We start from the raw sequence: 122,366 nt of genomic DNA, 5'->3' as shown, positions 1-122,366 counted from the left end.
TATGAAATAAGTTAAAAAAGACAAATGTATGGTAGTGATTTAATACAAGTGTATTAATAGAAATATATATATATATTTGTGATATTTTATTTAATTAGTAAAAGATATTTATTAGATAAAATAATTAAATTGTGAGATTTTTTGTGTAATGAACAAATTAGATAGTGACATTTGTAATAATGTGAATATATACATTTGTATTATATTTATTTATTTACTTAAAAATTAAGTAAAAGATAATTACTAATTAAATAATATTATATTAGGAGATTTTTATTAGTAAATAAATTGAAAGTATGACAATTGTATGATATTGATATTGTAAAAATGTCTGGCATTGATATTGTACAAATGTACAAAAATATATGTGTACAATTGTAGTATTTATACTTGTTATTAAAATAAATTATAATTTATATTAATTATATTATAAGATTTTTGTATGATAAATAAATAAAAGAAAGACAGATGAATGGTCATGATAACATACAAATGTAAAAATATTTATAAGTGTACATTTGTAATATATGTATTTGTGTATTAAATAGATATTTATTAAATTATTGTTATTATTATTATTATTATCAAATAAATTGAATTATGACAGATGTAGGGTGGAGATAAAATACATGTGTAATAATATGTATAATATAATTGTAATACATGTATTGTTTATTAAAATAGATATTTATTATAATTATTATTAATTAGTGTATATATATATAAATATATAAGAAATGAAACAAAACAAAACAAAAAAAGAAACAGAGAATAGAAAAGAAAAACAGGGGAGAAAGAAAGAAAGGAAAAAGGGAAAGAAAGAAAAGGGAGAAATAGGGATTTGAAAGCTTGGAATTTAAATAGGTAAGTCAATTAAGTCCTTTTTTTTTAATTTTGATGTTTTAGAAGCTTTAGAACAAAGTTTTGTTGAAATTAAGTTGAGGTTTTGGAAGTTCATAGGTTTATAAGTATGGTTCATGTTGAACAAAATAATGAATTTAGGGTTTAATTGAATGAATTTTAAGTTAGAATTGATTAAGGGATTAAATTGTAAAAGAAGCTATAAGTTTTATGTTAGAGGGATTAAATTGAAATAAACTTGAGATTATGGTTTTATGATGAAATTTAGATAGTAATGTCTAAGTTTGGTTGAAAATTTAGTAGAAACAATGTATGAATTGAGATAGAAAAATAAGTGAAATTAGTTAAGATCAAAATTGAAATTAAAGTAGAAATTGAATAAGAAATTGAAATATTAAATGTAAATTAGTATTGTATCAATGATTATGAAAATTGTTTTAATTTTCGTAGTTAAAGTTGTGTCGAAAAACCTTGGCTAAGAAAGGAAAAGACAGTCAACGAGGGTTAACTCGAAAATTACGGTTTGTATTTCTACAATCCGAACTTAATATTTAATTATTGAATTTATTACTTAATATGTATTGAAAGTGCTTTGAGATGAATATTTGAATTAGAACAGATATCGGTTAGAATTGAAAAGTGAAATTATTTATTTATTGTTGAATTTTGTTTGAACATTATGATAGTAATTGATGTGAGAATTATTGTGTTATATAATTGAAATGAATTGATTAGGTATGTGTTAATTTATTGAATTTATACGGATATAAGTAATTATTGTGAAAATTGAATATTTGTTATTGAAAAGTGAAATGAATTATATCAAATTATGAATATATATGATTGTCGAGATGTGAAATGATTGGAAACTGGAAAATGAATTAGAAACCCTATTAACTGTATTGGGATAAGTCGGATATAGTTGGCATGCCATAGGATTGGAAGTGTTCAGGGATATTCCGACTTTGTGTCGATGAGACACTATAAGTGTCGCCTTACTGTTATTGTTCCGGATTCGTTCCGAAGAGGTACTCTGTACCTTACTGTTACTGTTACTGTTCCGGATTTGTTTCGATGAGGTACTGTGTGTACCGTTATTGTTATTGTTACCGTTACGGTATATTCCGGCTCCGGCTCATGAAACACTATATGCTATCCCGGTGTGTGGGTTGTATTCGTGTATCTGTCCGAGTCCGAGTCATGTTAATAGGAGTAAATAAAGGTACTGAATAACTGACTGCTACTGAATAATTGACTATTACTGGATAATTTATCGTTACTGAATAACTGACATTAAAGAGTGACTGAATATTATTGAACGACTAGTTGTTATTGAATGATTGAATGTTACTGTATGAAACTGATAAATTGATCGATACTTAAAATTATTTACTGCTATTGAATAGTGAACAGAAGTATAAGTGAGACATATGAATGGAAGATATTATTATTTAAACGATTGTGAATTTATTTGAAAAGCTAATTGGGTTAATAGACGATAAAGATTGAATGAGTTGTAAAGAATTTATCCATGAAATGAATAAATGAATATTTATGATCATTAAATGATATTAAGTGTATGTTTTACTATTTAATGTTTGGATTATAGAAATACCACTGAGTTCATACTTAGCGTACAGTTTGTTTCCGTATGCAGGATAGGTTAAAGTCAGACCGTTGAATCAGTATCCTAGGCCGATGTCGAACTCAACGTGATGAGGTATATTAATTATTGGTAATGGCATGTACCTAAAATAACTATGTGTGTCATTTTGGATTGTCAATGTAAGAATGAAATAAGTAAATTTAGATTTAGTAATAGTATATGGTATGAACTGGCTTATTTGGTAAGAATTTGAACTATTTGATAATGTATGTGAAATACTTAAAAAGATTCATCATATAAGCACGTAAAATGTCTAATTTGACATGTTTTGAGTAGGTTTGAACGTGATTTAAAGTGATCGAACTGAATTGACTGGTAATGCCCCGTAATCCTGTTCCGAGGATGGATAAGGGTTAGGGGGTGTTACATAACTGAAGAATAGAAAAGAGATCATGTAATTCATCATTCAGAAATTGAATTAGTTTTTAAGTTTGCAAACTATTTGTTTTCAGTTGTTTCTTTTCTTCAAATCAATTTTTCAATATTCTTACCTAGTTTCTAACATGGTATCATTCATTGGATGATCTTTGGCTCTATGGCCACCACGAATTTCACTGATTCCGCCGCAGTTGAGCCAACTCTTGTGCCGTTCACTGATGATCGTGTGATCACTTTGTTTCCATGTCATAAAGTTGTTAAGCTCACTGAAGAAACCTACATGCAATGGCAACAAGAAGTCAAGTTAATACTTGACAGTTATGATCTTCTTGGCTTGCTAGATGGTATCTTACCTCCACCGGCTCGATTTGTTCAAACTACAGATGGTTCGTTAGCCCCGAATCCGTCGGCTCAAGTATTCAAACAACAGGATCGGTTCTTGACTTTGTGGCTCCTCTCCACGATCAATGTCTCTCTGCTTCTGTCTTTCACCGATGCTAAGTTGGCCTGTGATGTTTGGACCATAGCGACGGATCTTTTTGCGGCTGACACGGGGGCCAAATAGTCGCGTCTTCGCCATGAGCTCCATTCCCTCAAGAAAGGTAACATGTTTGTTCACACTTACGTTGCGCGAATTAAAAACCTTTGTGCTTTGTTGGAGGCCTCAGGTTCACGGATTTCAGAAGAAGAGAAGATTGAAATCATACTTGCCAGACTACCACTGGAGTTTGAGCCCGTCGTTTTCTCGGCCTCACTGTCGACTAGTCTCCTCTCTTTTCAACGCCTTGTCAACGCCCTTGTGGAGGGTGAAAGCTGACAGACTCGTGCGACCTAGGAGCTCTCTCTCCATGCGAATCTCGTTAAGCCCGTGTCATATTCAGTGCTGGAAAGTTCTATTCATGGCGGTCGTTCGTCCCCTCGTGGTCTGGGGTAACCATTTCGGCCTCGGATTAAATGCCAAATTTGTAGTCGATTTAGGCATCTCGCACAATGGTGCTACTACTGCTATCAATGGATCCCGATCCTCAATCGACACTTTCAGTACTACATCAAGATGGTCCTGCCACATCGCGTAAGCTTTGTTCTACCATTGCTCCAGTGTCTGGTGTTGAACGAGTTGTTCCGTTTTGAATGAGTACTGACAAATGGGTGTCTCCTCAAATGAAAACACCTAGGGTTAGTTACTATCCTAGTGCTGGTCAAAATCAATTTCATGTTAGTCAAAATCAAATTTATATTGGCCAAAATCAAGTCAATGAGGTGGTTGACTATAGATATGGCCAATCTGCACATAGCCACATGCTTTGTTAGATAATATGCCTAGGCCTGTTGTTAATGCACCACTTGGAGTTGGGCCTGAATTTGGGCAATTTAGGCAATTTATTGAGGTGCCTTATGGACATAGGTCGACTGCTCCCATGTTGCCACAAAGGCCAACTACTAATAATGTTCAAGTCGATCCTTCATAGGGCTTAGGGCCGAATGCTAGATTAATGTGTGGTGTCTCAGTTTCGTGGCACACAAAACCACGCGCTCATGTATACTCAGGCTCTGATCCGTGTATTGGGCTTCTTCGTGTTGGTGATCTTTATGCCTCTGATTATTCCGACACTTCCGGGTCTCATATTAACACGGCCTAAGTTGGCTTTAATGATGATGTCAATGATTCATATATTCCCATGCCTGTTAGTACCACATCCTGGTACCCTGATTCAGGTGCTAGTCATCATGTCTGCTGGGATGCGACAGCGTTACGTAACACTACACTATACTCAAGTATGTCTTTTCTCTTAATAGGTGATAGAACCCCTGCTTAGATTTCATCGATCGATAATGGTGTTTTACCCACTCCATCTAAATTGCTACATTTGTCTAGTGTATTGTGTATGCCAAGTATACAAAAAAATTTCTTGTCAGTATCTCAGTATGCTAATGGTAATGGTGTGTTCTTTGAATTTCATCCTACATATTGTGTTGTTAAGAACATCAAGACCCGGGAATTCCTGCTGAAGGGCCACATTCGTGACGGGTTATATCATTTTCCAGTACCTGCTGAAGCTCCGTTTGCTGCTTACACAAAGGTTACAAATAATGATGTGGATTGTTTTGTCTTTCATTTGTGGCATAATCGTCTTGGCCACCCATCTGCTTCTGTTGTTCAAATTGTTTTAGACAAATGTAATATCAAGTTTAATAAAGGTTGTAATGGTCGTATCTATACCGCGTGTCAAAAAAAGAGGACACATAAATTGCCCTTTTCTATGTCTACTACTACATATCAACCATTTGATTTGATTGTCTCTGATATTTGGGGACTCGAAGCCGTTGCTTGTGACAATAAATGGTATTACGTGTCATTTATTGATGTATGCACTTGATTTACGTAGATCTATCTTCTAACTCAAAAGACTCAAGTGTTAGTTTCGTTCAATTTTAGCAACTGGTCAATACGCAGTTTGACAAGCCTATCAAACAACTTCAGAGTGACTGGGGTGGAGTGTAGCGGGGCTTCACGTCTGTTCTAGTGTCTCAAGGGATTGTTCATCGGTTAACTTGCCCTTATACTTCCGAACAAAACGGAGTTGCTGAACGCAAACATCGACACATTGTGGAAATGGGCCTCACACTATTAGCCCAAGCAAACCTATCCATGAAATACTGGGGTTACGCATTTTGTTGTGCAGTGTATCTTATCAATCTCCTTCCTACTGTGGTTCTACATAGGCAATCTCCTTTTCAGGCCCTGTATGGTTGTGATCCCTCTTATGATCATTTATGGGTTTTTGGCTGTTGTTGTTATCCTTACTTACGTCTGTATGTGACACATAAGCTAGCGTTTCGGTCATAACCTTTTATCTTTTTGGGTTATAGTACTCAACACAAGGGATATCAATGCTGTCTTCCAAATGGTAAGATTGTTGTTTCAAGACATGTTATTTTTTTATGAAAGTAAATTTTTCTCTTTTGAAGCTGACTTCAACACTCCGAATCGGGAATCTGGTATGTCCGTATCTACCACTTTTCCTCTTATTTAAAAAGTCTCTACTCCTCTTGTAGACCACTCATCACAGTTCCTGAATCTATCTAACTCGTCATCCGCTGGGAATGGGCTGTCACCGACTGACTCGTCTCCGACTGGCCCGAGTCATATCCATTTGTCTAGCCCATTGTCTACTGATACTGAATGGTCAACCTGACATGTGAAATGTGTTCCTTCATCGTCTCGTGGTTCAACCAATGTATTGGCTGACATCAACACTCACCCGATGGTGACTCGAGCTAAAGCAGAAATTTTCAAGCCCAAAGCTATGATCGTTGAAGCTATGGAACCATCCACAATAGTGGAAGCATTCTCTACTGCTGAATGGCGAGCTGCTGCTTAGGTAGAGTATGATGCCCTTATTCATAACTCTACCTTGGAGCTTGTTCATTTACCACCAAACCGCAAGGTCATTGGGTGCAAGTGGTTGTTCAAGATTAAAAGAAATCCTAATGGTACTATTGCCCGACGAAAGGCCAGATTGGTAGCTAAGGGATGTTCTTAGGTTCCTAGGTATGATTTCAAATAAACCTTTAGTCTAGTTGTCAAGCCTACTACTATTCGCGTTATTCTGTCAATTGTTGTGTCTATAGGGTGGTCTCTTCGACAAGTAGATGTAAACAATGCCTTTTTAAATGGTGAGTTGGATATTGAAGTGTTTATGCAACAACCTCCGAGGTACGTTTAATATGATTCGACTGGCAAGCCACTCGTGTGTCGTCTGAAGAAAGCATTGTATGGCTTTCGTCATGCACCCCGCGCCTGGTTTGAAAAGCTGAAGCAGTTTCTTGTGTCAATTGGTTTTGTCGTTTCCAGATCTGATGCGTCCTTGTTTATTTGTATCTAGTCCGACTCCACTCTCTATGTCTTGATGTATGTCGGTGATATTATTCTTACTGGCAGCCTGTCTACCACTATTTATTGGTTTGTTCGTTTGCTGAATGATGAGTTCTCACTCAAGGACATTGGTGATCTTCACTATTTTCTTGGGATCGAAGTCCGTCGGTCTTCCTCCGGTGTCTCCATTTGTGTTAGGAAAAATACATATGTGATATCCTTTTGATGACTAGTGCGAAGAGCGTCCACACCCCGATGGTGAGCTCGTCTACTGTCACCAAAAACGATGGTGAATGTTTAGTAGATCCAACTGGATACAGGAGTCTTGCTGGTGCACTTCATTACGTGGTACTTACTCATCCTGATATTGCGTACGCCGTAAACCGGATATATCAATTTATGCATAATACTACTAATGTTCACATGGCCGTTCTAAAACGCGTTTTGCAATACCTATGTGGCATTACTAATTTCGGGTTATTTTTTGGCCGTCTGCTCGGTTATCGTTAAGCGCTTATGCCGACGCCAACTGGGGGCTAGATTTTGATGACCATCGGTCCACTTCGGGTACTGTGTTTATTTTGGCTCCACTCCCGTATCTTAGAGGTCTAACAAACAACAAGTAGTCGCTCGCTGTATAGCTAAGGCAGAATATTGTAGTCTTGCTGCAGCCATTACTGAAGTTGTTTAGTTGCTTTCATTACTTCAAGAGCTACAAGTCAAGTCGGCTGATACTCCTACTGTTTGGTGTGATAGCTCCGGTGCAGTAGCTGTTGCGGCTAACCCTGTCTTACATTCTAAGTTCAAGCACATTGAGTTAGACCTGTTCTTTGTCCCGAGAAAGTAGCAGATGGGTCTATTGTAGTAGGTGAGGTTTCGGCTTGTGACCAAGTAGCTGATATACTTACCAAACCACTTTCAGTGACGTATTTTGCTCGATTTCAAACCCTTCTTCAGATATTACCCGCAGGAAAGCTGGGTGAATGTTAAGGATCATATAGTTAGCAGGTTGTTAGTCAGTTAAGCAAGTCAGTAAGTAGTTTTAAATTAGTTATTCAAAGTTTATATAGCCTATATAAACACATTACTGAAGAATAGAAAAGAGATCATGTAATTTATCATTCAGAAATTGAATCAGTTTTTCAGTTTGCAACCTATCTGCTTTCAGTTGTTTCTTTTCTTTAAATCAATTTTTCAGTATTCTTACCTATTTCTAACAGCATCAGATGATTGTTACATTAATTAAAACATCATTGGTTTAATCGAAGTTAACATCTGTAAATGAATATAATTTTGAATTAATGAAGTTGGATTAATGAATTTTCTTCATCAATATTTACTATTTGAGGGTTGGAAACTTACTTGAACAAAAGTGTACATTGGCTTGGGCAACTCGTCTGCGATCAAAATGTAAAACAGCCCCATGACACCAGTATTATGCCTGATTCTACTGTAATTGGACTCCAAAATCAAAGTCTCCCCTTTAGATATCTCCACAGTTCCGGGTTGAGGATAGCAGGTGGTCATCTCTACAATGTAACCAGCTTCGTTTCCTGGTTCTTCTCCTTCCTCATAAGTTGGCCATCCTGAAATTCACCAAAATCAAACAGAGACAGCTCGTCATCATCAGATCGCATGCATGTATACATATACATATACATATACATATACATTGTAATGACCCAAATTTTACGGTTATCGGGAAAGTAAATTTTTGGGTCTCCATTTCTAAAAAAAATAGATTCGTAAAATATTTATTAAAAATATTTACGAAGTCAGTTGAGTGGTTAATTAGACTTTAATTAAATAAATTTAGCTTTATTAAGAGTAATTAGTGGAAAGGATTAAATTGAATTAAGTGTGAAAGTTTAATTATAGAATAAAGAAAAGTGAAGGGACTAAATAGGAAATAAGCCAAAAAAGGGTGACAAATGTATGGTTAAAATAAGTTAAATGTGTACAAATATAAATGGTACACATGTATTATACATGTGTATTTACTTATTATATAAGTAAAATAATAATAATTAAAGTATATTATATTAATATCATTTTATATTAATTAATTAAATAAATAAAAGTTATGACAAGTGTAAGGTGAAAAATTAATACATGTGTATTAATAAATTTACACATGTATAAATAATAAATATTATAATAGTTTAATAATAAAATAAAGAAAATGAAATAAAAGAAATGAAAAAGAAAAACAAAGCAAACGAAACAGAAACAAATAAAAACAGGGGAGAAAGAAAGGAAAGAAAGAAAGAAAGAAAGGGAGAAAAGGAAAAATCAAGGTTTTGAAGCATTAAACTTTAATAGGTATGTCAATTTAGCCATTTTTACTTAATTTTGATGTTTTAAAAGCTTTAAAACAAAGTTTTGATGAAATTAAGTTGATATTTTGAAAGTTATTAGATTTATAAATATTGTTCATGTTGAGTAAAATGATGAATTAAAGGCTAAATTGATAGAAATTCAAGTTAGAAATGAAATAAGGATTGAATTGTAAAGTGATTCATAAGTTTTATGCTTTAAGGACTAAATTGAAAGAATTTCGAAATTATGGTTTTATGATGAAAAATTGATAATTATGTCTAAGTTTGGTTAAAAATTGAGTAGAAATAAAGTATGAATTAAGATAGAAAAGTAAGTGAATTTAGTTAGGATTAAATTGAAATTAAAAGTAGAAAATCAACATTTTGCACTAAGACTATTTTGGACAGCAGCAGTAGTCTAAGTTTGAAAAATCACCAAAAATTATAGAAATTGAATTAGATGATGAATAAAATATGGAATTAAAGCTTATTGAGTCTAATTTCTTATAAAAGAAATGGTTTAAGCAATTGAATTGTAAATTATGAGATATAATAAATTTTGTGAGACAATGTCAGAATGAATTCGGGTTTCCCTATTCTGACTTTGGAAAATCACCAAAAATTGGAGAAAAATAATTAATCTGTTTAGAATCCCTAATGAGTCTATTTTTAGGAGAAATCAACGAGAATATTATCCAAGTTCTGTACTGTGAGATAATTAATTTTTAGTGAAGAAGGGTCGAAACTGTCAGACCGCAGAATAGGGGTGAATTTAAAGAATAAAGTGTACTTAATGGCTAAACCAAAAAAAAAATTCTGAAAATTTTATGGTAAGAAGATTTGTGAGTCTAGTTTCAGGAAAAATTAGCGAATCTTAATTTAGAATTCTGTAACTCAAGATATAAATTAGTAATGTATTAATGATTATGAATTGTATTAATTTCGTAGTCAATATGGTACCGGAAATCTCGGCTAAGAAAGGACAAGATAAAGTCAACAGGAGTTAGCTCAAAAACTACGGTTTGTATTTCTATAATCCGAACTCAGTCATTATTTGTTATATTTATATACATATGACAACTGTTAGTGTTAGAATTATGATGTTTTACAATTGAAATGGATTGATTTTGATATGTGATAAATTTATCAAATTTATATTGATTGAAATCATTTTGATAAAATTTATATTGATTGAAATATATATTATATATATGATCTATGTAAAAATTTGAATATTGAATGAATGTTATATTGAAAAATTATATTGATTGGAGTATGAGGGAATTGATATGAATATATGAGATTTGTGATAATTGAATATTTGATATTGAAAAGTGAATTGAGTTGTATTGAATTATGAATTAATGTGAATAATTGAAATATATTTGTTGAATTGAATGAAAATGTATGAAATTATGAAAATGTGTGAATATATGTGATTATTAGAATGGTAAATTGATGAAAGATTTATTAAATTGAGAAAGTGAATCAAATACCCTATTAACAGTATCGGACCAGATTGGATACAAATGGCATGCCATTGGATTTGTGATGTGATGAGGAGATTTGTAGTTCGGCCAAGAAGATGTTTCTGTTATTATATACTTCGGTTTATCCGAAGAGTCATTTAATGCCTTATTGGTGTGTTTGGGAGGATATGATATACTGGTGTGTTATGGAGTATTTATAATATTCCGAGTGTGTTTGGGTTGGATATTCTAGTGTGTTTGGGAGGAATCCACGTATCTATCAGAGTCCGAGTCTTGTTAATAGGGGTAAATAAGTGAAAAGATAAATCGAGTGAATTTGATTGATTGAGCTATTGGAATGAAATGAGAAATTGAATTGAGAATTGAAATTGAGATATGAGATTGAAAACATGAACCAAAAGGTTCATGAAATGAGTGAAGTTCAAATGGATGATGATTGATGTTAGAATGAATTAAAATGATATGTTGTTAAGAAGTAAAGTGTGAATACAAATGAATTGTGAATATATAGTAAAGAATTTATACGGTAAGCAAATATGTTGTTGTGTTTGTTATATGGCTTGTATAGAATTTTTATGGTAAGTAAATGAAACTTATCTATAAAATAAATAAATGAATAGTTATATTTGTTATTGTGATTTTTAAGTTTAATTGTTATATTATCAAGTGTTCGGATTATAGAAATACCATTGAGTGTATACTCAGCGTACGGTTTGTTTCCGTGCGCAGGTTAAGTTAAGGCTAGACTGTTGAATCAGCATTCCAGGCCGATCCCGAATTCAATGAGGTAAAGTATGTTGAGTATTGATAATGGCATGTACCTAGGATGTTTAATGAGAGTCATTTAGGTTGTAAAAGTATTGATGAAATAAGTAAATTATGGTTGGCAACGGTATATAGTATGAATTTTGAAATTTATAAAAAAAATTCGTAGTGATTCTAAATTAGTTCCAAATTGAATTTACTGTTCATATTGGATCACGAGGGCCCATTAATGGGACGACATCTTAAAACTAGGGTGAGAGTGAATATTTATTTTAATTAATAACTAGAATTTAGCTGTACTGACTGGTAATGTCTTGTAACCCTGTTCCAGCGACGGTATAGGGTTAGGGGACGTTACATACATATACATATACATATACATATACATATACATATACATATATATATACATATACATATACATAATGGTATAAAAGTGTTGGCAAAAATAAGAGATTTCAATACCTCTCTATAGAGAGCAAAACGAGAATGTATTGTATCAAACTGTGATTCCAAGTTATCCCTATCCCTTTTCAATAGGAGAATGACAAATCAGATTTTTCTTTTGATTTTCAACTTTTTCCTATTGAAAAAAAATTCAAATTCAATTAAAAATACTAAAAATTTAGAGGAAAAATATGATTTATCATTATCCTATTAGAAAATAAAAAAATGACGTGTAATCATAATTTCATACAATCCTTTCCTGAGCAGAACCAGTGCCACCTGAATGTTAGTGTGCAACACCGTATATGAGATAACCATCAAATAGCATGTCAAGGCTTATCCTTTTGGTGTCGATGCATCTATCATTGCCCAATCCAGTGGCATCACAAGATTCAATATCATATTCAGTCTGCATCAAATGTATTTAATACTGATATTTCACAAGAAATTTTATTTGACAAAACAGAAATTGTGTTGCAGCACATAAACGAGACAGTTCATCTACTTTGCATTTGTGCTCTGCATTAATCCCAGTTGAACTAGGGGTCCTTTTCCAACTATCAGTAATATCAAATATATAAATTTTAACAGGCAATATGGACCTATCCATATCAATCCACTTCTCAGTGTATCTAAGGTAAAAGGTTCTTCTAACAGCCTCAAACCCATGTTTCACACTGTATTGTATACGATCGTAGCAACATAACAATCCTCCTTTATAGCATGGCCTCAAAGGTCTTTCATATTCATCGACCGTAACATTATACAGATCACAACGACATTCTGTACATCCCAACTTGTCTTTTGCACCCCTTGTATCAATTGCATGAACATTAAGCATCCTTTGCTCCTTAAACCCTGAAGGAAGCTCAGCAGGATTACCGACTTCTATTCCATATGGATCGGGAATATGAGTTGAAGTTTTTCATGTCTTTGACCTGAGGCCAAATAACTGACTAAGAATTCCATTCTGACAAATCCCACGGTTTCCTCCAGAAATATAGTTTGACCTGTTAAGCTTTTTAAGGTCATCCAACTTTGATATTTCCAGGCCTTTACGTACATAGTATCTATCAACAACCCAATGATGCAGGTACATCTCGTGCAGTGGAACAGGATTCCCGGCCTCATCAATCACTTCTGCATCGAAACTTTTCAAGGCAATATGACCTTGGAAAGTCGACATTGAAATAGAACTTATTTTCCACGGATCCTGGTCTGAGCACGAACTTGGGTGACGGGAAAACAGCAGTATGTATCTTATTTTCATTTCCCCCAAAAAGGCGTGTGAATATGGTAAACCTAACGTCACCAAAATCCCAACCAAAACTAACCATCCCAGATTATAATTTGCCATTTCCCTATCATTTCAACAACTTGAGTCAAACCACATAATCTCTTCAAACCTAACTATATATTTCACGTATTTGAACTAAAAAATGTATGTAATAAGACAAGAGTTAGTTCTATGGGGGAGGGGATTAATTATCAGCAACTTAATAAGAAGTTTAATTTCTGCTATTAATTTCTGTACTTTGCAAAAGTTATGAATTTAGTCATTGTACTTTAATTTGGTTGTTTTAATCCTTGTACTTTTCAAATTTTAAAATTTTAGTCCTAACCAAATAATAATTATGCTCCACTATTTTCAAAATCTGATGCGTCAAACATATGGCCATATGTGTAATGCTATATCAAATTGTTATTTTCAAAAATTACTAAATAAAAATTCAGTAAATGGATTAACGATTATTATTTATGTCTAAATTGAAATTTCAAAATTTTAAAAAAAATTCAAGGATTTAGAATGATCCAATTTGAGAATATGGACCAAATATACAATTGCATGCATAGTACAAGATCAATAATTGAATTAACGAAACGAATTTAATCTTTGTTGTTTGGGTTAAGACTAAAATTTTAAAATTCAAAAATATTAAATTTAACTAAATCAAATAATAAAAATACTAAAATTAATCAAATTAAAATATATGATTAAATCCATAATTTTTTTATAAAGTATAAGAATTAATAAAAGAAATTTAGAACTCCATATGATTGCCGGATGAATAAGGGTGTTCATTGTCTAAGTATAACCTGAGTTCGAGTCGCACGAATCGCGTTTATAGTTAATGTTTTACCCTGTTATCTTCAACTGTGGAGTAAGTGAGATTTGGGGAAGAAATAACTACCAACTCCATCGATGAAAGCAATCCAAATAAAAATAAAAGAGACAAGAAAACAAAAACCAAAGCGTACCAAAACGTTCTGAGCTCACTCCTACTCGCCCTTCAACCACTATTCCTCCCGCGCTCCTTTCGCTTCCCATGTATTACAAGGTTGTATATAAAAAAGGAAAGGTTCACGTTAAGGTTTTTTCTATAGTGTCACTCTCCATTTCATCTATTTATTTCCAATTTTGGATAAATTACTTAATTTTTTAAAGTTATTTCATACATTTTGTTTAATTTTTATATGTTAAATATAAATTTGATTTTAAATAAATTATATCTTTATTTTAAAATTTTATGAATTTTAATGTTATAATGTTAAAAAAATATATTAGAAAATATTTATTAAATTAAATTTATATTTTTCAAATATAATAAAATTTAATTATATTCATTGATTAAAGTAGAGTAAAAATAAATATAAAATTAAATATTAACAAATTTAACATTAGAGCAACTAACATTAATATAACCAATCTTAAATTAGTTAAATATTTTAAATTGTATTACTTTTCCAATTTATTAATGATTTTTTTAAAATTTTTATTAAAAATTTTAAACAAAAACTATTATTATAAAAGATATTATAAAACATAGCCTTTCTCGCGCCATTTTAGAAGTTAAAAGGAAAACAAGTTAAAAAAAACCACATTTATCAACTTGGATAAATTCTATTTTTTTATTTATAATTAATTTTAATTTTTTATAATTTAAAAATAAATATTTAATATAGTAAAGGAAACTTAAAATTCTATATGATGAATTGTTTTTTTTAAAATAATATATAAGAGTTATTCATTATATTTTATTCACTTGAAAATTTATTTTTTAAAATATTTATAAAAAAAAGATTTTTAAATAAATTTACCAAATAATGTCTAAGGAATAAAGTAAAACAAATTTTATCAAAATAAGTTTAAAACATGTGAAAATCGAAAATCAAAGGAATAATTTAAGAAAACTAAAAACACTCAACCAAAAGCTCAATCACCACCCCTGGTCCCCTACCGCCTTCACATCATAGAAAACTTTTAATATGCATTCAAAATTTCAAATTGAAAATTTTAAGTTGTATGTAAATAAATCTTTGAAAATAAATCAATTCTTTCTTTCAAATAACCCTTTTATTTTTTGTACACATTTATTTAATGAGATTAAAAGTATCATTTTAAATAAATAATTTAGACTTTCTTTCAACCATCTTATTCATATAATATTCCAAGAGAAATCCATGGCTGATAATAAGGCAGCAAAGGGCCCATTCCACACCAAAGAAAGAGAAGAGCCACTGCCAGATCTTGTTTTGGACCACTGAAACACCTTAACCATGATCTATATCTTTCAAAAGTATATACAAAAATGGCGTCTTCCATATGAACGTAACGTTCAAAAGTTACTAATATATATATGTTATACATATCACTATTTTGACAACAAAGTTGCTGGAACTCTAAGATGCAATACAGAGTAGAGCTCATAAGAGCACATTCACATCCCAATTGCTTCATAGCCATCTTCTCCCTCGCGTTTAAGTCGATAATGAACCGCAACAGCGATGACAGCTACCACACCGATCAAAGCTACCGCAGCCCAGAGGATTGTTACCACCATAATACTGTCCTGTGTCTGCATCAGATGATATTAAAACATCATTGGTTTAATCGAAATTAACATTAGTAAAAGAATATATTTGTGAATAATGAGTTACCATCTGGTTGGGTTAATGAATTTTCTTCATCAATTTTACTATTTGAGAGTCGGAAACTTACTTGAACAACAGTGTGCAAGGCCTGCATTGGCTTGGGCAACTTGTCTGCAACCAAAATGTAGAACAGCCCCATGACACCAGTATGATGCCTGATTCTACTGTAATTGGACTCCAAAATCAAAGTCTCCCCTTTAGATATCTCCACAGTTCCGGGTTTAGGATAGCAGGTAGTCATTCCTACAATATAACCAGCTTCGTTTCCAGGTTCTTCTCCTTCCCCATAAGTCGGTAATGAAGAACACATAAGTTGGCCATCCTGAAGTACAACACAGCTCATAATCGTCAACAGATAGTGAATATGCGTGTGTATATATATACACACTAAATTATGATACTTATACACACTAAATTATGATACATCCAAGGGATGAAAAATTTTACATAACAAATTTATAAAAATTAATATAAAAAGTGACATAAAAAGTAAATATTTTTTATTGAAATGATAAAATTGAGATAATAAAGATTAAAATGTTTTGAGTTTAAATCTCAAAATATTTAGAAAACATAAATACCCTTAAAACTATCTATAAAAGTGTAAAGTAGAAGTAAGGCATTTCAATACCTCTCTATACAGAGCGGAACCAGTGCCACCTGAATGTTGGTGTGCAACACCATATATGAGATAACCACCAAATGGCATGTCAAGGCTTATCCTTCTGGTGTCGATGCATCCATCATCGCCCATTCCGGTGGCATCGCAAGATTCAATATCATATTCAACCTGCATCCAAGATATTAAATGATGGCATTTCACAAAATATTCTATTTGACAAAAAACGATATTTTGTGTTTCAGCACAGTGGCGAAGCCGGTAAAAAGAGAAGGCAGTTAAATGAAAAATTTTCCCTTTAGTCCCTTTCAAAACACAAATCATTCAACTTTTTAGCTTTTGAATAAATGAACTTTTTTCATTTTTAATCCTTCAAATTTTTATAATTTTATGTCATTCTTACAAAATAAAATTATTGACTTTGCCTCTTATATACAGCACATAAACGAAATAGTTCATATACCTTGCACTCGTGCTCTGCTATAATCCCAGTTGAACTGCGGCTCCTTTTCCAACTATCGGTAATATCAAATATATAAATTTTAACAGGCAAGACGGACCTATCCATATCAACCCACTTCACAGTGTATCTAAGGTAAAGGGTTCTTCTAACAGCCTCGAACCCATGTTTTACCTTGCATTGTGTATGATCGTAACAACATAACAAACCTCCTTTATAGTCAGGTCTCAAAGGTCTTCCATATTCATCGACTGTAATATTATACAGATCACAACGACATTCCGTACATCCTAACTTGTCTTCAGCACCCCTTGTATCAATTGCATGAACATTAAGCATCCATTGCTCCTCAAATCCTGAAGGAATCTCAGCAGGATTACCGACTTCTATTCCATATGGATTGGGAACATGAGTTGAAGTTTTCCGTGTCTCAGACCCAAGGCCAAAGAACTGACCAAGATTCTGACATATCCCACTGTTTCTCCCAGAAATATAGTCCGACTCGTTAAACTTTCTAGGGTTATCAAACTCTGATATTTCCACACCTTTACGTACATAGTATCTAATAACAACCCAATGATGCAAATACGTCTCGTGCAGTGGAATAGGATTCCCGGCCTCGTCAATTACTTCTGCATCAAAACTTTTCACCGCAATATGACCTTTCGGAAAGTCGACGTTGTAATAGAACCTATTTTCCACAGATCCTGGTCCGAGCACGAACTTAGGTGATACAAAAACAGCAGTTTGTATCTTATTTTCATTTCCCCAAAAGGCATGTGAATATGGTAAACTCAGTGTCACTAAAATCCCAACCAAGATTAAACATCCTTGACTGTAACTTGCCATTTCCCTGTCATTTCGACAACTCGAGTCAAACCATATAATCTCTTCAAAGCTAACAGTATATTTCATGGATGAGAACTTCAAAGAATATAGAATAATAAAACAGCTCGTTTTATGGGGGTGGGACTAAATTATCAACAAAATAATAAGATTATATATGGACAATTCAAAAATGATTGAATATATAGTAACCAGTATGAGTAGCTTCTATTATGGTGCAACTGGGAAGCACAACTTCGAAAACATCAAAACTTCGCTAGTGAAACGTGATTTCCTTGTTTAATGAGAGGAGAAGAAAATGTTGATATAACATGTGGTGTCATGATTAGTTTCTTAAAAGAGCATAATAACCTTCTAGATAAGCACCGATGGAAGCAATGAGATTGACATAGATTATTATTGACTAGTGAGACGTTGTCCATAGACGTAGGTATTAGTGGCAATGTTAATACCAAGCCGTCTGACGAGATATTGATAACAAACATATTTAAACATGCGATATATGCTCAATAGTTGAAAATTTTAATTAATGTTTCGATTCTGTGTTTTAGACTCTTTCAGCTAAAAACAATATGTTCTTAAAAACTAACTCCTTGGTGCATATATGAATAACTAATCAATCTTTGATTTGAGAAAACAAACCCAGACTGGAAATTTTCAACTGAGATATTTTAGCAAATAAAAGAGTAAGTGCGAAACGCACTGTCCAAATTAAAACAAAGTTTAAAGCTTTCTAATCTTCAGAAAAGAAAACAATAGAAAAAAAACGAAAACGTACCTAAAGGTTCTGAGATTATTTGTTGTCGGCCTTTAACTCCAATTGCTCGCGCTACTCGCCTGAAACGCTCAACTCTGGCCTCCTGATTGGGCATAAATCTCACTTGCACACCTATATAGAAATAAAGTGGAGTTGGAAATACATGATCTATCTTGGTGACAAGGACAGAGAACACATAGGATATTGCCACGTGTTTTGGATCGATGAGAACAATGCATATGAACACGAAATCGCATGGGATTGGAAAGGAATTTCCGTCGCTAATAAAGAAGATGAAAAATGCAAACATAAGCCATGACGTCAATGGTTTGATTCAATGTTCCCATGGAGAAAGACGTAATAAAGTAATCCATGGACGGACAAATCCATAAATGAATAAAAAGTTCTGGAGAAATGTGTCGGCTTCCCCCTACAATTGTAAGTGTACAAAAGTGTCATTATCTCTATTGGATTCAACTCGTTGGTTATCAAACTCATTGGAAATTTGCAGGTAATTCGTTTTCTATGCACTGAATAGTTTTGGAATGTCTATTCGATTTACCAACACCTGTATGAAGTAAAGTTTAATTGAAATTGAAAGCAATTTTTATTTGAAAACGATTTCCCTTTCCCATGATCCAAAACCTTTGACTTTTCATCTCCTCCATATTTATTCATTTAAGTTAATATTTGTAATTAATAGATCTCACTAAATTCAGTATAATTTGAGCACTTTAATTATTTTTTTTTAATTTTAAGCATGTATATTTATGATCTTTTTAGATGGTTATGATAAAAAATTTATTATATTATAAATTTTAAAAAATTATATTATCAAAATTATTTATGTATATTTTATAAAGTTATAATAAAATTTTATATTTTTTAATTCTTAAATTTTTAAATTGTGCCTAAAAGTTTCGCAAATTATTAAACTATTTTACTAGTCTAATTTATAATTAATATTAAACAATTTTGCAAGATAAAAGTAGAAATATATGAAAATAAATGGAAGTTTTCATAAACACTTCAAAGTATTTGTTTTTATTATTATTATTTATAATGTTTTTCACACATAGTTTGTGCTATTTTTTTGTTTTTTTTCTTTTTTAGCTACATAATATAAAAATAAAAAAAATTTTAAAATAGTACGCTAATATCATTATTTACCAAAATAGTATGTCTGTAATAGTATCAAGGGGTAGAGGGCATGAATGAGTTGGCACAAATTTTTTTACCACAATCATTGAAACATCATTACAACATGATTTTTTTTTTAATATCTTTTAAGTTTTTTTTTTTAATATCTTTTAACGGTGGAGTATGTAGTGTGTGAGAGAGGCAGGGAGGGAGAGAGAGTCGTTACCAATATTTATTTTTGTATTTATATTTATTTTACCATTTGAGTTTTTTTTTTTTGTTTTGTATTTTTAAGATAACAAAGCCAACAAACAAATACATAATAATTACAAATAAAATTTTAAAAAGATCACATTTTTGGGCATAATAATAGTCTTTATACTAGTTAAGTAAATAGAAAAAAAAAACTCAAAACTTTCAACACATGAAACCATGTATTAAGTACATAAACAACAAAAAATTAATGTTAAAAAAACATAAATATATTTGTTTCCTTTCTTCAAACACCCTCTCTACAAAATAAACTATCAGCAAAAAAATAAACTAATGCTCTTTCTATTATTTGCATTTAAATTAAAAAATAAAAAAAATATTAAATGAAAACATAAATAGATGTTATCTTTCTTTCAAACACACCATTTCTACAAAATCAAAAATCCAATTAAATCAACACAACCATTTGTAAAATAAATAAATACAAAAATAAATATTGGTGTTGCCTCTCTCTCACCCTCCACTAATTAAACTGTATTTCTGCGCTAGAAAATACTAGTGCCACCTCTCTCACACCCTCCATCCTTAATTTTTTTTTAAAAACACGTCATTTTGTAATTATTTTCAATGATTGTGTCAGAAAAAAAAAATTAGGTGTCGCCTCCTCTATGCCCTCCACCCCTTAGAACTGTTGCAAATATACTGTACGGGCCCAATTTTGCCCGGCCCATTTAAACAAAAAACCAAAATAATAATAACAGTCCATTGCACTACAAGGCCCAAGCAAAATACGGCCCAAAACACAAAATAACTCAGAAACCCTAGCAGCTTAGGGTGCTGCACCTCCCATGTGCGCCCTCGGCATGCACGACGCCCAAGGGCCGACTTTTCCTTCGACCTTACACCAAAATGGCATACTTTCACCGCCGTTGACCCCCTTAGGACTGCAAAACAGAAGCAAAAGAGAGCAAAGCAGCAGAAGCAAAAGGAAACAGCAACAAACAGTAGATGAAATCTTTGTATTCGGCTATAAGAAGCCTCAAACGAAAAATATGTTTACAGACATTTACAAAAACGAAAATTAATCAAAAGGAATAGACGATTTTTTAAGTTGATCTTATTGTTTGCGTTTCAATTTCCAATCTTTATTTTCTTTTACCCCGTTTTGCTTTGTTCCTTTTTTTTTCTTTTTTACATATGAAATAATAATAAAAGAATAAAATAGTAATAAAAAACGCACCTTCGATCCACCATTTGGGTGCGCTCCGGCGTCTTCTCACCGATCTGAAGGTCGTCGAACCCCTAGGGGTTTGACCATTGGCCACGGTGGAGAGCGAAGAACCGAAGGGTCCCCCCCCCTTTTCTTGCGTTGCTACTGGTTATGGAGGTTCCACCTTTGAACCTACAGAAAAGAGGGCCGAGAGAGCCCGCCTCGCTTAGCACCGGCCGCCGTTCGTGGTATGGTCGTGGAGGGCCCCCCGATGAACCCATGGTCGGCCATGGGGGAGGTTAAGAGAAGAGGGGAGTGGGAGAAACAAACAGTTTTCTTTTTCTTTCTTAAATGGGGGCTGAAAGATTAAAAAAAAAGGGTTTTGGTTGTAAAAAAATGGTGATGAAACGTCACCGTTTCAAGGACTCCCCCCTACGCCCCAAAACGTCATCGTTTAGGGGGGAGACCCGCGAGCCCGACCCGTTTTGAAGGGGAACCCGCGTGTTTTTAAAGCCCAAATGGGATATTTTCGATTATAGTCCCTCCTTCTTTCTTGCGTCATTCTATTTAGTCATTTTCGCATTTTTCCCTGTTTATAATTTTGCCCTTTTATTGTATTTCATTTCCGCTTTGATCCTTGGCCTGGACAGATGAAACGCAGCGCTTGGATTTGGGATATTACCCCTTTTTGTCCTCGTGAATATAAGAATGTTTTGATTTAATCCCCGATGGCCTTCCTTTTTTATTTGCAATTGATACCTCATATTCTGATCTATTTTCAATCATGTCCTGAACCCTTTATTTCATTTATTTATTTGTTTATTTTAAAATGTTTTATTAATATGTTATTTTAAACTCCCTTTTTATTTACTTTAAAAATGATTTTATTGTTATTTATTTTAGGTTTTATATATATTATTTATTTTACACTTTTATGTATATATACCATCTATTCTAAATTTACTCATATGAATCCCTCTTTTAATTTGCTTCGTATAATATAGATTTTAAAACTCTTCTATATTGTTTATTTTAAACTCGCTTTACATATTATTCATTTTAAATCGTCTTATTATTTACTTTAAAATTTTATATACTATCAATTTCAAATTGTTACGTCTATTTTTTATATACACTAATTATTTCTTTGATGTCTTATATATTACCAATTTTAAAATTTCTTTTACACATACTCTATTTTAAATTGTTTTATACATTATTGATGTTAAACCATCTTATATATTTTAAGTTTTTATATGTTATTTTACTTTATATGTAAACGATTTTAAATTCTTTTATTATTTTTTATCATTATTTACCTTAAGATTTCGTATATATATTACTTATATTAAACTTTTTTACATACTTCTTATATATATTATGTATTTTTAAAATTATTTTTACATATTAATTATTTTAAAAAAAATTTACATATGATTTATTTTAAATCTTTGTGTATATCATCTGTTTTAAAGTTTTATATGTATTACTTGGTTTAAATTGTTTTACATGTTATTCACTTTAAAATTTCTTTTACATTATTTATTTTAAATTTCTTTTACATATTATTATTTTGAGCCTCCTAATATTTATTTTAAATTTCTTTATATATATTATTTTAAAATTGTCTTATTCTTATTTAGATTTGTCTTATACAACATATTTTAAACTCTCTTATTTGTTTTAAATTGTTTTATTATTGTTCATTTCAGGTTTTTTATATAGTATTTATTATATATATTACCTATTTTAATATTATATATATATCCTCTATTTTAAATTGTCGTACATATTGTCAATTTTAAATCTCCTTTTTCACATTATTTTAACCTCATTATCATTTTAAAATTGTTTTACATCTTATTCATTTTTATTTGCTTTACACCTTTTAAATTATTATTAAATTCATTCGTCTTTAACTGTTAATGTTAATATCTAAATGATGTACCTTGCGTAATTATTGCTATTATGTGAATTTTGATTTGTTTATTTCGCAAGTTTGCATTACTGTTATTCATTTGTATAATGTAGTATCCATGTGTATTTGTCTTATATTCATTACTATATTTTCACATCATCGCCCATGAATCAAGTCTCGTTACATTCATCCAACAAATTGTTTTAATCCAAATGAATAACGCACTTTATTAAACATTATACTCGTTATATTTCAAAAAGAAAATTTTCTAAATGAGGCAATGTTTTGCGTTTTGGAACATCGAGAAATTGTGCCCTAACTTACGGGGTTTCAATTTTCTCGTTAGTTCTAAATAGCCAAATATCCTTTTGAGTTTTAAAATACACGGATTTCCAATTCAAATTAAAGACAAACTTGCGCTCGGGAATTCATGATATCGTGTCCTAACTTACGGGATGTGATACTCCGATATCTCGAGACGAGGAAATCTTTAACGATCGTTTAAAGCTAATTCAAGTGTTTTTTAATCGATGTCAATAAAAAGGGATTGTATTTTAAATCCATTCCTGATTTTCAATTTTCGATATTAAAACATTAACTAATCAATTCGGTACCAATTTTTGGGCGTATCGAGGGTGCTAATCATTTCTCGCACGTAACCGACTCCCGAACTTGTTCTCTTGAGTTTCGTAGACCAAAAACACTGTTTTAATAAACTAGAACGTTTTATTAAAGCAAAGGTGGTCCGATCACACCTAATAAAGATCGGTGGCAACTCCCGCTTTAATTTTCATTTTCAAAAAAAGTCGATTCCTGTTTTTTTTGTTTTCAAAAAAATGGTTTCGACAGCTTGGTGACTCTACTGGAGACAACGAGAGAGTTGAGCCATAAATTTATTAATTTTTTGTCTTTTGTCGAAATTGAAAATTCGTTTTAAACTTACGATCCCTTCATTGCATTTCATCCGTTTTTCTTACGGTTTTCATCATTTTATTTCTATTTTCTTTATTACTTCGAGTTATTTTATGTATATATCCTCGCATGTTGCATTGCATGACTGTTGTGGTCACACCTTTTAAGTGGAAGTGAGAAACTACTCATTCGTGAGGTCTTCACCTCCGTATAGGATAGTGGATCGCTTTCGGGATACATCCGTACCTGCGTCTTTGTGAGATTTCCATCTCCGTATAGCAGTAGGGAAATGTATTACCCTGAATCGAACTCAGTCCATATGAGCCTATAATGGGTGAGGATGGAGGAATATGCTGGTTCAGGTACCTTTACTTTAGAACCGAACCACATATAATGAGCCCTAAGAGCCTGCCCTAGGTAGAAACACACCAAACCCTAGTGGTTACCCGATTAGGTGCTTGATTATTTTCTGTTTGCTTTGAGTTCTATTCTTTGTTTTAATACTGACTTGTTATGTTTTGCTGTTATTGCATGGAATCACATTGTAAAAAGGTGTTGATTCACGTTCGGTTGCTAACTAGAAAAACTTAGCATGGAAAAAGAATTTCTTGATAGAGTGGAGGATAATGCGGCCGTCTGAGTGTGGTCCGAGAGAACGTAACAAGAGAAAGGAGATAGTTTGACCAGAGGATATGAATCAGAGTTGTGGGATTTCACCAGCATCAGTGTGACTCAGAACGACCTACAAGAATTAAAGGGTATATGGAACAATTGGAATAGCGAGGTCAAGCAACTTTTTTACTGTAACTACGGTGACCTACCCTATTTGCTCGATGTAAAAGTGGACAAGTACTTGTTCCGGGCCCTCGTGCAGTTTTGGAACCCCGTTTACAGTTGCTTCACCTTCGGAGGAGTCGATTTAGTTCCTACTGTGGAGGAATACATGGCGCTACTTAATTACCTAAAACCTCAAATCGACAGGGCTTATTCAAGACTTGTTAATGTCCCGACATTTTTAAAGAAATTGATGAGTACCATGAGAATGAGCGAACAATGGGTTTTAGCCCGTATCAAGCAAAAAGGGGATAGTAAGTGTATTCCTTGGAGGAATTTGAGGGATTTAGTCCTAGCACACCCGGATTTGAAGAAGAGGGTTGATGTTTTCACCTTGAGCCTCTACGGTCTGATCATCTTTCCTAAGGCACTAGGACATATAGATGAAGCCGTCTCAGATTTATTTGATCGTCTTGATAAAGGTACCACACCCGTCCCGGCAATCCTAGCAGAAACTTTCAGATCCTTGAATGCATGTCGGAGAACGGGCGAAGGAAGATTTATTGGTTGTGCACAGCTTCTATTAGCTTGGTTTCATAGCCATTTTTAGAAGGTGGAGAAGGTCTCCTATCGGGTTTTCTCAAAGGACTATTCCCCATTAAAGGAATTAGTGGCTACATCAAGGCGAGAAGACATCTCAGAAGAGAAATGGATAGCTATTCTCCAGAATTTATGAGCTGAATATGTTGAATAGAGGGCTCCGTGGTTGATCCCTGACGAAATCTTATATCGGTGCGGTGATTTTGATTGGGTCCCTCTGGCTGAAATATGGGGAGCCGTGGGATACGCTCCACTAATGATGTTAAGGCAGTATCGATCAAGGCAGTTTATACCGGTGACACAAGGGTTGGCACAATGTGAGTTCCCTTACAAAGATAACAATTATAAGAGGAAGGTTCGTAAGATTCAGATGCTTGGAACCGAACTCGAAGAATGAGAGTGTGACAGCCCTAAATTGACCCTAGTCGGAAAGTGGTTTCGGGACCAAGAAACCGAGCCATAAGAAAATAATTAACAGTCATATTTAATGCTTATTATATATGAACATGCACGTGTGAAAATTTCATGCTTAAATTTTGTATATAGTATGTGAAATTTATCAAATAGGACTTGTGTGAGAAAATTTAAGATTGTGCTAGGCAAATGTCAAAGTGGCCTATTAATGCATGTTAGAAAATACTTGTACTTGCATGTCAAATTACCCAAATTTTAGATAGTGGCCGACCATGCTATGGGTTAAAACATATTATAAATATTTTGTGTTAATATTTTGTGTTAAAAATAATAAAATAAAAGGGTTAGAAATAAAGTAATAAAAATTGGGGGGTGAAGGAAACAAAGTTCATCTTTGTTCTTCCTTGCCGAATTGAAAAGAAGAGAAGGGGGGGAGACTTTCGGTCATGGAAGGAGAAGAAAGGTTAGTGAAAGGTGTTAGATTTGTTTTGAAATTCAAGCTTGTTTTAGGTTAATCATCTTGTTTCTTACTTAGCCCATGCCAAAAATCTTGAATCTTGATGGATGTATGGCACATTCGGTTATGGTTAATGAGGAGATAATTTGATTTTAGCCTTTAAACTTTGAGGAAGAAATTGTTGTTGCAAGAAGTTGAGCTTATTGATAGTATAAATTTCTAATGCACCTATGGTAATAGCCGAACATGTAGTTGTTTAATGTTTTGAACAAGTGCCGTTTAGATGTTCTAAAATTGTCTAAATTAGATGTTTAATCAGCTAAGGGTTCGGCATTGTGCATTCTTGTTAAGAGTTTGATTTGAAATCATGAGATCTTGTTGACTTGTGTTTAAATGGCATTTGGTCATGGTCTATGGGTGTTTGCTAATCCGGTTTAAGTGCATAGGTGCTAAATACTTTGTATTGGAAATTTTGATGTATAAGTAGAAGTTAATTAAGATGATATTGGGTAAATTTTTAGCTTAGTTGTGTTAAGTATTCGGCAATATTCATAATAATGAATATGAGAGTGTATATAAATACGTGGTTGTGCATAACTTAAGTAATCGACTAAAATATGAACACCACATAAGTATATATGTACTTATATGTATGTTAGTGCCTTATGTATACACCTTGTGTCATTGAGACCTTTGAAAATAAATATGTATTAAAGTTATATTTGTAGTAGTTTAATGTGACTTACCAAGTACACAAATTTGAAAGCGAAATGGTGATAGACTTAAGTTGTAAATTGATTCAAATGAATTGGTTCTAAAATGTATATGAATGTCGTATGATTGTGTTTGATTGAGAGGTAAATTGTTTGATTTAGCTCAAGAGCTTAGAGGATCAAAGTTGGATAGGGGAAAGGAAAAAGTAATCGAATAGCCGTTGAAGTCGTTTGAAAACATCCGAGGTAAGTCTTTGAGTAATGGAACTTAGTTTATGATTTGATTAAATCACGACATATAAGCATAACAAATAAACAGTGATATAATGATTCTACTTGAATTATGTATCGAGGTAATTAGTTTATACTTATGACTGGTAGCCGAATGTGTATAGAGATCATGTTACAAAGCCAATCAAAATCATGCTCTTTGTATGTGGCTATTAAGCCGAAAATGGTAAAGGTTGATAAGTGTCTTGTGTTTGAGTTCTAGTAATGAAAATGAAATATAAATGTTTATGATTTATTGATATATGTGCATGATTATTCGAATGATATCCGGACTAAGATCCGAAGGCATTTGTGCTAGTTACTATATCCGGGCTGTCCCGAAGGCATTTGTGCTAGTGATTATATCCGGGCTAAGTCCCGAAGGCATTTGTGCAAGTTACTATATCCGGGCTAAGTCCCGAAGGCATTTGTTCTAGTAATTATATCCGGGCTAAGTCCCGAAGGCATTTGTGCGAGTTGCTATATCCGGCTAAATCCCGAAGGTACTTGGGTTTGGAAATGAGCGATCTTGCTGTAATAACTTCAATTAATACGCTCATAAATCCAAACGATAAGGTATGTTTCGTATATGCATTGGAAAGGTTGATTCCTTTTAAATAGTATTCGCTCAATTGATTAACAAGCTTTCGGCCTTTAGTCAGGTTTGATCCTGAGTGTATGAATATAATGGTTGAAGCGTGAAGTAAACATGATTTTGGGAATATGCGTATATGCAATTGTTCATTTAGTCATACGAACGCTATACCTTAGTTGTAAATAATTTCATTACTTAAAACTTACTAAGCATCAAAATGCTTATTCTGTTACTTTAATTCTCTGTTTTATAGATTTTGTTCGTCAGCTATCGGACTCGGGAGTGTCAAAGTCGAAGTCGTCCACACTATCTAAGCCCCTTTGGTACTCTTTTAGTTGAATTTTGATAATGACATGTATAGGGCTGACCCTTGTTGTTAATTAAGTATCTTTTGGTAATGTATATTCGTATAGCCATGCGAAAATGGCTCGTATATTTTGAGTATAACATTATGGTCATTTTGTATATATGGTCTTATGACATGGTTATTAAGTGGTGTGGAAATGCTTGGTAATGATTAGCCATTGGAATGGCCGATCATGGTCCTATTGGTGCTACGTACGTCATGGCTAATCGTGATTATACTTGAAAATAATGTATGTCAATTTACTAATTGATTCATGGAAAATTATGAAATAGGTAAAATTTACCTTAAATATATGCTGACAGCAGCAGTGATGTGAATTTGAAAAATCACTAAAAATAGTAGGAATGGAATTAAATAGTGAATAAATTATGAAATCGAATCTTGATGAGTCTATTTTCATATGAAAGAAACAAAATGACCATATGAGCCATATTTTATGAGATGTTTAAGTTTTCGTGAAATAGGGCTAGAGCATTTTCTGGATCCCCTATTCTGATTTTAGAAATTCACCATAAATTAACCAGAGATAATTAGAAGTCATGCTTTATATGTACAGATTCCTTTTTGAGTCTAGTTTCATTAGAAACAAACGGAATAAGTATTGAAGCTCTGTACAGGGAGATATCTAAGTCGTAATGCATGAAGGTCGGTGTCATTTATTCACACTTTCAACCACATAATTTCAATAATTCACAATTTAATCCAAAATTGACATTTTTACCAAAATTCACTTTACAAAACATGTATATCCAACAACAGTAATTTATTTTCCATCATCAACTATCAAAATACTCATGCACTCAACAATGGCAACATTCAAATACTTTAACAGTTTTGAAATCAGAGATACGGGCTAGCTAGAATACGAAGCAACGATCTCAAAAACATAAAAATTATTAAAAACCGAACACAAAACATACCTAAATCACTTCATGCAAATGCCGAAACTAAGGAAGCTTCAATGGCTTTCTTTTCTCCTCCATATTCGGCCAAGAGATAAAATTTGCATGGCCATTTTATGTTTTATTTTTATTTAATACATTTTAATATTCCATTTACCTTTTTGTCCTTTATAATAATACATAATTTCATATATGCCAAACCACCAATCTCCACTATCATAAAGTAATGGTTTAATTGATAAATAGGGACTTATACTTTAGTAAATCATGGAAAATAAACACTTAAACAATTAGAATGTAACTTTTTCATTTTACGCGATTTAGTTCTTTTTGCTTAATTAACTATCGAAACGATAAAATTTTTCAACGAAACTTTAAAACTATCTTTTTGCCACTCCGTAAATATTTATAAAAATATTTACGACTCAGTTTATATAAATGAGGTCCCGATACCTCATTTCCTAAACCCACTTGACCTTAGGGTCATACCACTTGAACTTAATAAATCACTTATAAAACAAATATCACGATATCAAAAACATTTTTAAAATCACAATTAACTCGTAAATATTAAATATAATATTTACAAACCTACTCGTCGGATTTGGTGGCCTCGAAACCACTGTTCCGATTAACCCTAAAAATGGGCTGTTACAATATGAAAATCGAATTGAAATTTCAAATTAAGTGGAGCGCAGGATTGAGTACGATCGTTCTGTGACACAAGATGAATTGACAGATAAGACCATGGTTGGACCATGACAATAATTAAATGTAAGACCATAGTTGGGCTATGGCATTTTAGTGAAAAGACCATAACTGGGTTATGGTACTGTGAACGTGAGACCATGGTTGGACCATGGCAGTATATATATGTGTGTAAGACCATAGCTGGGCTATGGCATCCTGAAGACAAGACCCTAACTGGGTTATGGCACTACGGTTGTAAGATCATGACAGGGCCATGGCAATATATGTGTAAGACCATAGTTGGACTATGGCATCAAGAAAACGATGTACTCAAATCTGTAAGACGTTCTCTAATTTGAAAAATATTGGTAAGTGTCATAAGGAATTAATGTGATAGAATTTAAGTAATTATTGATATTGAGTTCAATCAAGTGAATTCATCATTTGAAATTGTGAATGGCAGGAAATGTTAGTGACATGCTTGTTTAATGATTTATTATAGTATGTTCAGTAAGATTTATTTTTAAAGCCAATAAACTTACTAAGCTTCATTAAGCTTACTTGGGTCATTGAATGTTCTTTGTTGATTTTCAAGAAGTTCGAAGGATCAGATCAACACATCGAGCCACACTATCCAGATTGTTCTTGTAGACTTTGTTATACATATTATGGTTTATATGGCATGTATAGGGTTTAATTAGAAAAGACTTAAACATGAGATATGGTTGTGGATGATACATTTATATGTTTTTATGCATGCATTTAATAGTGGTATATAGTAAATCAATGAATGGAGTTATTTTGGTAAATCTATGTAAATGAGTTTTGTGATGTCTTATTATGTTTAAAATAAGATCTTTGGCTTGTATTGGTTGATTGGTTGGGATATATTAGTGTATTTCAATGTTGTGTGCAGGTTGATGATAAAAAGGGTGAGAAATGTGGCCTTAAAATGACCTATTTTCGTCCACACGGACAGAGACACGAGCTTGTGTCTCAGCCGTGTGTGATACACGGCCTGGCACATGGGCATATGATTTGGCCTTGTGTCTCCTACACTTTGAAATTTCAAAACAGAATGCCCAGGTTTTTGCACACGGCCTAGCACACGGGCGTGTGGTTGGCCATGTGACACAAGTTAGAGAGTTACATAGATAGGAACACAGGCTGGGATACGGCCGTGTGTCTCACATCGAATGCCCACCCGACCTAAGACACGGGCTTGTCTCCTGGCCATGTGAACCACACTGTTTGGTCATACGGACGTGTGTTCCTTGTTTTTAAGAAAATTTTTGATATTTTGCGAAAAATTCTCGAAGTCCCTGGTCGAGTCCTGATTCACTTCTAAAGTGTATAGTGGGCCTCGAAGGCCCATCTAAGGGACAATATGAGTTTTATATGATTGGTTCTTGATTTGTATAATAGAGGTAATGAAATATTCGCAATTAGTCCGTAAAGTTCGGTAATGCTTCGTAACCCTATTCCGGCTACTGATAAGGGTTAAGGGTGTTACAATATAGATATTTGATGCAAATCGAATTATAATGGAAGTATAAATAGTTAAGGTTATATGTATGATTTGAGCTCAAAGCCTTATGTATTTGATTTTGTTTCGCTATGTTTTGATAAAGACACTTATATTGTATAATGAATTGAATGTGTGATAAGTAATTGAGGTATGCAACTGTTTATACTATATGAGCTTACTAAGTATTTAAAATACTTACCCATGATATCACTTTTTTGTAGATTTGGACATTTGAAACGTGTCAATCGGGTCAACTAGAAGCACACACCTATCATCTCTCAACACGATATACTTTGATGTTTCAACTTGTTTATTTGTGGCATGTATATAGGATGGTTAATCTTTGCAAGATTGTGATCATGTTTTGGCATATTAGTTTTGTATTCAAGCTCATATGCAACTTGGTTGGTATCAATTTGACAATTAGAAAATTTATGATAATGGTAAAGAATTGAAAGGTATTAAGCATGTGAACTAAGATATGGCATTAAATAGTTTAAGGTTTTAATATCTATTGTGTTTGAATTGAGCTTATTGAACTGTTGGTGTCATTAAGGGCATATTTGTTGTATGTTTAAATGGTTAGAAGAATTGGTATTTTGACTTTGAAATATGTATGTTTTGGTGTTGGTAAGAGTAACATAAAATGACATTATAGGTTACTTAAAGGTATGGTATGAAAACTTGCTTAAATAGGTCATTTTTATTGCGCACGAGCTATCACATTGTCGTGTGTCACACATTGTTGGATGACACGATCGTATGAAACTCGACTACACGGCATGTGATTGTTGCATGGTTTAGGGACACGGCTGTGTGATGGCACCACACAGCCTCAACCCTGTCACACGGCTGTATAACCCCTGTTTTACTTTTTTACCTATCTTTTTGTAAATGTTTCAAAATGGTCCTGATTTGGTTCTGAGCCGGTTTAAGGGATTTCATAAGCCTGATTGAGACTCGATTTTGTTTGTAATGCATATTTAACATGAAATTAACTTGTATATATTAAGTTATTGAATGTTATTGATTAAATTGCATGTGAATGATCCAGTTTATTGTAATAGCATCCTGTAACTCAGGTCCGATTACTGAACCGGGCATGAAGTGTTACATGATTAAAACATTTTAAAATTTAAAAACTAATTTAGAAATATTTAGTCAAATTAACCCTAATATAAATTTATCTTTATCAAACTTCAACTTTGATCGACTCTCTTTTAATTAGTATTAATATAATTTTTAACCCTCGTCTCACATTGGATTAATTCTTTTTTGGCTGAAATATAGAACAAAAATTTAAAAGTTACAATATGATAAAAAATTATGTACTCTACGTATATATTCCCATGCATTATAAATTAATATTGGATAATAAAGTTTATATTCAAATATGTAATATATAAATCCGTACAAAATAAATTGAATAGTTAATTGTTTTTATTATACAAGATTGTCTTAGGTAATATTATGATATCCATCATCCTGCTATGCTTAAGTTTTTTATTTAATTTGTATATTTTTATTTGATCTCTCTATTATTATAATATTATTAATTATAGCTAATATCAATTATTTTAAAATATATTTTAAATTGAAATTGAAATTTTTATTATTTATTTATTCATCAATTATTTTAAAATATATTTTAAATTCAAATTTAAATTTTATTATTTATTTTGGATTTGTTGAATTATGAATTGTTATATGTATAGAATGCGGTAATCTTATTTATGGAATAATTTTGTTGCTTGTTTATTTTGAGGTTGTTTAATGATGAATTATATACGTGAAGCTTATTAAAGACTATTTTATGTAATTGATGAGGGGTAATTATATATATACATATATATATATCTTAAATTTTATATAGGGTGATATTTGAGCCCATGTCACTAACATTTTTTTTAAAATCTTTTCTTTACCGCTTTAATTAAAGTTTTATTTTTTATGAGTATTTTATATTTTAGGTTTAATAAATTTCATTATCTTATATTTGTAAATATTTTTTATATACATATATGAAATGTTTTACAAAATAGCGATAAATACCATTGATACTAATAGAAAAATGATACCTCCACGGATACGATACTGATTACCTTGAATCTAACCCTAAATATATTCTTTCAAAGGAATACATTTAAGCTTAATTTATAATATTAATGTATTGGTAAGATTTTTATTGAAATTACAAAAAATATATTTTTTTAATTCTTATGTATTTCTATACTGTAAGGGTCAAATTGATAAAACTGAAAAAAATTGAGGGTTGAAAAAGTTATTCCATCACTTTTTACAATTTCCACGTCAATTTTTGAGGTTTAGACAACCTCAAATTTCCAATCCACTTTTTTTTTCTCGATTATCTGTTTGTGTTCTTTTTTCCTTCATCAGCTTAGCTTTTGAATGGCTTCTACAGTTAAACCCATTTTCATCCTCCTTGTATTCATTTCATTCCATTTCTCACTGTTAGCATCGAAACCCAATGACCCAACACCATCAACATGGCCTCTTCAATTCCACTCCGTTCTCTTCATGAACAACAGTGGCACTCTCCAGAAAGTTGATCTCTGGTACGACTGGCCTAATGGCCGTAATTTCAACATTATTCAGAACCAGCTCGGTAAGCTCCTTTACGACCTTGAATGGGACAATGGCACTTCGTTTATCTACACTCTGGATTCCAATAAAGAATGCAGAGTCTTGCACTTTGATGTCGGTATTCTCCGTCCTAATTGGCTTGATGGAGCTAATTACTTGGGCCAACAACAAAAAGATGGGTTCCTTTGCAATGTTTGGGAGAAAGTCGACTTCATTTGGTACTATGAAGATGCCGTCACTAAGAGACCTGTTTTCTGGGCTTTCTACACTGGTATCAGTTCCCATTTTTCTTTAACTTGCTTTTGCCCCAGCATTGTTATTTTGAAGGCAAGGGTTCATTGATTTCTTGATGTTGATTTTTGGGAGTGTTTGTAGGGTACACTGCTCATGTAATTGTTAACATTAATGGGAGACAACATTAATGGCAAACAATACAAAGTGGTGCAAGTTTAGCACCCTAAAGTTGACTTTGAAAAAGTGGCATGGGATAATTTTTTTTTGGTCCTTGAGATAATGGGCTATTTATTGTTTGGTCCTTAAACCTCAACTATAAATAGGCCTTCTCATTTCTCATTTCAATTCATCCCAACCAATCTTTCTCTCTTAGTTTTCTCTCTTCTCCCATTTGAGAATTCTTAAGGAATTCTATTTGTTTGTAATACTTTGAAGATAGTAAAGTTATCATCTGGTGTTAGTGCCCGAGGACGTAGGTATAATTTACCGAACCTCGTTAAAACTCTTGTGTTCTTTCTTGTCCTATTTTTCTTTCAATATTTGAGGGTATAATAGTAGTATTTAATTGTGCTATTAAATTACTATAGAAGGGATATTCTGTCTAAGGAAAGACTTGGTATTTAAGAGATCCATGTGATCCACCTCTCTTTCCTAGGAATTGAACTTTGTGTGATTTTTTAGTACAATAATTTACACGCTTCCGACCCTATTGGAACAACAAGTGGTATCAGAGCCGAAGGTTAATCGTAGTATGCTCTGTGGTTGCAGTTTAAACTGATCTTCCACATCAGAAAAGATTTCCTTAGGTATATTGAAAGATTATGGAGAAAACGGTCGGTGTAGGAGCTTCAACATCGTCCATATGGACAAGACCGATAATTGCAAATGCAAGATTGGCCGTGGAGATCTTTGATGGCACGGGCCATTTTGGTATGTGGCAAAGTGAGGTTCTAGATGCCCTTTTTCAGCAGGGTCTAGACATTGCCATTGATGAAGAGAAACCAGATGATGTACAGGAGAAAGATTGGAAGGCGATCAATCGGTTGGCATGTGGCACAATTCGATCATGCCTTTCTCGAGAGCAGAGGTATGCTTTTTCAAAGGAGACTTCTGCAAATAAGTTGTGGGTGGCACTTGAAGAAAAATTTTTGAAGAAAAACAGTCAAAATAAGCTCCACTTGAAGAAAAGACTGTTTCGCTTCACATACGTCCCAAGTACCACAATGAATGATCACATCACCAAATTTAATCAGTTAGTCACTGATTTGCTGAATATGGATGAGACATTCAAAGATGAAGATTTGGCTTTGATGCTGTTGGGGTCACTTCCTGAGGAGTTTGAGTTCCTAGAAACTACTCTACTTCATGGCAGGAGTGATATATCTCTGAGCGAAGTCTGTGCGGCCTTATACAGTTATGAACAGAGAAAGAAGGACAAACAGAAAAACTCAATCAGAGATACAGAAGCTTTAGTAGTCCGAGGTCGTTCATACACTCGGAAGAAAACTCAAAAGGGGAGATCAAAGTCAAAGTCCAGACTCGGGAAAGATGAATGTGCTTTTTGTCATGAGAAAGGCCATTGGAAGAAAAATTGTCCAAAGCTGAAGAATAAGGGAAAAGCTGCTGTAGATGCTTGTGTTGCAAAACATGATACTAGTGACTCTGAACTATCACTGGTTGCATCATCATCGTCGTTCCATTCAGATGAGTGGATATTGGATTCGGGTTGTACCTATCATATGTCCCCTAACCGAGAGTGGTTCTCTGATTTAGTAGAACTAAATGGAGGAGTTGTTTATATGGGCAATGACAATGCCTGTAAAACTGTTGGGATAGGTTCAATCCAATTAAAGAATCAAGATGGATCAACCAGAGTTCTGACTGATGTTCGGTACGTGCCCAGTTTGAAGAAAAATCTCATCTCATTGGGAGCCTTGGAATCCAATGGTTCAATTGTTACTATGAGAGATGGGATTTTGAAAGTGACATCTGGCGCACTTGTGATATTGAAGGGCATCAGGAAAAATAACTTGTATTACTACCAAGGTAGTACAGTTATTGGAGCAGTCGCTGCAGCTTCCGGCAACAAAGAATTGGACTCAATACAGTTGTGGCATATGAAGTTGGGACATGCCAGCGAAAAATCCTTGCAAATTCTTGCAAAGCAAGGATTGTTGAAAGGTACAAAGGCTTGCAAATTAAAATTTTGCGAGCATTGTGTTCTGGGAAAGCAAAAGAGAGTGAAATTCGGTACTGCTATCCATAATACAAAAGGTATTTTGGAATATGTTCACTCAGATGTGTGGGGGCCTTCCAAGACACCTTCATTGGGAGGAAAACACTACTTTGTTACTTTTGTTGATGACTTTTCCAGAAGAGTTTGGGTGTATACCATGAGAACTAAGGATGAAGTGCTTAGAGTTTTTCTTAAATGGAAAACTATGATCGAAAACCAGACTGGCAAGAAAATCAAGCGGCTTAGGACGGACAATGGAGGGGAATATAAAAGTGATCCGTTCTTCGATGTGTGCCAAGAGTATGGTATTGTTCGACACTTCACAGTTAGGGATACACCACAGCAGAATGGATTGGCAGAGCGTATGAATCGAACATTGCTGGAGAAAGTTCGATGTATGTTGTCCAATGCTGGGTTGGGCAAGCAATTTTGGGCTGAGGCTGTGACATACGCTGGCCATCTTGTTAATCGTTTGCCATCATCTGCATTAGAAAGAAAAACTCCTATGGAGGTATGGTCTGGAAAACCGGCTACAGATTATGATTCCTTACATGTGTTTGGAACCACTGCATATTACCATGTGAAGGAGTCAAAGTTAGATCCAAGGGCAAAGAAAGCTCTCTTTATGGGAATCACTTCTGGAGTGAAAGGATTTCGTCTTTGGTGCTTAAGCACAAAGAAAATGATCTGTAGCAGAGATGTTACCTTTGATGAATCTACCACATTGAAAAAGGTAGCAGATAAAGATATTCAGACGAGCAATACTCCACAGCAGGTGGAGTGTACTCCAAAACAGGTGGAGTTTGAGCAGATGGGGATTTGCCCAGTTAATAAGTCTAATTCTCCAGCCACAATGGAGGAATTAGAGGTTGAAGAGGTTCTGACCCAAGAACCACTAAGTACACCAGAACCAGTTGCAGTTGCGAGGCCACGGAGAGAAATTCGTAAACCTGCTCGATTTACTGATATGGTGGCCTACGCCCTTCCCGTTGTTGATGATATTCCTATCACTTATCAAGAAGCAATGCAAAGCTTAGAAAGTGATAAATGGAAAAGCGCCATGGATGAAAAAATGCAGTCTCTCCTGAAGAACAATACTTGGGAATTGGCGCAATTACCGAAAGGTAAAAGGGCAATCGGATGCAAGTGGGTATTCGCAAAGAAAGATAGATCTCCTAGCAAGAAGGATATTCGCTACAAGGCAAGATTGGTAGCTAAAGGCTGCGCTCAGAAGGAGGGAATTGACTACAATGATGTATTTTCCCCTGTTGTGAAGCATTCTTCCATTAGAATTTTGTTGGCCTTGGTAGCACAGTTGAATTTGGAACTAGCTCAACTTGATGTTAAGACGGCTTTCTTGTATGGTGAGTTAGAAGAGGAGATCTATATGACTCAGCCAGAAGGATACACAGATGCTGGTGGTAGAAATTGGGTTTGTAAGCTTAACAAATCGCTATATAGATTGAAGCAATCCCCGAGGCAGTGGTACAAGCGATTTGATAGCTTTATGAGAAGGCAGAAGTACACAAGAAGCAAATATGACAATTGTGTATATTTGCAGAAGCTGCATGACGGATCTTTCATTTATCTACTCTTGTATGTTGATGATATGTTAATCGCTTCGAAGAGCCAAAATGAGATAGATAAGCTGAAGGCTCAGTTGAATCAAGAGTTCGAGATGAAAGATCTAGGTGAGGCCAAGAAGATTCTCGGCATGGAGATAAGTAGAGATAGACCGAGAGGCAAGCTCTGTTTAAATCAGAAGCAATATCTGAAAAAGGTATTACAATGTTTTGGTGTAAATGAAAACACAAAACATGTAAGTACCCCACTTGCTTCTCATTTGAAACTTAGTGCTCAATTATCTCCGAAAACTGAAGAAGAAAGAGAATATATGGCAAAAGTCCCATATGCTAATGCAGTTGGGAGTTTGATGTATGCGATGGTGTGTACGCGGCCTGACATTTCACAAGTTGTTAGAGTTGTGAGCAGGTATATGCATGATCCTAGAAAAGGACATTGGCAAGCTGTGAAATGGATTCTACGGTATCTTCGAAAAACCGTAGATGTTGGTTTAATTTTGAACAGGATGAAGCACTTGGTCAGTTTGTAGTTGGATATGTTGATTCCGACTTTGCTGGTGATTTAGATAAACGTCGTTCAACTACGGGGTATCTGTTTACTCTTGCGAAAGCCCTAGTGAGTTGGAAGTCTACCTTACAGTCTACAGTAGCTGTGTCTACTACAGAGGCAGAATATATGGCAGTTACAGAAGCTGTTAAGGAGGCTATTTGGCTTAATGGATTGTTGAAAGACTTAGGAGTTGTTCAAAGTCACATAAGTTTATATTGTGACAGTCAAAGCGCTATTCATTTAGCGAAAAATCAAGTCTATCATTCAAGAACCAAACATATCGACGTAAGATATCACTTTGTGCGGGAAGTCTTTGAAAAAAGAAAAAATTCTACTTCAGAAGATTCCAACAGCAGATAATCCCGCAGATATGATGACCAAGGTGGTAACAACAATCAAGTTTAATCATTGTTTGAACTTGATTAACATCCTGAGAATTTGAGCACTTTCAGGTGTATGGCGCTCGAGAGTGCATTTGTAGGCACTACAAAAGATAGCTTTATCGAATTTGGGGAGTTGAAGGAAGTGTGTGAAGATGTGATTATCCTAATCAAATCTTCAAGGTGGAGATTGTTAACATTAATGGGAGACAACATTAATGGCAAACAATACAAAGTTGTGCAAGTTTAGCACCCTAAAGTTGACTTTGAAAAAGTGGCATGGGATAATTTTTTTTTGGTCCTTGAGATAATGGGCTATTTATTGTTTGGTCCTTAAACCTTAACTATAAATAGGCCTTCTCATTTCTCATTTCAATTCATCCCAACCAATCTTTCTCTCTTAGTTTTCTCTCTTAGTTTTCTCTTTCTCCCATTTGAGAATTCTTAAGGAATTCTATTTGTTTGTAATACTTTGAAGATAGTAAAGTTATCATCTGGTGTTAGTGCCCGAGGACGTAGGTATAATTTACCGAACCTCGTTAAAACTCTTGTGTTCTTTCTTGTCCTATTTTTCTTTCAATATTTGAGGGTATAATAGTAGTATTTAATTGTGCTATTAAGTTACTATAGAAGGGATATTCTGTCTAAGGAAAGACTTGGTATTTAAGAGATCCATGTGATCCACCTCTCTTTCCTGGGAATTGAACTTTGTGTGATTTTTTAGTACAATAATTTACACGCTTCCGACCCTATTGGAACAACAGTAATGACATATGAAGTGGGAGCTGTTATTGAGGATTATAAATGGCAGGCGCCTGTTTATTGTTTCAAGGAAGCTGATGGGAAGAGGAATCAAGCTTTGATTGAATCTTTGGGATGGAGTGATCATCTCCATGGGAAGCTGATGAGACAGATTTCTTCCGGTGCCTCTATGACTATATGATTATTGTTAATAAAACAGTGTGTTTTTGCTTTGATGATTTGAATAAAGTTTGTGGGGTTTTTCTTTTTTACATTTTTATCTGGGTTTTGACACTTTTGCTCAAAAAAACTATTAATTATACAAAGAAGAAATGGATTGCAGGATCATAATATCTGGCATGGTCATATTTATTTTTCTTAGTTTTCCCAATGCATTTGGAGTTTTTTAAAACATGAGTACAGTCAAAGCAACATGTTCTAAATGCCCTAGCATTACGGGTAATTCTATTTTAAAAATTGCTGAATCATATAGGTTCATCAAGAGTTGAGAAGACTTCGCATATATCCATTGCAGTGCTTCTAGTACACGTATCGTGTTTTCATTCAAAAACAATGTCAATATTGCAATTTCATGTTTCATCACATGCGATTCAATAAGGTAAAATAAGTGAATCGAATTAAAATTCTACAGAAATACACAAAATCACAGCAATAATCCTTCAAATTCTGGAGCATGTACGGCATTTTCCTCCATTTCGTTCATCCGCTGATGGTACTGTTGAGGTAAAAGTATAAACCAGCAAGTACTGCAATTCCAACCACAATTGCAATAGGCAATGCTTTCCTGCATTAATTTCAAACATGAAATCAAAACCCAAACGTTAGCTGATCAACAAAGCAATTTAACAAGTAAAGGTGAAGGGTTAAGAAAGTGTTTTAAGGGAGTTTGGGGGGGTTACCCAACAGCTTCATCTCTTTTTATTTGTTCTTTTCGAGCCTTTCTAACATCTGTATCATTAGCATTTTTTGTCACAGCTGGCTGATATGGCTTGAATCTCCTCTTTGGAGCACCACAAACTGCAAATTCCCATTCAAATACGATGGTATAAATTATTTGTTCTGAACTCATTTTGCTTTAAGCAATTGAAGTTTCAAGAAATTCCAACAATGGTTTCAACTGAAGTGGAATCTTAACAGAACAAGAATCAAGAAATCACATTCATTTTACAAGAGTGAAAAAAATGGTTTACCAGGACAAAAGTAACTATCAGAAACTTTCTCAAAGGGAGTCCTCTCATTATATATATACCTGCAACAATCGTCCAAAGGATAAATTCAAGAACCCTTGAATTTCAACTTAGAAACAGTGTAAATCAACAACAAAGAAGATCGAAACAGTGAGTTGTGTACCCGCAATCACGGCAAATATAAGCTTGCTTGGAGGCCACACGCATGGAAAACTTTGGTGCAGGTGAGGCAGTATTAGTTGGAAGGCGCTGGTGGGGAGAGGGAAGCAAGAGATGGAGCGATGGAGAAAAGAAGGATGATTTCAAAGCAAAACGATCGGAGGGTGGCCGCAGGCCAGCATTGGGTGTAGGAGCAAGTGGAGAATTAGATGGTTTTATGGAGATAGTGGGCGCTTGGAGGGCCATTTGGGTTGTTTTGCTGCTGCTACTCTGCTTTGTGAGAAAATTGGAAGAGAAGAGTGGAGAAGATAAGAGGGTGATGAAGTGGTGTGTAGTTTGGTAAAATACGTGGAAGCGTGGCTGTCATGCTCCCCACACAAGCTCTTCCCTACCCACTTTTTCTTCCTACATTTGGACTTCACTTATTTAACCCTCTACAATTTACTTTTGAAATTACAGATATCATCGGCCTTTTTATAAAAATATCTATTTTATTATTAATATAATAATATCAAAAGAGTTTAATAATTAAAAAATTTTAATTATTTCAAAGATTTTCTTAAAAATGAAATTATAAAGTTAGTATATAAAAAATTGAATAAACATTTTATTCAACCACTTCATGAATGGTGGTAAATAAATGAATTAGGGAGGAGGGATTTGGTTGGGATCAAATCCAATAACCATTTAGAAAAGATGAATGCAGGGAATGAGGGTCCCGTCATAGGAAACACCTTTGAAAGTTTTAACACCACAAAGATCATTATCAACCTATTATGATGTAGTTTCTTTGAATGAATCAATTCTGAGATAACATACAAGGAACAATCGCATTGCTAAAGCTGCAAAACAAAGACCATTTTGGAAGAATTATGTTCTACATTTTTTGTATCTCTGGATCACTTATACGGATAAACCCCGATAACGTTCAGAGGTAGGTCAAATCAGCAGAGTGCTGGAAGGTTTTAGGAATTTGATGTTACAACAGCTACCAAGGTTTCAGATCACCAAAAGGGCCAGCTGTCCAATTCAATACCCTTTCACCTGGCTTCAAGTACACGCTCTTGTCATGCGGCAACTTACGCGCAAGCCCATTCAAAACTTGATGGAAAGCATCTCCGGGTTGAGCAGGTTGAGGGAATAACATTGCCTGCTTCATTGAAGGGTTAGCAAGCAATCTCTGCTTTCTTAGTATTACTTCTGGTGGGATTGATGTGAGTATCGTGTCCAAGTTCGGCACATCTTTCTCATCAACAAAAACTCCAATTTCTTCCCATGGAATTGCATCCGCAAAAGGTAGAACAATGTCATCTGCTATAATAACAGGAATGCATCCGAATATCACTGCTTCAACCAATCTAGGGCTCCAAGGTGCCCATCCAAGTGGACACAAACAAAATACAGCTCGTTGCATGTCCTCATAGTAGGTAGTTGGGTGCTCGGTTGAAATGTCAAAAAGTGGGTTGTCCTTGAAGTTCTCCCATACTGCTGCTCTAGCCCCCCTGCAGAATTGAACTCAAGTGGCTAGAATCACAATTATCTTAAGGACAAGCATCCATAAATAACTTACATTGCATTTAAAAAGAAAATCATTCAATCATTTTTGGTTTGGAATGTGGCAATTTAATCATGGTTCTCTAACCTTTTCTAGCAATTCAAAAGCCGGCCTCAATTCCATTATCATAATTTCCACAGCATAACATGTCATAAAAAAAAAGGGACCTTTTATTGTTCAAACACAAGTCTACTAACAAGTCAGCTTAGTGAGACATACCTTGCATAGTAACCCCCTTCAGGGTCATTTCCAACATCATAAAACAGTCCACGGAAGTAAACAAAAATGGACCTAGGAGTTTTGTCAGGAATCAGGTGTGTTTGCATTTTCTGGGGAGGAGCATATGGTGGAATTGTAATTGAGCCCTCTTTCAGGCAAACATGATTCCGTTGTCCAAAAGTTTGGACCAATGTGGCTCGTTGGAGTAAGGGAAGAATCCCCCTTTCAATAGCTTTCTCCTCCTGCAACAACATACACGCATAGGTAATGGTCTATTCCAAATAAAAGATAGGGGGGTAATCATTGTCCAGGAAACAAGAACCAAACAACATTCAGACAATTGCTAAAGACTAAAATCCAGTGGGGCACCGTAGGAAATCAATAATCAAGCCAATCAGTTGAAATATGTGCCAATTTTCATACAAGACAGTGCAAGAAATTGGGAATAATGGAGGGCAGGGTAATACTTGATAATGGAAGCATGCTCCAAAGTCATGTGGCACTAGAAAGAAGTGATCAGCTCCTTCTGTCCTGTTCCAATAAGGCCAATTCGAAGAAATAAGCTGAATTGCACTTCTCATCATTCGTGGCGACTTAAATGGCAAAGGAAGGCCATTTGGTGTAAGGTCACATGTAGTGTATACAGGAGTGTAAAACCAATCAGCCTCCTCAGGGTTGAGGGTTCGGACAGGACTTGATAAAAGAAACCTATGCATGTAGATCTCAGCAGCAAACATGTGGTTGAGGCATCTTGGGTCCTTCTGCAATATCTTCTTGTTGTATTTGCTAGGAAGTTCATAAACAAAGACTTTCAACCTTCCAACTGGATTATCTTCCAAGACATCACCAGCACTGCCTGCAAACATAAAAACCCCATCGAATTTGTAATTCCACACTTCAAGCTTGATTGCAATAGAGTTGATGGTTAATAGTAAAGAATGTCATTGTGGAAAAGGTGCTCAAAATCAATTCAATTGACCAATGAGGAAACTTTCCCTGCTCCTCAGTCTCTTTAAGTCCAAACTCTGTCTTCCCTGTCACTCTATATCCGATTAATGAAATAAGGAAAATAAGAAGTTTGGACATCCTTGTAGAGGGGGAAAAAACAATGTTCCTACATTAAGTAGATAATGCCACATGCCCACTTTTGTAAAGCGGGTAGTTGAATCTCCAAACTTCACACGATGTTGATATAGCCCATATCGCCTAGATCAGTTTTCTTAGAAAGAATCCCTTAATCCTAAAACAGCCCTAAGAAATCCTCGACATAGAATGTTGATCATCAAATTTCAGATTATTTTTTTAGCAGCAATCATCACATAAGCACATGAACTAAAATCTTGAACCTAAGGTCATAAAGCATCGAATATCAGACTATCCCGGTTTTCTTCTTCTACTTATTGTACTATTCTTATTCAACTTGAAACTAAATTGACTCGGACTAAGATCAATAAAATGGCAAAGGTATGCTATGAAATTCCAATACATCATACAATTAGCATTACAAATATTGATATCCTATCAAAAGTTCGTCAATACCCACTTTTTTTATCTAACGTACGAATAGGCAGTTCAGTTCTATTCTATCCTTTGTTTACCATTGGGATTAACTAATTTCTCAACCTTAGGAAATACATAAAGCTTGACCCCATTTATATTTTTACGCCAAAATCGGCACTTTTTGGTGAGTAATTATTGAATACAAAACATTGAAATTGAGAGAGAGAAAAAAGGGAAAAAACCAGACGAATCAATTTAAAGTCATAAACAACGAAGCAAATCTCTAGTAAGATTTAACTTAAGTAGATCGGAATTATAGTTCATAAAAAGTAAAGAAAACCCCAAAAATATTATAAAAATCAATTCCTGAAACTCGCTAAATACACTGACATAAATATGGTAAAAAAAAGGGTAAATCTTACCTGAAATTCTCTCAGTAGGTTGACTACGACCCAGCTTGAAAGGCTCAATTTGACAACAAAATCGGCAAGAAAAAGAATTCCAATAAAAACCCATCCCCAAATCTCCATTTCCTCTTCCGAGTCTTACTCTTCCAAAATTAAAAAAAATATATATATTTGTCAAATCTAAGCAAAGGATCACAGCTCAAAGGACCAAGCCCAAGATTCAGCTACAAACTACAGCCCCCCTCCCAAAGAGAAAATAAAGGGAAAAAAAAAGAGAACAAAGCAAAAGCAGTTGTGATGTCACAAGAAGAAGTAGTTAAGAGAGAAAGGAGATTTCTTACGAATTTCCAGATTTTTAAGGGTATGAAAGAAATGGGTTTTCTTTATTTTGACAAAGAAAGGCCAAAAGATTATGATAGAGAAGGACAAGAAAATTTTGCTTCAATACCCTTTTTTGAGTTTAATTTTATGTTTTTATATATTATATGGGTTGATGAGAGGTCCATCTCATATTTACCAGAACCCAACCATTGCCATCAACCTTCGAACTGCCATCCGATATTATAATATATATATATATATAAAATACCTTTTTCTTAATTATTTAATTAATTTTTCAATGTTTAAAACAATTACAATGATGTGGTGCCGACACCAAACGATTCTACTTTGACCATGCATATAATATATAATCATACCATATTTTTATTCTTTTAATCTTAATTTAGTTAGTATAATTGTTTTTGTAATAATTAGGAGAACCCATTTACATGTCAAAATATATTTATTCATTTGTTTCCTCGAGTTAAAAAAAAAATTATATGTACGAAAAAACATTCGATTATAAATTTTAAAAAATTCCAATTAAGAAAATTTTTAAATAAAAAATTATCATTTATTTATGTATTTTATATTTACTTTATTCTTTTTTCTCTTTTCTAATTAATCACATGTTGAATTATTATAAAATTAAATATATTTAATTTTTTATAAAAGTATTATATAAATTTAAGTATTTTAAATTTATATTTAATTTAGTTATACATTAACCTTCAAATGAATCCATTAAATTCTTTTTATGTAAAATTAATTACTTATCATTATTTAAAATCTTTTAATGAAAAAAATCAATTAAAATGCAACGAAAAAGTATAAAAAAATAAAGTCATCTCAAAGTTAATATGAATAATTAAATTTTAAATATAACATGTATTTAAATAAAAATTCTTTTTATTTAAAAAATAGAAGGTAAACACTAAATATAATCATCATTTATAACAGTTTTTTTTTTAAATAAAAAACTTTAAAACTAATGAGCGATTAGCTTAGTGGTAAAATTAAAGTTTTGACAATTTTAAAATCTTGGATTCTAATATGAATCCATGTAATTTGGTTATTATTTCATATTTATTTTAGTTTATATCTCACTATATATGTGTTATATATATTTTATTGTAAAATATATTATGTTTAGCATATGATTATATTAAAATATAATATAATTTATAATTTATAAAAATTAATATACTTTTTAAATAATTAGATTTTTATTATCTTTAACAGAAAATGATTGAATATAAAATTTGAAGAGAAAAAAATAACTAGAATAATAATTAATCAAAAAAGTTAAAAAAAATTATATTCATTTAATGCAGGGATAAATATTTTTGAAACAATATTACTAAATGTGAGGAAGATTTGAATACTTTCTCCTATATTAAGATGGTTATAATTAAACATTTAATTAAGTCGGGATTATAAGTTAATTAAATATTAATTTAATTAATAATTTATTAAAATTGTATATATTAGTAAAGCAACTTTTAACAGAAAATGTTATCCTTCTAAAATTTTATATATTAATCTGAAACAATTTAAATCACTACTGAAAATGTATATTTGCTTAAAATGTATATCATTATCTTTTAAGAAATTAGCATTAATTTTAAAAATAAATATTTTTATAAAATGTATTTTTCACTCGTATTGGAGGGTGAAATAAGCTAGTATCTATCTATACTCTTTTTCTTTTTTTTTCTTTTTTTTTGTTTATTAAAGGTTTATATCTTTAAAAAATCCTTAAAATTTTAATTAAGTTCATTTAATTAAGTTCTTGTATTAATTTTTCATCTAATTAAGCTCCTAATGTTAATTAAATTAATCAATTAAACTCCTCTGTTAACAATTATCATCATTGGCTACATTGATCGTTAAAATAAATTAGCAGATCAATTAGATGGTGACACGTGAAGCTTCTGTTTTAATCTATTTTTTATAAAAATTATTAAATATATATAACTTATTAAATATTTAAAAAATATGAAAATTGATGTAAACTTATAATGAGTATAAATATTACAAAAAATCTAATAAATTATAAAATTAACAAAATATATTTAATTTTTTTATAAAAACATAACAAAATTCTATAAAAACTCATAAAAATTATAAAAACTATTACAAGTATCAAAATTATAAAAAATTATAAAAACTATAAAAATCATAAAAAAAACTTAAAATGGACCAAATTAGTGAGTTCAACCAATTAGACCGAAATCAGTAAAGATATTTGTACGAAGAAAGCCATTAGATTGGTTGAATCAATTTTTTTTAATATATATTTTTTTATTTTTTGATTGTTTAATGTTTTATTTAATTGAATTTGACGAATTGATTAAACTAGTAAATCGATGATTTGATCTGTTAATATTTATTTAATGGAATTAGTGATATGTGAGCCAATAGATTGCATTTTGTCTATTCTACTAAAAAATGGACAAATTAGTCCATGTTAGAAAAAAAAGTAAATTAAATTTTTTGTTAAAAATTTTATCCATTTATTCTGTTAAAAATTGGTTTATGTACGTTAGCATGAGGTACATGTGGCATGCTATGTGTCACTGTCTAGTTATTTCATCAACTATGTTAGTTTTTAACAATACAAATGGATGAAATTTTTAATAAAAAGAATAAATATACTCTTTAATCTAATGTACAGAGATTAACTTACCCTTTTTTTTTAATAGAGAATATAAAATATAAATTTTTATTTTATTACTATTGAGCACGTGTTTTATCTTTGAATTTGTGATTTTCAATTCTTTTATTTAAAGATAATATAAAAGTATGAAAAGATAAAAGTCTCATCATAATAATATTAATTATAATTTCATAAGTAAGTTTGTGACATGATTAATACCAAATTTGTATATGAACTTTATTCTAAGGTGGAACTTGATACATGAATTTTAATTTGGTATAATTATACACATGAAATTTTTATCGTAGTTCATATATATACATAAAATTTTAAATGCGATTCAATTGTACACATTTAAATAAATAAAAATCTATTTGCTTGATAATGTTGTTAGTGATTAGTGAAAACTAAATCAAATCAAAATGTCGTGCATAAAATTACACGATCAAAGTAATAATAATAATAATAAAACTTTCAAAAAGCATAATAACAAAAAAAAAATTATAACACCAGTAAAATGGTAAACAATACAACAACTTAAAATTACAGCAACGAGGGTTATTAGAAAATTTAGCTGAAGATATCAACATACTCTCACAGTGTTGAAATAGCTAATATGCAGGGTTAATCAAATAATTGCTGGTGAAGTTTATTAGGCTCTCGGGTGTGAATGTCAGATAAGAGTACGTATCTAACACAAGTATGTTAGACTTTGTAAAGTTTTTCCATATCGATCCTCGTCCCTATATTCAGGTAAACATCAGACACAAGCACTGTAAGAAAAAATGAAGAGTCGAAGTCATTTAGCCCGAAATAGTTGATCTATACCATCAATGAATAATGATAAAAACCTTGTGAAAGTTGAGCTGATTACCCATAAAGCTCCGAATTGTTAAGTATGATGACAAGCATGATTCCAGATATCCGACTAAGGGTCTGTTTGATTGCCAGTAAAATATTTTCCGTAAAATGATTTCGGGAAAATATTTTACTTTTCTGTAAAATGATTTACTAGAAAATATTTTCTGGTGTTTGATTGAATCTGTGTAAAATGTTTTCGGCTGTTTGGCAGATTTCCTGAAAATATTTTTCGAAAAAGTTATTTTTACATATATTGATATATATTAATAAATTTTTATATTTTATATTATTTTTACATATATTGCAATGATTTATTTATAATAATACTCAATTATTAAGCCACATATTAATCGTTATAAATTGAAAAAAATTAATATCAAATAAATTATTTGTAATTGTGTTAAAAAAACAAGTATTGAATAATTAAAAAAAACAAGTTACTGGAAAATCGATAAATAGAAGCAATTTTCTACCGGAAACGAAGGAATGAATGAAGGAGGCGATAGAGAGGAGAGAACGGAAAATGTCTTACGGAAATTGAAAGGGTAAGACATTTTCCCTAAAATGTAACCCATTTTCTCTTGTTTTGGAGTTCATTTTCCAAATGGAAAATGTTTTCCGCCAATCAAACGCTGGAAAAGTTGGAAATGATTTTCCGGAAAATCAATTCCTTCAATCAAACAGACCCTAAGTTTTGATCCTCTTCCAAGCAATGTTACAATCCATTGGCAGCATATAGATACTTGTTTCTTTCTTCGGCATTGGTGGAAGGTGAAAGATCAGGTACGGTTTTAATAGCAATGAACAGAGAATAGTCCCCTGTTTACATGACTAATTCCATGAATTTTAAGCAAGACACCCAATCATCGGTCCTATTGAGGTAGACCGAGCGAATACGCCAGGAAAACCACATTCCAGCAGAACCCTCAATCCTGAACAACCTGCTCCACATTGTCTATAGGCACAAGAAGGAATAAATTCGCTACCAATAGTCTTCACATGAACATGAACCGCCTTCAAACCGATGAAAACGAATTCGATCTCTAACAATAATCACTCTGATTAACAATTTTGAAACCAATTTTATCCAATTGTGGCAATCATGACAGATACGGAGGTTTTTTGATATCATAATTTCTCTTCCAGGACTTGTTTTTAGGATTCCGTAGGCCAGTGCCAACTTCTCACTATGATGATTCAAGTTTCCTTCTTTTTCCTCTTCGGAGATATCCATTAAAACCAAATCCGTTTGAGGAAGAAACCCTTCCAACTTTGTCTGTTGTATCAACCCATCTAACACTTTGTATAGTCCCTCTGTTTCAGGGTGAGATCTATCACCGGCCTTGAAGCGGTGAATGACTCCTCCTAACTCAATCCAACTCCTTCCTCTAATTTTCCGAATACCCTTTTTCTTCATCAATTCTCTGACTCCTTCAGCGCTTTCCCATCTCTTCATCGAGCAGTACATATTTGACAGCAGGACATAATCACCACTCTTAAGACGTGACATATTCGCAATGGCAACTTCACCCAACTTTGGTTTTTGATAAATTCTACAAGCACTTAAAGTGCCCTCCAAATGACAACATCTGGCTCCACAGGCATTGCTTCAATAACAGCATAAGCCTCTTCTAGCAGGCCAGCTCGACCAAAGAGGTCAACCATCACCTCGTAATGCTCCATTTGGGGCTCAATTGAATAGTGGCTACTCATCAAATTAAAATATTTCCGACCCACATCAACTAAACCAGAGTGACTGCATGCAGTTAAGATTCCAATGAAAGTTATTGAATCAGGAAAAATATTTTCCACTTCCATCTTTGAGAACACTGCAATTGCATCGAACGGAAGCCCATGAGCTGCGATCCCATTAATCATTGCATTCCAAACAGACACATCACTGTGGTCTGCACCATTGAAAACTTCCTTTGCAGTTTGAATTCTACCGCACTTTGAGTACATGTCTATTAATGCCAAACTAAGTATGGGATTGAGTTCAATTTCTTTCTCGGTCATCAAACGATGCACCCATAAAGCATGATTAATAGCTCCAAGTCGTGCACACCCTGTCATAACCGAAGCAAAAGTAAACTTATCCGGCTCCACATTTGAGTCAAGCATCTCACGGAAGAAGCTTAAAGCCTCTTCAAAGCGTGAATTTCTAACATATCCTCCGATCATTAAGTTCCATGTGATCACATCCCGGACAGGCGTTTTATGGAAGCACTTCTTTGCAAAACCATATTCTCCAAGTCCCATTAGATGTTCAATAACTAAGTTTACAATGAGCACATTAAAATCCAAACGGAAAACTTGATCGAGAAGTTTCCGAGCTAGAAGAAGGCGATCACATTGCAAATAAGTCAATACCAAAGAAGCTACAAGAGATGGATAAGTCCCATACCCTAGTTTAAAGATTCTTGTGTGGATTGCACTTGCAGCCTTATAATCTGAGGAAAGCCTGCAGGCTTCAAGAACCTTATATACTGTACAATGATCTAAACAAAAAAAAGGGCAAAAATTCAACTTGTGGCAAAAAGAGGCTGCATAACAAATGGAATTACATACCAAAGGGGTTTCAGATACAATACTACAAAAATGGTAACATTTTACATTGAATTATAGGATGGAATTCAATTTTTATTGATTCAAATTCATCATTTCGTGTATTTAAACATACCGGGGTTCCTCGAACTGCTCTAACATTCAAATCAATAGACAGCAAAAGAGCGAAAATGGAAGATAAAAAAAGAAAGAAAGTTAAATAGGTACCTCTAGAATAATGGAGGAAATCAGGAGCTGAAAGAAGTGAAGTGAATCCGATTGCTGCGGATGAGGTTTGAAGAGTCAGCTTGTTCACTCCATTTCGCAGCATTTCTTTATTTTTCCCCTCCGTTTGGTCTAAGCTTTGCGGGAAAAGGATGGAATGGGAGCTTATTTTGGTAACTTTGAGTCCAGTTCTATGGATCGTCAAAGCCCGGTTTCATGGGATTTCTGCCTTTCTGCTGTTTAAAGCCCATAAATCAAAACTCTGCTTTTCATTTTTGCTTATTTCACAATTTAGCTCTTTTTGTTTTGGTGCTTTTTTTCTTTTTTTTTTTCCATCTAGGATTTATATGTATATTTAGATTATTTTTTTTTGGCCATCTTTTGTTTTATATTCTGAGCTTAGTGTTATTCAGACCGGGGTGACATTTAAGCAAATTTTCTCAATAATATTGATTTTAATATTTAAATTTAATTTAAATATTTGGGAAGAGAAAATCCACTTCTTCTGATTATAGGTGCTCATGAGCCGGACTGAATCAGATTCGAGTCGATCCTAAACATGATATTAATATATTTTATATTTTCCTAAGTCTGACTAGATCTAAAATATGAGTATAAAATTTTGTATAAAACAAACGCACAACTTTTCTTTTACGTAAAATTGAATTAAATATTTATTTAAAATATTAATCTACAAAAGGGATGGATATGGATTGTTTTAAATTTTAACTCAAAAACAATGGGAAAAGATAAATTTTGACATCAATCAAACTCTGAAATCTGAACTTATAAAAGGGGATTAAAAAAATTACGGGACAGACTTTTTACCAAACTCTCAAAGTATTTCAAGTAAATCACAATCAATTTTACACACTCAAGCTAACTAAAAATGCTTAAGGTAATTTTTTTTTCCTTTTGTTCGTATGTGCCGAAATTTATTTATTTTGGTGTTGGGTTTGGATTGTGTAATGTGATTTATAAGATCATTTCTAAAGTTCTGGTTACTAGGATTAGTAGTATGTTGGGTTTCTGTATTGATGAAGCTCAATGAGCTTTTATTCCCGGGAGACACATTTCGGATAATACATTAATTGCGTATGAGGTGTTACATTCACTTAAGATGAGGAAACGGTGTAAACGTGGTAACTTTGCTTTGACGCTTGATATGAGCAAAGCGTATGATCGTATTGAATGGGACTTTCTGGCGGGCATGATGTTAAAGTTGGGATTCCATTCAGATTGGGTTGTTCTTGTCATGAGGTGCGTATGTTCAGTTACATATACGGTGGGTATTAACGAGGGTGTTAGTGATTGTTTCTCTCCTTCACGAGGGCTAAGACAAAGTGACCCACTTAGTCCTTACCTCTTCTTAATATGTGTTGAAGGCCTCTCTTTGTTGTTGAATGAGGCTAAACATAAAAATCTGATGTGAGGCGCACCGATTGGAAGGCACAAACTGACGATTAATCACCTTCTGTTTACTGACGACTGCATCCTCTTTGGAGATGCCACAGTGGAAGGGGCCCGTCTAGTTCAAAACATTATCAAGGAATATGAAGTGAATTCGGGACAACAGGTTAATTTCGATAAGTCGTTTATTTATTTTGGTGCGAGTGTAGGTCAATCTGAGAGAGATGCGATTTCTAGCATTTTGGGAGTTCGGGTGGCTACAAACCCGAAGAAATATTTGGGCCTGCCAATGATGGTTGGGAGAAATAAGAGATGGGCCTTTGCTAATTTTGTGGATCGGTTTCGACAGAGGATTGAGAGTTGGAGCCTTCGGTATCTCTCGATGGGTGGTAGGGAGGTGTTCATTAAGGCGATTTTACAGGCTAACCCTGTTTATGTCATGCAATGTTTTGCACTTCCGAAAACATTGTGTCAGAAGTTGGAAGTTATTTTGAACAAGTTTTAGTGGTCTCATAGTAAATCGGCCAAAGGTATTCATTGGAGTTGTTGGCGTGATCTATGCATTCCTAAATCTGAGGGTGGTATGGTCTTTCGGGATCTCTTTTTGTTTAATAAAGTGTTGTTAGCTAAACAAATTTGGCGTTTGCTCATGCAGCCTGATTGTCTTCTTGCAAAGGTTTTTAAAGCCCGTTATTATCCGTTTTCTGATATTATGGCTGCTAAGATCGGTTCTTACCCCTCTTTTACCTGGAGAAGCTTATGTGGTGCTCGGGAATTGATCGCTGATGGTTTACTTTGGCGTATTGGTAGTGGCCATGCTGTGAATATCTGGAACGATCCTTGGTTACCTGGCTCTGGTAATAGCAGAATTTCAGTTCAAGGTATAGATATTAACTGGACTACTGTGAATCAATTAATTGATGTTCGATCAGGTACCTGGAATAAGGACATTATTCGTCGGATTGTTGATGATGAGCAGGCTACTCGTATCTTCAACATCCCCCTTGAGTCTTCTGGAGCCGAGGATGTGATGGTGTAGCGTTACGATGCTTCAGGGGAGTACTCGGTGAAAAGTGGGTATCGTGTATTACTTACAGTAAATAGACAACTCTATGGTTACAATTCAGAACCTGATGGCCTCTACAAGATATTCTACAGAGCGCTATGGGAACTATAGGTCCCGGCTAAACTAATGATTCACATGTGGCGGTTATTTAACAACTATGTTCCCTATTTCAGCAATTTAGTGACGCGGAGAGTGTAGGTTGCTAATGTTTGCTCTCTTTGTAAGGAGGTGTCGGATGATATTGATTACTTATTATGGTCCTGTGGTGTGTTGCAGCAGTTGTGGCGTTCGCTAAACTTGTCGGTTGATGTCAACTCAGGTACCTCGAATGGGAAAAATCAGTTAGTCAACACTTTCATCACAGCTGATAATGCTACAAGGAAATTGTTAGTTATCTCGTTCTGGGCCTTCTGGTCTACGCGTAATAAGGTGGTTTATGAAGGGTTAAAATTTTCCCAGCAAGATCTAGTAGGTTTTGTGCAGGGTCATGCTTTTGAGTTGAGTTTGCCTAAAGTTCCAGTGGCTAGCCCAATATCTAATGCGACTACGTTGTGCCAACCCCGACTGTAATGGCCTAAATTCAAGGTTATCGGAACAATGGTTTCGTAACCATAGATCCGATTTAAAGAGAAATTTATTTCAATATTTTTACTTGAAAATTGATATGATAGGAAAATCGTATGAAAATATTGATAGGAAAATTTTATCGATTTAGTGATTAGTTAGAAAAAGAAATTATTGAAGAAATTGGGTAAAATAAGGTATCGGGACCTCTATCTCGTAAAATCGAGTCGAAAATAATTTTATAAATATTTATGAAATGTTATTAATGTGGTATTAAAATTTCGTTAGGAAATTTTAATGTTTGGGTAGTCAATTAAATGAAAAGGACTAAATTGTAATAGGTGTAAAAGTTGCTAGAGTGATTAAATAGCTTAAGAGTCTAATGAGAAAGGATTTAAAAGGCAATTAGACCCAAAATTTATTTGGGCTGGACGGCAAGGGTATGAAATCAGCAGAAAAATTGATAAATTAAGGGTAAAATTGGAATATTACAAAATTAACTAAATAAAACTAGGACTAAATAGGAAATATCTAGATTTCTCTTCATTTCTCTTCAATTCCAGCAGCTAAAAACGCCATAGGATGGTTCTCTAAGCTGGTATTTCATAATTTTTTGCACCAAGTGAGTTAATCCTTGCCTTTTTCTTGTAGTTTTTGTGTTTCTAAGACGTTTACAACTAGGTCCTACTATTAAATTCATTAGTTTTTGATTTCATGGATGAAATTGAAAGTCACCATGGTTGAGTGCTGTACGTTTATGATGAAATAGAATGAAATTAAAGCTTTAATTTGTTTATGATATGATTTTATTAGGCAATTTCAATGGAAATTGATTTTTAGGACCTAATTGTGAAAATATTTGGAATTAAAGTCTATTGCTGAAATTATGATTCCTAAAGGTTGTAAACTAGTTTAAGGTGATAGAATAAAATGTTAATTGAGAAAAATCAGCTCAATTGAGAGGCTAATTGAGTAGGGACGAAATTATCATTTATTAAAAGCTTAGGGGAAAAATGGTAATAAACAGCTTGCACTAAAACAGTTTGGACAGCAGCAGTAGACTAACTTTGAAAAATCACCAAAAATTTTAGGAATCGAATTAGAAGATGAACAAAATATGGAATTAAATCTTATTGAGTCTAGTTTCTCATAGAAGAAATATTGTAAGCAATGGATTTGTAAATTTTGAGATATAATGAATTTTGTGAGACAAGGTCAGAATGAATTCGGGTTCCCCTGTTCTGAGTTTGAAAAATTATAAAAATTGAATAAAAATAATTAGGGACTTAAATTTATATGTATAGAATTCTGAATGAGTCTATTTTTAATAGAAATAAACGAGAACATCATTTGAATTCTGTATAAAGAGATAATTTATTTTTAGTGAAGAAGGGTCAGAACTATTAGACAACAGAATATGGGTGACTTTGATGAATAAACTGTACTAATTGGATAAACCAAAAATTCTGAAAATTTTATGGTAAAAATATATATAAGTCTAGTTTCAGGGAAAATTAACGAATCTTAATTTGGAGTTCCGTAGCTCAAGTTATAAATAATTTAGTGACTATGACTCAAGTAGACAGCTTTGAATGAATTATAAATAATAGTTGAATTATAGAGAATGTTGCATATGAACATGAAATGTATTAAATTGATAATTAAATTTATTTATTTAGATCCAGAACATTCAAATACGAAGCTAGATCGAGGAAAGGAAAAAGTTCAGGATTAGTAGATTTTTACTGTTTACAAACAAGTATCAAGGTAAGTTCGTATAACTTGAATTATATTCTTAAATGCTTGAGATTGTATATTATTGATGTGAATATGATTTGAGTGTTCATTGTATGAAAATTAATGAAACATTGATATATTTGATAAAATGGGAAGAAATCTCGTTTGAATGAAAGGAAAATTCGATGGATTTCTGAAAACGAATTGACGGTAAAAAGGATCTAGCCCGGACGGGTGATCCTATCTTGATATAGCCCTCCCGAAGAATATGTGTAAAATGGATTTAGCTCGGACGGGTAATCTGAATTAGGGTCTGAATTTAGCCTGGACTGGTAGTTCAGATCCAAGCTCATTAGAGTAATTGTCATTGCAGGGGATTTAGCCTGGACTGGTAATCCCGACAATACTCTATGAGTTTAAATTGCAGGGGATTTAGCTTGGACTGGTAATCCCACTGCAAGGTTGAGGTTCGCGGGAGTGTGCTCTCTGAAATGAAAATGTGCGCACATGAATATGAATTGACAGACCCGGAATTGTACACTAAAAGTGTACCTCTGAAAATCCATTGAAAATTCCAAGAAATTCAACGGAATAAATATGGAAAAATAACAAGGAAATGGAAATCATGGTATTGACGAGCTCATCAATCATAGTATATATTATTGGTACATGGAAATTATTGTACTAACTTGAATGTTGAGTTTGTGCATATTAGGGTAATACTGCATTGAATGGATATATGGATGTTTATTGTATTGTATTGAAAATATTAGGTAAGTATAATTCTTGTTACATGAGCTTACTAAGCACAAAGTGCTTATCCCATTTCCTTTTTCCCTGTTTTGTAGTGTTCAGAGCTCGAAGGTCGGATTTGGTCGGAGACACATCACACTGTCAACCTCAGGATTTCGGTATATAAAGAAACTTTATTTTGGAAATCAATGGCATGTATAAGCTAACAAAGTAAATGTTAACGTGAAATGAATGTAAAGTTAGCCATTAGTATGGTTAACAAACCTGGTTATAGATATGTGATGACATTATCTTATATAAATGCATGAATCTATCATAAAAATATGTTGAATTGATTTGGTTGATGTGGATTGGTCTCGATTTAATATTGTAGGGAAGGTTAGATATTTATAAAGGGACTATATTGAATAAAAAAATATTTAATTTGTAAACTCCGGTAATGCCTCGTACCCTATTCCGGCAATGAATATGGGTAGGGGTATTACACCGACCCTTGGGTTTACTAAACTTAATTTTGATGCCTCTTTTCAGGGAGACTCTAATACTTCTATAGTGGCTGTCCTAGCCCGGAACGATATGGGGTTAATTTTGGGTTCATGCACTTACCCCTAGACTGATTTAATCTACTACTCTTTTCTTAAATATGCAATTGTAGTAGGTGATTTTGGGAAACTGAACCAAAGGTCTATCTTAAGGCTCTCTAAACTTCATCAAATACTGTAAATCAATAGCACAAGGGAAAATTTCTTCTGCGGAACTCATTAATTGAAAATCTAATTTTTTTTTTCAAGAAGCAAATAGAAAAAAAAAATAGAAAAGGAGGAGTTTAAGGTCGAGGAAGGAAAAGACCAGTGAAAAAACTTGTTGACGTCATTGTCAAACAAAAAAGAAAAGAAAAGTAACCTACAAATTTTGAGGGGAGGAAAGTCAAAAGAAAAAAAATGTTTTTTTTATTTTTTTAAATTATGACATTATTTATATTACACGTCACAATATTATTTTGCTACGTGTCTTAAATTTAATAATGTTATCATAAATATTAATCTGAAAGAAGTGGAAAAATTCACATACTAATTTTATATTTAACTATTTTTAAAAATATATAATGGTACAATTAACATCACATTTACTACGATTTCAGTTTTTAGAAACGAATTTTGATAATAATAAATTTTTTGAAACGGTTTCTAAAATTATATTTTTTGTTGGCTACCTATTTCTAAAGTTCTTTAAAATTCTTTTGAAACTTAAAACTAATATACATAATAGTTTTTACAACAGAAAACAAATTTTAAAATTTTAATATTATATAATATATTTTTTTAATATTATATAATATATATATTTTTTTGTTATTTGCCTAAATAGGCTTTTTTTTTAAATTTAATGAAATAGGTCAATTTTGTGAATAGAGTGTAAAAGCGTGTTCAGTTAGACGAATTTTTTATTAATTATACAAAAAACGCGCCCAGCTGAATGCACTTTTTATATTTTCTCTTTAAAATTAATCTATTTCCTTAAATCTTCAAAAAAATTAGCTTATTTGATCAAATAAAAAAAAGCACATATAGTTAATTTAGCCACAGATTTAATAGAAAAAAAAACGATTAAAAGAAAATTGTTATGAATTGACAATTTTTTTTAAATTTAAAAAGGCTTATCAGAATCTGATTTTTTTTACCGGAATCTGGAAAATCATTAGCTTTCCTACGAAAGTTAGAAGATTTTGGTCACCGGATTGCTCTAATTGATAAAGAAATAAATGGAAACCTTTTTCTTAAGAAGGGAAAACAAATTAAATCGAGATACTTTTTTAAGTAATATTTTTAAACTAAAAGTAAAAACCATTCGGGCCAAGGTTTTCAGCCTGCGGAATCGCCTGTCTTTTTAAAAATTTTATAATTCAAAATTCCGTGCTTCATTGTTTACATGGAATGCTATTTAGTCCTTCAAGTTGTTGCTTAACCAAAGAGATGAAGATGAACTCTCAAACTAAAAAGGGATCTAAATAGAAAATAGCTTAATAACCCAAAAACCTAAAAGAAATACTAAAATTCATTACTAAATGTTAAATTTATTAATATTCTAAATTTCTTTCTTAAATTAATAAAACTATGGATTAGATTAGTTTTAGAATTAAAACTTCTTTCAAATTCTGATTTAGTAATTTAACCCCAGAAAACATATTTTATTTAGATTATTAGATTGCCAATTTGTAATTACTTTTTATACCTCAAATATATTTTTTATCTCTTAAATACAAATTTTGTATATTTATTTAATTTAATATACACCACTTAATTATTTAATTAATAGATGTAAATATTACACAATTTTTTACTCTTAAAAATTTCACAAAAAATATGATAACGAAACGAAAATATATATACGATTATAGATTTTTTTTTTACCGTTACAATTATATGCGAAAATTTTATAAATGATATTACAATTTTTTTCTAAAAATTAAATAACACACATGATAAACTCTTACACAAGTAAGAAAATTAATCATATATACATACACTACATGAGTACTTTCTCAATTTTTTATATTTAATTTTCTATTTTTTAATCATCCGTTAAATTTATTTTTTTAATAAAATCATATTTTAAATATATCATCTATTTTTTAAATAAAAATATTTCAAAGCAATTTTTTTATATAAAATATTAATCTAAATATAATATTTTTTATATTAATAAATATATAATTCACAAGTAAATATAATAATATTATTTGAATATTGAACAATTAAGGTATATAAGGTTTATCCATTTAACACCCCAGTATATGATAATATATAATTTTTTTATTTAGGAATAAATATTAAAATTATACCTAAACTTTGATAAAAACTGGAATGCTATATATTAACTTTAATTTGACGTATTTGTAGACATCAAACTTTAAATTTAGCTCAATTTTAACATTTCGCTAACCATTATCTATGTGGCACATTTTTCTGTTAAATCATGTGTAAATTATTAATATGATATTTTATTATATTAGAAAACAAACAAATTAAATTGAATTATTTCCACCTATATTAAAAAAATAGGTTTCTTGGTGGAAATAAGAAGCTCTTTTCCTAATAATTTTTTTAATCTAAGTGGAAAGAATTTAATTTTTTTAATATGATAAAATATAATGTCAGCAATTTTAATATGACTTAATGAAAAATTATAACGGAGTTAATAAAATGAGAAAATTTAATCAAGATTAAAGTTTAATGTATAACATTGTAAATTATATAAAAATTTATATATAATTTAAACATTTATCTCTTTTATTTAATATATTAAAAATAAATAAAATTATCGCATTAATAAAATATTAAATGTTGATACCCTTGTGTATATAAAAACAAAAGGTTACAAATGCGATTAATTGTTGTCAGAAACTGATTTCTAGAAGTAATCAAAATTACTTAACCAATTATTTTCAGTAACGTTAGCCACTCAAAAAGAATCTCTTAAAAGTAAAATGATTTTTTAAAAATAATTTTATTATTGATTTCGGTCCCTTTTTTTAACATAATATTTAAAATTATTCATAGCTCCTCTTCAACCAGTAAATGGAAAGATAATGCATTTTAGCCCACTCAAATCCACATCCTCCTACATTTATAATAATGTTCATACCAATTAAGTTAAGACTAAATCGAATATGATTTACACTTTAAAGATATATTTTCTTTAAATTGTTATTTATATCAATATTTTTATTTAACATATTAAAAAACAAATTAAGTTGCCCGACTATTGAATTAAATATAAATATAATTATAATCCAAGATAAAAATTATGATATAATTCAGAGAAATAAAATAGCAAACACTCGTCGTAGATGGTGAAGGACAAGCTCCATCAACACAATAAAGGCTTTAACCTCAGCATCAATAGAACATTATGACACGTTGACAATTGGCTTCATTACAACTCCAGCACAACATATCTGGAGTGATTGTAAGTATTTAATACGGTAAAAAAATCAGCCCCTAATGGTCCAAAACGGCGAGCAAAAATCAACAAAAGAATCGAGCATTCACCAAACAGAGATAACAACAACAAAATCATCCCTAAAATAACATGTAAAACTAAAATTACATGCATAAACAAGACTAAAACACGTGCTACAAGAGTAGACAAAAACTTCTAAAACTGAAGACTTATTAGATAATGGAAAAATAAACAAAAAACATATAAAACTTAAGATAACACGAGTCTAAATCAACACGTGAAATCATTTATTATTCTGAAATACTCTTAAAACATAAACAGATTAAAAAGTTGATGAATAGCCACCCACTTTCCAAGAAAAATTACTAGTGGCTGGTGGAGTTTTAGCGAACGATAGGCATTGTCATCTATTCATCACAACTTGTGAAGACAACAAAGATACCCATAAAATAGATCTACAAACTGAACAAAGAGAATACATGTGTAGTGCATAAGAAAAATAAAAGAAATAAAGGGTTGATGGGAGAGAAAAAAGGCAGGCGATAGCCAGCCTGGAGATTAACATTGTGGCCGAGCAAAACAAAAGATAAGAAGCAAATGGCTTGGAGATAAAAAGAGAAAAGTTTTTAGGGTTATTCTTACCTAAGCTAAATAACCAAATTTGATATAAATTTATATTTTTTGGGAATTCGTTGGAATGTATTCTTATCTATTAATAGGTTTTTGGCTCACACGACCCGCGGAAAACGTTTTTCAAAAAGCATTTGTAATTAATCAGATAGGCAATTTTAGTTTATTATTAATAATTTTAGGTTTTTATTAGATAGCAGGAAGTTTCGAATTTTAAGATTTGTTCAAAATATTAAATAACTTGATTTATAATATTGAAGTTTATTTTTTTTATTTACCACCGCAGTTGTTAAATCTACATAATTTCCTCTTCATGAATCGTTACTTGATGCCATGGAAGGGTCTACTCCTATTTCAGCTTTTATACATGCGAACTCTTGAACGGATTTGGAAAAGAGATGTAACTCCTCAAAATATTTAAAATTATGGTTTTTTAAAATGATCTCTCATACAACTTAATTTCTATTTTCTTGGGAGAAACTTCATTTCTTTTGATTGGTTAATATTTTACAAAAAAAATAGTATTATTTTTTTAATAATTTCATTATAGACACGGATTATTTCTTCTTCTTTTTTTTTTTTTAAAAACAATGCTAAGAATTACTTATAGTCCCTCCCCAACTCATAAATAAGAGAATAATACATTTCGACGCACTTGGACCCACATCTTCTTATATCGGCAACAATATCCATACCAATTTAACTAAGACTCAATCGACATTTAGTATTATTTTTTAAATTCATAGACTTAATTAATATCACTTGATTTGTGAGTTGTGGCCCTAACTTTTTGTTTTCTAAAAAATACAGATAAATTTAAAATTACAATTACAAATAATCAACATTTGAATATTGCTGATAATTAATGTTTATCAAGACAAATCCCACTTATGAGATTTAACCTAGAAGAAAAAGAGGTAAATCTAAAAAATGTATGAATTTTGGTTTAAAGTGTAATTATATATATGATTTTTAATTTGGTGAAATTATACATATGAAACTTTAATTATGATTCAAATGTATACATGAAACTTTAATTATGATTCAGTCATACATTAAAGAAATAAATATCAATTTACTTTGATATTGGATAAATATAATTATTTCTGTATACAATATATAAATATAAAATGATATTATATCAATAATTGTATTAATAATTTATGAGAATTGAATAAATTAAAATTTATTCATACAATTACACAAAATCAAAGTTGAAGATTTAAAAAAAAAAACCCACTTACAAAGAGACTTATAAATTTCAAAAAGTCAATTTTTACCATTAAAGTAACGTATAACTGACATCACAAATTAATTAACTAACCAATATATAGATAAAAATGTTGTTTTTGGTTAACAAAATCCAAAAATTAACATTGTTGGATACTTTTAGATATTACTTAATTTATAAAACATATATTAATATTTTATTTTACAACAAATACATGAATTTCCCCTTAAAATTTGAATTCCTCTTCTCAATATATAGAAAACCTTTTAAGGTAATTTACTTAATTTTTGAACTGTATGTCTACCTGGCATATAAAAGACACAAAAGGTAATGTGGGGTAGCAAAAGTGCTGAATGCTCCTGATTTTACAATATTGCCCATCCACTTGCAAAATATCATCAACGCCTCTTTTCCTTTTACTGATTTACCCTTTCTAGATTATAATCTCATTTTCAAACTTTCTATATTTTTTCCTTTTAATTTTTGCAAAATGTTTTAGTTATTTAATTTTTATAAAATACATATTTATAAATTATTTCATTTAAGCATATTTTCCCTCTAATTAAGAGTTAGAAAGGAGTTCTAGATAAAAATAAATATTTTATAAAAAATAAAATGTTTAATTAAAAATTAAAAATATATTTTCAATTTTTATAAAAAATCTAAAATAATAAAAAGACAATTAGGTTTATAGGATAAATAGTAACTAATAATAACCATTAATTTTTTTAATAACGTGAACTATCAGGAAAGGAAAATATTAACACGTGTGAGCGATCATCAAATATATTTTTTTCTTACAATAAGGAGAATATTAATTGATAAAATTCGTTAATTTTTTAGTGACATGTGAGCGATCATCAAATATTTTTTTATTACAATAAAGATAACAATAACCAATAAAATTCGTTAATTTCGTTAGTGATGTGTGAGTGATCATCAAAGAATTTTTTTTATTACAATAAAGAGAATATTAACTAATAAAACTCGTTAATTTCGTTAGTGACGTGTGAGCGATCATTAAAGATGTCTTTTATTACAATAAAAAAATATTAACTAATAAAATTTGTCAATTTCGTTAGTGACGTTGAGTGATCATTAAAGATGTCTTTTATTATAATAAAAAATATTTACTAATAAAATTTGTTAATTTCGTTAGTGATGTTTAGCGATCATTAAAGAAATTTTCTATTACAACAAAAGAAATATTAACTAATAAAATTCGTTAATTTCGTTAGTGACGTTGAGTGATTATTAAAGATGTTTTTTATTATAATAAAAAGTATTAACTAATAAAATTCGTTAATTTCGTTAGTGACGTTGAGCGATCATTAAAAACAATTTTCTATTACAACAAAAGAAATATTAACTAATAAAATTCGTTAATTTTGTTAGTGACGTTGAGTGATTATTAAAGATGTCTTTTATTATAATAAAAAGTATTAACTAATAAAATTCGTTAATTTCGTTACTGACGTTAAGCGATCATTAAAAAAAAATTCTATTACAACAAAAGAAATATTAACTAATAAAATTCGTTAATTCTTTAGTGACGTATGAACGATCATCACAAATTGTTGCTAATAAAATGAATTGTTACGGTTAACTTAGTTACAAGAATCTATCAACAAATCTATTGTAATTATCGAATCTATTATAATTTAGTTGAAATTAATATTGTTATAGATTTTTAACTGTTGCAAGTTCAAGTAGAATTAAATACATAATGTTAATATTCATTTTTACGAAGAAAGTTAAAAATTTACTAGACAATAATAATAATAATAATGAATTAAAGAAATAAAATTGCTAAATGTACCATTGCTAACCATGAGTGAATTTTTTAGTTTTAATCTCAATAATAGGTGAGCAAATAATATTGGAAGAGATACTTTTTCAAAGTAATTATATTTTTTAATTATATAAGAAGTTAAAGACAAATACTCCTATTATGAAAAAAATATTATTTTAAAATTTATTTAACAAATAATATCAAATTCAATTGAGGTATAGAAATATAGGAAAATTAAAATATATAAGAGGGACAATATTGTCATTTGGTAGGAAATCATTTTAAGCCGTTGTTGCATGAACCATCATATTTTTACCCGTAAAAGGAAAAAGCTTACGTAGCCAATGATTCCCCGAAACCGCTCTTCTCCGCTATAAAACGCAGACTCCATTGTTGTCCCCATCATCCCAAAATCCTTCAAAGCCCTCACTCTTTAACTCTCTTTTAGTCCTTTTTTTGTGTTTCGTTTTTGTTCTCAAAAGTGAACACCGATGGCGGCAGATGATGTTAACCAGCAGCCTGGTGATGCTGAGCTTTGCATGTTGTGCAAAGCCAGTTCAAATCCCGGAGAGGATATCATCCTTTGCACCGTCTGCCAAGCACCTTGGCACCAGTCTTGCCTCATTTCCAGTCGTGAATCCCATTTCATCTCCGATGATTACTTGGGTTGCCCCGAGTGTGAAAATCGCATCAATGGAGATGATCTCGACACCTTGACCCCTACGAATAACGCGGCTGCTGCTTCTTCCTTTTCCGCCGCTGACAATTCTATGGTCGCTAAGATTTTGGCCATTCAGGCTGACAAGTCACTGACGGAGGAGGAGAAGGCCAGGAAGAGGCAGGAGTTGCTTAGCGGGAGACCAGCTGTTGAATCCCCGGAACTGGAAGACAAGGACGATGGTGAAAAAAACAAGTGTAAGGTTGAGAAGTTCAAAGGGAAAGCAAAGACTACTGTGGAAGCGTCCAAGGTTTCTGATGAGAGCATTAACTGCACCATTTGTTTAAACATGCCCGAAAGACCTGTTACGGTGAGCTTTTTGCTTAGATCCTTCATTTTTTGCAGTGAACGATGTTTCGGATTATACGAAGTTTTATCATATTTAATGTTTGTTGTTGTTTCAAAAGTAATCAAACGAAGTGATGGTTTTTTTTTTCAGACGCCGTGCGGGCACAATTTCTGTTTGAAGTGTTTCAACCAATCGGTTCGACAAGGGAAGCGAAATTGTGCGTTGTGTCGTAAACCGATACCTGCGGCAATGGCAAATCAACCTCGTATCAACCTTACGCTTGTGTCTGCCATCCGAATGGCAAAGATGCTGAAATCGAGTGGTGCTTGTGAAGGGTCTTCACAGGTTTATGAATATATTCACAATCAAGATAGACCAGACAAGGCTTATACTACGGAAAGGGCAAAGAGGAACGGGATGGCCAATGCTGCAAGTGGTCGGATCTTTGTCACGATTCCAACAGATCATTTTGGTCCGATACTGGCCAAAAATGAACCGGTGAGGAACCGAGGAGTGCTTGTCGGAGACACTTGGGGGGGTAGGTTGGAATGCAGGCAATGGGGTGGTCACTTTCCTCCTATTACAGGTATTGCAGGCCAGAAAAATCATGGTGCACAGTCAGTCATACTCTCTGGGGGTTACATAGATGATGAGGATCATGGAGAATGGTTCCTTTACACTGGAAGGTAATTTTGTTTTCACCCTCCTGTTTTGTTCATCAAAGAGTTTGGATAACGTCGTAACATTGAATTTAACTCTGTGGCTCATGGGGAAAAAATTGCAGTGGAGGGAGAGATCTGAGTGGGAACAAAAGGACCAACAAGATCCAGTCTTTTGATCAAGAGTTTAAGAGTGCGAATGATGCGCTTCGTCTCAGTTGCAGAAAAGGTTACCCTCTTCGGGTTATCAGGTAAGTTGTTCCAATATCAAAAGTTTTTTTTTTTCCATTACATATTTGTTCCGAATCTAAAGAAATGTCATTGTTTAAACAATCAATGCTCAGCTATCTGAAAATTCTGACAGTTTGAATGAGTTCATATTATCTTGTGGTGATGGGCAGGTGTGCCAAGGACAAACATTCTTCATATGCTCCAGTAAAAGGGTTACGTTATGATGGGATTTACAGGGTTGAAAAATGCTGGCGAAATGTTGGAGTTCAAGTATTTTCTATATATCCAACACCGTTATATTTACAATTTGGTTCTTCTTTTGCAATTGTAATATACTGATGAATGCTTTCCTGTGCAGGGCTTCAAGGTCTGCAGATATTTAATGGTTAGGTGCGACAATGCTCCAGCCCCATGGACCAGGTTCGTGCTTAGTTTCTACAATATTTGCCGATAAACTGTCTGATCTTGTACATAATACTTCACTTGGTTTTCCTTTTATCTTCACTGTAGTGACGTGCACGGCGACCGCCCCAGACCTTTGCCAGCAATTCAAGAGCTTGAAAGGGCTACCGATATAACGGAGAGAAAAGAAAGCCCGTCGTGGGACTTTGATGTCAGTATATACATACAAATACAGCCTAATCTTGAAATACAAATTACTGCTGTTTATATTTCAGTTGCATGCGTGGTCTTGTTTGTCACCTTGGGTTATAATTTTTGTCTTCAGGAAGCTGATGGGTGCTGGAAGTGGATGAAACCACCACCAAAGAGCAGGCAAAAAGAAAAAAAAAATGGCGAACCTGCCGCTGCTTCCAGGAAGATTGTGAGGAGAACAGTAAATAAAAAACCACTGAGTGAAGCGGCTAGAAAGAGGATTCAAAAAGGTTACCTTACTGCCTTCCTTTTTACTACCTTCACCAATTATCTAAAAAATTGAAGGCAAATAAGTTGCTTTTGTATTGTAGAATTTGGTTGCAGAATCTGTTCGGACGTGCTGTATCAGCCAGTGACGACAGCTTGTGGTCATAATTTTTGCAAGCTTTGCTTAGTAGGTGTATTTGCTGGGAGGTCAACTCTAAGGGAGAGAAATGCAGGTGGTCGGAACCTCCGCTTTAAAAAAAATGTCATGAAATGCCCTGCTTGCCCTAATGATTTAGCTGATGATTGGTACGACTTAGAGGTATGGTTTCCAAATGCAGTCTGAATATGTATACTTCGCAGTCTGAATATGTGTACTTCGTCAGTTATATTCTCTGATGGATAATCAAACTTATGAAACATGATGAAGGTGAACATAGAGTTGAAGAACCTGATTGCGAAGCAGATGAGAGAGTGTGAGCATTTTAGCAGTGCCTTTGAGAAAAGAACCATGGACGAAGATTCGTCTGAAGATTTGTCTGGCAACAGCGATAATGAGGAAGGTTCAGAGGATGATGAAGTGGAGCTCAAACCAGAAAAGCCTTCAAAGCAAAGGAAAGTTGATGATCAACGTGAAACCAATTGAATGGTTACCACCATTCAATTTTATCAGCTAATATTCCCAGTGGAAGAACATTTATGTCTTACTTGTTATAGTCTTGTTTTCAGTTTCAGATATAATTTTCCATATAAGTCAAGTCAAGTTTTCAAATTTTATTCTACCTGTTTGTTATTTGAAGCTTGGGAAATATTAAAGATTATGGTTCTTGGATTTTAAATGAATTCCCCATTCTTACAATTATGTTTATATTTGAAATATTAATTTGTGTTTGATCATGGGCCGAAAGATATGGGATTCAAAGGAGCTGAGTCGAGGTAATATGTTGGAGAGGCTACAGTTCCAGTTATTCTCACTCACCTCACATGAATGATTTCATATTTTAAAATAAATTTTAAAAAATTTCTCTTCATTAAAATAGATTTGTTGATAGATTCTTGTAACTAAGTTAATGGCAATAATTCATTTTATTAGCAATAATTCATATAATATCATTAATGAATTAACAAATTTTATTAGTTAATATTTCTTTTGGTGTAATAAAAATTTTCTTTAATGACCGCTCAACGTCATTAACGAATTTTATTAGTTAATATTTTTTTATTGTAATAAAAGACATCTTTAATGATCGCTCACACATCACAAACAAAATTAATGAGTTTTATTAAATTTTAAATTTTTTATAAAAATTAAAAAAATATTTTTAAATTTTTAATGAAACATTTTATATTAAATAATTAAAATATTTTGCAAAAATTAAAAGGAAAAAATATAGAAAATTCGAAAATGAGATAATAATCTAAAAAGGGTAAATAATTAAAAGGAAAAGGGGGTTGATGATATTTTGCAAGTGGATAGGCAATATTGTAATATCAGGAACATTCAGCACTTTTGCAACCTCAATATTACCTTTTTTGTCTTTTATATGCTGGGCAGACATACAGTTCAAAAATTAAGTAAATTACCTTAAAATTAAGCGGAAAATTCACGTATTTGTTGTAAAATAAAATATTAATATATGTTTTATAAGTTTAAGTAATATCTAAAAGTATCCAACAATGTTAATTTTTGGATTTTGTTAATCAAAAACAACATTTTTATCTATATATTGGTTAATTAGTTTGTGATGCTAATTATAAGTTTTTTAATGTTAAAAATGCTGTTTGAAATTTGTAAAGTCGTGTTAAAGCATAATTAATTAAATATTTTTAAGAATATTATTTATATTAAAAATAAAATAAATAAACAAATGAAATAATAATTAGAGAGGAGCTAGTCGAGTAATCTATCCGTTTACTGGGGTTAAAAATGCTGTTTGAAATTTGTAAGTCACCTTTTTTTTATAATTTATATTTATGTTAAAGCATAATTAATTAAATATTTTTAAGAATATTATTTATATTAAAAATAAAATAAATAAACAAATGAAATAATAATTAGAGAGGAGCTAGACGAGTAATCTGTTCGTTTACTGGGGTTGCCGTCCATCCACTGGGGCTTTAAGCTCTACTCCAGCCAAAATTTATTGGTGAAACCATGGAGATTGAAATAAGTGGTAGCTCATAGTTTAAATATAATTTTTGGAAAACAGTTATCAAACATTTTTTTTATTTATTTTTAAAACAATAAACTATTTATGTTAGAAACAACAATAAGTTAGGTGTAACCATAATGTATATTACATTTTAAAAAAAATATTAGAATAAAATAATCTTAAATCTCAAATATAAGTCATAAAACCAACAATAAAAAAATATTTAATTTAAAATTTTTCTTAATTATCTCTCTTGTATTTTTTTATAAATTTTAAATTATTTATTGATATAACATATAAAAATATCGTATCTATTGCATTAAAGAAAGTTAAATTTTCTTAAAAAAACTATTTTATTCATTCATTTATCTGTATCATACTACAAAGATATACGGGAAGTAGTTAAAATATAATTTTTATTGAGAACCTTCTTTTGGGTTATAATTTAAAAGCCCAAAATCTCTTTGTGTTTTAATAACCGACTTGTTTAAACGCATTTGGGTTTCCAAAATGGCTCAATATCTAGTGTTTAATTCGATTTGTCAGTTTAACGAAACAAAGCCCAACTTATTATATACTTGTCGACAAGCTTCTAATTCTCATCCCTTCCGTTCAAAAACCCTAATAATCACCCAAAAACCCTCAGTCTTTGTCCCCTTCGAGTTTTTAATTCCACATCTCCTTCTGTAAGTGTCAGTATATTCCTCTTCTTCATCTACTCATTATTGATTGTTTTCTTTTAATTTAATTAACATTTTAGTGCCTTTAATATATTTGATATTTTTGCAGGTTTAGGCTTTGGGGATTCCGAATTATCTTCGACAGCAACCTTAAATCTTCAGCTATGGTAAATAAATCTGAGCCCTGTTTTTTATATTTCTTTTCCTTTCTTTGAAGTTGTTTTGCTTTATTGATTTTTGTATTAAAAATTCCACTGGAATATGTCATTTTCAGAATCATTGTAAAAAGGTAATAATGTGGTCTATTAATTTTAAACAATTAAGGGTTTTCTTTTTGATGCCATGTTGTTTGAAAAACTTTGTATAATATGTAAGAAAGATTAGGCTAGTCAAAAAGTTATGTGTCGTGTTGTGAAGCACTTGTTCATGTTCTTGGAACTTGGAAGTGTTTTCAAAGTCATCAATGGAATGTTGTTAGATGTCGGGAATTTGGCGGTCTCCTTCAACATGACACATCAAATATCTTGGGAAGTACTCATCTTATAATCTTATATGTGCATGTATTGCTATCATGCTTGCAATTTTCTGGGGCCAATGATATTAGTTTTCTTGGCAATCTCACAGCTGGAACATTTTTCTCGCTAGTGCAATCTGAGCATTGAGCTATGAGTTGTGATTTAGGGACCTGATTTGGATGGGATAATTGCTTGTCATGTTTCCATTAGGATGGACTTGCCATTTTGATAATTTGGGGCACTTTATCACATTGTTCAAGATAATGAAATAGCTGGCTGAGAAACCTTATGATGGTATATAGCAGTTTTATTTGCCCTAAAATTGGTTATCTCCAATGGCTCTAGTGTGTACTATAGTATGTGCTTTGCTTGTTCATACACACTTTTAAAAAAAAAAAAAAAGGGAAATCTTAGTAAGATAAGAGAAAAAGGCTATTAGAAAGTTTAGAAAGTTAACTTTTTTTTTTCCATGTATTTGTACAGGCTGCTAGAATTCTTGCAAACTTGATTGTTATGGGATCTGGAATATTGGGAAGGGCTGTTTTTCAGGCATACCGTCAGGCTCTTGCAAGTATGTCTCTCCACTGTGTCATGGCTTGCATTTTCTTTAAAATAAAAAAAAAATGATCATTATAATCTTGCATTTACGCAGTTTGTATACCATGTTTGAAATCCTTGAAGTGACAACCACTAATATATGCTTGGATTGCAGATGCCTCAAAATCTGGTGTCGCTCAAGAAACAATGCAGAATATCAGGAGAGGAAGCAAAATTATGGCGGAACCAGAGGCAAGGCAGATATTAGGGGTGACAGAGCATTCATCCTGGGAGGAAGTCTTGAAGGTTTGCTAGATAATTTTACTTATTATCCTCTGATATTATGCGTTCTTTTTTATGAAGTTTTATTGAAAATTTTTCAGTGAGCTACTTGCAGAAATACGACAACTTGTTTGAGCAAAATGCTAAGAACGGGAGCTTTTACCTCCAGTCAAAGGTTCATCGGGCTAAAGAATGTTTAGAAGCAATTTACCAAAAGAACGCTCAGGGAACCCCGGATATATAATCAGTTGAACACATTACACCTGCAACGATAACTCCATTCCGCTAATGGGGGGGGGGGAAATCCTTCTGACTATCCATGAGCTCACAGAAATTCCACTTGTGATAACACTATTTATTGCAACTATTTACTGTAATCCAATTAATGAAATGATAGCAATAGTTTTAAACTTGGCAGTGTGAGTTTATTGTGTGACAGCAGTATGTGAAGCCAAATATGGTGATGGGATATGATGAACGAGCTACATTATTCCCTACATTAGATTTACTTATATATGTAGGTGTAGGGGATAGCCCTTGTTTGGTAGGCAGGAACTTTTGGAAAACACGTAGTTGTGGTTGCCTGACGGTAAATCCGCACTGATTGAAGTTAAAACTAATTTTCATCGTCATGTATAAAAGTGAAGAAGAAAGAAAGGTATGTACCCGGAAGTCATGACACCTTTATTCCCACCTGTTCATACTTTTTCGGAGAGCGTTTTGGATGGGTGATGGGAGAAGAATTATTTGGGTAAAATAATAATTATTTTATTTTGATATCAGTTAGATAATATAAAGTGATTTAATAGCAATTTTTTATTAAAAGTATTTTTAATCAGAAATAACGATGAAAGGAAGCTATTAACTTATACAGAGAGACAGCCTAATTTAAAAAAAGTTTGCAACTAATAAATAATTAAATAATTAAAATGTCATTTATATTAGTTAATTAATGTAATATAAATTAATAGGCAAATATTAAGTTTCTTCCGCTTCCAATAAAACAAAATACCAACTTCACTTATATAAATAAATAAATATAATTGAAATAGTTACCCGAGTTTTTACGAAAATACATCAAAAGTCATTAAAAAATATAGTAAAATTACTCAAATATTAATATCACATTACCAATTCAAGAGATAATTTTTGAAAGTTCAGTAATATGTGACCATCAAATCCAAACTCATCTTAATTTTTATAATGATAATTTTAGGAGAAATGTTGTGGGCCTACAATAGTCAACACTAGTGTTGACACAATAAAGATGCTGTGGTAGTTTGTGATGGCTTTCCTAAAAGGTAGAGATCTCAAGGTACCGAAGTAAAATTTAGAAAAAAATGAAAAAAATTACTATGGACTTTTAATTTTTACAAGATTTTAATTTAGAAAAAGTAAAATTATACTTTGGCCTCTCCTTTAAAATGATAAAAAAATTTATTTAATCTTTTAAAATTTATAAAGATATAAGTTATTGAAATTGTGAAATTGTAGTTTAACTCTCATAAGAATATAAAACTTAATTTTGATTTTTTTTAAAAAAAAAATCGAACTTGGGCCATAGACGTGGGAGTGACAAATACTCTATTAATGTCTTCAAGTAAGGAAATAATTGTTGTTAATTAGGCATTGAGGTGTGAAATCACAAGGAGGAAAAACAAAAAAAGTGATAAAGTATAAGAATAAGCAGCAGAAATTTGAGGCGTCAAAAAAGTGTTTGGAAGTTGAGAGTAAGGATCCGAAAGAGAAAAAGAATAATAAGGTGAAGGTGAAGAGTGTTTGATGTTTTCAACTTGCGGGGATCCTCTCTGTTGTCACTTTTTTTAAACGGGAGATCTAAAATTGATCCAGAATTTTATAAGATTTAAACCACTGAAATTGGGGTTAGTTTTTCAAAATCCCTAAACATTTTCTTCCACTTACACAACTACAAAATATATGTATTTTCTTAGTTTTAATTTCATTATTTTTTTAAAGAATCTCATCAAAATATTATGATTTTAAAATTTTTCATTAAGTAATAATAATTATCAAATGCTTTTAAAATTTTACAATCCTTTTATTCTCAATTTCGGAAAACTTAAATTTAAATTTCATTATTATGTAAATGTTAAACAGGAAATGTATAAGCCACAAATTAATTAAAACCCAATGTAATATATATATATATAAAATAAGAATTTGTTATATCTAAACATATTTTTAAAATTTTAAATTCATTACGAAATAAATATTTAAGTTTAAATTCAAAATTGAAAATTAAAAATCCTACTCTATCCAAATGTATGTTAAAAGAAGACAATTATTGATTTATAAATAGGAGCAGGAGCGAAGCCAAAATAAATTTTTAGGAGGGCCGAATAAAACTTTAATTTTTTATAGTCTATATCTTTATAATTTTTAAAAAATTAAATTAAATTTTTATAATTTTAACATGACAAAGTATTATTTTACTTTTATTAATTTAAAATTTTAAAAATTTTTAAAAAATTAAATAAATAATTTTTTATTTTAGGGGACTAGGCCCTACCAACCTCTAACTACGCATTTGAATATGAATATGAAGTAAACAATATCTTCTAGAATATACATAATTATATTCAGGTGGTGCGAATTCATTTACAAAATCGTCAACGTCCACACTGAACATTGGAACTTGATTATACATCATGTAGTGTAGAAAGTGAGATTTGGTTAGAAGTAATTTTGAAGCACAGGAAGATTAGAGAAACGCGTCAGCTGACAAGGACAACAAAAAAGCTATGATGGTTGCTGTGCTCGGAACATGGACTGTAATAATTTGTTTGTTGACATTCATCTGCCTTTTCAGTATTAGCTGCACAACATGTTTCAAATAGTAGACCACAGTGATCTGTACTTCAATCCTTCTGGAGTCAATTCCCAAACCTACTTCTTCACTTGTTTATATTCTTCCATAAATTTTAATAATAAAAACTTAAAGACAAAAAGAGAGGGAAATTTATAGTTGAATCAATGCGATCTACATGAATGTGAAATAAAAAGAGGAAAATGAAGCAATTGCCGCAAAGTTTGACCACAACACCCTCCCTCACTCCACCGCCAATACTCGAGATTTCGGCCGCCCTGCCCATCACTTCTTTTGCTTTGCTTTTCAGTTTTCATGTCTCCCAATTGCGCCGTGGAGATTGGGCTCACATCAAATTACGATAAGTGACCCTCCTTATAAATCATCTTGCCATCCAATTAAATCAATAAATTTCTTTGTTTTTAGAAATGACAAAACAATAATATGAGTAAAGATGTCATAGTAATTCATATCTTTCTTGCAATGATGATTTTCTTTTTTTTTCGATATTTTTGTCTTAATAATTAATTATGCATGCTCACTCATTTTTCTCTTTTTCGATGTTAGGCTCCTTTTCTTTCTTTGAAAATAGTTTTAGAAAATAATTTATTTTTATAAAATAATTAATATTTTTTAGTGTTTAAATTAATCTGTAAAAAATATTTTTTTTGTTGTTTAGCAGATTTTTTAAAAATATTTTATTAAAGTTATTTTTAGTAAAACACACATAAATTTGAGATTTATGATAAGTAGTGAATTGATTACAAAGTGATGTTAATGTGATATTATAGTAAAAAAAAGAATCTTTATGATGTTAAGGATTAAATTGTAAATTTTGTGAAATTTATAATTGAAGCAAGAGAAGTGATATTTATAAAAATTTGTTATGTGAAATAAGATATTATAATGAATTATTTGATTAAAGTACTTATATGGTGAAAAATAAATTACATGGCAATAAAGACTAAATTGAAAATTGTACAAAAGTTTATGTGTGAAACAATTTAATATGTGAATAAGAAGATTATGATAAAAGTTTAATGAATATGTTATAAGATGATCAAATATGTATAAAGTATTGTAAAAGTGAAATTTTGAAAAAATATGAAATTTTTATGATGGCAAGGACTAACTTGTTAAACTTGAGAAAACATGTGGATGAAATAATAGAAGTGAAATACATAGAAATTTGATATGTAAAACAAGGTATTGAGATAAATATGTGATTAAAGTGTAACAAGAAAGAATATTGATTTAATATGATTAATTAGTGAATATTAAACTTTTATGACAAAAAAAAAGCTAAATTGAAAAGTTATTAAAAGTTTATAAGAAATATTTGATAAGTGAAGAATGTAGTAGAAAAAGGAACATCCCGATTTTTTAACCTGATATTCTAGTCAAGTATAGGGTGTTATAGTAAACAAAGTCTTATCAATTTAGAAAATATCTTACTGAAAAAAATTGGTAAGATATTTTACTAGAATAAGGGAGTAAGTTTACATTGACTATATTATTTTATATGAAACAAGTATTAGAAAATGCTGAAAATATTTTTTATAAAAACTTTTATGTTGAAATAAAATCAACTTTAGTTTCAACTGAATATATATATATCTTTTAACTTTCAATTGGAAAAGAAAAAGAAAAAGATATTAATATATTTGTGAAATTAATTTATGTACTAAAAAAGATCTATTTTTCCATAAAAATAAATTTCACAAATAAAATTAATAGAATGATAAATACAAGTATAGCCTTTAAATAAATTATGAAGAAATATAAAAATAAAGGATCATTGTGGATATCACAAAAAGGAACTTGATTTCAAGGGAGAATATTGTTAGGTTTCCCTCCATTTTTGAAGGCCAAAAAGCTTGCCAAGTGTTTATTTATTGATTTTATTGTGGAATATTTACTTAGTTTTGCTTTTGTTTTTTCATTGTTTCGGCCCACGCTTTCAAAAGGACGGTGCCGAAGAGCGAAAAAGAACAAAAAGAATACCATAATAATTAAGATGAAGAATTAAATTAATAAGATGATTGAGATGCCACTAATTGGTTATTTTGATTAATATTTAGTCTATTAATTGGAGAATTAGATCGAATTAGGATCTTTAATTTAGTTTATTTGTTAGTTTAATTGCTATTTAATAAGGATTATAACATATCTTCATTTCACTAACTAAACTCCATAAACTTATATTTTAGTGTTTGGGAAAGTATCAACTTCCATACAAATTTCTCATTGTCAAGTCAACAAAGATCTTCATCTATATTTGAATAGTTGAAATTCTAGAAAATTAAAAGAAGAGGTAGATTTAATTGGTTTCTATATGAACCGACAAAACGTGATTGTCCAAACTTTAGCTTTACTTTGACTACAAACTATATGTTAGTTTGTTCCATTAAAGTTTATTTTATTATTTAAACATGTCATAAATTGAACACGCACGGTATTTTTTTTTCACATGATAAAATTTATATGTTTTTTTAAAGTTTTGTTTGGATGATAAACGAATTATTAAGGTAGTAATTACATTTCTTTTATATTTATAAATAATTGTAGTTTTCTAGACTTGTTTGACTACTAGAGTGTATTTATATCGTACTTTTATGTGTCATATTTGGTAGTACAAATTATAATTACACAGTTACATAATTTATATTTTTAAAAACTATTAAATATTATAAAAATATTAGTATGATAAAAATAATTTCTAAGAAACAAATTTTAAAATTAAATCATCATATGTATTATCTTAGTCTAAAAATATAGTTGATAACATGATTACTAATAAAAATAGTAAGAAAAATAAACATCATATGTAATTTTATCTAATTATTCTAATACATTTTTGTTGGGTTATTCCCTCTTTAATATATAACATATACTATTTATCATTATTTGTTGGTCTTTGACCGAGTTCATCGTCATTTAAATTTGATTCTGTATCATTTAGATTAACATCTCCTTCCATGTACTCTACAAAATATAGATCATCTCAATTTCACCTATGACTAAAGTTATGAAATATGTAATATACTAGTACGATCCAATTTTAATTTTTTATCTATACAAAAGTGATGTTGTTAATATGAGAAATATTTTTTAGAACAACAAATGTCTTATCAACCACATTTTGAAGTTTTAAATGTCTCAAATTAAAGAGCTCACGAGCTGTTAATGTCATGACCCAATTATCGAAACCATTTTTTTGAATAACGGGAATCGACTTTTTAAAACGAAAGTTTGAAGTCGCCACTGATCCTTTTTGATGAGGTGTGATCGGGTCACCTCAAAACGTAGTCGTTTTTCAATAAACAGATTGATTTATTAAAACCAAGATTTTGGTCTGCGAAAATTGAAAAAACAGGTTCGGGAGTCGATTACGTGCGAGGAAGGGTTATCACCTTCGTCACGCCCAAATTTGGTACCTAATTGATTATTCAGTGTCTTAATGTCGAATATTGAAAATTTGACAAGAGTTTAAAATACGATCCCTCCTAGTATTAATGTTTTTTTAAAAGTATTTGGATGAATTAAACGTATGTCAAGGACCATTTCATCTCAAGGTAAAATGTTATATCCAGTACGTTAGGACACAACACCTCGACCCTCGAGTATAAGCTTGCCTTCTATTTCATTTAAAACTCATGTATTTAAATTTTAAAAAGGATATTCAGATATTTAGATCAAACAGAAAATCAAAACCCAGTACGTCAGGGCACGACTACTCGAATTTCTAAATACGGAATATTGTCTTTATTTTATTTAAAACTCATGTATTTTAATTTAAAAGGATAATTGGTTACTTAGATCAAACGAAAAATCGAAACCCAGTACGTTAGGATACGATTTCTCAAATTTCCAAGTACCGAATATTGCCTTTACTTGAAAAATCCAGACAAAGATAATAATAAATAAAATAATACAGAGATAAAAAAATGGAATAACAAAGAAAATTCGAATGAAAATTTAATTTAAATCGGGAGTGGGCAAATAAACACATGTACAACAAAATATTGAATAAAATAATTTAAAAATAGGACAGGTAATAAAAATAATAGTAATAATAATAAAATATAATGGTAATAATATTAAGAAAAGTAAATATAATGATGATAACAGTGTTAAAAATAATAATAATAATAAACAAACGACATATTAATGATAATAGAAAATAATGATAATAATAATGGAAGTAATGAAAATAATAATACAAACAATAGTAATAAAAGTAATAATAAAATAGAAAATAACAATGATACATTAATAATAATAATATATGTGCTAATAATAATAACAATATAAAAAAAAGAAAATAATACTATATTAATAAAACTAATAATAGTAAGTTAATAATAATAGTAATAAAAAGGTAAAAATAATAATAAAATAATAAAAGTACTATTACGTTACTACTAATAATAATAAAAAAGGAAACAGTAATAGTATATAGAATAATAATAATAACACTCTACCCCTCCAATGACAGCCCTAATTTGGCCCTAGTGGGAAAGTGGTTTCGGAATCACAAAACCAAGCCACAGAAATAATTAAATGTTATACTTTGTGTTTATTATATGTGAAAGTGCATGTGTGAAAATTTCATGCTTTGATTTTTTCATTTGAGAGTAAAATTATGAAATAGGACCTATGTGAAAATTTCTGAAAATGCTATAGGCCAAATTGTAGTGGGCAAATAATTTGTAGTGTAAAATGGGAGGATTTGCATGACAAACTCCCCATTTTATGTGTAGTGGCCGGCCATGATGTTGGTGGGAAGCAACATGTGCATTAGATAATAATAATTTAAGACATGAAGTTATGGTACTAATTGATATGTGTCATTTTATGTCATAAAATAAAGACTAAAAATAACAAAATGATGGAAGGGAAAAGTTTGTCCATCCTTGTTCATGGTAGCCAAAAATAGAAGAGAAAGGAGAGGAAAAGAGCTCTTGAATGTTCAGTCACTTGGGGAAGAAAATCCAAGGTGAGTTCATGGTGCTTTGCTTCTATTTTGATGTTCATGGGTTTTTCTTGTTTCTACCTTAACCCATGAAGCATATTTTTGATTTTTGGTTGTGTTGTGAGCATTCGATCATGAATGGAAATGAGAGAAATGGTTGTTGTTTCATAAAAAAATGGAGAATAGATGAAGTTGAGCCAAGCAAATGAGCATGCATGTGCCTTAGATGCTGGGGGGGAAATCGGCTAACATGTTGTGTGTATTATGGCCGAATGTGAACTTGGATAATATTGAGTAATGTTGTGCTTTAAATTGATGAAAGGAAGATTATGCTTAAGTGAAGTTATAGGTATATGATGATTGATTTGTGATATGCATGTTTAAATAACATGTATGCAAGGTATGTGTGAAAGAGTGAATTGGTAATAAATCTGCTTGGGACAGCAGCAGTAACGTGATTTTGAAAAATCACCATAAATTATGGGAGATGAGTTAGAAGCTGAATAAATTATGTAATTAAAGCTTAATGAGTCTAGTTTCTTATAAAAGAAACCGTGTAAGCAAAAGAATTGCCGATGATGAGATATTTGAAGTGATGTGGGACAGGGTCAGAATGACTTCTAGATCCTCTGTTCTGTTTTATAAAATCATTATAAATTGTACAAAAATGGTTATGAGATGAAGTTTATATGCTTAGACTCTTTAATGAGTCTAGTTTCAAATGAAATAAACGAGAACATATTTTGAATTCTGTACAATGAGAAATTTGATTCGTAGTGAAGAGTGACAAAAATTTGTTAATGAGTTGCTTATTGATTTCTTATAAGCTTACTATGATCAGTAGGTGTGAAAGTTGAATATATATATTATATTTTGAAAGTGATGCTTGAATAGTCGAATAATGACTAATTTAAAATCTTTAAATTTTAAGCTCAAGAGCATAGAGGGGCAAATACGGATAAGAGAAAAGAGAAAGTAATCGAATAGCCGTTGTAATCGTTCGGAAACATTCGAGGTAAGTTCTTAAGTGTTTAAGCTTGATTCCTTTTTATATGCCCAAGAGTTAAATTAATATGGTAAAGGGAATGTAAATTTTATTTAGTTAATGTGCTGAATATGTAATGATTTAAGGCTATAAGCCGATTATGACTATTATGCTTAAGTTGAATTGGATTTGGAAATTTGATGCACTAAATGAGTGTTACAATGAATAAACTATGCCGTATATGTGCTGGTGGAGATATCATGATTTGTGATTATTAAATACTTAAAGGAAACCATGATGTGTATAAAATTATTATTATTAGTCCTTTGTGGTAGCCGAATATGGCTTGGCACTAAAGTGATTAAATGTGAACTTCGATGAGGTAAACCATTAAAAGTGTGGTGCTATAAGACTATGAGCTAATACGATATGTGGATTCGTTCCGTAAAGTAAATTATTCAGGTATGCGATATGTACTTAGGCATGTTAAATCGATTGGAATTGAATCATGAATGTGAATTGAGAAGCATAGGTAAAAATGCCTATGACATATATGTGAGTACGGGTAAAACCATCGTAAATTATCGATAAGGATGGGCTATGTGCGGAACCATCTTATAATTGCTAATTTGAAAGGTTGTGTGCGAATCAGTGTGCAATATGTATATATTAGATGAATCGTGACCTTTTGGTTCTACTTGAACTAAGTTGCGCGATAAATAATTTATGCATATGACTTATAGTCGAATGGTCACTACGGGTTAAGATTGAATGGTGAAATGGAAATGTGATATGTTGAATGAGATGTGTTAATATATGATTAAATATGCATGATATTTGATGTGTATCCGGCCTTAAAGACCCGCAGGCTTCATGCTGGTAAAATATCCGGGTTAAATCCCGCAGGCTTCGTGCTGGTATTATATCAGGGATAAATCCCGCAGGCCTAGTGCTGGTATTATATTCGGGCCTTCGTGCCTAGCAGGCTTCGTGCCGGTGATGTGTATTCGGGCCTTCGTGCCTAGCAGGCGTAATGCCGGTGAAATGATATGTTATGTGAATTCGGTGTTCCTTGTAAGATAAGGGTTTAGCCGAATGTTAAAGATGAAATGATAGTGTATTGTATCATGCTTATATGGCCTAATGGCAAGTATAACATGTTGGTAAATATGCAATATGCTTTTATAATCGAATGATAAGTTTGAAATGAATGTAAGTGAAATGTTATGCATAAGCTATCAAATGTTAAGTGTGAAAATGAGATGAAAGAAAAGTGTTTGAGATGTATAATTATATACATTCGAATGATGTTAGTACTCAATTGATATGAATATGTTAGATGGAACTTGTTGATTTGATTATTCGAGCCTTTAAGCTTAGCAGACTATAAGGCTTTCGAGCCTAGCAGGCTATAAAGCCGGTGAAATGATATCGGACCTCGAGCCTAGTAGGCGAAATGCCGGTAATTTGAGAAAAGCCTATGACTAAGGTACCTCGTGCTAGATTGTCAAATGAATACATTTAATACGTAAAGTGGGCCAGGTACGCAGTATGTACTCAGATGTGAGTTTGATTTGAAGTGAATCATAAGTGAGTAATGTGATACGTACGTGAATAAATGTTAAAACTATACCTATGATCATGATACACCTGGTCAGGGTGTGAAAGTATGTGAGGGTATTTGATTTAAATATGTTATATGAATTCAGATTAAGTGTGATAAGAATGCTGAACGTGCATTATGTGCTTGTGTATATTCAGCCAGATGGCAATATCCCTAGAATTTGGCCTCTTAAGAAATTAAATAATCGAAGTATAATTGCATTTATTTGTTTGCATTGCTTAAGACTTACTAAGTTTATGAAAGCTTACTCCGTTGTTACATTTCTCGGTTTTATAGATTGTTGACTTCAGTTACCTGCTTGGGTTGGAGTTCGCCGGAGATATTATCACACTGTCGAGCTCACGTTATTGGTGTAAGTAAATCCTAGTATTTCGAGTCTATGGCATGTATAGGGTTTTAATATTTTGGACCTCGTAAGCTCATATATGGGATAGATTGCATGTGAAAAGAAAAGTTTTAAATTGATTGAAATTTTTCAGCACGGTTTTTGTGTGATTGACTGAGTTTAAGTCGGGTAACACCTCGAACCCTGTTCCGGTGAGGGATAGGGCGAGGGGTGTTACACCTCCCTTCTAAATCCGGCCATCGGTCCGGCCTTGTTCCGGTCACTGGACCCTCACGCTCCGCCGTTGGCATCACCGTACACGGCAGCCAGACCTAAAAAAAAAACCCTTTTTTCGGCAATTTCAAAATGGGTAAGTTTATTCCCCTTTATTTTTACTTTTGTATAAAAAAATAAAATAAAATCGAAAGAAAAAAATAAGATAAACAAAGAACTTAAAACGAGAATAGACAAAAAAATACCTCTTTTGCTTTGATTTTTGATTAATCTCGTGTATTTCTTGTATTGAAAGTCTTTATTCGAATCTTTCTCCTTTTTCCTCAAAAAAAAAAAGAACCCCTTTTTACAATAGTTTTGAATGGCTTTTATAGCCAAATTTTACAACTGATTGCCTATTTTTTTTTTTGCATGCAAGTGGGGTGATGGAGTTAGTGGGGTGGTTGGTTTAGTGGGGGTGTTAATTGGACTATTAATTTATTTGGTGTTTTGGGCTCTGCTTGTTGAGCTTGGGCAAAATTTGGGCTCTACACCGATTTCTGGATTAAAATTTTTAGGCTATATTTTGTTACTGTTAAAATTATTTTTATTTTTTTATTTTCTAATGGAGTGCCCAATGGGCTTCTATTTGGGCCTGAACTATTAGAATGCCAAAAAAGCTCTAAAACCTAAAAACAAATTAAATACCCTTATTCGTTACTCAATTTCATAAATAATAATAGTTTCTCTTTAAACAATGAAATAATTTCTATTCCATACAGGTACTAGGTTGGCGTCGACTTTTCAACTTAAGAGACTCAAATAGTTACTACAACTTAATAAGATTTGTGATTTTGCTTCGGTTATATTCGATTATTCCCTGAGGCGTGGCATCCAAGGGGCACCCCTCTACATGCATGAAACAATTACAACCCTTTATATGGGCCTGGTTATATCTGGTTTGGTCCCTCATCACGATCCTCGAGTCAACCCTTAACCACTTCAAATGTAAGCTCGGACGAACTTAGTGAGATTCTATTCAGTAATGTCATACTAATTCATTAGTTCAGGAGACAAGAAACGAAATGCAATTTTTAAAACCCCCTGTGTATCATTGGGAGCACCACGGATTTCCTGGCGTAGCCGTATCTTGCAGTATACGTACTATGGTGGCATTCTAATTCTCACCCTCTTCCTAAGAATTGAAAAGTGTAATTTGGTGCTCCAATTACAGGAATTTTGTCGGAACCCACCAATTACAATAGTTACACAAACAAGCCACTTTGTGTAATTACAAACAATTACACCCAAATTCAATTCCAAGCAATTACACCCAAATCCACACCCTTTGAGTGTGTTATATATGCAGTTTCGTTGTTAAAAGAGGAGACGTACCAATGATGGCTAAGAATGACTCATCATATTCCGGTTGAACGGGCCACTTGAACCTTTTTTTGAGCTAAGCTCAAAAAGAAATATGTTCGAGAAATTGTATCTGGAAGATAGAATGTAGGAATTTATAATGTTGACACAGTGAAATTTTTTTGGTGGTAGATTACGAACGGAAATTTCTACAACTCAGTAGATATGTTCTAGAGATGGTCCTGACTAAGAAGGAAAGTTGTAAACAATTCTTCCATGGGTTGAGAGGTGAAATCAAGGTGCGGTTGGTTGCACATCGTATTCAAGAATTTGCGGATTTGGGCATGGGCAAAAATAGTAGAGCAAGCTATGAGATTGGATAGGAAACCTGACGAAGCCCGAGCTCAAAGTAAAAGGGCAGGACGAGTTCACAAACTTTTTCGAAACAAGCTAGAAAGTTTTGAGAATCATGGAGATCAGCCCCCCAATCTTTTTGATCAAAGAGAGGTCGGCCTAGACATCCATCAACATCAATGGCCAACATAGATAATTCTACTTGAGGCACAAATATCTCGGAATATGATTATTTTTGCAGATGGCAAGTTCATTAACCAATGTGTAGAAAGATTACTAGTGTAATAACACGAGAAAAAAACTTATTTATTACATATATATTACAATAGTTAAACTTAAAGTAAAAAATAACCGATACAAATTGAAAATTAAAACTAGAAAGATAAACAAAAATTCATGTTTCTTGAAAATAAACAAAAAATATTCCTTCTCTTTTTCCAAAACAAGTTATGAGATTGAATTAATATACAAAAACATGATAAATAAATAATATTCTTACCAAACGTATCTAATTTGTTGATCTATGTTCTAATTTTGAAGCTTAGACTATCAGCTATTTGTTTTCTAAAAAAAAAAAAAAAGCAGCTGAGGGTGGCAAAATGTAGTTGTAACGAAGTTGGTGCGGTTTATGGACATCCAATATCTCTCACCAACTGTCTATAATATCATTCTGTAATGGAAGTTCATATTAAAAATAATAATAAGCTACGTAACTGAGAAAATTGGAAAAAGGTTGGGTTCGTATGAATGGGGGTTTAGATAAGTTCTTTTCCAAATTTGAGTATTGTATTTTATTAAATAGAATTTTCATTGACTCAATCACCAATATCTGTGGAGGTCAACTTTCTTGGGCAAGTTAAGGCCGATTTCTGTGACCCTTACACAATTCTAATATCTCTTCATCTCTTCATCATCCTACTTTTACTATATACTATTATTTATCCTTCTCATAAAATTCTTTATATACTTCTTTATATACCTCCATAGTCTTTCATATCTTATCTAATAATATATATTTTAAGGCTAAAATCATATACTTTAAAACTGAATAATCCAAACCTAAAATAAAAAATAAAAAAATTTATGTTTAAATCATTCAAATACATTTCTTTACCCATTTTATATTGATGATATAATTAATTAAGTTTTTCAGTATTATCTCCATATATAATTTCAGTTAGAGATAAACCTAGGAGTTGGTATGTAGTTACCCTATTTTTAATCTCCACATAAACCCTTCTTCAGATAAGGAAACAGAAAAGCTTAATGCCAAAAATTTTGAATGCTAGGGATCAAAATTCAACTAATTTTGATGGTAGAATTACTCCATTTAGGGTAGACTTAAATTGCCATCGCAAATGACCGTATTATAATTACGGACGTAACTATGCTATTGAAATGATTTTTATTTTCATTTTGCATTCTTTATTGTTATAATAATCATAGTTGCAAAAAGTGGTTTACTATAAAAAATGATTCACACATATATATATACACACATGTAACTCAAGTAACGAGTTTAGAAAGGTTAACCATTCATATATATATATAACCAGCTTATATTTAATAGGTAAAAATATTATCCTTTGTCACAATGCAACTACACCTTATTACATCATTCAATCTCTTTAAAAATAGATCCAAATAATTAAAATTTAGTCATTAAATTTTTTTTGACAAATATAGAATCATATATACCTTCAATATATATATAACCATTAAAAATTAAATGAAATGTCAAAATTTTTTGAAACTCATTAGCATCCAAATAACACGAGTCGAAATTAAACTTTAAACCTATTGTAGCTTCTACTACTTCAATTGTAGGAGTATTATTTAAGCTAATTAAAGCAAAGTTTGGCCAGAAATTATTCCCTACATATTTCCAGCATGTGAAGAAACTGCAGTTAATGCAATTCTCTCCCTCATTTTCTTGCATTTTTTTCCAAGTTAACCCACTGTGTTTTGTCTTCATAAAGAGAGCTTAGAATATATTAAAGAAGCCCATAAAATATAATGATCAAACCAACGATTCTGCAATTGTCAAAAAACTTGAAGGAAAAAAAAAAAGTTGCCACAAGAGTTTTAAACAAGTTTATAAGGGAATGAAATGCAGAAGCAAAACCCAAACGATGATTAAAACAGTAATCTATCGATCTCTTGAATAGTAATAATCATAATCTCCCATGTTGTTGGTATGATCTGAGGTTGGAGATGAACCACCAAAGTGCAATGAAAATCCACCCATATACCCTTGTTGTTGAGAAGTTAACGTTGTGGAAGATGAAGATGAAGATGAAGATGCAGAGTGAGAATTAGTAGTAAAAGCTGGCCAGGATCCATAGGCAGCGCCACTTGGCATGGCGTAGTTGAAAGCAGTATTGGGTAAGCCACCGCTGAGGAGCTGCGCGTACTGAGAAATATTAGGATAGGTTGGTGGCGGATGAGGTGGCGCCTCCGTCCGTTCCAGTTCTTGACGAGTTGTTGTTAGATAACTGGATTCTAATCTTCCTTGAACTCTTTCAGGGAAGTTAAGCTTTGCTTTGCTTCCTTTAAACCTAAGTGCTGCATCATCATAAGCTAAGGCCGCTGCTTCAGCTGTTTCAAACGTTCCAAGCCAAACCCGAGCTGCCTTTTTCGGGTCACGAATTTCGGCCGCCCATTTCCCCCATGGTCTTTGTCTTACTCCTCTATAGTGTCTTCTCCTGGCGTTCCCTTCAATTAAATAAAAGAGGGTTAAAAAGAACAAACATCGTATTCAGACGATAACTATGGGTTGTACATGTGTTTTTTTTCTTTTTCTTTTGTGTTTTGTAATGAAAAAATAAAACACAAAAAGGATCAAAGAATAACTTGACATAAAGGTTTTAGTGGGAAAAAACCAAAGATGCGTGCTAAGTAAGAACATGAATAACGGCCGTAATCTGAACCAGGCCGCAAAGGAAGAAAAGGAAGAACTCAAAAGACCAATGATATATTTCATTCAAAGTTAGGAAGTTGGTTAGAAATTATAGCAAGGGGGAGAGCATTTATGCACTCATAATGTAAGCTTTACTCACAACATAAAAAATCCTGCAAATACTGGTAGAGAAAAAAAAGTGAATCCATGTACTGTTCAGACTTTATATTTATTTTCCTGTGTGCCCACCCATGAATTAACCTTCATATTTTCAGCATCCTGGTTTGGAATTGGGATTTTTGGTCCTTTTTAGGAAGAATAAAATATGATTAAGTAGGGCTTATGAATATCGCCAAATAAAAACTTTAATAACTATTTAACAGAGATCCAAAAATAGTAAAAAAATCCCAAAAAATTATACACACACATATATATATGATTATGCATACCCTGATCTTGAGGTTGAGGCTGTTGATGAGATTGGTTTTGTTGAGCAGTGGGGTTTGGATGTTGATCATCATGAAGTTGAAGAAGAGGGTTACTGTTATTGTTTCCAATAACTTGAGCTAGGGCATGAACCATAGCGTTCATGTCTTGTTGAGACCTAGCAGAATAGACCGGAAATATAGGATCAACATCCACCTCCTCAGCGCCGGCCGTTTCTTCTTTCGCTTCCGATTCATGATCGGAATATTGAAATGGCCGCTTCCCCTGTCGTCGATCCACTTTGAGGTTTGATAAACCTTCCCCTTTTACTAATTTCTAGTGATAGTCTTTCACTATGTATCATGCAAAACCAGCAAACCCAAAGAAGATATTTATAGTTTTCTCGGATTAACCAAAGCAATAAACATGGAAATTTTAAAAAAAAATTATAATTAATACTGGAACTAAAACCAATGAGAAAACGAAGGGAAAAGAGAGTGGAGAAAAGGGATTTGGTGGTGTAACTATGGATTTTTATGTGTTAATTATAAGATTCTTTATAGTGTGAACAAGGGTTGAAGATAGCTGACAATGCTGAAAGCCATCTATGGAGTTCAATTTGTAGACTTTTTATTTATTTATTTATTTATAAAATATATAATTTAAAACTATCAATATCTAATAGTATTTGAAGATAGTTGAATGTGTGCACAAAACAGACTATAACTTCAAATGAAATTAAGAAATCAATTTACAAAAATTCTCACTAAAACTCTAAAACTTATGAATCAACTAAACTAATTTTCCACGTGCCAAATATATATTATTTAACAAATTAATTTGCTATCTTTTATACATTTTAAGCATTTCATTTTTTTTTTATGTAGCTAGCATGTATCATGCTTTTTTTCCCAAAAGATAAATAAAGAGTGCATGAATCTTACTTCAACTTTAAATATACGAGGGGTAAATTTCCTTTTTCTCTCACATAGAGACAAGAAATAAATCATTACTTCTTCTTTTTTTATAATTAAGCATGTTGGAATTATTGTAATATTCAATAAATCACTTTGAAATTTGTATGAAAATCTCCAATATATGAAGTTTATGTATAACATATTCAAAAATGAAAATGTATGTATATGTATGTTTATAACTTTTAGCGGAGTCTAAATTTGTTTTTTTTTCTTTGGTATAGGAATAGATGTTTGCTTAGTAGGAGTATTATTTTTTACATATGTTTTAGTATATTGATTAGTGATAAATTAATTCAATTGGTAATGTTTAGTCATTCTCATAACTTATTTTTAACAAAGAGAAGGACAAATTTTCACTTATTTTAAAGAAGTCTTATTTTTACAATACTTATTACTCATCATTCTAATTTCAAGTTTAAATTTATACTAGCTATTTTTTATTTTATGTCTAACTATTATAATATATGTGTAATAAATAAAGTATTTTTCTCATATTATTACACTAGTAACCAAACAATGCGTAAACATAATTCTAATCTCGTTATCAAGATGTACAATATAATGATTAGTGATGATTCACTCATGCGGAGCCTAGTAGAGGCCTAGGGGGCCATGGCTCTCCCAAGGTTTAAATTTTTTTTATAATTTTTCAAAAATATGCTTCTTTTGGATCGATTGTTTTTATGTTTAAATTGATTGTCATGTTAAAATATTACTTCTTTTGAATCGATTATTCATATATTTAAATTAATTGTTATGTAACATGTCTAATCTTAGCTTGACTCCACCACCGCAAAAAATCATGAGTAATAAATGGAGAGAAAATAATTTGAAGTGAATTAGAGTATACACAAGTGTTCCTTTTTTCCCCTAAAGATGTTTGAATCATATTTGTGTAAGTGTTTCTCAAGTTCCCTCCTGTTGTTCTTGGTAGTAAGATAGATGAGTCACGAATGGAAGTCTCATCTTTGTAGGTCGACTTAAATAGATCCTAATGAGACTTGGCAACGCCAACGTGTAATGTAAATAAGGGAACTGTATCATAGATCATGCAGGTGAAGTACGGTTTTATTTGAGTAAGGGTATTTTAAGATTCATTGAAGCATTTTTTATCAAAATATTTAACCCACTATATCAATAAATAAAATCAAATTAAATACTATTTTTCCACTTAATTATTGAATTACCAGCCATTACTTCCCTTGGGAATATAACAAATACACATCTGAAACAGAACATATGCATAATTGAAGTACATAGAATAGAAGGCAGGGTCAGCCCAACCTATATATAGCAACATTAATGAAAGTAGGTAGACAGGGTTACTAAAGGTTTAGGTTAGCAGGTGAAGCAATAATTCATTACACACGTGATAATTTCACAGAAAAATTAAATTAATTTCGTCAGAAGTAGAAACAGATGTGTATGGAAATTCAATACTTGTAGGTAGCAGTCAAATGCACCAAATTTCAACACTCGTTTGTGCTGGGAATTAAAGTAAAACTATAAACCAAAATTTCACATCCAATCTACAATGCTTTTCAGAAAACAAACCTACCCTTTTAGTTTTCATGTTTGATACAACTGCAGAGAAGTCACTTTCTAAACTGGTAACCGACAAAACCAACTAATTCTAACAAAAAATCATAACTCAACCCACATGATCCAACCATTTTACTCGGATAGCTTGGTTAAGTCACTTTTGCTCAACCCTAGACATAACAGAGTTGAGACCTGCATTTGGATGGAAATGGCTCCGTCCGCTAAGCCTGTTAAATCTCTAAGAACATGAATGAACCCTTTGGTTTTCAACAGCTAGAAATTGAAGTAGCAATGGCTACATGACAATGTCACAGGGTGAAACAATGACAACAGACTACCCATCAAAAGAATTGCTGGTCAACCAAAAGGTTGCTTTCTTGAATGAATTTGAAGACATTCTGCTACTTATATTCAATCTCAATCTCATGCAAAGAAAAAGGTAAAAACAACGGCTTTTGATCTTGAACCTCACCTGAAAAACCAATGTGAATTACAAGTATAGCTCTGCTGATCATCCAGGGTACAGATGTCCTATGTTATCCAAACTCGGATGAAAGTTAGATATTGGTTTGTGATAATAATGATCTTATATTGTTCCCACTCTTCATTTTTCTTAAAATATTTGTGTCTGGAACATATTGGAACATTGGTGTGACTCTCCAAAGACCTAAATACATGAAAACTTTTTAAAAGATTAACTCTATTCGTGTTAGACACATAGCGATATCCATTGGCCATACAGATTTAAGCCTTTGCCATAAGGAAGAGGAACTTCATATCTAGCAAAATGAAGAAAACATTTCTGCAGAAACAAATGAACTGAATATAATGGAGATTAGTAGATAGTCATAGGACTTAGATCTTACACCTCAAATAATAGGAATTATATCTTATGAAAAATAAACCAAAGAAATACAGCAGAAGAGTACAAAAATTATTATACTTGAATAGAGAAGCTACCTTATGCTCATCTTAAGAATATCTTCCCTCGTTTAACCTGATGTTTCCATATTATCCTCCACATTTAGCTCCTACCGTTCCAGAGACTCAACCAACTTCAACACTTCCATGAAATCCTTATTTCAAATGGGCAGCTATGGAAGGAGGTGTCATAAGGACATTAGGAATTGAAACTTCAGCATGCAAAATGAAAATGACACCTCACATCTAAAAACTTTAAGACTAAGTTGTTGAGGCTTGGTTAGTTGTAATAATTTAGCGGTAAAAACCGAGGACTGAAGGGTTTTGTCAGGGGGTTCTTTGTTAATACATCGAATACCACTGCACAAAACAGAGCAATTCAAGCCACAAGATCAACTTCATCACGTTCAGGGGGAACCACATCTAATCTCATCATACTTCTATATTGATCTGGAACAGGTGCACCAGCTTGTACACACAGCTCCACCACAGCAGGGGCTTTACCATAATATCTCTTCAAATCGTTACGCAGAGGAGGACTGTTCAAATCGCGAACATGCCAGACATAATTAGGACCAACGAGATCATTGATGGTTGCTTCTTGCCATGCGTGCAAACCATTTCGGGACTGGTGCTTTGATGCTCTACACATCCTGACTTTATGTCCCTTAGGACCAACCTGAACCTCCGGACAGTAGCCGCACGTCCAGACATTGTACTTCTCCATGATCTTTCTCACACCTCCTATCATTTCAAACCATGAATCCAATGTCCTTGTACTCAACTCTATCAAGTTGGTATCTTCAGCATTTAACTCCGAATTTGGATCCCTTCTCAATACATCAACTTCAGTATCATCAGCGTTCCCAAAAGACAAGTTGGTTTCCATTTCATCCACCCCGGCCACCGACTCGAAATCCACTATTCTACCTTCAATAGAGTATACAGGTTTGGTTCTTCTCTTTGAAGGGTAGTTTTCAACATCTACACCAGCTTGTATACAGAGCTCTAAAATTGCAGGGATTCGAGGGGCACTGTGTCTTTCATCATGAACAACCCTAGATTTCCCAACACGATCATAGAGATGGAAACATTTGGGGAAAAATATCACATCACCCACCCCTCCTTTCCTCCATACATGAGTGGCACTCCTAGAACCGCTTTTTGGACCAGTACAAGTACGGATTTCATGACCCACATTTCCAATATGAACCTCATAACAAAATCTAACCCCCAAAAGAACAAAAAAAACATCAATGTCTTATCTAACTCATCTGTTCTAAAATTTACATATTTTCAGAAGTAATCGAAAAAGATGAGGCGGTTTTTGAAGTTACCTGCATCGTTGAACTGGGATGAACTGGAGGAGTTTGGACAAACCGGAGAGGATGAGTTCACGAGCTCGGTAGACTCGGTGAGCGACGTCGACGAGTTCAGGGACCAACAACCCGTTGGCGGGAGGATGTTCAAGCAATCTACAAGGTTGGGATTTTCTTAATTCTTTCTCTTGTTTAGCCCTTTTAATCAGCTCTTTCATGGGTGTCGGGTACGGTTTCCTTTGGGACTTGTCTGTCCGTGGCTTGGGCACGTCTGAGTATGTAGGATCGCCACTATTGTCTGGGAATGAATGGAAATTTTGGGTTTTTCCAGATGAGAAAAAGTAGGCTTGATTGAACCGACAATGGAGTTTGGGGAGCTGAGAGATTTGTAATAACAGAGAACTTCTCTGCATTTTCCAGTGAGTTTCCTTTCCCTCCCGGCTTTGCCCATCGGCAAAAGAAAAATTATTTTTTCTTTTTTTGGTTAATATATATTTTGCCACATCAATTTATGCACTTTTATTTGGTACCTAACTTTTGGATAAACTACATACATAGTCACTCAATTATAATTTTTTCACTCTAGGCACTCAAAATAAAAAAGAGATTTACAATCTAAACACTCACTTTCTTAATCATTTTCGTCGTATAAAAATTGATATAATAATAAATTTAACTCTAAATTTTTACTTGTTATATCAATTTAATCACAATTTTAAAAAATTAATTTAAAATTTATAAATGTTATCAATGATACTAATTCTAAAAAATTTAAAAAATATATAAATACATAAATATTTTCAAAAAAAATATAATAAAAATTTAAATTTTTATATTAATATATTAATATTAAATAATAATAAAAATCTTCCCCATCCTCGTCCCTCTCCCTCCCCCGCCCCATCCCCAGCCATAGGTCCAAGTTCCTCGTCATTAAAATGAGTTGTATGGCCAATGGAAGCTTTAGTTTGCAATTTCTCTTCATTGTAAACAACAAAATTGAAAAGGGTATATTTATTGAGTTTGCAAAACCATAAGAAAATAGAATGTGAATATTGCAAAGATGAGAGAGCAATACATCTTTATATGCCCACAAGATTTCCACGGTATAATGAAAATAGTTCGGTCATTTAAGTATCCACATTATATAGTTCGGTTATTTTGTTTATCACGTGACATGTTGAAAGGTTACCACATGTCACCATCTAGTTAGCTATCAATGACACAAAAGCACAAATCAACATTGTTAGTGCAGAGGTACTAAATTATGTAACGTGTGAAAAATAAAATTAAATAAAATAAAGAACACACAAATTTTACGTGGAAACCCTTTCGGTAAAAAAACCACGGGCATAGGAGAAGAAAATTCATTATGTTGAAAAATTTGAATCATATACAAGAGGAATAGACTATGTCTATTTATAGGCTTGCAAAGCCATATTGTAGTAGGATTGAAACACCTTATCCTAATCAATATAAAATAGATAGAGTTTAATAAGGTTTAAAAACCTTATTCTAAAATAAAATAAAAGAACTCTAGTTCTATATGGATTTTACTTTCATTTTATTTTCCATCGTATTTTATTTAAATAAGAATTTGGGTCACTTAATTCTAACAATCTCCACATTGACACAAATTCTCAATGAACAAGTTCTTCATCGCGAACTTTTAATAAACAAGTTCTCCACCTCTTCCATAAAACCCCTTAAGGGTTTAACTTCAACAATGAACACCAACCAAGTCTAAGCAATGCTCAAACTTGGTTATAGGAAGTGACTTAGTCATCATATCTGCAGGATTTTCATGAGTACTAATTTTGCTCACAACAATATCACCACGAGCAATAATATCACGAACTAAATGATACCGAATATCAATGTGTTTTGTTCTCTCATGAAACATTTGATCTTTTGTAAGAAAGATGGCACTCTGACTGTTACAAAATACTATGCTGATTTGAAGGTCTTCATTGAGTTCACTAAATAGTCCCTTCAACCAAATAGCTTCTTTACAAGCCTCAGTAATCGCCATGTACTCAGCTTCAGTGGTAGACAAAGCGACTGTAGTTTGCAAAGTAGCTTTCCAACTAATTGCACAACCTCCAATTGTAAAGACGTAACCTGTGAGAGATCTTCTTCTGTCAAGGTCTCCAGCAAAATCAACATCAACATACCCTATAACTCCATATTTAGTTCTTCCAAACTGTAAGCAAACATCAGTAGTGCCTCGTAAGTATCTTAAAATCCACTGAACTGCTTTCTAATGTTCTTTACCGGGATTTGCCATATATCTGCTAATTGAACTGACTGCATATGATAAATCTGGACGTGAACAAACCATAGCATACATGAGAGATCCCACTGCACTAGAGTATGGAACATGTGACATGTACTCAATCTCATCATCTGATTGAGGAGACAAGGCCGATGAAAGTCTGAAATGGGCTGCTAAAGGAGTACTAACAGGCTTAGCACTCTGCATATTGAACCTGCAAAGAATTTTCTCAATGTACCCCTTCTGACTTAGGTACAATTTACTTGCTTTTCTATCTCTGAGAATCTCCATACCAAGTATCTTCTTTGCTGGTCCTAAATCTTTCATCTCAAATTCTTCACTTAGTTGGGCTTTAACATTTCTTATCACTCATTTATCTTTTGCTGCTATCAACATGTCATTAACATAAAGAAGTAGATACACAAAAGAACCATCACTATTTTTCTTAAAGTAAACACAACTGTCAAAACTACTTCTTTTGAAATCATGAGAAGTCATAACAGAATCAAACCTCTTGTACCACTGTCTTGGTGACTGTTTCAAACCGTAAAGGGACTTTTTCAGCCAGCAAACATAGTCCTCTTTTTCTGAGACTATAAAACCCTCTGGTTGTTGCATGTAAATATCTTCCTCAAGTTCTCCATGCAGAAATGTAGTTTTTACATCTAACTGCTCAAGCTCCAAATCATGCATGGCCACAATACCAAGCAAAGCTCGAATCGAACTATGCTTAACAATTGGAGAGAACACATCTGTGAAGTCCACTCCTGGAATTTGACTATAACCCTTTGCAACAAGCCTTGCTTTATATCTGGGTTCTTCAACTCCTAGAGTCCCTTCTTTCTTTTTAAACAACCATTTACAACGAACCTTTTTACCTTTAGGAAGTTTCACAAGGTCCCATGTTCTGTTTTTGTGGAGTGATTCTATCTCTTCTTGCATAGCAAACATCCACTTTTCTGAGTCTTCACAGCTAACCGCCTCAGAATAATTAGATGGCTCTTGATTCGCATCTATATCTTCAGCCACATTTAAAGCATAAACAACTAGATCAACCTCGGCATACTTCTTTGGAGGTTTAATTTCTCTTCTAGTTCTGTTTTTGGCGATAGAGTATTGTGGTGAAGAAGCAACTCTATTCTCAATTTTTGTTCTACCTTAAGGAGTTGAATCTGTATTAATCTGATGCTCTACCTGCTTTTGATTTTCTTTATTGGAAGAGTCTTTAAGAGATAAGTTAGGTAGCATAGCAGTTTCATCAAAAACAATATCTCTGCTAATCACAACTTTTCTATTTTCAGGACATCATAACTTATACCCTTTTACACCAGCTTTATAACCAAGAAAAATGCATTTAATAGATCTCAGTTCCAATTTTCCATTATCAACATGAGCATACGCAGGACACCCAAAAATCTTTAAATCAGAATAATTAGCAGGATTACTAGACCATACCTCTTGTGGAGTATTTTTCTCAATGGCAACGGATGAAGACCGGTTGATCAAAAAACATGCAATAGAGGCCGCTTCTGCCCAAAATGCCTTCAGTAAGTTGGCATTTGACAACATACATCGAACCTTCTCCATGATCGTTCTGTTCATTCGTTCTGCAATGCCGTTTTGCTGTGGAGTATGACGAACTGTCAAGTGTCTCATGATCCCTTCTGACTTGCGCAATCTATTAAACTCATCAGAACAAAACTCTAAGCCATTGTCTGTGCGGAGGTATTTTATCTATTTCCCTTCTGTTTTTCAATCATAATTTTTCAAGACTTAAATGCGGAAAACACATTGCTTTTCCGCTTCAGGAAAAACGCCCAAACTTTTCTGGAAAAATCATTAATAAAGGTTAGCATATAATTAGCTCCACCTCTCGAAGGCACTCTGGATGGCCCTCACAGATCAGAATGAATATACTGCAATGTTCCCTTCGTGTTATGGATTCCTCTAGTGAATCGAACTCTCTTTTGCTTCCCAAAAACACAGTGCTCACAGAAATTCAGTTTACAAATTCCTTGCCCATTAAGAAGTCCTCTTTTGCTTAATGCTGCCATGCCATTCTCACTCATATGCCCTAGGCGCATATGCTAAAGTTTAGTAATATCATCATCTGACAAGGAAGAGGAAGCGACAGCTGCATCACTAGTAACAGTAAAACCTTGTAAAACATATAACTTGGCAATCTTGCTCTGCCCTTTCATCACAACAAGGGACCCTTTGGAAATCTTTAAAACCTCATTTTCTACTGTGTATTTGTACCCTTTTGAATCAAGAGTACTCAACGAAATTAAATTTCTTTTCAATTCTGGAACATGCCGCACGTCACTAAGTGTTCTGACAACTCCATCAAACATCTTAACTTTAATTGTTCCAACACCTGCGATTTTACACGAAGCATTATTTCCCATCAAAACAACACATTCAGATACTGTTTCGTAAGTTGTAAACCAGTCCCGATTGGGACTCATGTGGAAGGTGCAGCCTGAATCAAGTATCCACTCCTTGCTTACTTTAGAATTATTTACAGAAGCGACTAGAAGTTCACCATCGCTGTAGTCTTCTACAACATCAGCTTCACCAGAATTTTCTGGTTGTTTTCCCTTTTGATTCGCAGCCTCCCTTTTAATCTTATTTTGTAGCTTATAGCACTCAGATTTAATGTGCCCTTTCTTCTTGCAGAAGTTACAAGTTTTACCTCTGTTTGAAGACTTCGATCTACCCTTAGATTTACCACGAGGATTCCGTTCCTGTGTCCTACCACGATCATCATCAGCATTCCGATCTTGTCTCCCACGAACAATGAGACCCTCTCCCTGAGAGTCGGGTTTAACCACAAGATGTTTCATCTTATCATACGAGGTTAAATAATCATAAACCTCATCAACTATGAGAGACTCGCGGCTATATAAAATCGTGCCTCTAAAGGTTGAATAAGACGGGGGCAACGAACAAAGTAGAATCAACCCTAGATCTTCCTTATCATACTGAACCTCCATGGCCTCCAAGTTTGAGAGAATTTCTTTAAACATTGTTAAGTGTTCGTGTACAGACGCACCTTCCTCCAAACGATGAGCATAAAGACGTTGCTTTATATGCAACTTGCTTGTTAGAGTTTTCGACATACATAATTGTTCTAGCCTCTTCCATAATGCAGCGGCAGTTTTCTCTTTCATCACATCCTGCAAAATTTCGTTGGACAAATACAGATGTAATTGTGTTAATGCCTTTCGATCCTTACGCTTCTTCTCTTCATCTTTTAATGTCGAAGGCATCTTATCTATCCCTAGCAGGGCATCCTCCAGATCTATCTGTGCAAGAACTGCTTGCATCTTAATTTGCCACAACACAAATCTGGTGTTACGATCCAACAGCGAAATTTCATACTTCAAAGACGCCATTACCGTGATCGAGATGAATAACCCGGAAGCTCGGATACCAATTTGTGAAAAATAAAATAAAATAAAGTAAATAAAATAAAGAACACACAAATTTTACGTGGAAACCCTTTCGGGAAAAAAACCACGGGCAGAGGAGAAGAAAATTCACTATGTCAAAAAATTTGAATCAAATACAAGAGGAATAGACTATGTCTATTTATAGGCTTGCAAAGCCATATTGTAGTAGGATTGAAACACCTTATCCTAATCAATATAAAATAGATGGAGTTTAATAAGGTTTAAAAACCTTATTCTAAAATAAAATAAAAGAAGTCTAGTTCTATATGGACTTTACTTTTGTTTTATTTTCCATCGTATTTTATTTAAATAAGAATTTGGGTCACTTAATTCTAACATAACGAAATACAAATTTAGATACTATACTAATTAGTTCCAAAAAAAATTTAAGTAGGAACTAAACATAAATCAACAAGCTCACATATAAAATATATATCAATCCTTTCTTTTCATTTGAGGTGATGATATGCAGGAGGGACCAAAGTTGCATATGTACAACATTAGAGTAAACTTAACTGAACTATTTTAGAAGTCGAAAAAAAGTGTCTCCAAAATAGAGATATGGAAATCCTACATGAGCTTTTCGAATAATAAATATTATTTAAGAACTTGTAGCAAATATTGTAATTTCCATTTCGGCATTTCTTTTAAAACCAAGAATAATGAAACGAAGTAGCTTTGGCAGATAATAATTTCAGCATTTCTTCGTTTGAGGTTGGGTGAAGAGTCGTCCGGGTGGACTCATTCAGCCATTGTGCTGCTAATAACGTGGCTCTCTACAAGAAGAAAATTTGAAAAAGTGGCAGTTAAAGGATTATACTAAAACTACGTCGATGCTACAACAACAACATCAATGGCCGCGACATTGAGGAGGAGAACGAGGATGGTTGTCAACAAACAGCACAACAGCTGTGACAGGTGTTATACAACCGTAAAATTCTTTTGTAAAATTTAATAAATTAGGGTTTGTTATCTAAAATTATCAGAATAAATATAAATACGAAAGTGTACCTGAATTTATTGATTTCTAAATGCGGAAGTGTACATGAAATTTATTGATTTCTTGAAATCTTTCGATCTTGTGATTTTGATCTTTCAAATTAGCACATAAGTAATTTAAAGAATGTGACTCAATCTTTTCTAAAGATGAATATTAGAAAAGTTAGGTATGTATGATTTGGGAACCATAACTTTATTATATAACTTTTGCACATTAACTTAATTTCTAATCAGTTCATAATTAATTAAAAATTAGTTACTAGAGTATCTACACATATTTAGCCCATATTTTATTTAATAACTAAAGCCCAATAAACCTTAACAAAAATAGACCACTTTTAATTTGAGCTAATATTTTATGATAGTAAACAATAACATGTAATTACTCTTATTATATATATGATGTTCATATTTTCTAGCAATCTCTCACTTGGACCACATATATATTATACTAATTACTCTATGATTACATGTCATTATATAATTTTATGAGCTCAAAATTTTACTATCATATCCAAAAGATATTCTGAACAATCTCGTCCATTAATTATGTTAATATAGAACCAATGCAACTTTTGTTATACATATCATAACTAAATTCATCCCTGATCACGTATATTAACACAACCAAATGACATAGATCAAGTATGGATGTGTAGCATGGAAATTACATGCAGTATGATTCAAATACATGCAGTATGATTCAAATATGTCTATTTTCAACTGGTCCTCTTTAAACCTTAGTGAGATCAAACCTTACCAAAATCAGAGTGCAAATAAATGAAATAAACTTTATTTCTGTAGAAAATAAACTTAATATCCGTAAAATGAAAAAACTGAAAATGTGTCTTTAACATAAAAACATTTAAAAGTACAAATTCCCACTAAAACCAAATATCCTCAAATGACATTACACCCATATGAACAGTGTTCTCATAAAAAACTTTGAGTGTAGTCCCATAGTAAGCGGGTCCGCAATCATGGAGTTTGTCCCAATATGCTTTATAGGCACCAAACCACTCTAAACTTTTACTTTAACAGAAGGAATATAAAGTCTATGTGCTTTAACTTTGATGTGCTCATGTTGTTATTGGAATAAATGACTACCAATTATTGTCACAATTTACACCCTAGTGATAAAAATTTGCATCAATATTCCATCAAAATCGAAGTTTGTATATCTGATGATCTCTAACTTATCAGGCCTTCGAGTTGTGAGCTATAACACCCCCTACCCGTATTCATCATCGGAACAGGGTACGAGGCATTACCGAAGCTTACCGAATCATTATTAATTAGGGGAAAAAGTAAAACGAAGTAAACATATAATATTTAATAAATTCGAATAACATGATAATTAACTTATCGCTTCTCTATATTCAACATAATTATGCAAAGTATAATTATTCGAATATAATTATCACATTGTTAGTCATATAATTCATATAAATATCAAGAAATGTAACACCCCAAACCCGGCCCAGACGTTATGACCGGATCCGACATGCCACATCGAAGTGTTCAAAACATTTTATATTGTTGATCCAGAAAAACTTACTTAGTGTTTTAAAAGATAATTTCATTATAGGTTAAAGTGAATGGAAGTTGTGCACCAGGTTGGAAACCGGAAAAGAGGTGGTGAGTCCATCGGACTGCTTAAGTACCAATGTAACACCCCTATCCCGTAACCGTCGCCGGAATAGGACAAGGCGTTACCGGAAATCAGAAAACAGATCTTAACAGTAAAATTTTGAACATTCTCTTGAAATAAAGATTTTTTTTTAAATAATTGCTAGACACAACCAGTGATCGAATTTCTAACTTATAAAATTAAACATCCAAAAGATGCCATATTCGCATGGCTTAAATACGTTAACCAAAATATCCTTCCACTATTAGTCTATTCTATACATGCCTTAAACCTTAATGATATACAAACTTTATCTACTCACATGATAACTCGATAGTGTGATGAAATCTCCTCGACTTCCAACCCAAGCAATTTCTCTAAAGCCCTATAGACATAGGAAAAACACACAGAATAAGCTTTGAAAGCTTAGTAAGCCTTAAGCAAATAAATCATTTCAATGATAATGGAAATTCCATATCACTAATCCGAATTGAAAACTAATCTGAATTGCATATACATTCATAGTACTGTTAAGTTCATATAACCTTATTAAATAACTTCACTTCTTTATATTTACAAATAACTTATGACTATGATTTTAAATTCATGTGATAACTGCCAATTCATTCGTATGAACAAAACTTGCACATATCCAATACATACCAACCAAAACATGTCATATTTTTCCATGTTTGATTCATGGAACCACAAGGTCACATGTCAAGCACATATAGCATATATTTATCTGTTATTTATCACGTCTCATTTTCACATGGACTACATACATCTGACCAAGTTTATTCAATGTTCACAACATAATCACATAATCACTGCAAGCTGTCTTGCTAAGCAGCAGTCACTAAATTATTTATAACTGGAGCTACAAAACTCCAAATCGTGTGCTGTTAATTTTCCATGAAAATAGACTCATATATCTTATATCCCTAAAATTTTCAGAATTTTTGGTTTGACCAATCAATACCAGATTTTTCTTAAATTTTCCCCTGTTTCACTATCTGACTATTCTGACCATTCTTTACTATAAATTAGATTTCTCATTGTACAAAATTCAAAATATGTTATCGTTTATTTCATTTGAAACTAGACTCATTAAGGAGTCTAATAATATAAATTTTATCTTATAATCATCATTGTACAATTTACAATGATTTTCTAAAAACAGAACAGGGGATTTCGAAGTCATTTTGACTCTATCTCACGCCACTTCAAATATCTCATTATCTATAATTCTTTTGCTTACATGGTTTCTTTTATAAGAAACTAGATTCATTAAGCTTTAATTACATAATTTATTCAGCTTCTAATTCTATTTCTACAATTTATGGTGATTTTCCAAAATCACGCTACTGTTGCTGTCCCAAGCAGATTTATTGCAAATTTGCTCTTTCACACATTCCTTGCATTCAAATTATTTAAACATGTATATCATGTCATTCAAGATCGAACTCATATAACATAGGCATTAAAATGCTTCACTATTAACTTTAGTTCAATTGAAATGAATAAAATACAATATCATATTCACATTTAATTTTCCATGATCGTAATCACCTAAAAAAAATAAAATCATATACTTCCACAAACCTTTCCACAAGGACCAAGTGTTTATATTTGAATATAAACATAGAATCACTTCACATAACTTCACACATTTACCGAATGTATCACGATCACATTTATAGTCATAACACTTATTCACAGATGCATCACTTTATACATTTATAATTTAATTCAAATCAAAATCGCATACGAGTACATGATACATACCTGGCCAACTTAATATGTAATACACTTTCAATTTGTCATCTTAGTGTAGGATCTTGTAATTGTATACTTTTATCAAATTCATCGGCACTTAGCCTGCTAGGTATAAAACCCGAAATTATATTACCAGCACAAAGCCTGCGGGACTTTAGCCCGGATACATTTCCAGCACGAAGCCTACGAGACTTTAGCCCGGATACATTTCTAGCACGAAGCCTGCGGGACTTTAGCCCGGATACATTTCCAGTGTCTTGCATATTTATTCACATGTTAACACATTTCACATAACATATCACATTAGTAATTCAATTGCTTCATTCGAATATAAGCACAAAATGTACACCTACCCTTTAACTTTCGGTTCAATAATCATACACAAAGAACATATAATCTTTTCACTATCCCAGTTTCACTTTTAATAACCATTCGGCTATATGCCATATTCACAAATTATTTCACACAACCTCGATCAAGTAGGAACAATAGTCACAATTCATCTATTATACAAATATCCCATTCTTTGACTTTGTTTCATAATAGCTATTCGGTCACCACATATATACCATTCAATTCACATTCGACTTTATACAAACAAGTACAATAAAATTGTATACACATATTACAAACTTTCACATCATTACTTAATAGTCATTCGGCCACATTATATATATAAATCATCCATTTCATATTCGGCTTTATAGCCTAAATTCAATATACTTATTGCAAATCGAACTTGTAAAGGTCAAATAATTTCTTATCATATTATATAATCTTAAGCGCGCAGCAAATCAAATTTAATTACTTAAGGACTTACCTTGAATGTCATTGCACAATTACGGATTGATTAATCAACTACTTTTGCTTTCCCCCTTTCAGAATTTAGCTCCTTTTTCTCTTGAGCTTAATTCAAACAAACAAATAAACATTTATTCACCTTAATCCATCTTTGATGCGTAAAGATAAACTCGCACTCTTAGTGCTCATTAACTGATCTCGTACACTTAGTACTCGGTATAAATTCAGTTTGCACACTTAGTGCCAAATGATTAATTTTTTTTTTACACTTAGTACTCATTACCAATTTCACTTCGCACACTTAGTGCTCATCTCAAGCTTACTACCATTTTGAATATATATACACATACTTATACCACGATCGGCTAGATCAAATAAATGTATATATATATTCACTGTAATGGCCAATTTTTGGCCCAAACAAACCCAATTTTACAAAACCCACACCAGCCCAAAAATTAAACCAAACCCAATTTAGCCCAACAGACTAAAACCCTAAGCCCAACCCAAACCTAAACAATTTTCAGAAAAAAAGGGAGGAGAAGAACCCTAGCCGCCGCCCCACCTTGGCCTGCCACTACCAGTTGTCTGCCACCAGCACACCCACTTGCCTCCACCACTCTATACCTGCAAAAGAAGACAAAAAAGGACAGCAAAGAAAAACACCAAAAAATGAAATTCTTTGTATTTTTTTTCTTTGGATTTTGGGCTATATAAAAGCCTTATGTTCATTGTAAGAAAGGGGGGGATTTTGCTTTTTTTTTTTGTGATTCAAGAGGGGATTTTTCTTTTTTTGAGATTTAAGAACAAAAAATCAGTATATCAATAGCAATCAAAAAGGTTCAAAGGTTTTCATTATATTCACTCAAATCGTAGTAAGAAATAAGGGATAGAATCAAAGGTTTATATTCTTTCCTTTTCTTTTTTTTTTATTTTTTTATTTTCTGAATTTATTTATATATTCCAACTCTTTCTTGCTGAAAACAATATATATATATTAGATCTAAAAAAATATATAAAAAAAGAATAAAATAAAGTTACCTCTAGGCGATTTTCGGTCACCGTGTACGGTGGCCGGCACGACGGAGCCATGGTGGGGGTGGCCAGATCCCTAGGCCGGCTCTGAGTTCTCTATAGAGAGAAAACTCCTCTTTTTTTTTCTTTTTTTCTTTCCAAACTCAGAAAAATGAAATTTCAAAAAAAAAATTGACTTTTATAAGCCCTCGGTACGACGTCGTTTTGGGGCCAACACTCAACACCACCAACACTCAACACCCAAAACAGCATCGTTTCGCTTGACCCGCGCGAGACCCGACCCGTCGGCCTCAGGATTCGCGTGTTTTCACACGGAAGGGCTAATTGCGCTTTTAGCCCTTCCGCTTTTTTTGCTTTTGAACTTTGTTTGCCTCTGCTTTTAATTTATGCCCAGGAATTTGATTTCTTTTCTAATTTGGTCCCCTTGAAGCTGCGCGTTTTGGGTCAAAGGGCTATTGTCCGTTTTAGTCCTTCCCGGTTATTTGCGTGCTCTTCTTTTATTTATTACGAATTTGCCCCAAAATATTGTTCTCAGATTCGATTATGTCCTTCCTATTATTTTTATTGTTTCTGTTTACCTTATTTATATTATTATGTTTGCATTTATCTCTTATTTTATTCTAATACTAGTATTATTAGCACTTCTATTGTTTTTACTATTAATTAATGTATGTTTATTATATATGTACGTATGTACATCTCTATATATAAGTATTATTTTTATTACTTCATTTTAATATTACTACTATATCATATTTACTTTCTGCATTTTATTATTATTATTATTATTATTAGTGTATATTTTTATGTACATATATGTATATATTTACTTTTATATATAGTATTGTTTTTTTAAATTTAATATTTTTATTTGCTCTTTGTATTTCTATATTATTATTATTATTATTATTATTATTATTATATAGTAGTGTGTATTTGCATTATATGTATATATATATTGATATATAGTATTATTTTTGTTTACTTTACTTTAATATTATTATTACCATTATCATCCTTATTGTAATTACTATTACCATTGTATTATGTTTTTTTAATACTATTTTAAATACCATGCATGTTGTGTACATTCTTAATACTATATTATGTACATATTTTTCAATACCACGTATATTTTTATTATTATTTCTATTATTACGTATATATTTCAATACATGCATGTATGTATTTATGTACTGTTATTATTAGTTACTATTGTATATATATCACTGTTTTCAATAAATATTATTTTTTTAATCTAGTACTACGCATTTTACATATATATGTTCCCCATTACTTCATATTTACATTATACTATTATTATTCCTGTTATTATTATTATCGTTAGTTATCATTGTCAGCTCCATTTTACCATGTTCTATTTATTTCTATTTATTAACTTATGCATTCGACCATTGCATTTTCTTCATGTATTTGTTTATATTACTAAACCTTGCTTTTATCTTCTTATAATTTCCCATATCATTGTTATTAACACTGTCGCACTTATTATTGCGTATTAGCACCATAATTTGCTTTCGTGTTTTACTATAAATCACGTTATATTTTTAATCAATACATTAAAAAATTTCTTTCATAAAAGTAATATTCCGTATTTGGTAATTCGAAACAATCGTGCCCTAACTTACTGGGTTTCGACTTCTTCTCATTTTACCTAAATAACGGAGTATTCTTTTTAATCAATATGAGTTTAAAAAAATGCTTATTCTCGGAGATACGAAGTGTTGTGCCCTAACTTACTGGGTATGATATTTTGTCACCTCGAAATAAGAATTTGTTTTAAAATAAAGGCAATATTCGATGTTTGAGAATTCGAGAAAACATGCCCTAACTTACTGGGTTTCGATTTCTCTGGTTTATTCTAAATAATCGAATACCCTTTTTATAAATTAAAATACACAAATTTCATAAAAGGCAAGCTCGTTCTCGGAAATTCAAGATGTCGTGTCCTAACTTACTGGATGTGACATTTCATATTTTGAGACGAGAAGGTCTTTAACACTCGAGCATTTTCATAAAGAGGGATCGTATTTCAAAATTTATTTTCAATCTTTTCAATTTTCGATATTAAGACATTAATTAATCAATTAGGTACCAATTTTGGGCGTTACGAGGGTCCTAATTCTTCCTCGTACGTAACCGACTCCCGAACCTATTTTCTTGATTTACGTAGACCAAAATCGTTGTTTAAATAAATCAAACCATTTATTAAAAACAACCACTTTTACAAGGTGATCCAATCACACCTAAAAAGATTGGTGGCGACTCCCAATTTTCGTTTCCATTTTCAAAACCAAAGTCGATCCCTGTTTTTTTCAAAAAAATGGTTACGACATTCACCTTCGGTGATATTAAACCATACATATGTATTCACTTTTGATTATACCAAACTATACATATATAATTATGTACTTCCATTGAATTCATGAATTACATTATAATTAAATTTAATCAACTCAATTGCTTAAAACTTACCTCGATTATCGACAGATTAAGTTTCTCGGCTATTCAATTAATTTCGCTTTTCTCTTATCCGCTTCCGATCTCCTCGTTTCTTGATCTAATTAAAATTTCAATTTCAACTCATTCAATTTAATTTATAAACAAATCAATTCTTAATGCATAATTAATAAGTTTACTTATTCGCTCCTCATGGTATTCAACATTTGCTAAATAGTCCAAAGTATTTAATAATTAAAATACATCAATTCTTTACTTCAATGTACCATAACCGAATGCTCCATATGCCTATATGAATCCTTACATATCTTCATTTCGCAATTAACTTCCCATTTAACAATTTATTTCATTTTCATGCCATAAACACAAAATCACCTAACATCTAAATTTAAACCTCAATAATCAAACACCAACTTTTATTTTCTAACACATTCAACAAAGAACTAAAGCATTTCTTCATATCAACCTCATGACCGAACATTCAATGTTCAACAATTAGGAAAATAAATTCATGGGTTATGATCAAAAGACAACTAACATCTCAAAAATGCAACCAATACACAAATCATACATACCTTATAATATGCATATCAAAATAACTCCAACCATGATCAGATATAACCGAATTTAAACATGAAAATTAAGCCATTTTTGAACTCTTATACTAAATCAATACATACCAAAAGCTAATTTTTGCATATCCGTCAACTCGAACCTAAAACCATAACCGAATACTCAAGTACATATTATCTATTCTATTATTACAATTTATGTACATGTGGCTAAAACAAATTGAACCATTTTGAACACAAATATCAACTAAAAATACAACCATTTCGCATGTTTATTATTATGCTTATAATCACATATTTTCAATATAAGCTAAATCATGACCGAATTATCACTATAAGTGACAACATTAACAAACCATTTCCAAAACATATAACACCTTCAAAGACATCCATACAACCCATAGCCAAATGCATCATTTCAAATCAATAACAAAAATTAAGTCATGGGCTATGAAAGGAGCTTAGCAATTAACTCAATTTCACATAAATTATCAAGAAATAAAATCAAACATACCTCCAATTAGGAACATCAAGGCCGAATATCCAAGAACCCTTTTGTCTTGCTTGTTCTTTAAATTTCAGCAAAATGAAAGAAGAATGGATGAAAACTTTATTTTTCTCACCTATTTTCTTTTATTAAATTATATAATTCCTCTTATAATATCATTAAATATTATATTACTAACATAGAATCATATAATATTCATTAGGTTATTATTTTACAATACAAAATACATATTTTTCTATCAACTTTCATCATTGTTGTCCACTAATCTAATAGTGGTACATTTGACATGCAAGTCCTCCTTGTTATATACCATGCATTATTCGGCCCTCTAAATTCTTCCTATCATATTTTTAAGTTTTAACACACAAGTCCTTTTTAGCTATTTCCACATTCAAATGACAAAGTTAAGACACGATACTTTCACACATACACTTTCACATGTAATAAGCATAGAATATAACATTTAATTATTTTTATGACTCGGTTTTGTGGTCCCGAAACCACTTTCCGACTGGGGTCAAATTAGGGCTGTCACAACTCTTCCCCCTTAAGGATTTTCGTCCCCGAAAATCTTACCGGTGAATAGGTTAGGGTGACGTTCTCTCATTGAGTTCTCTAGATCCCACTTTTTTTTTAATTCTAAGCTTATGCCACAATACTTTAACTAACAAAATTTTCTTAGTTTGATCATGATAAATCACAGAAATCCGCAGAATTGACATTTACTCACTTACTTTTCATTTTGGTAATAACGCACATAGGTAAAACACAACTTAACTCACAGGTATGAACCTACTAGGTATAGACTCGAACCCCCACGCTGGTTCAAAGCCTACTTGACCCAAAGTCCGAGTAATCTTAACAGCCACCAACTTATTAGGCTATTAGCCTAGTATACAATTCACCAGTCCTAAATCTGCTAGGTTTATAACCTGAATTACATATATAAGGTAAGTATTTACTTATTCAACAGATGTTTTAAATCGAGTCGTTCAGGAATGCGTTAAAATTCAGATAGAACTTATACAATGCCGACGTCCCAGACGCGGTCTTACATGTTATTCAATATCAATGCCACTGTCCCGGACAGGGTCTTACACGAATCATAAGTGATGCTAGTGTCCCAGACACATTCTTATACACTACTTAAAATCAATGCCTTCGTCTCGGACGAGGTCTTACATGATCTCATTTCACACACTTAGTGCCCCAACAACCGATCTTGCACACACAGTGCTCGGTTACAGAACTCGCACACACAGTGTCTCAACAATCGATCTCGCACACACAGTGCTTCAACAACCGATCTCGCACACAAAATGCTCGGTTACGGAACTCGCACACACAGTGCCTATGTTCACTTGTTGTTGCACATTGAAGTGACTTAACCAAGTCTATAAAACATCACATATATGCACTTTGAATATATCATTTCATTTAACTTTGGATTCATATATTCATGAACACTTAAACATTTCAGAGCCAACTTTAATTTAATAAAATCAGTATAGAACACAATTTCATTCAAACATCTGAGTACATATTCTATACTATTAAAATTAGCTTGATTGAAAGACTTATCTGTCCTATTCAAAAAAAATTTCGTCAGAGTCAGGAGATATCACACTATTGCAGGTCAAATATGGCATGTACAGCTAGACTCACATACGCCATGGTAGTCCTAGAACCGACTAAACCATGGCTCTGATACCAATAAAATGTAACACCCCTATCCCGTAACCATCGCCGGAATAGGACAAGGCGTTACCGGAAATCAGAAAATAGATCTTAACAGTAAAATTTTGAACATTCTCTTGAAATAAAGTTTTTTTTAAATAATTGCTAGACACAACCAGTGATTGAATTTCTAACTTATAAAATTAAATATCCAAAAGATGTCATATTCGCATGGCTTAAATACGTTAACCAAAATATCCTTCCACTATTAGTCTATTCTATACATGCCTTAAACCTTAATGATATACAAACTTTATCTACTCACATGATAACTCGATAGTGTGATGAAATCTCCTCGACTTCCAACCCAAGCAATTTCTCTAAAGCCCTATAGACATAGGAAAAACACACAGAATAAGCCTTGAAAGCTTAGTAAGCCTTAAGCAAATAAATCATTTCAATGATTATGGAAATTCCATATCACTAATCCGAATTAAAAAATAATCTGAATTGCATATACATTCATAGTACTGTTAAGTTCATATAACCTTATTAAATAGCTTCACTTATTTATATTTACAAATAACTTATGACTATGATTTTAAATTCATGTGATAACTGCCAATTTATTCGTATGAACAAAACTTGCACATATCCAATACATACCAACCAAAACATGTCATATTTTTCCATGTTTGATTCATGGAACCACAAGGTGACATGTCAAACATATAGCATATATTTATCTGTTATTTATCACGTCTCATTTTCACATGGACTACATACATCTGACCAAGTTTATTCAATGTTCACAACATAATCACATAATCACTACAAGCTGTCTTGCTAAGCAGCATTCACTAAATTATTTATAAATGGAGCTACAAAACTCCAAATCATGTGCTGTTAATTTTCCATGAAAATAGACTCATATATCTTATATCCCTAAAATTTTCAGAATTTTTGGTTTGACCAATCAATACCAGATTTTTCTTAAATTTTCCCCTGTTTCACTGTCTGACTATTCTGACCATTCTTTACTATAAATCAGATTTCTCATTGTACAGAATTCAAAATATGTTATTGTTTATTTCATTTGAAACTAGACTCATTAAGGAGTCTAATAATATAAATTTTATCTTATAATCATCATTGTACAATTTACAATGATTTTCTAAAAACAGAACAGGGGATTTCAAAGTCATTTTGACTCTATCTCACGCCATTTCAAATATCTCATATGTATAATTCTTTTGCTTACATGGTTTCTTTTATAAGAAACTAGATTCATTAAGCTTTAATTACATAATTTATTCAGCTTCTAATTCCATTTCCACAATTTATGGTGATTTTCCAAAATCACGCTACTGTTGCTGTCCCAAGCAGATTTATTACAAATTTGCTCTTTCACACATTCCTTGCATTCAAATTATTTAAACATGTATATCATGTCATTCAAGATCGAACTCATATAACATAGACATTAAAATGCTTCACTATTAACTTTAGTTCAATTGAAACGAATAAAATACAATATCATATTCACATTTAATTTTCCATGATCGTAATCACCTAAAAAAAATAAAATCATATACTTCCACAAACCTTTCCACAAGGACCAAGTGTTTATATTTGAATATAAACATAGAATCACTTCACATATTTACCGAATGTATCACGATCACATTTATAGTCATAACACTTATTCACAGATGCATCACTTTATACATTTATAATTTAATTCAAATCAAAATGGCATATGAGTACATGATACATACCTGGCCAACTTAATATGTAATACACTTTCAATTTGTCATCTTAGTGTAGGATCTTGTAATTGTATACTTTTATCAAATTCATCGGCACTTAGCCCGCTAGGTATAAATGTAACGCCCCTTACCCGAGACCGTTGCCGGAGTCGAGCACAAGGCATTACTAAACTTATTTGAGCACTTAACCAAATTCAGATAATTTATATCATACTTTTCAGACAAGCTGTCCAATTGCGTCATAGTTGCTAAATAATTCATATCTCGAGTTATAAAACTTGAAATCCAAATCCGTAAATTTTCCCCAAATTTATACTCATATATCTACTTACCAATTTTTTTCTAGAATTTTTGGTCAAGCCAATTAGTACAGTTTATTAGTTAAAATCTCCCCTGTTTCAGGGTTTGACTACTCTGACCTCTGTGTATTACGAATCAGATATCTCTCTGTACAGAGCTTCAATGACTATTCCGTTTGTCTCTAATAAAACTAGACTCAATAAGGAATCTGTAAATATAAAGTATTACTTCTAATTATCTTTGTAAAATTTATGGTGAATTTCCAAAGTCAAAACAGGGGATCCAGAAATTGCTCTGGCCCTGTTTCACAAAAATTTAAACATCTCTTAAAATATAGCTCATATACCTGTTTCGCTTCTTCCATATTAAAATAGACTCATCAAGATTCGATTCCATAACTTATTCATTATTTAATTCCATTTCTACTATTTTTAGTGATTTTTCAAAATCAAACTACTACTACTTACCAAAAACTATTTTAGTACAAATATTGTTAACTAGTTTATAACATCTTTACTTCAATTCATTCAAACTCTATACATGCCATATAAATCTTTAAACATAAAACAAAAACTACCGGAATTGATCTGAATAGTGTGCCCTGTTGTGTTGATCCGATCTACCAACTTCTCTTTAATTCAATCTACAAAAGAAATTATCAAACACACACAAGTAAGCTTATTGAAGCTTAGTAGGCTCATAGACATAAAAACACAAATTATATCAAATATTGTACACAATCATATATCTATTAGTTTAACTATTTCATCCTCCAAATCACAATTTCATTAATAACTCATTGGAATAATTTCCATATGGCTACTCACAATTTAACTCCCTTAGGCCCATTTCTCATTTACTTCATTGTCAAATTAGGGAACAATAAGGGAATTGAGTGCTTCATTATCACATTGCCATAGTAAACTATGGACTTTCACATTGTTACGCATCACACACCGAAGCCATAGCCTTGCCATGGTCTTACACGGTTCACATATCATACCGAAGCCATATCCCAGACATGGTCTTATACGGAATCACATTATCACATTATACCGATGCCATAGCCCAGCTATGGTCTTATACGGAGTCACATTATCACATTGCACCAATGCCATAGCCCAGCTATGGTCTTAAACGGGCGCACTTATCACATATTTTTCGTCAATTCATCAGGGTCATAGAATAGAAGCACTCAAATCCATTGTTCCTACTAATTTGTACTTTTAGTTACACATTATTTATTAGTTAATGCAAATTGATAGTATTCATCAACAATAAAATACTTTAACAATCATAAGATTTTCATATCAAAACATTGAACTTTGCCACATGAACTTACCTGGACTAATTTGTAGAAGATATTGAAATTTAGGGACTATTCCGCAACTTTTTCTTTTCCTCGTTCTTCTTTGGATTCTTGATCTATAATATAAAATATTTCTACTCATTAGCATTTATTTGATTTCTATTTCACTTCACAATTTATGCTGTTCAAATTTCAAAATTGCACTTTTACCCCAAAATTTATAGTTTTCACAATTTAGTCCCTGCTCAATTCACCCATCAATTGAACTAATTTTTCTCAATTAACACTTTATTTTATCATTATAAACTATTTAAAAATATTTTCTATTCTGAATTTCAATAGCAACCTTCAATTCACAACTTTTTCACAATTAGGTCCTAAATATCATTTTCTATCAAAATCACTTAATAAAACCACCTTAATATGAAAATTATAACTTAAATTTCATAATAATTCATCATAAAATTCCCTTATCCATCCAGGTTAACTTCCAATTTCACCCATAAAATCAAAAACTAATGAATTCTATAAGTGGACCTAATTGTAAAAGTCATAAAAACATAAAAATTATCAAGAAAAAGCAAGAATTAAACTCACATGATGTAAAATATGAAAAACCAGCTTTCTCCAGACCTTCTATGGCGTTTTGGCTGATAAAATATGAAGAGATCTCTAGATTCTTCAATTTTATTCTTATTTTATATGTTAAAGTTGTAAAATTTTCAATTTTGCCCTTATTTCCCTTATTTTTCTGCTGATTTTCTTGCCTTTGCCGTCCAGCCTATTCACTTTTAGGCTTAATTTCCCTTTAAAACTTCCTTCTTTTAACACTTGAGCTATTTAATCCTTTTAGCAAAATTTATTTTTATTACAATTTAGTCCTTTTTATTTAATTGACTACCTAATCGTTAAAATTTCTCAACCAAACTTTAATACTAGCTAAATGAAACTTCATAAATATTTATAAAAATATTTATAGCTTGATTTTCAAATTCGAGGTCTCGATACCTCGTTTTTGACCCGTTTGACCAAAAAAATTCTTTTAATTCACTAATTTCACAATTTCACAAATTCTTCTAAATTCTTACTTGACTCATAAATATTAAACTACTATCTTGTTCAATCTTTTTTGTCGGATTTAGTGATCTCAAATCACCATTTCCGACACCACTGAAAATTAAGCCGTTACAATAAAACTCGAAATTATATTACAAGCACAAAGCCTGCGGGACTTTAGCCCGGATACATTTCCAGCACGAAGCCTACGGGACTTTAGCCCGGATACATTTCCAGCACGAAGCCTGCAGGACTTTAGCCCGGATACATTTCTAGCACGAAGCCTGCGGGACTTTAGCCTGATACATTTCCAGTGTCTTGCATATTTATTCACATGTTAACACATTTCACATAACATATCACATTAGTAATTCAATTGCTTCATTCGAATATAAGCACAAAATGTACACCTACCCTTTAACTTTCGGTTCAATAATCATACACAAAGAACATATAATCTTTTCACTATCCCAGTTTCACTTTTAATAATCATTCGGCTATATGCCATATTCACAAATTATTTCACACACAACCTCGATCAAGTAGGAACAATTGTCACAATTCATCTATTATACAAATATCTCATTCTTTGACTTTATTTCATAATAGCTATTCAATCTCCACATATATACCATTCAATTCACATTCGACTTTATACAAACAAGTACAATAAAATTGTATACACATATTACAAACTTTCACATCATTACTTAATAGTCATTCGGTCACATTATATACATAAATCATCCATTTCATATTCGGCTTTATAGCCTAAATTCAATATACTTATTGCAAATCGAACTTGTAAAGGTCAAATAATTTCTTATCATATTATATAATCTTAAGCGCGCAGCACATCAAATTTAATTACTTAAGGACTTACCTTGAATGTCATTATACAATTACGGATTGATTAATCAACTACTTTTGCTTTCCCCCTTTCCGAATTTAGCTCCTTTTTCTCTTGAGCTTAATTCAAACAAACAAATAAACATTTATTCACCTTAATCCATCCTTGATGCGTAAAGATAAACTCGCACACTTAGTGCTCATTAATTGATCTCGTACACTTAGTACTCGGTATAAATTCAGTTTGCACACTTAGTGCCAAATGATCAATTTTTTTTTACACTTAGTACTCATTACCAATTTCACTTCGCACACTTAGTGCTCATCTCAAGCTTACTACCATTTTGAATATATATACACATACTTATACCACAATCGGCTAGATCAAATAAATGTATATATATATTCACCTTCGGTGATATCAAACCATACATATGTATTCACTTTTGATTATACCAAACTATACATATATAATTATGTACTTCCATTGAATTCATGAATTACATTATAATTAAATTCAATCAACTCAATTGCTTAAAACTTACCTCGATTATCGACGGATTAAGTTTCTCGGCTATTCAATTAATTTCGCTTTTCTCTTATCCGCTTCCGATCTCCTCGTTTCTTGATCTAATTAAAATTTCAATTTCAACTCATTCAATTTAATTTATAAACAAATCAATTCTTAATGCATAATTAATAAGTTTACTTATTCGCTCCTCATGGTATTCAACATTTGCTAAATAGTCCAAAGTATTTAATAATTAAAATACATCATTCTTTATTTCAATGTACCATAACCGAATGCTCCATATGCCTATATGAATCCTTACATATCTTCATTTCGCAATTAACTTCCCATTTAACAATTTATTTCATTTTCATACCATAAACACAAAATCACCTAACATCTAAATTTAAACCTCAATAATCAAACACCAACTTTTATTTTCTAACACATTCAACAAAGAACTAAAGCATTTCTTCATATCAACCTCATGACCGAACATGCAATGTTCAACAATTAGGAAAATAAATTCATGGGTTATGATCAAAAGACAACTAACATCTCAAAAATGCAACCAATACACAAATCATACATACCTTATAATATGCATATCAAAATAACTCCAACCATGATCGGATATAACCGAATTTAAACATGAAAATTAAGCCATTTTCGAACTCTTATACTAAATCAATACATACCAAAAGCTAATTTTTGCATATTCGTCAACTCGAACCTAAAACCATAACCGAATACTCAAGTACATATTATCTATTCTATTATTACAATTTATGCACATTTGGCTAAAACAAATTGAACCATTTTGAACACAAATATCAACTAAAAATACAACCATTTCGCATGTTTATTATTATGCTTATAATTGCATATTTTCAATATAAGCTAAATCATGATCGAATTATCAATATAAGTGACAACATTAACAAACCATTTCCAAAACATATAACACCTTCAAAGACATCCATACAACCCATAGCCAAATGCATCATTTCAAATCAATAACAAAAATTAAGTCATGGGCTATGAAAGGAGCTTAGCAATTAACTCAATTTCACATAAATTATCAAGAAATAAAATCAAACATACCTCCAATTAGGAACATCAAGGCCGAATATCCAAGAACCCTTTTGTTTTGCTTGTTCTTTAAATTTCGGCAAAATGAAAGAAGAATGGATGAAAACTTTATTTTTCTCACCTATTTTCTTTTATTAAATTATATAATTCCTCTTATAATATCATTAAATATTATATTACTAACATGGAATCATATAATATTCATTAGGTTATTATTTTACAATACAAAATACATATTTTTCTGTCAACTTTCATCATTGTCGTCCACTAATCTAATAGTGGTCCATTTGACATGCAAGTCCTCCTTGTTATATACCATGCATTATTCGGCCCTCTAAATTCTTCCTATCATATTTTTAAGTTTTAACACACAAGTCCTTTTTAGCTATTTCCACATTCAAATGACAAAGTTAAGACACGATACTTTCACACATACACTTTCACATATAATAAGCATAGAATATAACATTTAATTATTTTTATGACTCGGTTTTGTGGTCTCGAAACCACTTTTCGACTGGGGTCAAATTAGGGCTGTCACAACCAAGCTCCCTTCGGATCCAATCCTAGACATGCATACCGCCATTGCCACACCTTAACGTCATGGATATTTTTAGGAAACCGACTTGATTAAGTCATTTTTAGGAAAAGTGATTAATTTTGGAAAATACTTTCATTGCGGAAGCTTTGCTTGTTGTCGTGTTATTTTGAAATCATTTGTTGTTTTTGAAAACGTGCCCTAAAGCTATCCAATTTCAACAGTTAAAATAAGTAATACCTATCTTAGTAATACATATTACATTTAAAAACCCAAAACTTCAAACGTAAATAAAAGGATGTCCAGTTCACCAAAAGAAAATCAAACTTTCAGAACGGGTGACCACTCCGAATTTCCTCACAGCTCCAAGCCCACTATGGTTGGGGATTACCTGCGTGGATGAAAATAAAAGGGGTGAGTTTGGGGAAAACTCAGTGTGTAAATTAACCCAACCATAGCCTATATCAGCTCAAACCACAGAAACAGAATAAGTTGGCCTTAGCCCAGAACAGGAATTCAGAATAAAGCCCATAGGCCCATAACAGAACAGAACAGAACAGATATTACATGTTTATGCAGACACCCAACCCAGATTCATCCATAACACCTCCGTACCAGCCTTACACCATGTGGGGAGACTACTCGACCCACCCAACTGCTACACACCACAGAAATCGCAGCGAGGCTGCCAGATATTGTGACGGAGTCACCAGATACAGATATATGTGGCAGAGCCACCAGATCAGATAATTGTGGCAGAGCCACCAGGATGCTTCCTTCATAGTATAACCCAAGTCCCCATGCAACAGATATATAATCATGGCATACATCATACAGAATCAGATCGTCATGCTTTTCAGTCAAAAGTAACCCTAGGGGTGTAATGGTAATTTTGCATACATAGGGGTATTCAAGTAATTTAACTCTTCTTAAGGTTTTCATACATAACATAGCCATTTACGTACGATCAGAAACACTTATCGAGTTTTCTTACCAATTTGGGCCCGTTGGCCCATTATCCTATTTTTGGCCCATTAGGCCCAAAAATATCGAAATGCAATGAATCGCGCACTTTGCAGTCTTATCACTTTAATTTACCATATACATCAAACTATTAATCTCATGAGCATTCACACACTCGCAAGATCTCAAACTACTGGCTTTTCGGCATTTCGGCTTTTCGGCTTGTGCCGATCTAGTCTATAAAAGGGTGTTAGTTACACACCTGTTTGCGACGATATGCTGACGAGATCCACACACGAACTGCCTACAATTGGATTACTAACATGTTAATCTAACTATTCAAATACGAACTACGTATTAACCCCTTACAATATTCGGCCAACCATACCTACAGATCATAGTAAGCTTATAAGAAATCAATAAGCAACTCATTAACAAATTTTTGTCAATGTTTACCACATAATCATAATTTCACTGCAAGCTGTCTTCCTGAGCAATAGTCACTAAATCATTTATAACTGGAGCTACGAAACTCCAAATCAAGTTCCGTTAATTTTCCCTGAAAATAGACTCATATATCTTCTATCCATAAAATTTTCAGAATTTTTGGTTTAGCCAATCGATACCAGATTTTTCTCAAAGTTTCCCATGTTTCACTGTTTGAATAATCTGACCACTCTTCATTACGAATCAAATTTCTCATTGTACAGAGTTCAAAATATGTTCTTGTTTATTTCATTTGAAACTAGACTCAATAAGATTTAATTACATAATTTATTCAGCTTCTAATTCATCTCCCACAATTTATAGTGATTTTCCAAATTCACGTTACTGCTGCTGTCTCAAGCAGATTTATTACCAAATCACTCTTTCACACATACCTTGCATGCATATTATTTAAGCATGTATATCACCAATCAATCATCACATATCTATGATTTTACTTAAGTATAATCTCCATTTCATCATTTTAAAGCACAACATGTTAGCCGATTTTCCCCTTTAGCATCTAAGGCACATGCATGCTCATTTGTTTGGCTCAACTTCACCCATCTTCCATTTTTCATCAAAAGAACATGAAACAACAACCATTTCCTTCATTTTAATTCATGACTAAATGCTCACAACACAACTAAAAACCAAAATATGCTTCAAGAGTTAAGGTAGAATCAAGAAGAACTCATGAACATCAAGATAGAAGCAAACTACCATGAACTTACCTTCAATTTTCTTCCCCAAGTGATTGAACATTCAAGAGCTTTCTCCTCTCCTTTCTCTTCTCTAACTTTCGGCTATGATGAACAAAGATGGACAAAACTTTGTTCTTTTCACCCCTTTTTCTTTTAATAAAATTTCATATTTCATCCATTTAATTCTTTAATACAAAAGATATGAAATTCCCATCATGGAACATTTACCTAACCCATTATCATGGAACATTTACCTAACCCATTATCATGAAATATTTACCTAACCCATTATAATGAAACATTTACCTAACTCATTATCATGGAACATTTACCTAACCCATTATCAATTTGTATCAATTTGTACCATAAATTATGGATATCAAGTGCACATTTTGTCTACAACAACATGATGGCTGGCCACTTCATGTAAAATGGGAGGTTTGACATGCAAATCCTCCTATTTTGCACTACTATTTATTTGGCCACTACAAATTAGCCTATAACATTTTCAAACATTTTCACATAGGTTCTATTTCATAATTTTACCCCCTTTTTCTTATGGAACAAAAAAAATTAACTAAAATTACCGGGTTCTATCTTAGGCTTGGGCCTTCTAGAGGCCCACTAACATAATTAAACCTATGCCAACATTCACAGAATTCCCGAAAATTGAGGCGTTACAAGAAACATGTATGGACTCAACTTTCGTTAAATTTCTCATATGCATATACTTTTACACATCATTTATTCACATAACTTATAACAATCATATCTATGTATTTTAAATATGCTTTCATAACAATTTGTCTTGATTTCAGACTATCTCACATTGGAACTTTACTCATAAAATCATTTGAAATATTATCTTTATACAAATAGTACACTTGAGATGCACAATTCTATAATTATAAACGAACACATTTATAAAATATATTTCATATTCATATATCATAGTCTCATGTCTCCATATATCAAATATATAACCATCATTTTCTTGTGTTTCAGATAAATATGTATAACCATACATAAGCATGCCATTCACTATTTCTTCCTGTCTATCACAATTTCAAATTATTCTTTAACATATATAATATTTTATTCAAACATGAATTTATAACATTTTTCATTTTAACAAAGTTTAACATTTACCAAATATAATCGAGCATGTGATCAATTTATGCATAAGCCACTCACATATTTTCCTCCTCCTCCCCTCCATTCCACATCCTTAATGTATATAACACACTTGTAAGTAACATTATCTATAACTTTTACTATTTACTTATATGAATATTCAAGCTGTTCATCTGCGTCATATTCACTAAATTATTTTTATCTTGAGCTACAGAACTCCAAATTAAGATCCGCTAATTTTTCCTGAAACTAGACTCACATACCTTCTTACCATAAAATTTTCAGAATTTTTAGTTTAACCAATAATTACAGTTTATTCTTTAAAGTCACCCATGTTCTGCTGTCTAATAGTTCCGCCCTTCTTCACTAAAAATTAATTATCTCCTCGTACGGGATTCGAATAATGTTCTCGTTTATTTATCTTGAAAATAGACTCATTTAGGATTCTAAACATATAAATTTAATCCCCTAATTATTTTATTCATTTTTTTATGATTTTCCAAAGTCAGAACAGGGGAACCCAAAATCATTCTGACCCTGTGTCATAAAATTTATTATATCTCATGATTTACAATTTCATTACTTACATCGTTTTTTCTATAAGAAACTAGACTCAATAAGCTTTAATTTTATATTTTATTCATCCTATAATTCGATTTCTAAAATTTTTGGTGATTTTTCAAAGTTAGACTACTGCTGCTGTCCAAAACAGTTTTAATGCAAAATGTTGATTTCCATTTTACCCCAAATTTCACAATTCATACAATTCAGTCCTTGCTCAATTAACCCTTCAATTGAGCTAATTTTTCTCAATTAATACTTTAGTCTATCATTTTAAACTACTTCATAACCCCTGAAAATCAGAACTTTAGCACTAGACCTTAATTCCAAACTCTTTCATAATTAAGTCATAAAATCAATTTCCATCAATTTTACTTGATAAAATCATCATACATCAAAATTAAAGCTTCAATTCTATATTTATTCATCATATGCTTCCAGCACTCATCCATAGAAACTTTAAAAATTAGTCATGGAATCAAAAACTAATGACATAGTAAGTTGGACCCAATTGTAAAAGTCCAAAATATTAGAAATTTCAAGGAGAAAGCAAGAATTAAACTTACATGAAGCTAGAGTATGAAAACCAGCTTGAACCCTCTTCCATGACTATTTTTCAGCTGATGAAAATGAAGAGAAATAAAGAGAATTCTAAATATTCCATTCTAGTCCCCTTTTTATTTAGTAAATTTTGTTATTTTCCCATTTTTCCCTTATTTCCTCAATTTTCCTGATTTTTCTTTGCATGTGCCGCCTAAAGTATCTCCTTTAGGCTTATTTGCAGTTTAGGTCCTTCCTCATTTGACAATTGAGCTATTTAATCGTTCTAGCAACTTTTATACATTTTTCAATTTAGTTCTTTTTATTTAATTAATCACCCAAACGTAAAAATTTTCTAATGAAATTTTAGTACTACCTTATTGACATTCCTTAAATATTTATAAAAATATTTATGGCTCGATTTATAATACCGAGATCTCGATACTTTTTTTTCTTAATTTTTTGACCAAATAAATCTTTATAAAACACAATTTATTATTTGAAAAATCTTTTAAAAGCTATATTTGGCTCATAAATATTAAATAATATAATCTACGAGTTCATTTTTCGAATTTGGTGGTCTCGAACCACTATTTTCGACATCGCTAAAATTTGAGCTATTACATGAGCATGTAATCTTTTCTCTGAAGATACCTCATAACCCTTTTAGCGGCTATTCAATGGTTCATACTAGGGTTGTTTAAATGTCTGCCTTACATCCTAACAGTGTACGCAATATTCGGACCCTTACATACTTGAGCATACATTAAACTCCCAATAGTTGATGCATAAGGAATCTTTTGTATTTCCTGAATTTCAATGTTACTTTTAGGGCATTGAGTATGATTAAATTTGTCTACTTTAGTAACAGGGTGTCACCTGGTTTACAACTTTCCATGCGAAATCTTTTGAGTACTTTATCGATATAGATCTTTTGTGACAATCCAAGAATACCTCAATATTGATCTTGATATATATGAATTCCTAAAACAAGAAAGGCACCCACAAGATCTTTCATCTCAAAATGCTTAGAGAAAAACCTCTTGGTATCGTACAATAAACCTATATCATTAGTGGTAAGTAAAATGTCATCAACATATAGAACCAGGAATATATACTTACTCCCACTAAATTTTTGATACATACAATCATCAACAATATTCATCTCAAAATCAAACGAGACAATTACTTGATGAAACTTATAGTACCATTGATGTAAAACTTGTTTGAGTCCATAGATAGATTTTGTTAATTTGCAAATCATATTCTTCAATTTCACCATTGAAAAATACAATTTTAACATCCATCTAATGCAACTTAAGATCAATATGGGCAACAAGCGTCATGATTGTTGATACAAGTCTTAAGGCTCACTTTCAGGCCCATAGATGTGATGAGCTTACACTATCTTAAGGCTCA

The 122,366-nt window shown here is 32.1% G+C and overlaps 8 protein-coding genes, 1 long non-coding RNA gene and 2 pseudogenes across 10 annotated transcripts; 3 read left to right on the top strand and 8 right to left on the bottom strand.

The window, feature by feature from the left end:
* Window positions 1-12,116: 12,116 nt before the first annotated feature.
* Window positions 12,117-13,184, bottom strand: LOC107944403 (uncharacterized; annotated as a pseudogene).
* A 2,036-nt stretch (window positions 13,185-15,220) lies between these two features.
* LOC107946895 (uncharacterized) lies at window positions 15,221-18,669 on the bottom strand. The gene is made up of 5 exons (XM_016881386.2): window positions 18,439-18,669; window positions 16,818-17,667; window positions 16,367-16,525; window positions 15,803-16,057; window positions 15,221-15,659 (listed from the first exon to the last, which is right to left on the bottom strand). Exons 2-5 carry the CDS (start codon window positions 17,661-17,663, stop codon window positions 15,522-15,524), a joined length of 1,398 nt encoding a protein of 465 aa, XP_016736875.2. The 5' UTR covers window positions 17,664-17,667; window positions 18,439-18,669; the 3' UTR covers window positions 15,221-15,521.
* A 1,526-nt stretch (window positions 18,670-20,195) lies between these two features.
* On the bottom strand, window positions 20,196-21,769 carry LOC107946894 (uncharacterized). Its single transcript, XR_001697024.2, has 2 exons — window positions 21,011-21,769; window positions 20,196-20,714 (listed from the first exon to the last, which is right to left on the bottom strand). It is a non-coding gene; the product is annotated as an uncharacterized lncRNA (long non-coding RNA).
* Window positions 21,770-33,482: 11,713 nt separating this feature from the next.
* On the top strand, window positions 33,483-34,066 carry LOC107944396 (uncharacterized protein At4g14100). Its single transcript, XM_016878232.2, has one exon. The coding sequence runs from the start codon at window positions 33,530-33,532 to the stop codon at window positions 34,064-34,066; it is 537 nt and encodes a 178-aa protein (XP_016733721.1). The 5' UTR covers window positions 33,483-33,529.
* Window positions 34,067-39,971: 5,905 nt separating this feature from the next.
* Window positions 39,972-41,259, bottom strand: LOC107946893 (uncharacterized). The gene is made up of 4 exons (XM_016881385.2): window positions 40,820-41,259; window positions 40,660-40,718; window positions 40,369-40,486; window positions 39,972-40,253 (listed from the first exon to the last, which is right to left on the bottom strand). The coding sequence occupies exons 1-4, from the start codon at window positions 41,059-41,061 to the stop codon at window positions 40,169-40,171; spliced, it is 504 nt and encodes a 167-aa protein (XP_016736874.1). The 5' UTR covers window positions 41,062-41,259; the 3' UTR covers window positions 39,972-40,168.
* A 316-nt stretch (window positions 41,260-41,575) lies between these two features.
* On the bottom strand, window positions 41,576-45,028 carry LOC107946892 (probable beta-1,4-xylosyltransferase IRX10L). The gene is given in 5 exon segments (XM_016881384.2): window positions 41,576-42,317; window positions 42,590-42,831; window positions 43,057-43,445; window positions 44,512-44,563; window positions 44,566-45,028. Coding segments are annotated over 5 exon segments (1,251 nt in total). The 5' UTR covers window positions 44,620-45,028; the 3' UTR covers window positions 41,576-41,803.
* Window positions 45,029-48,752: 3,724 nt separating this feature from the next.
* On the bottom strand, window positions 48,753-51,268 carry LOC107946891 (pentatricopeptide repeat-containing protein At5g50990-like; annotated as a pseudogene).
* Window positions 51,269-64,646: 13,378 nt separating this feature from the next.
* LOC107946889 (E3 ubiquitin-protein ligase ORTHRUS 2) lies at window positions 64,647-67,864 on the top strand. Its single transcript, XM_016881383.2, has 9 exons — window positions 64,647-65,280; window positions 65,410-65,945; window positions 66,044-66,169; window positions 66,320-66,419; window positions 66,508-66,569; window positions 66,660-66,762; window positions 66,877-67,033; window positions 67,115-67,329; window positions 67,438-67,864. The coding sequence occupies exons 1-9, from the start codon at window positions 64,744-64,746 to the stop codon at window positions 67,651-67,653; spliced, it is 2,052 nt and encodes a 683-aa protein (XP_016736872.1). The 5' UTR covers window positions 64,647-64,743; the 3' UTR covers window positions 67,654-67,864.
* A 1,780-nt stretch (window positions 67,865-69,644) lies between these two features.
* LOC107946888 (mitochondrial import inner membrane translocase subunit PAM16 like 2) lies at window positions 69,645-71,584 on the top strand. 2 transcript variants are annotated; one of them, XM_016881381.2, is made up of 5 exons: window positions 69,645-69,846; window positions 69,950-70,007; window positions 70,839-70,926; window positions 71,068-71,198; window positions 71,290-71,584. In XM_016881381.2, exons 1-5 carry the CDS (start codon window positions 69,671-69,673, stop codon window positions 71,416-71,418), a joined length of 582 nt encoding a protein of 193 aa, XP_016736870.2. In that variant the 5' UTR covers window positions 69,645-69,670; the 3' UTR covers window positions 71,419-71,584. The 2 variants fall into 2 exon arrangements, with proteins under 2 accessions (XP_016736870.2, XP_016736871.1); XM_016881382.2 differs by having other exon boundaries at window positions 69,716-69,852.
* A 14,197-nt stretch (window positions 71,585-85,781) lies between these two features.
* On the bottom strand, window positions 85,782-87,722 carry LOC107946887 (ethylene-responsive transcription factor ERF114). The gene is made up of 2 exons (XM_016881380.2): window positions 87,188-87,722; window positions 85,782-86,554 (listed from the first exon to the last, which is right to left on the bottom strand). Exons 1-2 carry the CDS (start codon window positions 87,327-87,329, stop codon window positions 85,989-85,991), a joined length of 708 nt encoding a protein of 235 aa, XP_016736869.1. The 5' UTR covers window positions 87,330-87,722; the 3' UTR covers window positions 85,782-85,988.
* A 2,719-nt stretch (window positions 87,723-90,441) lies between these two features.
* Window positions 90,442-92,413, bottom strand: LOC107946886 (APO protein 3, mitochondrial). Its single transcript, XM_016881379.2, has 2 exons — window positions 91,942-92,413; window positions 90,442-91,830 (listed from the first exon to the last, which is right to left on the bottom strand). Exons 1-2 carry the CDS (start codon window positions 92,334-92,336, stop codon window positions 90,984-90,986), a joined length of 1,242 nt encoding a protein of 413 aa, XP_016736868.1. The 5' UTR covers window positions 92,337-92,413; the 3' UTR covers window positions 90,442-90,983.
* Window positions 92,414-122,366: the final 29,953 nt, after the last annotated feature.

The sequence above is a fragment of the Gossypium hirsutum genome, chromosome A12, assembly GCF_007990345.1.
Source record: "Gossypium hirsutum isolate 1008001.06 chromosome A12, Gossypium_hirsutum_v2.1, whole genome shotgun sequence".
Lineage (NCBI taxonomy): Eukaryota > Viridiplantae > Streptophyta > Magnoliopsida > Malvales > Malvaceae > Gossypium > Gossypium hirsutum.
This window is presented reverse-complemented; position numbering and strand designations above follow the sequence as displayed.

Bases quoted from the DNA above. Each gene is read 5' to 3' on its own strand.
- LOC107944396 (XM_016878232.2), top strand. From the start codon at position 33,530: ATGGCTTCTACAGTTAAACCCATTTTCATCCTCCTTGTATTCATTTCA.
- LOC107946889 (XM_016881383.2), top strand. From the start codon at position 64,744: ATGGCGGCAGATGATGTTAACCAGCAGCCTGGTGATGCTGAGCTTTGC. The intron at 65,946-66,043 runs GTAATTTTGTTT...AAAAAATTGCAG, and splicing joins TGGTTCCTTTACACTGGAAG to TGGAGGGAGAGATCTGAGTG. The intron at 66,570-66,659 runs GTTCGTGCTTAG...TCTTCACTGTAG, and splicing joins GCTCCAGCCCCATGGACCAG to TGACGTGCACGGCGACCGCC.
- LOC107946895 (XM_016881386.2), bottom strand. From the start codon at position 17,663: ATGGCAAGTTACAGTCAAGGATGTTTAATCTTGGTTGGGATTTTAGTG. The intron at 16,526-16,817 runs GTATATGAACTA...TCTTGGATGCAG, and splicing joins TAGCAGAGCACGAGTGCAAG to GTTGAATATGATATTGAATC. The intron at 15,660-15,802 runs GTAAGTTTCCGA...CATCTGATGCAG, and splicing joins CCTTGCACACTGTTGTTCAA to ACACAGGACAGTATTATGGT.
- LOC107946893 (XM_016881385.2), bottom strand. From the start codon at position 41,061: ATGGCCCTCCAAGCGCCCACTATCTCCATAAAACCATCTAATTCTCCA. The intron at 40,719-40,819 runs GTACACAACTCA...CGATTGTTGCAG, and splicing joins TATATTTGCCGTGATTGCGG to GTATATATATAATGAGAGGA. The intron at 40,487-40,659 runs GTAAACCATTTT...GGGAATTTGCAG, and splicing joins TGATAGTTACTTTTGTCCTG to TTTGTGGTGCTCCAAAGAGG.
- LOC107946888 (XM_016881381.2), top strand. From the start codon at position 69,671: ATGGCTCAATATCTAGTGTTTAATTCGATTTGTCAGTTTAACGAAACA. The intron at 69,847-69,949 runs GTAAGTGTCAGT...ATATTTTTGCAG, and splicing joins TTAATTCCACATCTCCTTCT to GTTTAGGCTTTGGGGATTCC. The intron at 70,008-70,838 runs GTAAATAAATCT...GTATTTGTACAG, and splicing joins ACCTTAAATCTTCAGCTATG to GCTGCTAGAATTCTTGCAAA.
- LOC107946886 (XM_016881379.2), bottom strand. From the start codon at position 92,336: ATGCAGAGAAGTTCTCTGTTATTACAAATCTCTCAGCTCCCCAAACTC. The intron at 91,831-91,941 runs GTAACTTCAAAA...TTTGGGGGTTAG, and splicing joins ATCCCAGTTCAACGATGCAG to ATTTTGTTATGAGGTTCATA.
- LOC107946887 (XM_016881380.2), bottom strand. From the start codon at position 87,329: ATGAACGCTATGGTTCATGCCCTAGCTCAAGTTATTGGAAACAATAAC. The intron at 86,555-87,187 runs GTATGCATAATC...ATTTAATTGAAG, and splicing joins GCCTCAACCTCAAGATCAGG to GGAACGCCAGGAGAAGACAC.